At 37.5% G+C, this 144,179-nt stretch overlaps 1 protein-coding gene across 1 annotated transcript; it reads left to right on the plus strand.

The window, feature by feature from the left end:
- The first annotated feature begins 59,000 nt into the window (after positions 1-59,000).
- Positions 59,001-114,695, plus strand: LOC139736351 (exocyst complex component 3-like). Its single transcript, XM_071647106.1, has 25 exons — positions 59,001-59,170; positions 62,116-62,172; positions 68,725-68,837; positions 71,238-71,328; positions 73,134-73,240; positions 75,843-75,924; positions 76,282-76,320; positions 76,842-76,951; positions 79,827-79,940; positions 80,943-81,048; positions 81,639-81,722; positions 83,610-83,683; positions 85,176-85,271; positions 85,767-85,833; positions 86,990-87,082; positions 89,357-89,450; positions 90,079-90,149; positions 90,533-90,586; positions 91,239-91,330; positions 92,401-92,472; positions 92,736-92,894; positions 94,134-94,251; positions 98,341-98,424; positions 98,854-98,946; positions 114,615-114,695. The coding sequence occupies exons 1-25, from the start codon at positions 59,093-59,095 to the stop codon at positions 114,693-114,695; spliced, it is 2,229 nt and encodes a 742-aa protein (XP_071503207.1). The 5' UTR covers positions 59,001-59,092.
- The last annotated feature ends 29,484 nt before the right edge of the window (positions 114,696-144,179 follow it).

Raw genomic sequence — 144,179 nt, forward strand, 5'->3', positions numbered from 1 at the left:
ATCAAATTCATACCGTTGTACTCGTAATATTTTACTCTTTCTTATCAGACTAACTTATGTTTGGACTGGATTTCCCCCTTTAATATCAAGGCCACCTTTAAACGAAGGTCGGATACCAGAGATAGTTTTCTGACTATTACCTGCAGTGGTATCTAGGTTTGCAGCAGATAAACTGAATGTAGTTCCAAGGATGCTTGAAACGCACTGATTTCCGTCAGTCCTGGAGATACGACAACCAAGCCACAACTGTTTCTGGTCATCCCATTCAGATGGCACGTTGCTAAGAAGGCTTTCAATGTAAGTCGTGTTGTGCGGTAAAGGCAGACTTAAACCTTTAGTCCTACAAAACCATTTCGCGTTGACATAGTTTTTCTCATCCGTGCTGTAGAACGTTGTACCATTACCATGATTACCTGCACATCGAACAGTGAATTAAGCAGAATGAACAATTTAATGACGAATTAAAATCATATTTTACTTTGCAACTAGGTTAAGTATTCCTTTAATTTTTGTGTAGTGTGCTTTAAGAGTTTCAACGCTTGGTGAACCATGGATCGTTCGAAGCACATAAACTGCGCGTAACGTTACCATCGTAGGACCAGCGTCTATAAAAAAGTGGTGGTGGGGTGTAACTAGTAACTTAATTAAATCGGAAGTATTACTGTCTGTAGAACATTCATGTTTATTGATGTCTCATTTCCATAAATGAAAAATCAAGCATAGAAAACACACACACACACACACACACACACACACACACACACACACACACACACACAAGAAACAACAATACTCGTCGAGTCAAACGAACACCCCACTGGCAAACTCTATGCAATTTTCAATTTGAATAAAGGGAGCAATGTAGAAATTCCACCAATGTAACATCAACCAAATTAGTTAGGTTCATGTGTTCTCACATCACGTAGATGAGTGAGTGTGATGGAATTTACAATTCTTATCATATTCAACCACTGAACGGCAGCTATTTCAACTTAAAACTGATAGCTACGGTAAACCATTACATCTCTTATATTCATTCGTTCATTCATTCATTCATTCATTCATTCATTCATTCATTCATTCATCTTTTAAAACCATTTATCTGAAAAGCTGTTATGAAAAGGGCCGTGTCAAATGCCCAGTGTTCATAGTAAGATTTTTTTAATGAACAATAATACATAGGAACAGCATGAGATATAACATTCTGCTTCATAAAACTCCTATGATATCCTACGAATGCGAATCAATCCTCCTTCATTTTGTCACCGCTGTGATCAGCTGCTTCATATATCCCCCTCTTGTGAAAACATTTGATGAACAAACGAATTAACATTACCTGATAATGTTGTTATGATTATGTGTAATCAATAACCCCTCTCAAGTGACATACGTGTGTTTCTAGAAATGGAGTTTGAAATTGTTCTTTTTATATCATTTGCTAAACTGTTCCAAGCAATCTAACCCTTATCTTCTGTTCTCGTAGTTTGCTTGCAAATACAAACGTACGCTGTAATGGGATTTGCGAGTTAGTTAATTTGCGGGTTAGTTAAGTTAGATGATAATAGTGAAGGCTCTGGTTAGTTAACTTTCCAATGATACTTTGCGGAATAACGGCGCATAATTTACCATGTGCATACATGACAGCATTCTCATATTCAAACCTTCTGTTTCCCAAACTATTCTGAGTTGACGAAACAGTTCTTTTTTTTTTTTAAATAGCCCTCTGGGAAGATTACACATTGTTTATAGCTCATTCTTCTTCTTTTTTTTCAAGAGAGAAACATAAATTTTATACATTGCTTGAAGCTTTATATCTGGTTAAAGCAGATCTTGCAAATACGATCAGATTGACTGGTGTTTTTTTTTTTCAGACTGTAAGAGAGGGGTGCGCTTTCTGTTGCTTGCCTTGTTTAAAGCGATCAACGCAAATTGATAACAACTAAGTTACACTTAAACCAGATCATACTATGTAATCTTTTTTTGTCTCAATAATGATGATGTCATTTGTGAAATTTACCCATAATTACGTCTTGATTCGCTGTTTGAGCAGGATCATCGACAGGCACGCATACCACGTGGTTCTCTTCAGTGCAGGGACGTCTCTGGTATAAGGAACTTTGGCCATAACGTACTTTGACAGTTACACAATCATCGCTGGCATTTCCTGTTCATATAACACAAGATATGAGCAAACATCTTACAGGAATGGAATTCTTGACGAAATGACGACAGGAGCTTGTTCACTTGTGATAAGTGAACTTAATAATAATTGACTGTCAGACATATTGTGAGGCAAATTTCAGCGAATAAGCCAGTTCGGAGATAGCTCATGTGCACATGGGTACAAATGACTTTTCATTCTTCTCAGTTGGTTAGGAACTTCACTCAATTGAAAGCGACATACAACTGTAATGCAGCAGCTTGCCCAACATAGCAATTTATGGAACTCGTATTCTTAGTCCATGGGCCAAGACCCGAAAAATGGGTTATTGGTACCACCTGAGGTGGCAAATCCTTTTTGGTGTCATTTTGTTTGTCGGACATAGATATGCTTATCAAGCTATGATAGCATTTCCAAATGAGTAGCTTAGTCATAATAAATGAAGTTTTAACCAATTTGGTCTCGTTTTTATATCCCTATACTTCTGAATCGAAACTAACCGCTATACAAAGAAGAGCACTGTCTTGTGTATGTCCACAGGTGTTCTGTTGTAAACGCGATGCGCTTAGTCTTTATTCAAGGCAGCGAAGGGAATGTCCAAAGGGTTATGATGTCCACAGCTGTCACGCGGTGCGCTTAGTCTTTATCTAGAACAATGTACCGTTATCATATCTAAAGTTCCTAATAAAAGGGATTATCTATACTGTTTTTATACTACCCTCTCAACAAACACATCAGTTTTAAACAAAAATCACTCTGTTCACTTACAATATTATTTATTATAATGTATTGTAGTGTAGTGGTACATTGTTTTGCATTATCTTTCATTGTTGGATGGAAATAAAGCGACATTGGCGTGGTATTAGCGTTTTCACCGTAGCGTTTTCACCGGAAAATGATAAATAATTGAAAAATACGGTAAAATTCACGAGGAACAGTTGTTGTTGTTGTTGTTGTTGTTGTTGTTGTTGTTTTTAGATAAAGGGATATACACTGTATTATAAGCTTTGGATATTCCCTTCGTCGTCTTGAATGAAGACTAAGCGCCGTGGACATCATAACCTTTGGATATTCCCTTCGCTGCCTTGAATAAAGACTGAGTGCACCGCGTTTACTACAGAACACCTGTGAACATACCAGGGAGGTGCCACCTCCCTGAACATACAGAAGACAGTGCTCTTCTTTGTATAGCGGTTAGTCTAGATTCAGAAGTATAGGGATATAACAACGAGATCAAATTGATCAAAATTTAATTTATTATGACTAAGCTACTCATTTGGAAATGCTATCATAGCTTGATAAGCATATCTATGCCCGACAAACAAAATGACACCAAAAAGGTTTTGCCACCTCAGGTGGTACCAATATCTGGCCTGGCCCGTGGACTATATCCCTATACTTCTGAATCGAAACTAACCGCTATACAAAGAAGAGCACTGTTTTCTGTATGTTCAATAGAGCTGTAAAATGCAGCTCTATGGTATGTTCACAGGTGTTCTGTTGTAAACGCGGTGCGCTTAGTCATTATTCAAGGCAGCGAAGGGAATATCCAAAGGTTATGATGTCCACAGCGCTTAGTCTTTATTCTAGACGGCGAAGGGAATGTCCAAAGCTTATGATACAGTGTATATCCTTTTATCTAAAAACAACAACACCAACAAAAGCAATTCCTCGTGAATTTTACCGTATTTTTTCAATTATTTATCATTTTCCGGCAAAAACGCCACGGTGAAAACGCTAACACCACGCCAATGTCGCTTTACTTTCATACAACAATAAAAGATAATGCAAAAACAATGTACCGGTACACTACAATGCACTATAATAAATAATATTGTAAATGAACAGAGTGATTTTTGTTTAAAACTGATGTATTTGTTGAGAGGGTAGTATAAAAACAGTATAGATAATCCCTTTTATGAGGAACTTTAGATATGATAACGGTACATTGGTCTAGATAAAGACTAAGCGCACCGCGTGACAGCTGTGGACATCATAACCCTTTGGATATTCCCTTCGCTGCCTTGAATAAAGACTAAGCGCATCGCGTTTACAACAGAACACCTGTGGACATACACAAGACAGTGCTCTTCTTTGTATAGCGGTTAGTTTCGATTCAGAAGTATAGGGATATAAAAACGAGACCAAATTGGTTAAAACTTCATTTATTATGACTAAGCTACTCATTTGGAAATGCTATCATAGCTTGATAAGCATATCTGTGCCCGACAAACAAACTGACACCAAAAAGGTTTTGCCACCTCAGGTGGTACCAACAACCCATTTTTCCGGTCTTGGCCCATGGACTAATACTGGCAGTTACATTTATAAGGATCACATGAATAATCATAACATTACAAATACTTATCTCAGTGAAATTAAAAACCAACCTATCTCTCGGTTCAAATGACCATTTTCTGCTCATGCTGAAACTGGAACCCCGAACTGGCTTATACACGACAGACTTGTTTCTGCAATCCATCCACATGACTCCGTTTCTCAAACTAGGCGTTTTCACATCAGGCCGATGGAATCCAAGCTCGAGATTTTTTTCTTTCTTTCGCGACCGCAATTTCCTATTCACTTCATCCCGAAGAGAATTAGCCCGAATTCTTCTTTCAGGCTACTAGTAATTCGATAGCTGAGTATGCGCAGACAGTGTCGGTAGAGCGCGCGCCTTCAAAAACATTACCCGCTATTTGTGTAGTAGTACATATGTACTGATTTGTGTGCACGTTGCCTTGATCGATCGGGTCCACTTACATGATGGGATAATAATAATAAAGTCTTATTACCCAGGGTAGTCTCTTCAGTGTTGCCACGGCTCTATCAGAGCGATCTGCCATTATTATTACCCTGGCGTTGCCAGATACCCATTGTACATCTAGGTCGAGAGGGACATGGTGGGTAAAAACATCTTGTCCAAGGACGTAAGCACTGGGCGGGAATCGAAATTGCATCGCGCTATTTTCTTGAGGCGAATTCACATTACTAAATAGCGCGCTAGTTCGCAAATCAAAGTGCTATAGAGGGAAAACTTCCCCGAGTTTGGGTCGAGAAATTTTCAAGAGCTTAGCTTTCAAATTAGCGCGATAATTTGAATTCACATTATCTATTAGCGCACTATTTCGTCATCAGGTTAAATGAAAATCCAAGCTCAAGAGTCTGAAAATAGCGCACTAACTCGAAACATCGGGCTGAATGTGAAAACGCCTATTATGGGATTTACATTTGTTCCCTCTTGGACTGTGGCGTGTGTTTAGATATGGACTTTTGAAAAGGCTGTTATTGATCAATTTGATAGTCAATCATGGCTGTTGAAGGTACTTGAGGATGAGAGGTGCTTTTTGATTTGAGTGGCAAGAAAAAGGAGGGCGCGATAGTATAATGGTAATAACAATAAAAGTCGTGAATAATGAGTGGGGCCCAGTAAAATGGCTGAATTATTTAAATCTCACTTGACTGAAATTGTTGAAAATTAAGCTCGAACTATCCCCACCTTTAATAGACATTTTGAGTTTCTTCAGGCTTCAAATCCCAGTTTTAACCAACCATTACCAGTGAGGTAACCACCATTGTTAATTATTTTGAACTTCATTAAAGTTTAGTTTTTTATGGAATAGAAGATTATCTTTTAAAGAATGTCATTGACCATAATTAGTGGGTCTCTGGCTCATGTCTAAATTTGTTCATAACTGCTGGCAAAGTTCCATAGAAATGCTATGTAACTGAATAAAGTTATCCGAATATTTCAAAAAGATTACAATCAATTAGTGAGCAATTACAGGCCGATATTGTTGCTTACTTCTTTGTCTAAATTGTAGTTGAAAATTGTATACAACAGGACAGTTGGTTTTCTGAATAAACACAGTCAAACACAGTATTCTAATCAATAAACCGTTTGGCGTGTGTGATCTAGTCCCATGCTTTACTTGCACCTCTTCCTCTTAACTTTTCTGAATCGGAAGGCCCATTCGACATTTTCACCTCAGAAATATTCACCTGTCAATTTAATGGTGCTTGGGACGCATTGAAGATCGGTGAGACGACAACCAAGCCAAAAGCGACGCGGGCCGTTTGATCCAGATAACGCTTCTCTAACACACTGCCTAAGAAGTCCTTTCATGTAAGTCTGGTTAACTGGCAAAGGCAGAGTAAAATTGCCTGTAGACTGACAAAACCGCCCCGCATCTTCAAAGTTCATTTCTCCCGATGTGTAGAACACTGTGTCTATACCTGTAACAAATTGAATTATTCAGAACGATCAATTAATTGCCTAATAAACAAGTTAAGTGACCGTTTACTTTGCAACTTGATTTCTTAACTTTTGTTGCATTTTAATCGGCGTAATTGTGTGTTTAAAGAGTTCCAACGCTTCTAGAACGTTTTTCCAATCCAAGTTAAAGCGTAATAATAAGACAGCGAATCATTATAGCAATCTAAAGCCCGTCCATCGTCTAAAAAAATGGTGGTGGCGTGTAACAAGTAAACCTTAATCAAGAGAATTAACAATGACATGAATTCCATCAATTACATCACCATCACAGTTCCTGAATCTGTCAAAACTACCATTTCGCTTTTTATTTAGCACAGAGTTGGTAAGTTTCAGGTTAATGTAACGCTATAATGCACTCAAAAAACAACAACTTTATTTCACGATATTTTCTCTTAGCGATCCGAAGTAACATAGCCAGTTTGTTATTTATACGATTTATTTGCAGATTCATTTACGAAAGATGATTTTCGAAAGTACTGTTGACAAAGTTTATTATCTTTTATTTCACAGATTGCAAAATATCAGCTGTCATCCATCAAAAGCTACAATCTCCCCCTAAAAGCGTTAGACTTTCAACGGGGAAGCGTTTGTCTTTTACAGGGTAGACATGACTGAATGGAATTCGTTATAATAAGAAACAGTCTTCAAAACTCAAGACTGTACATATTGAGGTCTTCCTTAAAAGTTTAAGGGGCTATTTGAAAGGCTTTAAATGCAGGAAAGATGCTATATAGGGGACAATATAGATGCAGTTGTGATCATCATTATTCCAGTGGCCTGGCTACTTATCGAGTGAAGACAACTCACAAGTGTCGCAGCGGACTCCCGTGAACCCCGGCAAGCAATGACAGTAGTAGCCCGAAGCGGTCTGTTCGCAGTATCTATATATGTTGTCTTTACGTTTCAAGCAGAGAGGGAGATTTTTTTTTAATCATCATTATTATTAAAGGTACAGAATTAAATCAATTCAACAGGACTTATACTGTTTTAATTCCAGGAACAGTTTCACATCCGATCATGGACGCTTCATCAGCCCTTAGATCGCATCTTAGACAAGGAGCCTCAGTGGTTTGAGAGGGGAGTCCGGGAAGCCATCTACGTCAACTCAGAAAACCCCTCCCTTAATAAGGACGGGGAAAAAAGGCACAACCTCTCCCAAGCGTACAGCTCTGTCATCCGGAGAATTCCTCGACGACTGACTACAAACAATAACGTCGGTAGTGCGTTTGCGTCTATTGGCAACTACATTTTCCCGCCACTAAATCAGACGAGCTGATGAAGCGCCCAGGATCGGACGTGAAACCGTTCTCGGAATTAAAACAGAAAGTCCAGCTGAATTGATATAATGCTGTACCTTTATTGCATATTATCATTATTATTATTATTATTATTATTATTATTATTATTATTGATATCATCATTGTTATTATTATCATTATTTTTATGGTTTTTTTTTTTTTTTAGCCAGCTCAAGATCGAACTAACCCAAGGCCACATAGCTCTTATATTTTCTAAATATTGTTAATTGTACAATATAAGCGTAGAGTTGCGGAGTCATGACAACATCGCTTTGTGTAATCGGCATAAAATTAATATGAGTTGCGGGGTAATGTTAGTTATTCCGAAGGCTCTTTAACCCAAAAGACACAAATTCCCCATACCTAAACGTACATCAATCAAAAAGAACAAATGAAGTAAGGCTCGTTCTTCTGATTGTGGAGTTATTCCGAAGCTTTGTTATTTCTTAAAGTTTCTTAATATGAAATAAAAGAATATTAGTTTTCCGAAGGTTCATTAATCAGAAAATAAAATAAGGTTTGTCTTTCCAAAAGTTCGATTGTCCAAAATGAGTAAGTTTCGTTAATCCGAAAGTAAAAGATGGTGAAACTATCGAATGTACTCGCAAATTCCTTTTTCTGCTTAACGAATCTTCGGAATATAAACCTATATTTTTATTATTTTTGGAGAACGGTAACAAACCTTGGGAAAAGCGAACCTTTGTTTCATTTTCGGATTAACAAGCCTTGTGAATAACGAACCTCATTTCATATTCGTAATTATGAACCGTGATTGTCATTGAAATTGTTCTATCTCGCGGAATCATGTAGAACACTGATTTTCCATTGCCTTCCTATTTCTGTCTCCATTTGATTAAAGCTGTACTCTCCGTCTTTTATTTGTCTTTTAGTGTATTAACCAATTTGACATGAACAAAGAACTGCTTTGAATTATAACGATTCACCTGCAGAAGACGTTGGAGTTGGTTCTGAAAATGGTCCACCAGTGCTGGTTGGCGTTAGCGTGATTTCGTCACTGGAGGACTCATAACCGCCAGAAACAGGAACAACTGAACCCTTTGAAGATACTGAAGGTACTGTGATCGAGGTGGTATCGTCATGGTCGGATCCGATGTGAGTCGTGTAAGTGTGATCGGTATCGGTTCTAGTGATTCGACTAGTCTCGGTTCCAGGCAAAGTGTTTTCGTCATCTCCGATTTGAGTTGTCAGCGCGGCGGAAACAGTTTCAGCAGCAGTAGGTGTTGCGGTTAAGGTCCCTGGCAGTGTTGATGCTGTCAGTCCGTTCTCGGTGGAGTGGATATCTGAGGTGACGGTTTCCTGCGAATCTGTTACTTGATGTGTAGAGGGAACTTCAGAAGCTAGAATTTCAATGAAAGTTATTCAGATTGCTTAACTTCAGTTGGTGGTCAAATTGTTGACAACGTAAAATTTTACAATGGTAACTCATTTTCATAATAACGATAGGTATGTCTGTGTTTGTGTCCGCCATTACGTGCAAAGGTAATTATCAAGCTAAGAACGGTAAAATGAAATGGTTCAAATCTCACCTTACCTTTAAATCCAGTGGGGTTTTTTTTCGGCAAGTGTATTTTAGAGAACCATATAGGTGTGTTTGAAGGTCTATGGAGAAAATGGTAGGATATCAATACAAATTGATTTTCATGCTACAAAAAGAAAGTTTAGTTAAAGTTACCACCTGCCTCTTAATCTGCTTTGACCAAAGTCATTTCTTCAATTGTAGAGCAGTAATAGAAAGTATGTAATTATGAACCGTGGTCGCCATCGAAATTGTTCTATCTCGTGGAATCATGTCAAATACTAATTTTCCATCGCTTTCTTATTTTTGTCTCCGTTTGATGAAAGCTGTACGATTCGTCATTTATTTGTCTTTCAGTGTATTAAACAATTCGACATGAGCAAAGAGCTGGTTTGAATCATAAGGATTCACCTGCAGAAGACGTTGGGATGGGTTCTGAAAATGGTCCACCAGTGCTGGTTGGCGTTAGCCTGATTTCGTCACTGGAGGACTCATAACCGCCAGAAACAGTAACAGCCGAACCCTTTGAAGATATTGAAGGTACTGTGATCGAGGTGGTATCGTCATGGTCGGATCCGATGTGAGTCGCGTGAGTGTGATGGAGATCGGTTCTAGTGATTCGACTAGTCTCGGTTCCGGGCAAAGTGTTTTCGTCATCTCCGACTTGAGTTGTCGGCGCGGCGGAAACAGTTTCAGCAGCGGTAGGTGTTGCGGTTAAGGTCCCTGGCAGTGTTGATGCTGTCAGTCCGTTCTCGGTGGAGTGGATATCTGAGGTGATTGTTTCCTGCGAATCTGTCACTTGATGTGTGGAGGGAACTTCAGAGGCTACAATTTCAATGAAAGTTATTCAGATTGCGCGTTAAACTTCAGTTGGTGGTCAAATTGGTGACAACGTAAATTTTACTATGGTAACTCATTTTCATAACGATAGGTATGTATGTGTTTGTGTCCGCCATTGCGTGCAAAGGTAATTATCAAGCTAAGAACAAACGTGAAATGAAATGGTTCAAATCTCACCTTACCTTTAAATCCAGTGTGTGTGGGTTGTTGTTGTTTTTTTCGGCACGCGTATTTCAGAGAACCATATCGGCGTGTTTGAACGTTTATGGAGAAAACAGTAGCATGTCAATACAAATTGATTTCCACGCTACAAAAAGAAAGTTTGGTTAAAGTTACAACCAGCCTCTTAATCTGTTTTGACCAATGTCATTTCTTTCATTTTAGAGCAGTAATTTACAATTTATGTAATTATGAACCGTGGTCGCCATCGAAATTGTTCTATGTCGTGGAGTCATGTAAAACACTAATTTTCCATCGCTTTCTTATTTTTGTCTCCGTTTGATGAAAGCTGTACGATTCGTCATTTACTTTCTCTTTTAGTGTATTAAATGATTCGACATGAGCAAAAACCTGGTTTGAATTATAACGATTCACCTGCAGAAGACGTTGGGATGGGTTCTGAAATGGGTCCACCAGTGCTGGTTGGCGTTAGCGTGATTTCGTCACTGGAGGACTCATAACCGCCAGAAACAGTAACAACTGAACCCTTTGAAGATACTGAAGGTACAGTGATCGAGGTGGTATCGTCATGGTCGGATCCGATGTGAGTCATGTGAGTGTGATCGGTATCGGTTCTGGTGATGCGACTAGTCTCGCGACTAGTCTCGGTTCCAGGCAGAGTGTTTTCGTCATCTCCGATTTGAGTTGTCAGCGCGGCGGAAACAGTTTCAGCCGGGGTAGGTGTTGCGGTTAAGGTCCCTGGCAGTGTTGATGCTGTCAGTCCGTTCTCGGTGGAGTGGATATCTGATGTGACGGTTTCCTGTGAATCTGTCACTTGATGTGTCGAGGGAACTTCAGAGGCTAGAATTTCAATGAAAGTTATTCAGATTGCTTAACTTCAGTTGGTGGTCAAATTTGTTGACAACGTAAATTTTACTATGGTAACTCATTTTCATAATAACGATAGGTATGTATGTGTTTCTGTCCACCATTACGTGCAAAGGTAATTATCAAGCTAAGAACAAACGTGAAATGGAATGGTTTAAATCTCACCTTACCTTTAAATCTATTTTGTTTCTTTCGGCAAGCGTATTTTAGACAACCATATCGGTGTGTTTGAAGGTTCATGGAGAAAACGGTAGCATATCAATACAAATTGATTTCCATGCTACAAAAAAAAGTTTAGTTAAAGTTACCTCCTGTCTCTTAATCTGCTTTGACCAAAATAATTTCTTTAATCTGATTGCAGAAATCTGCAATTTATGTATTCTGGTAGCGAATTCTCAATATGACACTTTGGAAAAGTGTTTTTTGCATGTCACAGTTATAAAAAGTCGAAATCTTCATGATGACATTGAGAACGAAATCATTGTTTTACGAAACTACAGTTGAGCATTGATAAATGAATAGATAGTGCTCTTTCATGTCATGAACGAATATTGATATTTGCTCCGGTCTTCTGAAAATGTAACATTGAACAGTTTCGTGAAAGTCACAATACATTTTTGCTCTCTGCCGCACGAGTCACATTCTAGCAATGCATCACATAGCATCAAAATTATGCAAATTTATCGTGGCTTTTAATTGTGATGGGCTACATAATGTTACATAATAATATGATGAGAAGAGAAGAGTTTTGAAGTGTATCAGTTAGCTGTGTTGTACGTGATCAATTTGCGTCTGAGTTATAACACAGAACCCGAAGACCAAAGACAATATCACTCTTGAAAAACAGAGAATGTCGGATACAATGAAAAGTCGCTATGCAAAAAAAAAAAAAAAAAAAAAAATGATTTTTTTTTTAATGAACCATCTCTGGGTATTTCAATTACTGGCGGCCATGTCTAACATTCAAACAAATCTCTTACATTTTCTCAATATTAATTATCGTATATTGTAAGCGCAGAGTTGCGGATTCATGGCAACATCGCTTCGTTTAATCGGCATAAAATTAATGTAAGTTGCCGGGTGATGTTTTTCCGAAGGATCGTTGATCCACAAGACAAACATTCTCCATATCTAGAATGTTCATCAATCAAAAAGAGCAAATGACATTAGATTCGTTCTTCCGATTGTGGAGTTATTCCAAAGGTTTGTTATTTCTTAAAGTCTCTTTATCTGAAATTGGGATCTGAAATAAACGAAGATTCGTTTTCCGGACGTTAGTTAATCAGAAAATAAAATAAGGTTTGTCAGTTCGAAAGTTCGACAGTCCAAACATGAAGTAAGGTTCGTTAAATGAAAGTTAAAACAAAATGTTAAATCTACCAAATGTACTAACAAATTCTTTTTCCTGCTTCACGAATCTTCGTTATATAAACCTTATTTCTTTAACATTTATGGAGTATCGTAGCGACTGTAGGAATAGCGAACCTTTGTTTCATTTTGATCATTCACTTCATCAACGGGTCTTCGCAATAACAAATCCTTTTTTTCGGATAAACAAAGCTTCGGAATAACGAACCTCATCTTTTTCGTAGTTATGAACCGTTGTCGCCATCGAAATTGTTCTACCTCGAAGTCCATTTTCTATTGCATTCTCATATCTCTCTCCGTTTCATGAAAGCTGTTCTCTCCGTCTTTTACTAATTTGACTTTTAGTGTATTAAACAATTCGACATGAACAAAAAAGCTGGTTTGAATTATAACGATTCACCTGCAGAAGACGTTGGAGTTGGTTCTGAAAATGGTCCACCAGTGCTGGTTGGCGTCAGCCTGATTTCGTCACTGGAGGACTCATTACCGCCAGAAACAGGAACAACTGAACCCTCTGAAGATACTGAAGGTACAGTGATCGAGGTGGTATCGTCACGGTCGGATCCGATGTGAGTCGTGTAAGTGTGATCGGTATCGGTTCTGGTGATGCGACTAGTCTCGCGACTAGTCTCGGTTCTAGGCAGAGTGTTTCCGTCATCTCCGATTTGAGTTGTCGGCGCGGCGGAAACAGTTTCAGCAGCGGTAGGTGTTGCGGTTAAGGTCCCTGGCAGTGTTGATGCTGTCAGTCCATTCTCGGTGGAGTCGATATCTGATGTGACGGCTTCCTGCGAATCTATCACTTGGTGTTTCGAGGGAACTTCAGAGGCTAGAATTTCAATGAAATTCATTCAGATTGCGTAACTTCAGTTGGTGGTCAAATTTGGTGAATATGTAAATTTTACTAAGATAACTCATTTTCATAATAACGACAGGTATGTATATGTTTGTGTCCGTCATTACGTGCAAAGGTAATTATCAAAGCTAAGAACAAACGTGAGATGAAATGGTTCGAATCTCACCTTACCTATAAATGTAGTGTATGGGGGTTTTTTTCGGCAAGCGTATTTTAGAGAACCATATCGGTGTATTTAAATGTTTATGGAGAAAACGGTAGATATCAATACAAATTGATTTACATGCTACAAAAAGAATGTTTAGTTAAAGTTACCACATGCCTCTTAATGTGCTTTGACCAAAGTCATTTCTTTAATTTAGAGCAGTAATCTACAATTTATGTTTATGAACCGTGGTCGCCATCGAAATTGTTCTACCTCGTGGAATCATGTTAAACACTAATTTTCCATTGCCTTCTTATTTCTGTCTCCGTTTGATTAAAGTTGTACTATCCGTCTTTTATTCTTTAAGTGTATTAAACACTGTGACGTGAACAAAAAGCTGCTTTGAATTCTAACGATTCACCTGCAGAAGACGTTGGAGTGGGTTCTGAAATGGGTCCACCAGTGCTGGTTGGCGTTAGCGTGATTTCGTCACTGGAGGACTCATAACCGCCAGAAACAGGAACAACTGAACCCTTTGAAGATACTGAAGGTACAGTGATCGAGGTGGTTTCGTCACGGTCGGATCCGATTTGAGTCGTGTAACTGTGATCGGTATCGGTTCTGGTGATGCGACTAGTCTCGCGACTAGTCTCGGTTCCAGGCAGAGTGTTTTCGTCATCTCCGATTTGAGTTGTCAGCGCGGCGGAAACAGTTTCAGCAGCGGTAGGTGTTGCGGTTAATGTCCCTGGCAGTGTTGATGGTGTCAGTCCGTTCTCGGTGGAGTGGATACCTGAGGTGATGGTTTCCTGCGAATCTGTCACTTGATGTGACGAGGGAACTTGAGAGTGTGTGGAGGCAACTTCAGAGGCTAGAATTTCAATGAAAGTTATTCAGATTGCTTAACTTCAGTTAGTGGTCAAATTTGTTGACAACGTAAGTTTTACTATGGTAACTCATTATTTCATAATAACGATAGGTATGTAAGTGTTTCTGTCCACCATTACGTGCAAAGGTAATTATAAAGCTAAGAACAAACGTGAAATGGAATCGTTTAAATCTCACCTTACCTTTAAATGTATTTTGTTTCTTTCGGCAAGCGTATTTTAGAGAACCATATCGGTGTGTTTGAAGGTTCATGGAGAAAACGGTAGCAGATCAATACAAATTGATTTCCATGCTACAAAAAAAAAAGTTTAGTTAAAGTTACCTCCTGTCTCTTAAAGGGGCTGTACAGTACTGTTTGAGGTGGGGATTCATGTTTTTTACATTCCGAAGTAAGATAATGGGAAACTTCTTATAGAATATGAAAGAGCAGGTGATTTTAAGAAGATTTCAATGTTTATTTGATGATAATTGGTTTTCTATTTTTATAAGGATCTCTTTGTTTCACCTTGTTTTTGGATATCTCGGCCACTTCAAAACCGATTTCCATCAAAATATGTAATATACTTTTGATACCCTTTAGAATTGCATGCTCTTTGACATCTCATAGAGTGGTTTCTGAATATCTCGCAAAATGTTAAAAGCTAAATCCTCATCTCGACCAGAACTGTACACACCCTTTAATCTGCTTTGACCAAAATAATTTCTTTAATTTGATTCCAGAAATCTACAATTTATGTATTCTGGTAACGAATTCTCGATATGACACTTTGGAAAAGTGTTTTTTGCATGCCACACTAGTTATAAAAAGTCGAAGTCTTCATGATGACATTGAGAACGAAATCATTGTTTTACAAAACTGATGTTGAGCATTGGTAAATGAATAGATAGTTCTCTTTCATGTCATGAACGAATATTGATATTTGCTCTGGTCTTCTGAAAATGTAACATTGAACAGTTTTGTGAAAGTCACAATACATTTTTGCTCTCTGCCGCACGAGTCACATTCTAGCAGTGCATCACATAGCATCAAAATCATGCAAATTTATTGTGGCTTTTAATTGTGATGGGCTACATAATGTTACATGATAATATGATGAGAAGAGAAGAGTTTTGAAGTGTATCAGTTAGCTGTGTTGTACGTGATCAATTTGCGTCTGAGATATAACACACAACCCGAAGACCAAAGACAATATCACTCTTGAAAAACAGAGAATGTCGGATACGATGAAAAGTCGCTATGCAAAAAAAAAATGGATTTTTTTTTAATCAACCATCTCTGGGTATTTCAATTATTGGCGGCCATGTCTTACATTCAAACAAATCTCTTACATTTTCTCAATATTGTTTATCGTATGATATAAGCGCAGAGTTGCGGATTTTTGGCAACATCGCTTTGTTTAATCGGCATAAAATTAATGTAAGTTGCCGGGTGATGTTAGTTTTTCCAAAGGTTCATTAATCCTCAAGACAAACATTCTCCATATCTAGAATGTTCATCAATCAAAAAGAGCAAATGAAATTAGATTCGTTCATCTGATTGTGGAATTATTCCAAAGGTTTGTTATTTCTTAAAGTCTCTTTATCTGAAATTGGGATCTGAAATAAACGAAGATTCGTTTTCCCGACGTTAGTTAATCAGAAAATAAAATAAGGTTTCTCAGTTCAAAAGTTCGACAGTCCAAACATGAAGTAAGGTTCGTTAAATGAAAGTTTAAAAAAATGTTAAATCTACCAAATGTACTAACGAATTCCTTTTTCTGCTTCACGATTTTTCGTTATATATTAAACCTTATTTTTTAACATTTATGGAGTATCGTAGCGACTGTAGGAATAGCGAACCTTTGTTTCATTTTGATCATTCACTTCATTAACGGGTCTTCGGAATAACAAAGCCCTTGTTTCGGATAAACAAAGCTTCGGAATAACGGACCTCATCTTTTTCGTAATTATGAAGCGTTGTCGCCATCGAAATTGTTCTACCTCGAAGTCCACTTTCTATTGCATTCTTATATCTCTCTCCGTTTCATAAAAGCTGTTATCTCCGTCTTTTATTAATTTGTCTTTTAGTGTATTAAACAATTCGACATGAAAAAAGAGCTGGTTTGAATCACAACAACGATTCACCTGCAGAAGACGTTGGAGTGGGTTCTGAAATGGGTCCACCAGTGTTGGTTGGCGTTAACGTGATTTCGTCACTGGAGGACTCATAACCGCCAGAAACAGGAACAACTGAACCCTCTGAAGATACTGAAGGTACTGTGATCGAGGTGGTATCGTCATGGTCGGATCCGATGTGAGTCGTGTAAGTGTGATCGGTATCGGTTCTAGTGATTCGACTAGTCTCGCGACTAGTCTCGGTTCCAGGCAGAGTGTTTTCGTCATCTCCGACTTGAGTTGTCGGCGTGGCGGAAACAGTTTCAGCAGCGGTAGGTGTTGCGGTTAATGTCCCTGGCAGTGTTGATGGTGTCAGTCCGTTCTCGGTGGAGTGGATATCTGAGGTGACGGTTTCCTGTGAATCTGTCACTTGATGTGTGGAGGGAACTGCAGAGGCTAGAATTTCAATGAAATTCATTCAGATTGCGTAACTTCAGTTGGTGGTCAAATCTGGTGACAATGTAAATTTTACTACGATAACTCATTTTCATAATAACGATAGGTATGTGTGTCTTTGTGTCCGTCATTACGTGCAAAGGTAATTATCAAAGCTAAGAACAAACGTGAGATGAAATGGTTCGAATCTCACCTTACCTATAAATCTAGTGTGTGGGTTTTTTTCGGCAAGCGTATTTTAGAGAACCATATCGGTGTATTTAAAGGGTTTATGGAGAAAATGGTTAGATATCAATACAAATTGATTTACATGCTACAAAAAGAATGTTTAGTTAAAGTTACCACATGCCTCTTAATCTGCTTTGACCAAAGTCATTTCTTTAATTTAGAGCAGTAATCTACAATTTATGTTTGTGAACGGTGGTCGCCATCGAAATTGTTCTATCTCGCGGAATCATGTTAAACACTAATTTTCCATTGCCTTCCTATTTCTGTCTCCATTTGATTAAAGTTGTACTATCCGTCTTTTATTCTTTTAGTGTATTTAACAATTTGACGTGAACAAAAAACTGCTTTGAATTCTAACGATTCACCTGCAGAAGACGTTGGAGTGGTTTTTGAAATGGGTCCACCATTGCTGGTTGGCGTTAGCGTGATTTCGTCACTGGAGGACTCATAACCGCCAGAAACAGGAACAACTGAACCCTTTGAAGATACTGAAGGTATTGTGATCGAGGTAGTATCGTCATGGTCGGATCCGATGTGAGTCGTGTAAGTGTGATCGGTATCGGTTCTAGTGATGCGACTATTCTCGGTTCCAGTCAGAGTGTTTCCGTCATCTCCGACTTGAGTTGTCATCGCGGCGGAAACAGTGTCAGCAGCGGTAGGTGTTGCGGTTAAGGTCCCTGGCAGTGTTGGTGCTCTCAGTCCGTTCTCGGTGGAGTCGATATCTGATGTCACGGTTTCCTGGGCATCTGTCACTTGGTGTGTCGAGGGAACTTCAGAGGCTAGAATTTCAATGAAATTCATTCAGATTGCGCAACTTCAGTTGGTGGTCAAATTTGGTGAATATGTAAATTTTACTAAGATAACTCATTTTCATTATAACAATAGGTATGTATATGTTTGTGTCCGTCATTACGTGCAAAGGTAATTATCAAAGCTAAGAACAAACGTGAGATGAAATGGTTCGAATCTCACCTTACCTATAAATGTAGTGTATGGGGTTTTTTTCGGCAAGCGTATTTTAGAGAACCATATCGGTGTATTTAAAGGTTTGTGGAGAAAACGGTTAGATATCAATACAAATTGATTTACATGCTACAAAAATAATGTTTAGTTAAAGTTACCACATGCCTCTTAATCTGCTTTGACCAAAGTCATTTCTTTAATTTAGAGCAGTAATCTACCATTTATGTTTATGAACCGTGGTCGCCATCGAAATTGTTCTACCTCGTGGAATCATGTTAAACACTAATTTTCCATTGCCTTCCTATTTCTGTCTCCATTTGATTAAAGCTGTACTATTCGTCTTTTATTCTTTTAGTGTATTTAACAATTTGACCAGAACAAAAAGCTGCTTTGAATTCTAACGATTCACCTGCAGAAGACGTTGGAGTGGGTTCTGAAATGGGTCCACCAGTGCTGGTTGGCGTGAGCATGATTTCGTCACTGGAGGACTTATAACCACCAGAAACAGGAACAACTGAAGCCTTTGAAGATACTGAAGGTACTGTGATCGAGGTGGTATTGTCATGGTCGGATAAGATGGGAGTCGTGTAAGTGTGATCGGTATCGGTTCTGGTGATGCGACTAGTCTCGCGACTAGTCTCGGTTCCAGGCAGAGTGTTTCCGTCATCTCCGACTTGAGTTGTCAGCGGGGCGGAAACAGTTTCAGCAGCGGTAGGTGTTGCGGTTAAGGTCCCTGGCAGTGTTGATGCTGTCAGTCCATTGTCGGTGGAGTGGATATTTGAGGTGACGGTTTCCTGCGAATCTGTCACTTGATGTGTCGAGGGAACTTCAGAGGCTACAATTTCAATGAAAGTCATTCAGATTGCGTAACTTCAGTTGGTGGTCAAATTTGTTGACAACGTAAATTTTACTACGGTAACTCATTTTCATAATAACGATAGGTATGTATGTGTTTGTGTCCGCCATTACGTGCAAAGGTAATTATCAAGCTAAGAACAAACGGTGAAAAGAAATTGTTCAAATTTCACGTTACCTTTAAATCCAGTGGGTTGTTGTTGTTGTTGTTGTTGTTGTTTTTTGTCAAGAGTATTTTAGAGAACCATATCGATGTATTTGAAGGTTTATGGAGAAAACGCTAGCATATCAATACAAATTGATTTTCATGCTACAAAAAGAAAGTTTAGTTGAAGTTACCACCTGCCTCTTAATCTGCTTTGACCAAAGTCATTTCTTTAATTTTAGAGCAGTAATATACAATTTATGTAATAATGAACCGTGGTCGCCATCGAAATTGTTCTATCTCGTGGAATTATGTTAAACACTAATTTTCCATCGCTTTCTTATTTTTGTCTCCGTTTGATGAAAGCTGCACTATTCGTCTGATTTGTCTTTTAGTGTATTAAACAATTCGACATGAACAAAAGAGCTGGTTTGAATCACAACAACGATTCACCTGCAGAAGACGTTGGAGTGGGTTCTGAAATGGGTCCACCAGTGCTGGTTGGCGTTAGCGTGATTTCGTCACTGGAGGACTTATAACCGCCAGAAACAGGAACAACTGAACCCTCTGAAGATACTGAAGGTACAGTGATAGAGGTGGAATCGTCATGGTCGGGTCCCATGTGTGTAGTGTAAGTGTGATCGGTATCGGTTCTAGTGATGCGACTAGTCTCGGTTCCAAGCAAAGTGTTTCCGTCATCTCCGACTTGAGTTGTCGGCGAGGCGGAAACAGTTTCAGCCGCGGTAGGTGTTGCGGTTAAGGTCCCTGGCAGTGTTGATGCTGTCAGTCCGTTCTCGGTGGAGTGGATATCTGAGGTGATTGTTTCCTGCGAATCTGTCACTTGATGTGTCGAGGGAACTTCAGAGGCTAGAATTTCAATGAAAGTCATTCAGAATACTTAACTTTAGTTGGTGGTCAAATTGGTGACAACGTAAATTTTGCTACGGTAACTCATTTTCATAAAAAACGATAGGTATGTATGTGTTTGTGTCCGCCATTACGTGCAAAGGTAATTACCAAGCTAAGAATAAACGTAAAATGAAATGGTTCAAATGTCACCTTACCTTTAAATCCAGTGGGTTTTTTTTCGGCAAGAGAACCATATTTAGAGAACCATATCGGTGTATTTGAAGGTTTGTGGAGAAAACGGTAGCATATCAATACAAATTGATTTCCATGCTACAAAAAGAGAGTTTAGTTAAAGTTACCACCTGCTTCTCAATCTGCTTTGACCAAAGTAATGTCTTTAATTTTAGAGCAGTAATCTACAATTCATGTATTCTGGTAGCGAATTCCTGATACATTGTATATCACTTTGGAAAAGTGTTCCTTCCATGTCACACAAGTTATAAAAATCGAAATCTTTAAGATGGCATTGATAATGAAATCATTGTTTTGCGAAACTAATGTCGAGCATTGGTATTAGATAGTGCTCTTTCATGTCATAAACGAAAATTCATATTTGCTCTGGTCTTCTGAAAAATGTAACGTTGAACAGTTTTGTGAAAGTCACATTAAATTTTTGCTCTCTGCCGCACGAGTCACATTCTAGCAATGCATCACATAGCACCAACATTATGCAAATCTATCGAAGTTTGGCTTTTAAATGTGATTGGCTACATAATATTACATATAAATCTGATGACAAGAGCAGACTTTTAAAGTGTATCCGTTAGCTGTGTCGTACGTGATCAATTTGCGTCTGAGTTATAACACTGAACCCGAAGACCGAAGACAATGTCACTCTTGATAGATAATAATAATATATAAATATGTTCTGTAAATGTATTGTATATAATTTTCCCTGTTTATTCAATGGAAATGGAAATAAAGTTGAAGTTGAAACAGACAATGTCAGGTACAATGAGAAGTCGCTATGCAATATATATATATATATATATTGTTTTTTCATGAACCACCTCTGGGTATTTCAGTTATTGGCCGCCATCAGCTTCTCAAAATCCTCAAGGAAGTAAAAGTTGACCTATCCACATTCAGATTCAGCATGCACTAGCAAAGTAAGGTGAAACCTTCATTTTTGTTTCTAATTTTTTTTTCACCATTTCTAAGAAACTGATACGAGTTTCAGGTTTTGGCTGCTATATACTTTGGCGGCCATTTCGAATACCTGAAAATCCTCAAGGATGCAAAGGTTGCATCACCTAGATTCGGATTCAGCACTTTCGAAGTGAGATAAAATCATGAAAAAAAAAGATTGCGCGGAAAGTAAAGCAAAGTTTAATCACCTGACAAGGTCCAGGGTTTGAATCCTTTTCCTTTCATGCCTCTAATTCAAACAGAGATACGCGACTGAGCATCGGCGATAGGAACAGTAGGCCCTTATGAGGAAGCGCTACCAATTAGGAATATATTTTAGGAACAGACCACATTCGTATATTGTCATTGTCATTACTATCATAATTTTTTGTTACTATTATTATTGTTGTTATTGTTGTTATTATCATTTTACTACCACTAGGCTTACTATTATCACTTTAACTGCTATAGCAATCATCATTAATATTTTCATTTCTAATTATTTGCATTATTTATCAGTGTTACGTGATCATCACCAATGCACTTGGCAGCCCCAAAAGCAGTGTTATAGTGCGTATGTACTTTGATGCTAGTGACCGAGTTAACAGGACCGTTGAAAAGCGCTTTGAGCACCCACACGTGCTGGAAATATGAAAGGCATATGTTATAATTGTAATAATTATTGATCTAGTTACCTGGCTACTGATAAATTAGAGAAAGACAACTCACGAACTTTGCAGCGGTTTCCGGTAAACCCCGGGAAACAGTGACAGATGGAGCCCCTAATGGTCTCTTCACAGCGTCCATGTATGCAAGGATACAGTAGGCAGCCTATGTGTCAAACAAAAACATACAAGTCTCGACTTTTTTCGTGTCAGGCAGCGCACGACCTTATGAGCCGCATACAAATGACTCGACGTTTCATTTCATTTCATCGTCGTCACCGATTTCATCTTCATCACGACTGTTATCACTACTACCTTCAATATCATATCAATGAAATATCAGATCAATAAAAGCTAGTTCGCAGTTTCACCTCGCGCATGAGCAGAAGAAAGGTCATTCGTACCAATAAGCACGTTGGTTTTTAAATTCACTGGGATAAGCATCTGGGATGTAATGACTATTCATGTAATCCTTATATTTAATGCTGATCGCCAGTACATCCACCTGAGAGCAAAAGTAGTAATTGGTAGTATCAATAGAATGAGACTGTTAATACACTCAATGCAAAATAATGAAATGGATGCTTTCCCAAGTGTAACTTGACAGATCATTCTTGCCATCTGGTCTATGCAAGTTCATTCTTTGTTTGGACAGGTTCAATGAATTCCATAATAATTGCCACGTAAAGCTTTAGCATTATGCCGCTCGATAAACGAGTGAAGTGCCCCTAACCAATTGAGAAAAAAGAAAGGTCGTTTGGACCAATGTATGCCCATGAGCTATCTCCGAACTGGCTTAAAAATAGGATCCCTTGAAAACAAAACAAACAAATATCGATAAAAAAACGTGACTACCCGGTTCTTGCAGATATATATAGTAGCGGGGGCTTCAGCAAGACTGTTGGTGGAAACATCCAAACAGTGAAGAGTAGCTATTAGCAGTACTGGAAACAAATCTTTCATTATTGTTGTTATTCTTGTTATCACAATTGTCCTTAACAAATCATTTTAATCGCTACCATTGACATCTTGTGTTGATCACTGTCTTAAGTATCGTTATGTTCGATTTCATGTATTGCAGTGAAGTTCCACTTTGTAATTATTACCGGGAAGGCGGCAGATGCGGTGGGAGGATCTATGTCGACCTCCTGCACTGATGGTAATCCTGGTGATCACCTTTGGAAGGAGTTGCACCTTCGTGCCATTGTACTCCTCCATTGGGCATCGCTTGATCAACGACGGCAAGGTGTAGCTCAGATTATGACCAACACCACATCGACCTTGGTCTGGGGTTGAGAAGTACAGCATACAAGAGAGATGAAAACACACATCCACAAGTGCATATAACACTATGTAGACCTTCATTTATCTACTACAGTAGTGAATATAATCATACATTATACAACTAATAAATTATGGTAATAAATCAAATAAGATAAATTATGAGTGCAATGGACTGAAAATTTCATTAGATGAAAGATGAAATGATCCATTCAACGAGGCGTAGCCGAGTTGATTGGATCGATAAACTACGTTTCTCACCGAATTTAATATTCTGTCCGTTGCACGAATGAAAAAAATATATATATATTATATAACACCTAAAAATAGATCCTTGTCATTTGATGTTTAATGGATGTAGAAACAAAAGAGAATGTGCGGGATTTGAGATCGAGAGAAAGCTCACTGAGCGCTTTACGCTACCGCGTTGTCGCTTACACACTGCAACGCAAGAGTTAACATGCACAGTGTGCCGGGCTCTCAGCGTGCGTGCAATGGAGCAAATCGTATGGATCCAAAATTGAACAGTAAATGGCCCCAAGATTGCACGAATGGTGACGTAATAGTAAAAGGGACAAAAATTCGAAGATCAAAAGCAAAAAAAAAAAAGACAAATAAATAAATACAAAAAATACAGGGATCTTATTAGGTGTTATATACGTGTATAATCAAACGTATTAATTATTACAACATAAAAGTGTTTCTACCAGAAGAGGCATTGGGTCTGCCTTTAAAGGAAATCCAAACCCAAAGAGCAGTGTGGATTGAGCGAAAGCAGCAACAGAAGACATCTAAAAGACAAATAAATAAATACAAAAAATACAGGGATCTTGTTAGGTGTTATATACGTGTATAATCAAACGTATTAATTATTACAACATAAAAGTGTTTCTACCAGAAGAGGCATTGGGTCTGCCTTTAAAGGAAATCCAAACCCAAAGAGCAGTGTGGATTGAGCGAAAGCAGCAACAGAAGACATCGGTTTGAGGAAAATCGGACAATCGATGCAAAAGTTATGAATTTTTAAAGTTTTGTTGTTGGAACCGCTGGATGAGGAGACTGCTAGAGATCATTACGTCATGTGTTTACAACAATATAAAGAAAATATAAAGAGAATTCCACAAAAAAAATGCATTTTCATGAAAATTACACATTCCATCAACTTGATACTGACATAATCAAATGTTAAGGGTAGCAATAGATATTATTCCCCCTGCTTTCTGAAAGCGGTTAGTGAAGTGCTTTTATAACTCAAGAAAGGTGAAAGCATGTTGAATTTTCTTTATAATTCCTTATATTGTTGTCCACACACGATGCCATAAACTCAAGTATTCTCTTTATCCAATGATTCCAACACCAAAACTTTAAAAATTCATAACTTTTGCATCGATTGTAGAATTTTCCTCAACTTTCACTGCTGTCTTCTGTTGCTGTTTTCACTCAATCCTCACTTCTGTTTGGTTTTGGTTTCCTTCAATAATAATGTACCCATATGGATCTTATTACGGGTCATCTTTGGGCTGGATTTATGGCAGTTGGTTTGGTTTGGTGGTGCAGTCTTGTTTTGTTGAGCTTGAAGAGACCCTCTCAATTCATATGCTATATCCTAATGTAGGCCTATATGTATCATGTATAATAATACAACCACATACATATCTATGTATATATATATATATATATATGAATGATAGTAGAAAAAATGAAGAGCTTGTTTGCAAAAACCGATAAGTCCATTTTTGAAGATTTTGAAGTACGGTCTCTGTCATAAAGTACAAAATAATACCTTTTAAATGATATATTGGTCATTACATATAAAGGCAAATTTTTGAAGTTATGGTCAAAAGAAGCTAATTTTTTTTATTATTCTCTTTATTTTTCTTGACCTTTAATCGCAAATATCTCCATTTGGCAAATATGGACTTATCGGTTTTTGCGAACAAACTGTTCACATAGATAATTTTTCTTTTGGATTACTAAAATGTTAATATCTTTAACTACGCACCCTGTGTCCGAAGTCATCATCTAACTTTTAGACACTATTCATTTTGTTTTTAATGAAGAATGACGCCGTCGGGTTTTAAGTTGGCTATCAATACGCTTAACTGTATGTAATCCTGTAAGTCGAATGCTATATACACCATATATACCAAGTAAAGCGGTACCTTAACTCTCCTGGACAGACCCGCGCAGGTTTTCAGCTCATTTTAAACAAGCAGAATTCAGAGAAAGGAGATCAGGGCCCCATTTCATGAGAAGTTGGTATGATATAGCAACTCTTGTTAGAATGGCAATTGTCATCGTAACGTCAAGAATCCAGCTTCCTGATTGGCTGTCTCTATAGCTATTGGAAGTTGCCATTCCAGCAAGAGTTGCTATCCTAACATCTTTTATGAAAAAAAGCCCAGATCAGATCATGCTCTAAAACCACTTACAGGGGACGGTTTCAGTAGTTTTCAGAATGTTGCTGTTATTTGGTATCCAGAGCTCTGTTGCTCTTGAGAGACATGCTTTTAAAGATAGATTTGATTATATCGTCGAGATTCTAGGGCATTTAAAACTGTCATTGTCAAGAAGAACAATTCTTTGAAATCTTACCAAACATTCTAGGCGAGATAATACTTTTATATCAGATATCAATTTGCATTGTATTATATTGTTTTATAATACATTATGATTATGTAGAATGTTTAGATGTCAAGTTGTCAACAGGAGAGAAGAAAAATACATAAACAGACGGAGAAAGATCTTTCCACGGAGTTGTTTACACTAAACTACAAAAACACAGAAACAGGCATGAATATGTCATAGTGATGCTTAGGTGGATATCAAAGATTTATGGACTCCAAATGTTAAGCTGAAGGAGAAAAAAACAATGAGAGAGGAAATTAATATATAAAATTCAATTTGGTATAACCGCGAACGGCCTCTGATGATGAATGACTGTTGCTGAAGCTGTTCGTTGAACTAATGAATACAGTCATGGTCGACAACGCATGGAATTATTTATATGTAAAAAGAGTTCTTTGAAATTAAGGCCATAGTGACATATTGTATGTATAATATGGGGAGTACGACTTTACATGCATAGCATGTGAATCGTGCTAGACATGATGATATAAAGTGTTACACACACGGAGAGTGTTTGCTTGAAGATAAATCACAATTCCTCTTATAAGATTATGCTACATGGGTATAAGCGATACAAGTACTGTTGTAGGAAACCTGTATAATGCAGACGTTGATCAATTTCATAGTAGATTGATTGGTGTTTTGGAAGAGATAAATATAGGAAAAACAAACATTGTACTCGTTGGCGATTGCAATTTAGATTCATAAACTACATGTATATTCACACACACACACACACACACACACAAATATATATATATGTATATATATATATATATATATATATATATATATATATATATATATATATGATTACCTAAGTATGATAGACAGTATAGAAATGGAGCAGTTTATCTCTTTTCCCACTATAGGGTGACAAATTCTACTTTATCAGTTATTGGCCATATCTATATCAATAATTCACTCATGTGTTATTGAGACAGATGTCTCAGATACCTTTCCAATTTTGTCATTTTTGAAAGCATGAGTGTAAATAACAGCATTTTTTCAGTGCGGAAAGTTGCTCAGTCGTATAAGACATGTAATGCCTACGCAAGACTAATGGGCACAAGAATGCAAGTATACAAAGATGTGAATAAAGCTTATAGAATTTTTCATGACATGTTTTTGAAAATATGTGATAACCATGCACGTAATACACAAATGTATTCCACAAAAAAAAAATGGTCCAAATAATCCCTGGACTTGATCAGCAATCATAAGTTCTATCAGAAACACACACACACACACACACACACACACACACACACACACACACACATACAATGTACAAAAAGTACAAATAATTAAATCTTAAAGAAGAATACGGCGCGAAGTATAAAAACATATAGAAATACTTTGGTAGCAGTCATAAAGAATGGAAAGAGACTATAACAGCAATCAACAAAAATGATATGAGAAAGACCTGGGAAACGATAGATTAGTAAATTAGTGGAAAAGTGAGAATAAAATACCAATATTTAGAAACTAATCGTTACACAAATTATGGAATAGACTCTTGAGGAAAAGATATCCCAGAGGAACTCAATAGTTTCCTTGTCAAAATTCTCCCAGGATCTCCCCGGAACACCGTGCAGATCCTTTAGGATCCGTGTTTATATGTGACTGGGGCCTAAACATATAAACACGGATCCTCAAGGATCTCCACGGTGATCCGGGGTGATCCGGGATAGTTTCGACATCGATGAAGTGTCGACGAGCGTTGATATGACTGTACACACGGTATTAACACGACAGTTACACCGATAAGGCCGGGAGAGCGCGGCGTCTACACGGACAAACATGGCACCTACACGGATCAACACGGCAGCTACACGGCAGCCACACGAACCATCCCGGATATCTCTGCCGGTTTATAGTGACCTCGTCTACAGCCACTATGTCTATTTTCCAATTGGTCTACTGGCATATCGTCTATTACCGATTAGTCTAATACCCATTTGGTCTACAACTCGTTTTGTCCAGTACCCATATTGTCTAATAGTCACTTTGCCCACTACCCGTATTGTCTAATACCCAACTCGTCTAAGGAGCATTTCGTCTACAAAACAATTGATCTAATAGCCAAATTGTCTACACTCACAATGTCTATTTGCCATGTCGTCTAATATTTATTTTGTCTACTACTAGTTAGTCTACTCCCACCTCGTCTACAAGTCATTTAGTCTACATTCACTTTGTCTAGTTATCATATCGTCCAACCCTTAGTTTGTCCATACCCAATATGGTCTATACCCATCTGGTCTACTCCCAACTCGTCTACTCCTAATTGGTCTACTCCCAACTCGTCTACTCCCAATTGGTCTACTCCCAATTGGTCTACTCCCAATTGGTCTACTCCCAACTGGTCTACTCCCCATTGGTCTACTCCCAACTGGTCTACTACCAACTGGTCTACTACCAACTGGTCTACTCCTAATTGGTCTACTCCTAACTCGTCTACTCCCCACTCGTCTACTCCCAATTGGTCTACTCCCAATTGGTCTACTCCCAACTGGTCTACTCCCAATTGGTCTATACTCGTCTATACCCAATTGGTGTACTCCCAACTGATATAGTTTTACTCTCAACAATTTACCCAAACTGATCATTTCCATCTGGTCATGCTAATAATGAATATACCACTTTGTCTAGTGTCCAGTCCGTCTCACTGTCATGAACTATTCATATTAAACCCTGCCCTTGATTAGCACAAAAATCAATATTAGACTATATAGTTGTTACGATGTGGGCGTGTAGTTGGATGGATTGACACGGGATGCTCGCGTATACTAGTACTGTGGTCTGTTTGTGTGAGACAGACTAATCAATGGTGAGACATGACTACTAGTATCCAGTCTACATTCTGTCCGTAAAATAACAAAATAATGATAAACTAGCTCAGTTACAATCCTCCATCACAAACGAATTGTCAGTCATACGAAACAGAATTACATTTCGACCGACCACCCCAGTCCACCCGTACCTCCGTGCGCATGCATGCAGCAATCTTGGCGGGATCCCGAATGAGGAATTATCGAGTAATTTGATTTTCATTGCGTTTGGTACACTAGTGACGGTACTAACGATCCGCGCGATGTGGGCGTGTAGTTGGATGGATTGACACGGGATGCTCGCGTATATACTGTGTTCCGTTTGTGTGTGTGTGTGTGTGTGTGTGTGTGTGTGTGTGTTTACGTTTACATGTATGTAGTGCTGGGATGTGGTTACTGAGAGAGATGCAGTAGGTTGTTGTCCAGTGGCCGGGGTGACCTCTTTGTTTCGGTAACCTTCGAGAGAGTGTGGCCCATAAGACGCAATGTTCAGATCATTCTACTGATTCACAAAATTAGCAATTTACCAATATCCTTTAGCGAAAGACTGTTATCACACGATGGCAAGGTGCGGTATTTGAATGCTGATTTGTGATTGCTTGATTGTAATTACTAGCAGACACACTCGTAGACGTATGGTGGTATGTGCATATAACCGATATTAAATGTACATTTAGAATTTGACATGAATAAATGAATGTCATGGAAATTTCGTATTGTTTTTAGTTGTTCTCGTGAATGTTGACTATAATTTGAAATAACAGGTCTTTTGTGTGTGTGTGTGTGTGTGTGTGTGTGTGTGTGTGTGTGTTTGTGCTGAGTTATACATGAAGTATATGAAGTGTGTATGGTTTGAATGGAGTTTTGGAAATCTGCTTTGTAAGGAAGAGGATTGACACAAAATGGAGAGAAACTGAACTGTTGTGTGATGTAACATTTGATTTATTTTTGAATAAATGACAACTTTAAACGTAAACATGAAAAGTCCCAATTATTGGGTAAATGGATGCAAAGTTATGGGCCATAATAGAAACTTGCTCAAAAAACTTAACGTTGACCTAAAAAAGGATATTGACCCCTGCCGGTGACCTTGAACCTTGTGTTGACCATTGCATACCTCAAAATATTAAGTCTGTATTACCAATCTTCCATCCAAGTTTGATTGAAATTGGAGCACTTAATGGCACCTAGAAATTCAAGATTTGAACGCGTAACAGACAGACGGACAGACGGACAGACGGACGGACGGACAGAGTCTCGGACAGAACGACCCCAAAGTGATCCCTTATACCTCAGTCACACTTGGGTCAAACCCACTATCTCGGCGCAATTGCGTGAAATATGTGTCGCCCGTGTTTTTGCTTTTTGGACATTGAATGATCACGCTAGGATGTTTTATTTATTATACAAGGTTCACTCTTGAAGATAAAATCAATATCAATGACCTTCTGCCAAAAAGTGAGAAATCAGGAAAGCATCCGATGTGGTAATGAAATACCACGTGTCGCCGGTCAAATATTTTCTAAATTTCCGTATCTTGCCAAAATTTAGAGAAGAGCCACTGCCCCAAAACTTAATTAATGTAAACATACATGATCCCTTCATTATATAACAGTCAAAGTTTTTAATATAAATGTTTTGTTTTCAAGAAGGGATGAAATGAAATGTGTCACCAATTGTATACATGTATAGTGAAACTTACGTTACCATATTTTAGATCAAGATTTAATTTCTTTCCATCGTCGCAAATATGTTTGTTTTCCTTCATTTGGCCCATCGAACATTTCGTTAAGACAGCTAGCCATGCACTTCCCATTCATAAGTTAGAAGTATCTTACCAAAACAAAATAAATACATTCCATAGAAACGTAGATTTAAGAGATGTAACTTACGTTACTATTTTAGGGCAATATGGACAGACCTATGTTGCTGCATGATATGTATCTCATCAGTTAGCAGTTGGTGAGAGGTAAGTCAGATGGTCAACAAAATCAAACTATCAAAAAACGATTTTTGTTCAGCAGCTATTTATTACCGCATCGTGTAACTTACGTGTTGAAACATACGTTACCATGAATGTAGGCCTTGTCTTTTTTTTTTAGTTAAAAGAGTAATTTCTTAATAAATAATGAAGTGACCCATCTACGGTAATATCCACAGACAGCTTGGCAATGCATTTGTACAAGTGTCGGAGCGTATTTGGTCCTACTTTCCCATTTCCCAGCATTAGAAGCCGACAAGTAAGTATCTAAGTTTATATGAAAATTGTATGGCTTTTACTAGACTAAAAAATCTAGTGTATTGTAGGTTCAAGAACTAGTCAGAGCTTCTTTAGAAAAGCTAGACAATAAAGCAATAGTTTCGATCACCATTCAATTGATTGCATGTGCCTTGAAAACTACTTCTAATAGCATTATTAAATGCAACGTATGTTTCAAAATAATGTAGTAACGTATGTTTCCAAATATATGTTGTTCCATAGACTGATGATACAAGGCAATTTAACTTTGATGATATCAAATTTATGTTCACAATGAACCAATACTAGAGTTTATTTCATTATTAGCAGTGGAATTTTAAGAATAAAAGTTGTATAAAATGAGTCCAACTACTATCAATTTAAGTAACATTACTGATTCATTCAAGTTTTTGTTCATGAAATATTATCAAATCAAACTAGGTCTTTCTACGGTATATGTTTCATTATAATCATACCAATCTTATGCTAAAACTCACCAACGTTCTAAAGCAATATGATCATTTCTTAATTTGAGAAATTAAAGTTGATAACGTAGTTACAAATGATAGGTTTCAGGATTCAGTTCTGAGTTTGTGGGGTTTTTTTTCTAAATATATGAGGTATATACCTCATATACTGGTTGTTCAGTCCCTTATACGTTCGTTTTATAGTTGACACTTTAAGACTTTGAATGTTAGTTACATTTGTCTGATATTGAAGTAACATATTTTCAGGCGGTTGCCAATGTTCGGACAAAAATCTGCAGAATCATTATACTGCTAAAGTTCCCAAAGTTCGAAAAAAGCAGTGTTGAATATTAAAATTGTGAGTTCTCAATTCGCGCATTCGTTTTATAGTTCATCCACACGACGATTTAAATGTTAGTTGTGATATAGGATAAAAAACTTTTTTCGGATTGAACTAACAATATATACGTTACCCTTTTCTGTAGTAACCTTACATCACACACTATATACAGGCATAACAACTTTACCAAAACGTGTGGATTCGCGGAATATATTAATGAACGGAGGTAGGAAACCACAGCAATGCTGTGATGAACCAGGCATGGTCAAGGACTGTGTAATTATGAGAACACTAACAAAAAGGACAAAGAAAAAGAAGAAGTGCTGAAGAATACGAACAAAGACAGAACATAGACATGGACAAAGAACAAAACACATGAGAGGGGGTAATGAAAAAGTACAAAAAGATAACGCCTATACACACACAAACAAAACGAGGGTCAATAGAAAACTCGTACAAGAAAAAGGTACCAGCCGAGGGTTAATTATGGCTGATGAGATTTATAAGGTGCTATAAGGAATTATTTTAATTTTGCTTTGACGGATGGGAGGCTAAGAGAATCAGTTATGGTTTTATCAAGGGGATTCCAGAAACTTGGGCCAGTATACACAAAAGTATTTTGAGCAAAAAAATGATATTTCTAATACGATACCAGAGTTACCTATACCCTTAAGCTACAATAAGTATTAGTTGAATTGAAGGATCAGATACTCCTAGAGGGATGTTTGGTAAAAATCTCAATCCATGAGTTTTCAGTGGATGGGTGTGGGGGGGGGGGCTGGCAATGGGTATCAGTTTAGAAAGAAACTAGAAATGTCGCTATGGCGACTGGTATGCCTCCGCCATAATGCACGATTCTCCTAATAGGTCTATAGTACATGTGGACAATGTGTGATTACATTTTCACAAAATTGGCAAAATATTAAAATGACATGTTTGTCACAAATGCATCGAATGTTTACCTTCCTTGACCTATGTTTAATTGGATGAATAGGAGAGCATGTACTTTAACTTCGACTTTGACCCTTTCATAAGTTTACGCACTTGAGTAATTTTCAAGGTATGGAGAAAAAGTGCAATTTCTGTATTGAACAGTAAATTGTTATCATTTTCATCTGGCCTTTGATTCATAAGAGACTCACTGTCAGGCAGAAGATACATAAATATGTACTAAGTTTAAAGATTACTTGAGCCGATTCCGAGATATGGAAAAAGTAGTAAGTTCAGCACTTTCACTTGATCTTTGACCTTTTGACCTTTGACCTTCTTGGCAAAAAAAAAAAATCCCAGAGAATCTCTAGTGGGTAATATACATGCATACATTAAGTTTAAAAAAAAAATAATCCTGCTGGCATTGCATAAATATAAGAAAAATAGTAAAATTTCGAAGTATTGCCCTTGACCTCTGACCCCTGACCATTGACCCCATAAACCCCAAATTCCCTAGCTAACTACTGACAGTCAGTACATGCATGTATACTTTGTTCCATAAAGATACTTTGAACAATTTCCAAGATACAGAGAAAAAAGTGAAATTTTAAAATTTTACTTGACCTTTTGACCTTTGACCTTTTGACCTCATGACCCCAATCTTTCACCAAAGAATCTTAATTGGGTAATACATGTATACACTAAGTTTCAAGAAAATATCTTCAGGCATTGCATAGATATGGGGGAAATAGTGCAATTTTAAGCATTTGACCTTGACCTTTTGACCTTTGACCTTGAGCATGTGCACCCAAAAGTTGATAGGCACAACTTCACCCCCTAATACACATACATGCCAAGTTTCATTAGTCTACCTCAAAAGGTTTTGATAGTTACCCTGTCCACAAAATTCATTACGGACGGACGGAAGGACGGACGGACGGACGGAAGGACGGACGGAAGGACGGACGGAAGGACGGACGGAAGGACGGACAACCCGAAAACATAATGCCTCCGGCACCACTTCGTGGCGGAGGCATAAAAAAAATCGTAACAAAACGAATTTGCAAAGGGTCGATTTTAGTCCATGCCCTGGATGCGAACACGCCCCTTTTGATCATCGCCTCATACATATCATTTTGTGACTTGAGGAAAAGTGTGCATTTCAAAGCATCAAACCCATATGAAATCCGCATAAAAATCGACAAAACATGCAACATTTTGGGGTTATTTTACGCGGCACGCTCTGTGTACCTAAACATACCTAGACGGGCGGTCACGAATGTAAAAGACAACAGAATATATTTTGGGCCCAGAGGACCTTATAGATGTGTATATCCCGTTCACTCCAGGCAAGGAAATGATATATCCCGCGCTGCTCAATGGATTTTTGTATATTGAATATAGAGTTTAAGAACTATCACCTGCACGAATTTGTTTTTATAAATATGAAGAACTTGAGTCACAGAACTCCAATCTTTAAAAATCATATTGTTGTAAGTTTATTAAGAATAGATAAAGTATGTAAATACACACATAATAAAAAGGTGGAGAAAATATTTCAGCTTCCTAAATCAGAAGAAAAATGGAAATCCAGATTGGGGAAATATTTCTTTGATCCCATTTCAATCAACACTTAATCAAAGACTTAGACAATTTCAGTGTAGAATTTTGAATAGAATAATAATTGGTGTAAATAAGCTTCTTTTTTATTATCCCGGACCGACGTTTGCAGTCTTTGTTCAGGTGCCAAAGAGACAATTTTACATCTTTTCTGGGATTGCCCAATCACCAATAGATTTATTTCTGAAATTACTACAACTATAGTTTTCTTTGGGACAAAAGATGAGAGCATGAACAATTTCCAATCACGTATTTATTGATGCTGAATATTTTATTTTCCTTCTAAAGAAAAAAGTAACTACTTAAGCCTCCCCTCCTTGCGTGCATGCAGTGCTGCAGCAAATCGGGAATACTGAAGAGCACATTACAGAAAAAGAAAAAAAAATCCATTTCTATTTAAAAAATTGGCTTTTCTGTAGGGTAAATCAAGTTATTTTATACGTTCACAAAATCATCGTGTTTCAGATACCGTAATAATGTAATTTCATTTTTTATTATTGTCACTTTTATACCTGGATTGTATGCCTTTGACTGAATAATTATTTTTTGAAAAAAAAAATTGTTTGTTGAAAATATATTACAGAAGACAGTATTCCGTTCTTCTGGACATGAAAACAATCTTTTCTCTGAACGCTCGCTTGCTTCACTGGCAATTTGAGAAGAAGATAGAGAGTAAATATATTTCTACATAACCATGCAAACTTGTTATGATGCTCATTGGGAGGTTGTCAAAATGCTTAATATTTCATCTAAGAAATATTGCGAATGAAAATCTACATTCTCAGGCGCTTGCTCACTTCCCTCTATGCTGACAGTGAATAGAAAATGTTCACAACAACTTGTTGTCGAAATAGTTGAGTTGTCAATTTCCAAGTGTTATTTCCATACCTTTTCCCAACATGTGTAGACGCCCTCGCATTCTATGCTGAATGGGGAAGGAACCATGAGTGATAGCAATCATTATTGTTATCATGCCTTCGATCCTAAATATGGAAATTTATAGAGAAGAACACATCATCCTTTTATACAAGCCACTTTTCTGACTTGTTTTCAGAATGCACAGCTCAATTTTTACACTTTTTCCTTAGAAGCTATGTACACACATTATGTGGGTTTGTGTTTGCGTGTGTATGCGCGCACGTTCGACTGCATGATTTGTTTTCGTATAATGTCGCGTTTCCATCATCTCTGCCCCCCCCCCCCTCCCTTATAAAATGACCTTCCTCATTTCACGCCGCTGGTGTGGAGTGTTGGAAGGAAATGTACCATGTACAGGGGCTGAAGTTTCCCGTTGTAATGTGTCTATATAGCTCCGTAGTTGTACTCTGCCATAGATAATCAATATCGCATCATTATCCTTATCATGCCCTGCATAGTGGGCTTTCGTGTTCTACGCAAATTGCCTAATTAAACTGATTTATACTTTTGCGTCTGCCCCACTAGTCTGTTTCTTCGTTGCACCCGCATTAAAGCATCTGATTATTTTAATTGTGTGATTGTAATGTGCATGAGTGTTGTTTCTATTTCGCAGCAGAGTAAACGTATAATAATATACCTGTAGAACCTACTTAACATGGTGTTTTCGTCATTCATTTTGGCAAAAAGTTCCTACAGTGGGAGGGGAACACCGGACAGTTGGGAGTAGACTAGTTGGCAGTAGACGAGTTGGCAGTAGACGAGTTGGCAGTAAATGGGTTGACAGTAGACCAGTTGGGTGTAGACCAGTTGGGTGTAGACCAATTGGGAGTAGACGAGTTGGGAGTAGACCAGTTGGGTGTAGACTAGTTGGCAGTAGACAAGTTGGGTGTAGACCAGTTGGGTGTAGACTAGTTGGGAGTAGACCAGTTGGCAGTAGACGAGTTGGGAGTAGACCAATTGGGAGTAGACAAATTGGGAGTAGACCAATTGGGTGTAGACCAGTTGGGATTAGACCAATTGGGTGTAGACCAGTTGGGATTAGACCAATCGGGAGTAGACCAGTTGGCAGTAGACTAGTTGGCAGTAGACTAACTGGTTATTAGACTAATTGATTATTAGACAATGAGTTGTAGACCAATTGGCTATTAGACAAAATGAGCTGTAGACTATTCTACTCATAGACCTTATGATTACTAGACGAAATGGTCAATAGACATAATGGGTGTTAGACGAAATGTGACTTAGACAAATTGGACATTAGATAAAATGGCTAGTAGACGAAATGACAATTAGACTAATTGGCATATAGACAAAATGGTTGGTAGACGAGTTGGTAGTAGACGAAGTGAGTTTAGACGAGATGGCATTAGACTAGGTGGACAGTGGACAGGGTGGGTGTAGACGAGGTGCCAATTTACCTCTCTGCCAACACGGCAATTCCCGGATGACGCCGGATGTTTTTGACCTCCAAAAGTTGCCGTGTTGGCCTCCCGGATGTCCCCGGATTACACGGACATACACGGATGCCCATGGATGTCCAAGGCGCCAACACGGATCTCTTCCCGGACCACCCCGGATCAGATCCGGGGTGGTCCGGGGTGATTCGGGATGTCTATGTGACTGGAGCTTAAAATCTTCTAGATAGCCTCGCGCAGGTTTTCAGCTCAGCATAAACAAGCAGAATTCAGAGAAAGGAGATAAGGCCCCCATTTCATAAGAACTTGATATGATATAGCAACTCTTGCTAGAATGGCAGTTGTCATAGTAACGTCAAGAATCCATCTCCCCGATTAGCTGTTGCTGTTGGAAGTTGCCATTCCAGCAAGAGTTGCTATCCTAAAATCTTTTATGAAATGGGGCCCTGATCAGATCATGCTCTAAAACCACCTACAGGGGGTGGTTTCAGTAGTTTTCAGAATGTTGCTGTTATTTGGTATCCAGAGCTCTGTTGCTCTTGAGAGACATGCTTTTAAATATAGATTTGATTATATCGTCGAGATTCTAGGGCATTTAAAACTATCATAGTCAAGAAAACAATTCTTTGAAATCTTACCAAACATTCTTGGCGAGATATATCAGGTATCATTTTGCAATGTATTATATTGTTTCATAATACATCATGATTACGTAGAGTGTTTGGATGTCAAGTTGGCAACAGGAGATGAGAAAAAATTCATAAACAGACGGAGAATGATCTTTCCACGGAGTTGGTTACACTAAAATACAAAAACACAGAAACAGGCATGAATATGTCATAGTGATGCTTAGGTGGATATCAAAGATTTATGGACTCCAAATGTTAAGCTGAAGGAGGAAAAAACAATGATAGAGGAAATTAATATATAAAATTCAATTTGGCATAACCGCGAACGGCCTCTGATGATGAATGACTGTTGCTGAAGCTGTTCGTTGAACTAATGGATACAGTCATGGTCGACAACGCATTGAATTATTTATATATAAAAAGAGTTCTTTGAAATTAAGGCCATAGTGACACATCATATGTATAATATGGGGAGTACGAGCTTACATGCATAGTATGTGAATCGCGCTAGACATGATGATAGTGTTACACACACACACGGAAAGTGTTTGATTGAAGATAATTCACAAACAAAGGCCTATGCCATTACTCACCAGTTTGGAAGTATTAGATGCTTAAAAACTTCATGAACTTGCAGTATGAGCATTTGTTATCGATTTACACAAAGGGCATTTAATAAAATCTTTAACAATGCATGAATAATAATAAATGTATGAATCGTACCTGAATAACCAAAAGTAAAGAACACTCCATCCTAGGACTCCCCAAATGTAAAGCAACACATGAAACGCATTCTATTTCCTTTGCAGGAGCAAAGTTTACTCTCTAAAAAAAATCGAGTGAAAATATTCACTCTTAAAGGAGTGAATACAAAAAAGAGTGAATTTAGAGTGAAATTGGAGTGAATTTCGAGTGAAAATGTTCATATTCACTCATTTTGGAGTGACCTCAGGGATCACTCGAAGATTTTGGAGTGATCCCTGACGTCATTCTAAAACGAGTGAAAATGAACATTTTCACACAAAATTCACTCCAATTTCACTCTAAATTCACTCTTTTTCGTATTCACTCGTTTAAGAGTGAAAATTTTCACTCGATTGTTTTTAGAGAGTAGGAATCGTTTGTCGCAAAGTATTCGAGAGTTGAAAATAATCTTCTTTTTTTTTGTTAGCAAAGGTTGATGATAAAGCATAAGTTTATAATGAACTAAATTTACAGTTTTTGTACAAGTGTTACGTGTCTTGAAGTTTCTTTGCAATTGGAGAAAAATACTGGAGAGCCATTATGGACTAGCACTTTTGTTATTAAACTTTTGTTTCTTCTGTTAACGTTTTTGTAAGGAATCAAGGTGAAATTGTATTTTTTATGAGTATGTATGCATGTCTCTATGAATCTTTGTTTATTGTATCCATACCGTCATACTCGCATGCTCATGCAATATATATATATATATATATATATTATAAATACATAAATATACATATATATAACACACATGTACCTTATACATCCATGTACATGCCTAAATATGTTTTGTTGTTAAGAACCTCAAACTCATACTTAAAATACATTGTATAATATGCCTGTATCTATATCTACATGCATATATGTATAAATATAAATAGATATATATATAAGATTGGAAGCTTCCCTTAGGGGCCCCATCAACGGCAAATAATATTCAGAGACGGTCTCCAACCACTATTGCAATAGTGTTCTAAAAATTACTAATCGAATTGCGATTATGACACCTTTCTAATGGTATATGTGCACATTATTATGTATCGATTTACAAATTTGATATAAAGTCGCTTGCTGATAATATATTCATTTGCATTTCCCTACTGCTTTTTACACTTCACCTCCATCGTAATTTTTCTCTATATTCTGCATGAATATAATGTGACTAATCTACGACATCCATACTCACATTGACGATGACGCCTACGTGCCTGAACAGAACCTGATGGCATTACAAAAACAAAACGAAACAAAAAGAGCAAAATAAAGAGGAGAAGATTACACTAGAAAGCACAAAGGTTTGTTAGATCTTGTCTACTGGATAATGCAAATTTCGACTTCGCAAATGCATCCGCCAAAAAGGCTGACAATGATGAACGTTTACTAGAATTGCATTTCAGCGTATTCCATTATGTTTTTTTAAATGTGAATTTGGCCAAAGACTTGCGTAGAGCGATAGCCTGCGACTTATTATTTACCTACTTATTGTAGCCCAAAAGGTTTGACTCCTCCAAGTCACTTGGAACACCCTTGTCATTTGAAAAATGCATACCAGCCTGACCCCTTGGGGGGGGGGGGGGTTGACCCCAAGACTAGTGTTAAATGAGAACATGGATCAAAGTTGGTCAAAGCAAAGTATTATGAGAGTACTAGTAAGAACATAAACTCTTACAAAAACATCTGGTAGGGAAAAGAGTTGCCAAATCTCCCCCAAACCCCCTCCCCCCCCCAAAAAAAAAAAAAATCACACACACACACACGCATTAAAACGCTCCAGCAGGGGGTTGATTTAGCCCATGAGGTACAAATCATCAAAAAATATTAGTACCATTGTTGTAACGTTGATTTCCCATGGCCATTGGACTCCATGCAGCCTGAGAACACTCACGATATCAGTCTTCAGTTATTGGTTAAGTCTCATAGCTTATTCTAAATAAATAAATGGTAGATTCAGGGATGGCCCAACCGTTGCAAAGACTACATTCGATGGCAGGTTTTACATTTTTATCAACATGTTGAGAATTCACGTATTGGCTTCACGAAGAAATGAGGGAATAAACTGGTAATGCATTTTTTTTTTTTTGCCAATAAATAATGAGATTATTCGACTCAAATTTTCAGCTGCCTCCGCCTTTTTCAAGACTCCTGAAGAAGGCGGAGGCCGGTGAAAACTCATTTTTCCTTGGCAAAAAAAAAAAATGCATTGCATTACCAGTTTATTGGCTTATCTCTTCTGGCTCTACGGAAAATTTGTAAAGATTCCTGAATCTGCATGGAGGCTTTCTCTCTCCCCCCCCCCTCCCGTATGCCTCCTGGGGCCCTTATGGGGGGGGGGGGGCGTCGCTGAATCCTAATCTGGATGATGCAACTCTTGAATACTTGGGTATTTTGAGATATTTGAGACGACAGCCATAACCTGAAATTCCCATAAATATCCTTGTAGGTGGTGAGATTTGACACAAAATTTAAGTTTAACGTTATTTCGAGGGTGTTGAAGTCGAATATGGATGATGCAGCTCTTTCATACTTAAGGATTTTGAGATATTCAAGATGGCCCAAAAAAATGGAATATCCCATACATTTACTTTAAGATACTGAAAAGTTGAAGGGGTTAAAGGGTTCTAAAATTTTTTTGCAATGGTACGTTCTGAATTAGGAACTTTGATAAGGCAATTTTGAGATATCCAAAAATTGCCCCCAAGATCGAATCTTTAATAAAAAGTATTTCCTTATGAATGGGACAAAAACAAATGAAAATAAATGGATGGTTTTACTCTATTTCAAGGGTGATGAATCAGAATCTGGTTGATGCAACTCATACATCCTTGAGGTTTTTGAGATATTCAAGATGGCGCCAAAGACTTGAATATTTCAAAACACTCAAGGATACAAGAGTTGCATCAACCAGATTGGGATTCAGCATCCTCGTAAAAGGGAACCCCATCCTTTTCTTTTGAATTTGCTAACCATTATTTTGTTTTATAATGAAGTGCTTGAATTGGAATGTCATGGGTTGGGGCATCTTGAATATTTAAAGATCCTTACTGATGCAAAAGTTTCATCAACCAGATTCGGATTAATGACCATCGAAATAAGATAAACCCATCAATTATTCGGAATTTTCACAAAATGAACGGAAATACTATGATATATATTCTTTTTTGGGGGGCGGCCATTTTTGGATATTTCAAAGCCCTCCGGGATTCAAAAGTTGTCTCATTCATGCTCGGATTCAGCATCAAGAAAAGATCAAATCTGTTCAACTTTTTGTTATTCGGAAGGAGATATGTGTGAGTTTCAATTTTTGATGACCGTGCTGAATGTCTAAAAATCCTCAAGACAACAGATGTTACATTATCTATAGATTCAAAACACATTCACCGGCCGCGACTTAATATATGTTTGCAGAAATTCATTATTCCACCACACATGTACGGAAAAAAAAGTTTTTTTATTCTTCTGACGGCTCAGAAACGAAATTTCATCCTCCAAAATTAGATTGTTTTTCTTTGATAGGGCAAAACGAAATATTTTTTTTTGCTCTAGAATGAAATTTGAATATGCAATAGACACGATAAGACTGATATCGTTTAAATTTCATGACCATTCTATATAAATTTCATTAGCAAAAGTTTGAAAATGATATATCCTCTAGACTTGAAATCGTTCTGTGGACGATGATATTAATCAAAATTGGTTGTTCGTCCAATTATGATTTTTTTTTTCATTTTTCGCTCGAAAATACTAATGCCAAGTAACTATAAGCATCCATGACCTTTAGAGCTAATTATCTATCAACACTCTTCATTGTTGACAAGCCATGGAAATGAGCCGTGGAAAAGCTGGAATCTCATTTGCCTGATTGGAGCACTGCTTGTCACCTTCCTTTTCATGAAGTTTGGAAGGTTTGCCGTGGTGTGTACAGTGACCATATGAGCGTCTGAAGGAGATTAAACGTACTTTCAAAATCACCCCTTTAACATATTACAACCGTTATGACTTTTATTTTTGTTCGTTTGTCATTTCGTTATCGCGGGACCATGATGTAAATGACTTAAAACCCCAAATTATAATATGGTGTAATCCTCCGTATCAGGACAATTCAAGACCTCAAGGACAATACCCCCCTGCTAAATACCGGTCAGTGATAAGGTTAGAGTAAAGATTATGGTTAGCATTTGGATTGGGGTTATTATTGGGTTCAGGATTAGGATTAGCGTTAGGGTTGGGGAAGAGTCTGGGGCAATTGTCTAGGGGGTAATTGTCCGAGAACCGTCTTCGTCAAATTCTACAAAATAAGGATTAGGATGACCATTTATAGATATCACGTTTTCATGCTTACCTGTTAGAATGCAGGCAAAGACTATCACAACCAAGGCCATATGGTATCCTTTCCATGGCCCGCCCTGAACAGGTGAGGAAATAATTGGTGCATTGTGAGGTTAACCGCCATGCTCAAAAGGCCACCAATGTATGTTCATGGACATTAAGCTGTGTTAAGAGGCATGGTTACTGTGATTCTCTTCTTTCTCGTCCTCTTTCATTCATTCATTCATTCATTCATTCATTCATTCATTCATTCATATTCACTCTCATTATTCTGCTTTTAACACTTGCATTGAAATGACAGCACTAGACTTGTTAATTAATTGATATAGCAGTGGGACATTCATTTATCTTCAAAAGATACTGACCTCCTGATAATGGTCACATTGAACTGGTCTTCCAAGAGACGCTGCTCATAATTATGGATATAGTGGAAAGATGCTCATTCTGAATATGGTACATAGATGTTTTATCAAAATTGAACACGCCATAAGAAAGATATGGAATTAATTCCAAAATGTGTTTATTGAGGGGTGACACCAGCTGAATAGAATGTGAACCACATGGGGCGATGATTTTGATAGCCTCAAAATTATGATATTGGCTGTGCTCACAAACACACACTAACATGCACGCCCACACAGGTGTCTATATCAATATCCGATCACAGGAGGTTAATAAAGCCTAATCATGGAAATGTTGTGATGAAAAAAAAGGAAAAAGGCTTTTTACTTCTCCAGGTATTATCTGTTGCTTTCAGTAAATATATCCAACATGTTATTACAAGAAAAACAGAGACATCGCGAGATATCTATTTATGTAAATAATGCAGAAAGCAACAATCATGTCAATATACGATGATAATAATAATGATAATAATAACATCAATTTATAAAGCGCAAAAACTACACTGTAAAAACATCGGTGTTAGATTTAACACCATGAGTGTTAAATCTAACACCGATCAAACTTCAATAAAGGACCACACCCACATGTGTTGAAAATGCACTGTGATGGTGTTGAAAAGTCTTCACCTGACACTTCGTGGTGTTAATTTGACACTGTACCTGGTGTTATTTTGACACTGTACTGGTATTAATTCAAAAATGACACCACATGGTGTTGATTTGATATTTGTTGGTGTTGATATCAATGGTTTAACACCCGTCCAGCTTCAATAAGAGACCACACCAGCTGGTGTTACTTTGGTGTAAATTTATTTTCACATTTTTTCAAAAATCTAGTATTTTAATGTAAAATTCTTGATCGTCTTGTTTAAATTAAAAATCAACAAGAAGTGCAGTTACTAAGAAACTCTTCAAAAAACAGTTTAAAGTTTGGAAATGACACCCGGAGGTGTTAATTTAACACCATAAATGAGCACCGAAAATTTAACACCAGCTCGGTGTTCACTATTTAACACCGGACTTTTTGCAGTGTATGTACACAAAAATATAGCAACATAGAAAAGAAATAGAAAGGAGGCAAATCATTTCCATCTCTGAAAGATTAGAACATACACTAATGATACAAGGACCACATGTACAATAGGAAGTTATCAGTCTTAATACATAACATGCTCCAATTTGATTGACTTGTCAGCAGTTTGTGATTGAAATTACAAAATCGAAAATGGATCTACAATCCAATTCGCGTTACATGAAGTAATCTGAGCAACTTTCAAGTATAGTGTCATCGTTTATATGCGACACCATTGAGACATGTGCTCTTAATATAAAAACTACAAGTGCAATTTGTGTGGGGGTTTTTTTCGCGACTCGAACTAAGATATAAAGAAAAATACAATAAAAACGTTTTTGATCTAGACACTCGGACTCTAAAATGAAAATGGGGAAAACAAAACTTAATATGGTTCGAGAGTACATAATTTGTTTTAAATGATTTGGATAAGGGTGGGAGGGAGGTACGTCCTGTAGGCAGCTGTTGTCATGGAAACAATACATATTTAAACAAACGTGACCTCTAGACGCTTCAGCTGTTGAGTTAATTTTCCTAATTATGTCCACATAACGTAACACTGAAAGTTTCCGGCTGTTTATTTAGAAACAAAAATGGCACTTCCCTCGTAAACTGTCAGTGTTTTCATTTCGCCGGTTTACCATAGCGTATGGTATGATTATTAAAGGCTCTATTACAGGGCCTACTGTATGCAGATAATACTAGCATTTTCATGTCACTAACGATCCGTATTCTTCGCCACAAATTTTAACGATGAATCTGGTATAATGATAAAAATGTGATTAAGTCTGAAAGAATTAGGCGTTGATACCAATATAACGAATTCTATGATTACTAAGATGATGAATCATCATGATGATACAAATAATAATTTTACGTTACTGATAAAGTCTAACATTTCCTGGATGTGTAATAGAACCCACTTGTTACATAAATGATAGTAAATTGACATGGAAGAATCTGCATCATTTGCTACAAAATTGCACAAATTGCACAAATATTGGAATCGTTTAATAAAGTAGTCATCTTTTCTTTACTGACAGCTATAGCTATTTTGATTACGATTTACGATGGCTTGACTTACGATGCAATTGTTTTTCCTTTTTTAACGTATGGTGTATTTGTTTGGGCAGTGCTGCCAGAACCCATTTGTAAAGATTTTTCAATTTTCAAAAAAGTGCAATGCGCATCATTAGTCATTCGAATTTTTTTTAGCTCATAGTACTCCAATATTTTATGCTGGAGAATATCTAAATTTTTATGAGTTTCAATAAGGAGTATATATATTTTTATGTTACAATTCTAAGTAATCTTGTACCTACCTCTCTGGAGAAATATTCAAATCTAAATTGCAATCTTTCTTTGTTGTTGTTGTTTTTTATCTCAAACTAGAAGTAATGCAATGTTCATATATTCAAAGTCAGAACATAAGTTTTGTGTAAGTCAATTTTATTCCGGGTTCCTCTGTGATAGAATTCGATTGCGGAAGAAGTGCGATACTCTAAAGATAGCCAGCAGGGTCCAAAACTTGAGGCATGTGTAATGTTGTATAGCAATGACTAATGTTCAGTTTGCGTGTGTGGGGTTCATTCAGCATTTTTTTCTCCTTTTTTAAATACATTGTTATTTGTCTTGTCGTGATTTCTAAATTCTGTTCTGTGTAATTGTAAGTTTATTCAAATTTAGGGGTAGGTCTTTTCATTTTATGATTGTAATTCCTTGTTTGATTGCGTCCCCCTGCCTCATATGGTATTTCAGCAATGTTTCTATGCTGATCTATGTTGCCAATATCTGGTGAATTTCATTTTTTTATGTTACATAGGCATTAGATAATAGATATGATAGAAATAACTGAAAAACATTAGTTTGTTCTATAGATAAGCATTCTATTTTGTGTTATTTTCAATTTTCTCACATAAGTTTTGGCTGTAGTATCATATCATCAATTAAATCACCTTCAATAATTATGGTATATAATACATTAACTTTCAGCCGAACATTCTATGAGAAATATAAACTTTAAAAAGTGTTTAATTTCTTTTCCTTTTTTTTTTTTGCTGATTGTATTTGCAAGTAATCGCTGTAAAACAAAAAGTACAGTGTTTCTTAATTTTTCTTTTCCTATCTACAATCGTATACTATATAGGTGAGAACGAAATAGACTTAGAATGAAATGTTATCCTCATTTCCTAACCCCAAGGTTGGGTTGGTATCCTCTCTTTTATTCTATGCAGAGTGTTGTAATGTTGGTGTGAAGAAGTCAACAAATCTCATGTTTTTTATCATGTATGTTATTTTTCATATTTTCTTCACCAATTAAGCGCTCAAAATTCCGAAACAAAACTTATACAATAAAAATATCGCTCTTGCTTTCATGATGTGATCGAAAGTCAACTGATATACGCATAAAATGCTCAATGTTATGCCCCTTATCTTGACTTATCAACAGACTCGCGGTACCAGTCAATGTATCCTATTGTATAACACCTTTAAATCTAATAAATAATGATAAGCAATGTTACATGGAAATTGTTCCAGGGTTGAGTAAGTGGCATCTTAAGTTGGGACTTTATACGACAATATCCGTATTGCTACTGTAAGCGTATGTGCTCCTTGTTACGTCGAGGTGCACACCATTTGGCATTAATACCTGTAGTTCTGCTCATTTCAGATGACTTTGCTCGAAGTGAAGCCACGAAAACCAATCGTTTAGGAAAAAAGAAAAAAAATCGATGATACAAAATATTTGATACATTTTTGATTAAATAAGTCCTGAAAATCATTGAGAATATCAGAAGCTGCACTCATAGTTATAAACATATACCCGGAGACGTTCAATTTCATGTTCAAGCACGTGTATACAATACCATTTGTCACAGCCTCATAATGCTACATGTTTGTATGAATTCTTAAATAATCTCAATGCAGTTGTTTGCAAAAGCTGCTGCTTGATTCGATTTACAGCAAGTCTAGCATTCCATCATCGGTCCTTAATTCTTGTTTTCTTCTGGGGCAGACATGCTTCCAATTTCTGCGATCACTAATTTCACTGCATACTTCATTATTGTATCCTCACATTAAAATCGAACAGATTCTCTCAAAGTAGTTACTATCTAGACCTCAGATGTAGGCCTACATAGAGCTTTCATAGAAGACAGGATTACTGAAGTAGGAATACTGGACTACGACGGAATGTCTAGTTTAAGCGTTCCTCGTTTCTCGCCTTCCCGTTATAACGAAATCAGTTGGTAAGTTGACTTTGAGACACAAAAAATCCGACATTTCTAAGGTTTTGATCCAATTGCATGTGTTCGATTGATTTTTCATTGCCCGGGCGTTGCATATGTTCTACTTTGACACTTCCAAGCCCTTGTTTTATGGGGATCAATCTGGCCGCCCATTTGCAGCTCAAAACCCACCAAAAGTAGGCCGAAATGAATTTCCAATTTTCTCCATAGATCGAAAGAGTAAGCTCTAAGCTTCTGAATGATACATAACTTGTTAAATTTGAACCATACTAACCTATTCAAAAACGTGATTGAAATATGAAAGAGCTAGGAGGTTCAGTTTCATGGAAAAGCGAGAAAGAAGGAAAAATAATTTACCCCTTAGCAGCCCCTCTCACCCATATATTCAATCTATCCCCACTTAACGGTAAGTTTCCAGACTCTTTCAAAATCGCCAAAGCTATCCCCATTTATAAAAGAGAAGATCCATCAATGGTGAAAAATTATAGACCCATCTCATTGTTACCTGCAATATCGAAAATTTTAGAAAAAGTAGTTTATAAGCGTCTCTCCTCGTTCATGATTGAAATGAAATATTAAATGAGAATCAGTTTGGTTTTAGGAAAGGATTTTCTACCGATTATGCTATAATCAAATCTGTTGATGATATTATTGATGCGCTTATCAAAAAGGACCACATAATTGGAGTTTTTATGGATCTTAGTAAAGCATTCGACACTATTGATCATGACATTTTATTTGAAAAATTCCATAATTATGGCGTGAGAGGGATTACTCTGTCGTGGTTTAGAAGTTATCTAAGTCATCGAAAACAATATGTTGCATTTAAATCCAGTCACTCATCATATTTGAACGTGTCATGTGGTGTCCCTCAGGGATCTATCCTCGTGCTCCTACTTTTTTTGATTTATATTAATGATATTATCAATTCCTCTCCTCGTTTAAACTTCATCTTATTTGCAGACGACACCAACGTTTCTTATTCCCACAAGGATATTGTAACACTGGTTGATACATTAAATATGGAATTAAGTAACATTTCGAAATGGTTTAGAAGTAATAAGCTTTCATTGAATATTGATAAAGCCTGTTTTATACATTTTCATACGCTTCAATCCCAACCCACCCTTCCTCAAAGTATTTCTATTGATGGCTGAGAAATATTCAACCAAGTTCCTAGGAGTGACCCTAGATAGCAATCTAACTTGGAATACTCATGTCCAGAATATATAACAGCAATATATAAAGCAACCGTTTTAAGGAGAATAAAATACTTAATTAATGATCAAACTTTAATGATGTTATACAACACTTTATTTCTACCATATGTAATGTACTGCAATATTGTATGGGGCAACTGTAGCAAAACCAAACTGAACACAATTTTTCTTCTCCAGAAAAAGGCTCTTCGTATATGCACACACTCAAATTTTTTAGCTCACACTGATCCCATATTTTATCGCCTAAAAACTCTAAAGGCCCATGATATACATTTATACCTAACTGCCATATTCATGTATAAACACATTCGAAATTTATTACCATTTTTCCATAATGCCCTAGGAACCAATGACCATATTCACCCATACCCTACCCGTCGTTCCCATGATTTTCATTTAAGTAATCCAAAGCTTTTACTTGCTCAAAAGTCGATTAGACATCACGGTCCGGATACATGGAACACTCTTCCTGAGGAGTTGAAACAGTGTGCCTCTTTGTTTTCATTCAAAGCAAACTTAAAGAAGCATATTTAACTACAGTATACTTCAAATATGAATTAAACACGAATAATTTATATGACTCATGTTGGTCTCCCGATAGCAACATCGCATGTCGTTCCCTCTTCCAGCAAACCAATTTCATTATTCGAAATTCCAACCTATCTGCCCTGTGCACTTTTAAGCACTTGCACGCACATTCACCACCATCACGCATCAGAGTTTATTTTCCCCTGCTATCTTCGCAGCAGAACTTGTATTGTTACGAATTTAATACGTCCCTACCTTTTCCTCGGGCCGGCCATCTTTTCAAGCAATGCTCATATAAATGGCGGCCCTCTGCATTATCGCTTCTCAAATATAATATTGTTATTGTAATCCCTGCTGCATAGACATGCATACTGTAATATCATATTATTAATTTTCTTTTAGATCGTTGTTTATGCAAGTCAAACGAATCTGTTTCAAATATACTTTATTGATTTTCCTTATTATCTGCAAAGTCAACCCAAGCTTTAGCTGGATTATATTATACGCAAGTATTTCTTTAATTGTTTGTTCCCTTGTTATGTTTTTTATTTTTAGGGGAGAGCTAAAAATGTGTTAATGTGTGTGAGTCATGGTGCACGTGTGTGACGAGAGTACATCGCCCAGCCCCCCCCCCCCCCCCCCCACTTCACGGTCCCTGCAGCAGTACAGAAGTAGAACGTCACAAATTTCAGAAAAGGCAGCAATGAAAAATATTAACAGTCCTTTCCAAAATTAATGGGGCATTCCAGACGATTTTCATAATTTCACATCATGTAGTACATGAATCGACAGTTCCATGTATAGATTTGTGGAATTTATTGTGGTCCTTGAGCAGATAAACAATACTCTGAAAAATCTTAAACAATACTGAACAATGTTGATGTCATAGGAGCCTCACATATTTCAGAAATGTAGCAGTGTAATTCCATTACGATACCACTTGCTTAACAAGTCCACCTGCGTAGAACGTATGCATGCCATCTTCTTTTGCTCTGCTTCCTTGAGCCCCAACTCATGCATTCTTATGGTGAGGCTGGCATCTGGGCATGTCATCATCCTTGTTCATTGCAATTTGTTGCAAATTTTTAAAACATTCTCATTCCTTAACCTAATCACTATAAATTCTGAAATTCTGTACTCGGTATAACTAATTTATAAATGTAAAAGTCAGAAATTCATCCGGAGGTCTCCTTTAAGTATTCAGCCAAATATTGAGGCGTACAATAGAAATACAACACAATATTCGTCTTACTAACAGTGACTAATATAGTGCTCTTCCAACGATAGTACATCTGTATATTATAGCGTTTCACAAAATAATATAAAACTTAAATGCAAAGTATACATGATGAACAATTAATAATCATTGAAGAGAAATGTCTTCAAAAGCTTTTGGAAAACTGCCAGAGATGGTGTTTTTTGCATACTCTGTGGTATTTGAATTTGTTTCCTGTACTGGAGCCCTTGGGATAGATAGAATAAGATCTTGGCCAGGTATTTAGAAATATACATTTTCGTTAATTTGGCAATGGCAACTCTTATTTTAGTTTTAATGTCCTGAGGAATTATTGTCTATGAAAACTCACCATTTTCCCGTTTATGTGCAGCTGAACAAATACTTCAGAATTTGACTGTTGTGAATCCAGCCGATGAATCGTCGGATGTCCTTTTTCTGCTAAATTCTTCACTGTAACCCAGGATAAAGGAAACGCATTTTTGCTGTTTTGACGTGTAATTGGTATGTTATGAGTTGCAAAACGCCGGATGTTCCAGATGGGCCTTTCCGACTGCTCAGATGAGCTACACCAAGTGGCAAGTGTTTACACTTTGTCTGAGCTCATCATTTGTACTGAAGCGAGAAAAAGTGCCTTCAGGACACACTGGCTCTATCCACAGAGGTAAAGGAGCTTTGGGCGGTGTTGGGTGTGATCCTAGTGCCTGCACAGTATTTCACGAAAGTTGTCGGCCCCTGACAAGAGTTTAAAGCTATACTGAAATCCTGGCTTCCGATTGGCTGAGATCAGCTACGTCATTATCAATGGTAGCAGTTGTGAAGGAGTCGAAGTTTATTCATTCCAACGAGCAGCTTCAAATTCCTCTCTTTCCCGAGTAACCTTTACAGCTAATGCAACTTTCGCTGGACACGTTGTGTTTGTCGTGACGACTCCAGAATTTGAAAGACCAATCCGTAAAAGGTGCTGAATGCATTCTTTCCAAGCCGGCTCGCGAGAGGGAAACGGTATCAATGTAAGTGAAATTATTAGATTGCCATTACATTGTCATGACAACCGTACACAGCGCCGCTATCGGTCAAAATTAAAGTAAAATTATGGACTTTTTTAAGGATACTTTGCTCGCTTCATTGAAGTCCTAAAAAAATTAATTTCCTCTCCAATCATGTTTGATTCATAATGGTTGTTTTGACAGATACTGCTCTTTGGTAGATTACCCTGTTCGTGCGTGGATGATCTGTCTCTCGGAAACGAACAAAGTCCGTGGCATGTCGATTCATGTATTCCAATATATTGTCCATTAAAAAATGATGATCATCGAGTGCGAGGTACAAATCCTTTTTCATTTTTTTTTTTGGGGGGGGGGGGGAGGGGAAGGCTGCTGACAATGTGACATCAAAAGTGAACCAATTTAATAAGATTGAACACAAATGCCTGCTCAGATATTATTTGCCTATTCATTTGTTATATCGCTTCATGAGCTCAGAGAACACTCTTTTTGACGGTTGCTACCAAGGTAAAAAGTAGTCCGCCACGACTTGCAGTTGATTATTAAGTCTTCCAGAAAAACGGGGAAAACCCCATAACAACATCCCCTGGAAGTCCTTGGGCTCAAATTTGCGTTTGCCTGTTTGAACATTGCCATCCTCTGTTTTAAGATATACCACAAGATGGGTGAGGAAACGTTTTCCAGTTTGTTTTCTTTACCTGCTCTAGTCACTTTAATTTGAGAATCAACATTGAGCACATCCATGGTATTTACTTTGTGCGTGTGTGTGTGTGTGTCGTTGTTGTTTTTGCATTTTTCGTTCACGTTTCGGAGTGGTAATGTGTTCTATCAACAAAAGAATAAGCAAGGAACGGACAATTTAGAATAAGAAGAATAATTTTTCATTATTGAGAGGATCAGATTCTGACTATAAATTTATCTGTTACATAACAGCATTCCATAATGAGAGACTGTATATAGTCTGTAGCCTTATAGGTTCTAACGGATTTTTTTTTCTTATGACGATCTCTTTGCCTGATCTCCATACCTCTATCTATCCTTCCTATCTATCCTCTTCCTTCCATCTATCTATCAGTCGATTTCTCCTTGTTGATGAGTTCAACCGCCGTAATCTCATGGTAGTCCCGTTTTGCTTTATGCATTACATTCGTTGCGCAGTTGTAAAAAAAAAAAAAGGATTAAAAAATGAAGCTGACTTTTAGAGAAAATGAACACATGAATAGATTATAAATTCTGTGTCTGACTTTGCCGACTGCGTGCGAGGTAACCTTGAATTATTCATGTTATACAGTTTGCTATGGTCTCTGGTCAAATGACAAACGAATCGAAGGTAGTTGCAGGACAGAAATGATGGAAGTAGAATTAGTGGTTGAAATAGTATATTAGTATTTCATTTCATTTCATTTCATTTCATTTTATTTCAATCATTTATTGTCCATATCATGGATATCTGTTTTGTTCACATGCTTTTTACAAAACAGAATATACGATACAATTACATAAAAAACATTTACTGGGTAAATGACATATAACACATAAGAGAGACATCTCTTTGCCAACATTATAAAACATAAAAAAGTCTTATCTATATCAGCAACGATATTCAAACATTCAACCTATTGATATATCTTTATATGATTAATATAAACTGTGAATACAACAAAACTGATATGGATGGTTTATTTCCGTGTCTTGGGGTACAATATACAAAATCCTGCAAATTATTCAATTTTAACGACCAGATGAAATAGATAAGCAAGCATTCTTACTTTGATCGGATTCAATCTCCTCCAACTTCTCAACATATTTCATTAATCATAAAATAGATAAACATCATCAACTAAAATAAATCAAAACCTTCCCTAAAACCTCCAGCTCAATCCATACAGCCTTCAAAACCTTCCTAAACCATACAACGCTCTCAATCAATCCAATCAATCAATTCAAAATCCAGTCATTATGATGATAATCACAATATTTGTTTTGCCTAAATACTTTCTAAAAAAAGGAAAAATAAGTATCATCAACCATACAAAAATCCAAACCTTCTTACCAACCTCATCATTACAACATTCCTAAACCATACAGCATTAAGCCCTAGCAATCAAATTAATCAATTCAATAAATCCAATCATTAATATCATCACAATATTTGTTTTACCTATACATAGGCCTACTTTCAAATATATATGTATACATGTCTATAATATGAATATATATATATATGTATTAATATATATATAATATATTATATATGTTAGATATATATGTATACATGTATATATATATACACACACACACATATATATATATATATATATGTGTGTGTGTATATATATATATATATATATATATATATATGTGTGTGTGTGTATACATATATGTATACATATATACATTACATGTGCATAAACAACATTCCGATGACATGTAGACCGTTTGGAAAACATCATATTTGTCAATAGTACAGAACATGGAAAATATCATTCAACACATCGTAGATCATTACCAGTAATCCATCAACAAAATGCGTATTTCTACGTCCTGATAGGGCAAGATGTAAATTGTGAATATAACTTGCAATGACATTAAAACTGAACATACAACACTGAATCAGGAGAGGTGATTTATTTCCATGTTTTTGGGATACCATAACATAATGCATATAAGATATTCTACAAATCATTTAATAACCGGATGGAATAAGGCACAAAAGTAGTAGTAGTATAGTAGAAGTATAGTAGTATAGTAGAAGTAGTAGTAGTAGTTGTGGTAGCATAGTAGTAGTAGTAGTAGTAATACTAGTAGTAATAGTAGTAGTAGTAGTAGTAATAATAATAATATTAGTAGCAATAGTAGTAGTAGTAGCGGTAGTAGTGGCAGTAGTAGTAGTAGTAGTAATAGTTGTATACTTAGTAGTAGTAGTAGTAGTAGTGGTAGTCAGTAGCAGTAGTAGTGGTAGTAGAGTAGTAATAGTAGTAGTAGTAGTATAGTAGTAGCAGTAGTAGTAGAAGTAGTATAGTAGAAGTAGAGTAGTAGTATATAAGTAGTAGTAATAGTAGTAGAAGTAGTATAGTAGTAGTAGTAGTAGTAGTAATAGTAGTACAGTAGTAGTATTAGTAAGTAGTAGTAGTACAGTAGTAGTAATAGTAATAGTAGTAGTAGTAGTAGTAGTATAGTAGTCGAAAAATAGTATTAGTAGTAGTATAGTATAGTAAAAGTTCTAATAGTAGTAGTAGTTTTTGTATAGTAGTATAGTAGTCGAAAAAATAGTAGTAGTAGGAGGAGGAGGAGTACCAAAAGTTGCACATTGTAAAGTGCTCATTGTCACAGTGGCTAGCCCGCCCGAAGATCCCAGAAGTATAATGCGTTTGAGCTATTTACTGCCCATGCACTAGCACAGTTGCCATGTGAATGATTCATCTATCCGTTTCTCTCCTGCTTATCAAACTAGATTTTGTCTCAAATATAACCACGGTATATAGTTCCCATCCATCATGTCCATGCAGTGAATAGCGAGAAACCCATAGCGAGTTATGCGGAATAAACAAATGTCTACCTACCCCTATACACCACCCCTCCCCCCCCCCCCCACCCCCCCCCCCCTCCTCCAGACTAATTTGTCTAAAAGCTTCTTTCACGTTGTATATGGTAGATGCAGAAGTGGCATTGAGAAGTACTAACATTGATTGTAGTGGTATAGTAGTTATAAATGTAGTAGTACACCCTATAGCCTAAAGCAACAGTAATTCCGCTTCATTTGTTATAGAAGTAGCAGGGGCAACAGTATTGGAAAAAATATTACATTCTCGTTTCGCTGTTCATTTTGCACGGGTAAATCACTACAGACAATCATAGCGCCTGAAATCGTTAGCCTTGCGAGTCCTAATTCATCGTCGTGAGGTCGTCTTTAATAGATTAAAGAGGCTGGTGAAATTAAAAGATTCCAGAAGCTGTTAACACAAGATAGTCTATACTTACGCTATCTGAATATTCATACCATCTCTGTTTATATGACATACACTAGCTGGTTCAACTGGAAAGAGATCGATTTGTTCAGGTTGATTAGACTCGGGTTGATTAGACTGATGGATTCTAGTACAAATATCTTTTAGTGTAGAGCGCTGAATTTTCAGTACATTATACGTTAATTTTCTACACATCAGTCGATGTCATGCCTCGTTCCATATGTAGATATTAAAAAGGTACGAGGAATTCTATCTTGCTGACATTATTCCGCGCCATAAATTAAGATGATCACTAGACAAGCTTAAGCGTTATACAAATCAGTGGTACAATCATGGAGTGGACATGCATGATTATTACGTGAGCTTCATTCATCCATCGTTTCAGAGGGTAAAATATAAATCATCATTCCATTCTTTGTTTTATTAGCCTTTTCATGAAGAATCAAATAAAAGAAATACATGAAGTTCTCATCAAAATGGGATAAAATAAGGGAAGGTATACGAGGCCCAACACGCCATCACGTTCACGCGAAACAATGATATCAACCAGAACCACTTTTCATGTTAGCTAAAAAGTAGATGCCATCTCGTCGCAAGCTTCCTTTTGTAAATAGACCTGCACACAAATCCGCTCCAAGACATGAATAAATGAGACACTAAAAGTTTGTATCCGCTCTCATCAGATTTTGTTCTCGCTGAGTCGCAATTCTCTGTTTCTGTTCCGTTATTCTCAAGGTTCGTTATTCCGAAGGTTTGTAATTCCGAAAATGAAAAAGGATTCGTAATTCTAAAGATGCGTTGTAGGCTCCCATTTTTCTTCTGCTCGTTTTCGTATTAACGAGCCTTCGGAATAAGGTATATCACTCACAATCACTGTGGAGCGATGACTTACAACTAAGGAGAAAAAGATCGGTCGCCTGAAACATGATTGTATGGCTTTAGGTCCATTAACCATGTCCACTAGACGAAGAGTTGTTGTACGCTGATGGCGTCATCACATGAAACTAGATTAGGGCCTATAATATAGACCTATCAATTTGGTTGTTTGCAAAATACAATATCACCGTTAGATGACAACTTGTGAAATTTTAACATTTCCTATACGTTATAACTCTCATATTGTCTACCATCTATGCAGCCATTGCTATCTATACCAGAGTTTGGAATTCCTTTTAAACTTAGTTACCATGGTTACTCTGCTGTAAGTTAAACGAGTGCTTTATGAATGACATGATGTCGAAGGCGAGCGACATACTGTTTACTGAATTTCAATATTTGCATGCCTTGGCTACCAACTTTCTTACTATCACCCGATAACAACCCGGTTTCCCGTCCCGTTTTCTATTATATACCTCTTTTTCTCATTCTCGTTCCTTTCCGCACTAATCTATGAGTGTTGTACTTCGTATGGTGGACTGAGGCCCAATTATGGGCCCTTTTAGTTCATCTAGTGGACCCTCTGCAGCAGAAATTTTGTCTGGCAGGGATTATTTTGTAATGTATTGGAAAAACTTGCCAATTTACAGTTAGTTTTATGTGGAACTCCCAATATTTAATCTGACCTAATTCTACGAAAATGGTCTTATATGGGCCACCATTAGGGCCGTCTGGCTGGCCTTTTGCAGCAAAAATTTTATCTGGCATGGGGCAAATTCCGTAGGCTTACTCTGTAAAGCGAACTCAATATTATTTGACACCGGTTTCAATTGGTACCTCCTATATGTTTGATCGAGGCCCATTTGGGGGCCATTTAGGATCGTCTGGCAGGCTATTTTTCTGGCAGTGGCCATTTGGTATACAATGGGGTGACATTTAGAATTTTCCACTTGGCGTGGTACGATTGCCATTATAGTGGCCGGGGCCATTTTACACGGCCTCGCGGGGCCCGCATGCAGCAGAAGGAACACGGTGCTCCTTGCCAGGTGTTGGATCCGTATAGTACCTGCATATTATGGTAGGTCCCCCTCTCTGTACGTAAGTTCCAATACTCGGATATCGGGTACAGGCCTATTACCTTGTTCGTTTAACTGGGCTGCAAGACTAGTAAGTTGATCACGATGGCTGGTTGAATCGGATCGTTGAATGATGACGTCGATAGGGTGATGATAATGTAGGGTCCTAATGATGACGATGGACAGTGATGATGATAATAATAATGATGATGATGATGATGATGATGCTATGAAAATGACGAGCGTAAAGGGGAAATGCGATGTTAACTACAAAGATGAAATTCAAAGATGATGATGGTGATGATGAGAATGATACTCATTATAATCTTACAGGGATGTCATTATTAAAGTTTTAGTAGCCTATATGTACCTTATACATCAGGATTGGGTCTCATTATAGGCCCTACAGGCCCTTACTCGAGTACCGGCCAGTCATCCTGGGTACACGGCTGCAAGGGCCACAGTTGCTGTCTGATATTGTGGGATTTGCGGAGCATTCCAAGTGAATATGGGGGGGGGGGAAACTCGCCTATTCCCGGCTAATCATTTCATACAGCTTAATCGCTCTAATCCCGGCAAAATAGTCTCCCTCCCTAGCTCCCGTTTTGTTTTTGTTTTTTCTGTATAATGTCGTTTGATTGCTGCTTTTTCGGGGGGGGGGGTTCAGTCCGCACACACGATTTTACGAATGTTTCTTATCTTCGTGTACGTTGTTTTCCTTTTTAAATCTCACCCATTCCCAAAAATTACTTTCTCCTCATTCATCAGCTAGGGCTCACACCTGTATATATAATGGAATACCCCTGATCGCATCACCGTACCAAAGATACTAAAATAAATGAAGGAAAAAAATAATCAAAAATCAATGATGCAGTTTGGCAAGGAAGTGAATAGCAGCAGATATTGAGTATGAATTCCTCTAGTTTTTTTAGTTGGAAGATAAAAGCTTTTCTCATGGAATTTTAAAGGGACTATATTTCATTGCCGGGGTGCATGTACCGAAAATATGTGATTTTTTGAGTGACAAGAACTAGTAGTCTGGCTTTGCGGATCCTTGGACAGAGTTTGAGCCGAAGACCAGTTGAGTAAGAGGGATAGAATTTCATTGAGCCGTTTTAGATGTAGGTCAAATCAGTTGCCAGCTAATAATAGAAGATTTGTACAGTCATTTGATGAAAGGGATGTTCAATGCCCTTGTTGTGATAGGCATGAAACGGGTGATGAATTTCACTATGTTTTTGTATGCCCCTTCTTTGAAAAGGAAAGGCAGTTATATTTAAGCAATCATTATTTGGTTAAACGTCCTTGCTCATTACAGATGTCCAGATTATTTTCATGCTCGCATTTAGGACAACTTAAAAGATTAGTGTTATTTGTGAGGCTGATCATGTCATATTTTGCAAATTTGCAGAAGCCTGAACAAGTTGAATATACTGTAGTCAAGAAAGAAAATATTGTAACTCGTAGTGGTAGAAAAATTAAGCATCCAGTGATACTCGATCTCTAGTACATATTTTGTAGTTGTATGTCACGATTGTTTGGTCGTATGGTTCATACGATTAGTTAACCTTGCTTGCCAATTTGTATATATCACTGTATATATGTTTAGTAGGTATAGACTATTTTATATACATCATTGTAATATATCACAAACATGTATTCTTTGATATTGTTATAACCATATCTTGTATTTATGTGTTGTACTCTCATACCCCGGAATGGGGTCGGAAGAGTCGAATAAAATCTAAATCTAAAATCTAATCTTGCAAATTTGATGGATGACAGGGTATGCCTATAGCTCACTTATTCAGGTTTGTGAAGATGAAACACCTCATTTCTCCCAGCTATCTTACAGATTTTTTTGAATTTTGAATTTTAACACACGTCTCTATGGGGAATTATTTACCCGTATGAGCCCTGATGAGATTTTTCTCCTCTCTCATTAAAGCTCTATTAGCTTTGGCTGTATACCACATATATCCTATGACTGTTTCAAATTGGCAACAAACATAAACCATTCGTAAGAATTGTGGTCTACTCTCGATCTTATCGGATATCTCCGACCATGTTCGTCATCATAAAATCAGCCCACAGAAATACATTTCTGTGCATCATCAGCCCATAGTAAAAACCAGGGCAGTGACAGAGGGTAGGGCCAGTACCACCGCAGTGTTTCAAATCGATGCTGTTTTTCCTTCCCTTTGCTCAGTTTTCGGTACTAATAAGGATTTCAAGATGTTGAGCGAAGACTTTGGAAAAGCTGAAATTGACGCCATAGAGTCGGCATCGAAGAGAGTGGAAAATATGCTCAAGGTAAACACAGCAGGAAGTGCATGAATAAGCCCGCGGCAGTCCCACGCACAGACTTCCATGTCAGTGCAGACACTACTGCAGCAGCAGATTAGTAGCAGGTCATGCATCCCGATGACTAACGAGTAACGTTAGACTAGAGCATTCTCGTATATAATAATTTAGGTTTAGATCTATCGTTAGACACTAGAATTCTAGTGAAGTAAATGACAAACATACAAATTACAACCCTTCTTATGCGAGCTGACCTGGGAGCTACTGGAGGGTCGCGACAAATGATTTCGGGAGTCTGGTTGATGGTGACATTATTAGATTTTACTTGGCCCACTGCACTGGCACTGTTGTGCACTTAAACACTTCGGAACACGAAACACTTGATTTACGCCATTTTTTATTCACGAATTGCAGGGAATTTGTTTTCGTAAGAGCAGTCTATTCATGGAAACAGTCGAATCAAGGGTAACTGCGACCAGCCCCAACACGCAGTGTTGGGGCTGCGCATTGTAGCAGACATGATCATGACAGGCGAAGTGTAGCGCCTAAAAATCAATATGAAATCGCAAAAATTCTGCAATATGAAGACTTACAGGTGAAGATGTAATGTTGAAGACTGACTGCGTTCAACTTTTGGTTCTGGCAATAGTCCCTTTCTGCTCGGTTTGATGAGTTAAATGCGACTCGGTCGAGAGGAACTCGGGAGAACTACATCTTATACGGTCAATGGATTTGAGATTTGTGCGCATGCGCTGGCCGTCAAGTCGTGTAGCTTTGTGGCAAGGCTTTATCATACTGTTGGCAAACCCTCTCGCTGTATATTGCGTTGCTTTCTGGGTGGGTGCGCGCGCGCAGGCCTTGTCAGAAGGCTAAACGCATTGCGACTCCGCCAGCACATGAATATTTACGTGCGCAGTGTACTGCATACTGATTTCGAAAATGGTGAATGGGATGGGGAGCTAGGACTACGGACCCGTATATGGCCGTGAAAAAAAACGTTTTTTCAAGATCATTGGACCAGTGTGAACAAGAACAAGGTGAACGAAGGGTATTAATTAGATAAGAATCTTATGTATACTATAAAAGTACGTTTTTTCCTCGTGATATTCGAAACTTACGGAGGTGCGAAAATCTGTGACAGACTGTGTATGTTTTTCAAGCTTACCGATATAGCACTCTATTGACTCAGGACGCTCCCACAGTGTGTAACTGTGTATACGGAGCGTCCCGGGGTTAAATCAAGGGTAACATGCTCTAAAGATCAGTTCGGGAAACCCACTCACAAGGGGGGCCCCTCCTTATAAGTAACTCGTCCCCCTTATAAGTAACCCCGTCCCCCTTATAAGTAACCCCCGGGGCACCCCTTATAAGGAGTCTCCACGCTTTTTTGCAATGCAACGCGAAAATGAAAGGACTGCGGCAATTCGCTTGATTATGTCCATAAAGCTTCACAAGTTTCCTAGTTACTCACGAAATTTGAGCAAAATCGGTTTGAGGCATCATATCTAAAATCATGGATTTAAATGCGATGTCAAACGACCCATGCGAATGCTGAAATGCGAGCGATTACTGGCGTGAGTGTCGCCAGGCGCGGCGGCGCGGCAAATGCTTGAGTGCAGACGTGGCGACTGTGTACATGTACTCAGTCGCCCCGTCTGCACTCAAGCATTGCCGCGCCGCCGCGCCTGGCGACACTCGCGCCAGTAATCGCTCGCATTTCAGCATTCGCATGGGTCGTTTGACATCGCATTTAAATCCATGATTTTAGATATGATGCCTCAAACCGATTTTGCTCAAATTTCGTGAGTAACTAGGAAACTTGTGAAGCTTTATGGACATAATCAAGCGAATTGCCGCTGTCCTTTCATTTTCGCGTTGCATTGCAAAAAAGCGTGGAGACTCCTTATAAGGGGTGCCCCGGGGGTTACTTATAAGGGGGACGGGGTTACTTATAAGGGGGACGGGTTACTTATAAGGAGGGGCCCCCCTTGTGAGTGGGTTTCCCGAACTGAGATAGAACTGCCCTGTGCTGTGGTTCTCTGTGTTGTCTGTAGTCATCTAAATGATATGCATGGACCTGGCGATCTGCTTCACGTGGACATTCATAATTTTCGTGTTCATTCATTAAATGCATACCTCTGTCTCTGTCTTTGTCACAAAGACATTTTGAACATTCTTCTCCGCTTTGATCTTATGATCTCCACCGCTTGCAAGATGGAGCAAAACACAACGGCAGCTTTCAAAAATCTATGAACCCATAGAGGGCGGACTGATTTTGCTACAGCACACATTTCTCAGAGACACCTGCCCGAGCATACTCGGGACTCGTCCTCAACGGGTTAAATTAAATTGTAAATGTGCAGAAGATAATAACTGTCTTAAATCAAGGGAAATGCATGTGCGGTTGAGGTCACTGTTTAGACATTTTCATGACCAAAATGCCGAAGTACTTGTAAAGAGAAAGCTGACATTTTAGCTAAGTGACAATGATTTATATCTCATTTATTTACACCTTTTCTGCACATTTGTCAAGAGTAAGAACTCATACTATATAGTAGGGAAGAGGATATGTATGTCTTACTATTAGTCAAGGTCATATGTGTGACCAATAGGGAATGAATCAATAATTTCCAATCCAATGAACGAAATTAGTCTTTGCTGCTTCCCATCTTTGGTGTTTATTCAAAGAAGTTTCCATCTGCAAAGGCACATCAGCCAAATAAGACTGGAATAAGGGATGCAATCATTATTTTCAAGACATCTGTATGTACTCATTATGATGCACATAATCAGGTGGCAGCGGATCTCATACTTCAAAGTGGTTGGATTCTGTAAAAGTTCATTCGTTACTAGGTCCATGGTTCTAAAAGAGAAATCAAGCAAAATTGGTGAATGTTCATGCTCATTTTTGTTGGTAATGTTACGTTGCATTGCTCATCTCATTTTCTTTACAGAGGCCCGATCAGTTGGAAAGAGTGGAGCAGTTCAAGAGGAGAGAAGCCAGGAAAAAGGTGACAAAAAGTCTCTTTGTGTGACTGCATTGTAAAAAGTCACTCAGGATGATTTTTTTTTCCAGTAAGCCAAAAACTATGCATTTTGAGTCAGCTCCTTACACTTGTAAGTGATTTGAGGTTTTAGGTGTTTCCTGGCAGAGTCAAATAAAACTACCATTTCTCTTACCCCATTTAGAGTCCTCCAAAACATGGCACAACTTCTAAGGCCCAAATTCACAAAGGTGGTACAATAGAAACCATGGTTTAAACCATGGACAATTTGTACAGAGCGCCAAGTGTTACATGGCCTAGTGTGTATTTGGTTAGGAAATGACAAAATTTTCGTCAATGAAATGATTATTTCGTCAACGAAATGAACATTTCGTTGACGAAATGATCATTTCGTTAATGAGATGAATATTTCATCAACGAAGTGGTCATTTCGTTGACGAAATGACTGATTTCATAATGAAATACAGTAGTTCCTTGCGACACTTGGCGCTCCATACAAATTGTCCATGGTTTAAACCATGGTTTCAATTGTACCACCTTCGTGAATTCGGGCCAAAAGGTTTCATCTGGTATGTCCTCGGGAGGTCCTCCTGAGGTCCTCCTACAATTGTAGTTACAGGGACTCTAGGCAGGGTTTCTGTCTAATTTGCAGTGATGGAATAAGAAAGAGGCATCTCTCATTTCAGTCGTAAACCCGATGATTTCCCATCTTAGTTTGTGACATACAGGGTATTCATGATACTGGAGTCGATATTTATTTGGAATATCACTCAACTTGTGAAATTTGCGAAAATAAAAGCGCTGCGAAATACAGCACATCTAATCCATCAGTGTTTAATGTTTGACAGGGATGTCACATGATCCTAGAAGCATCACTTTACATTACCAGGTAGTTGTGATCAATGTTCAAGGGATAGTACAGTTTTGGTTGAGATGAGAATTAGGCTTTTAAATTTTTGCAAGATACCAAGAAAACACTTATGATATAGTACAGAGCATACCGTTTTAAGAGGAATTCAAAGTTTATTTGATGAAAATCGGGTTTGGAATAACTGAAACATCCAAAAACAAAGTAAAACAAAGCGATCGTTACAAAGTGTGGGTCCCACACTTTACTAGAATCGTTCTTTTTTGGATATCTCGGCCATTTCAAAACCAATTTTTATCAAATAAACATTGAATTCCTCATAAAATTGCATGCTCTTTCATATTTCATATGAGATTTCTCATTATCTCACCTAAAAATGTTAGAAACCTGAAATTACGTCTCAACCAGACCTGTATGATCCCTTTCATGTTGCAGGATAAACCATGAATAGTGCTTGAGTTTTGTCTATAGTATATGGTCAGTTTCACAGTAAAGGGTGTAACTTTAATGTGGCAAGGGTCAAAAATTAAAGTTGTGTTTCCATTTTTATCTTTGCCTTTATTTTATATAGGAATGTCTATATTTTCAATATTTTGTCATTCCAGAGCTTAATTCTTTGGCTAAATATGAAAAATGAAGTGACTATTATGGAATTTTAGATAAATTTAGGTAAAAACAATAAGAATGTTTTGGTCACCCACAGCAACCAAATGAAGATAAATGGTGGATGTAATGCAACTTTTCATTTGCTGTGAACATGTATTTGAAATATCAAAACACTTTTCCCCCAACAGATATTCGCTCTTGCAATTATTTGGATGTGAACTTCAAATTCCAAGGTAAAAATGGTACCAGACAAACTATTTTTAAGTTAAAAGAATGTTCTAGAAGCAAGAGCCACTCTAAACATAGCCCTAAATTATCTCTTGGTAACAAACATTTATCAACCAAAATCCCAAAGAAATTCGATTATTTTTGACAAAGTTGAAATTTTCAGACTTGTGAGTTTCGGAGGCTTCAGTTAACAAACTAGTGTGTTTCGGAGGCTTCAAAACTGCTAACACAAAGTTCTAGTCTTGTATTCACTTAAAATAATAAAACTACAGTAAGCAACTATCACTATACATGCTAGAATACCGACAGGGCATCAATAAAATGTGAATAACAGTATACAGATGTACATTTTATGGCAGTGCATAATGTTTACCCTTCATGCTTATTATTATAAGGAAATTGGCTTCCACAAAAGTGAATAACAAACTGTGTACACTTTGAGCAATGCTAAGTTCAAATTTATGACATTACATGAGGCAATATGATTCTAAAGGGAAATGCAACAGTAGCAATGAAAGTACACTGATTAGGAACATCTTCTTTTTTTTTTTTTGCGGCTTAAAGTTAGCAGCAATGCATGTTTCGGAGGCTTCATCATAACTGCTAACATGCAAAAATGGTCCATTTTAAGGTGATATGAAGTACATTAATGCAGCTGATTGTTTCCAAATACACAACTAACAATGTTTTAACATGTAAAATAGTATTTATTTGTATGCAGAAAACAGACTTTCCAACATGTATGTTAAGAGACAAAGAAAAATATTTTAAATCTTTATGCTCAGTTGTATACATACACTGTATTTGCATATGCATGACTTTGGCAATGCAGAACATGATTAGGCTACACACGTACAGCTGTATGCATTTGTCAAACTTTTCATCATAATGCAGTAAGAATTACTTTCAATGAGTTAGAACTGTAGCTAGACTTAATGCAAAGATTATGCTTGCTTGCTTTATAAGTGCAGTTTGTGGGATGTATATTGACATAAACCACCCATCATAATTGTTTTTATGTGAAATCAATTTCAACTGTTGATGAGAAAAGGATAGAAAATAGACTATGTGATGGCATGACGGTTAGATTACAACATAGCATTGTAAAATATAGAAAGGGGAAAAAAGGCTTATAAACATTCTTTTGCATATGGACCATGCCTGATATCCCCTACTATAGCTATCAAATGCAGTGATCATGGTCATAGAACAGCAATCTTAAACACCGATCAGCCATTCCATGTAAGGGTCATCATCAAACTGTCATCATCAAAATGGAGTTGGAATAATCAATATATTGGTGATATTATCATGGAGCTCAATAGAAATTGAAATGGTCAAGATCCCATTCATCTTTTTGAATCGCCTGTTGAAAAGATAAATGTACATACCCTACCCATGACTATGTACATACCCTACCCATGACTGTGTATGAATTTGAATATAAAAAAAAATGTTGACCAAATGTATAGTTTCCTATGATATATGATAGTTAGAATTTTACTTTCTTTTTATGTGGTATACAAGTCACCCCTGTTTCATATCATTTAATTTTTAATTTACTAATTCTTCAAAGGCTCCTTTTTTTATAGTTATTTTATAAAATTTCAATTTGTGTGACTCCTGTGACAGCTAGGAGGCCTGTTTTTGAAGGTACACATTGAGAAATTGCTAACAGAACTTTTACTGTTTCTAAAAATGACAACCTTTTTAGCAAAAAATTAAAAAGCAGCAAATGTGTTTAAATATCTAAGTTTGTTAGAAACCCACAAGTTTGTTTTAAATAGTATATAAACCCACAGACTACAGTTTTAACCCTTTGAATTTCAAAATAGTTAGGGGCTTGTAACTTTTTCCAGAAAAGCCAGGACTAAACAGATTATAAAGATTTCAATCATTTCAATATTGTTCTTCATGAACATTCTGTAACTTCTCCAGTCACCCACCCATGTAAACTACATGTACATGTACCCCATGACAACAGGCCATTTATAAGTAGAGGTCTATATGTCATTTATAAACAATCCTATCCCAACCATTACTGTCCATTTACTGCACTGAGAACTACATCCGCAAACATGTCATAGAGTCTCACACGTGTACGCAAAGAGATGTTTCGTATTAAACACAAGTTACATTTTGTTTAATCAAAAATAGTCAAGTGGTCCATGCCAGCATGATAAAGTATGGAAAATAGGGTATAGTATCAAGATTGTGTTGCACCTAGCATGCATTAGATCTGACATACAGACTGACATGAAAACCTGTCTGAATGAAGTAATCAAATGTCAAAATTCCAAAACAGTACGCTGTGATCCAAGTCACACCACAGAAATGATAATCTGCAAGACGTTAGCTATTTTCAAATCCACTCACAAATTTATTGATTAATTACTTTCCTCCAAATAAGTATTGGAAATGAAAGCCAAAGAACTTGTTAAGAAATGGAAAGCTAAAAAAGTCAAGATTTTAGTACGGCAAAAACAAGTGCCATGTGAGTAACAATGGAATGGATTTGTCAATGGGTTATAAATGGACATGTAAAAGATTGTGTTTCGAAACTATTACACTCAGATGATAGTGAGTCAAAAGTGTAAAAATCCAAAAAATATTTTCCACCATTTGCTCTTTGTCATGCATAAAAGATAGAACCTTAAATTCAAAAGTAATATATTTCTTAGTTAAGTGTATGCTTCCCTCTTGAATAACCATCTATTAAAGTCCTTGAATCTTCAGGACAGTAATAGTGTTCAGTTCGTGTAGTTAACACTAAATAATCAAGTAATTGTTTGGTCTTCATCATCAAAGTGTAACCAGTCAAAAGAGTGATACAAATATGGTCACAACACTTCAACTTCTCTCAAGAGTAAAAATGAGTTATCCAACTTCAGAACATTGATGTATCCACAACTACTTGCTTTGTTGCACTACTGTTGCATGATGTGGGCATGCACGCAAGCTGGAAGTCACTTTCATTACGCACAATATCTAGCCTGTTCCATTGTTTCAAAAGGAAACCTACAAAATAAATGTTTTTCATACATTTAAACAACTATCTACACCTTGCTTGAGGAATCATTACGTCTCATTCAGTCCAAACAGTTATTTGATAGACTTAGAATTACACAATTGTAATCAAAACATTCCATTTACATGCTGTTAACATAAAATGAAGCCTCCGAAACATCTGGAAAATTAATTTGGTATGCCTTATGTTTTTATGAAAATCATGTATGCTATGTAGAAAGTGATGGATAAATTGTGTCTTTTTTGGTTGATATACACTGTTTAAACATATTTGTAGGGCAACATCCTCATCTGCTCATATTTTATTGCTGAATGAAAAGGTGAGTTATGTGTGACACGTCTGCACTGTTTAAGAAAAATAGGTAAATCGTATAGTAAATCTATATTGGTGAGTAAACAAAGAAGCCAGAAAACTGAATGTGATTAAATATCTTTAGATATGTCATAAGCAATCATTGGGTGGGTGAACAATAAATCTAATTTGATTTTGTCCAGAGAAAATCACAAAAATGCAGTGTTAACATCCGTATGAAGCCTCCGAAACCACTTTTTCTCTATAAAGTGTATTGGCTCAAAAAAATTATTGCCATATCATTATGTTTTTATCATTTTTGTTGTCTGTCCATGTCTGTTGATGATTTCATGGCATAATTTGGGGCAGACACTCAAAAGAATTTATCAGAAATGTCAAATTAGATGTTTTTGCTGTTTCGGAGGCTTCAATGCGTCTCGGAGGCTTCACGTGTTAACGGAAAATTTGTATTGTCTCCTATTTTCAGAGAGTTTGGCGGATCTTAACTATTTTTGGTCTATTAGGTTAGGGCCCCATGTCCTACATTTTGACATATAAATTAGGTCGCTTCTCTTATCTATATTCATATTATTTGACTAAACACTTTGTTTCGGAGGCTTCAAAACTGCTAACGGAAATTTCACTTGATAGAATCAAATTATCACAAAATTTCAAATAGCCCTAGAATCAAGTAAACTTTGATGTAAGTCTAAAGTTTAGATGTACCTTACTATTTTCAGCATAAAAGAAAGTAACCAAAACACACCCACTGATCATTACTGTCCATCAAAGTTTGTAAACAATTGTTAACGGAAAATGAAGCCTCCGAAACCTCAAATTTGAAGTCATAGCATTCTAAAATAAAGGGCCAGATGCAAACCAAACTAATTTGGTCATTTCAATTGACCATACAACTATGCGTTTAACATAAAAAATTAGATCTCTGCAGTTGCTGTAGAAAATTATTAACATTTCAAAAATGGTATATAAATTTCAATGCAACAAAATAGTCATTTTTAGGGTACATATGTGACTGTCAAAACAAAACGCATCAATACCTGGACCTGATTATGCTACCCAAGGTGGCTACTCATAAGGTGACTCACATGGGAAAAAATCTTTGAGATCTGTAAATCTATGTGTTCAGGGTGGGCAAAAAGGCTAAAAATTGAAAGTTACACCCTTTACCGTGAAACTGACCATATGTGTATGGGAATGCATTACATTAGGGCTCAGCATGCCTGAGGGCAACAGTAAAATAATTACTTTTATGAGCCCTAGCCCATGTATTGCTTCCCTGTTCATACTTTGTGGTATACGTCAACTCTGCTATTTCCATGTAAATGTATGTTATGTTAATGCTAGGGCCATTTTCATTTAGCTGAATAAATAAATAAATAAATATTGATGACAATAATGACAATAATAATAACAATAATAATAATAAACACACACAAAAATGAATGTCAGCAGGATCCCTATATATGAAAAAAAAAACAGTTATTACCAAGATGTATTGCATTCCAACCCCCTGCAGGCTTCAGTTGAAGCCCGCCTGAAGACGGCCATGCAGTCACAGCTGGATGGAGTCAGAACAGGACTTACGCAGCTGCATAGCGCCCTCACTGGTATTCGGGAGATCAGAACATGGTGAGAAAATGAAATGAGTTAAAAAGGTAGAAAACAAACAAAAACAATTTGACCTTTCTGGATATGAATCATTATCAAATCATGGTATTATTTGATATACACAATACTGAACAAGCTGAGATTTAACTGTTCATGGATATTACAAAGTTTTCAAACTGCATGTGATTCTGGTGTTGGTACAATTCCATTCTCTTCATTCACATATCAGCACAAATCAAACTTACCATTAGCTTGGATTTATCAATAGCTAACATAAATATCAATCTTCTGCTACTTGCCCAAATGACTTCATTTAAACTTCAGAACAGGAGAGGACAATGTATACAAATTTGGTCAAAGTGATGTCATGCATACACTAGATATATTAGTATAATTCTTCTGTTGAAGTTGCTGCAGTCTTGAAGATTGTGCGCTGTCCATGCATTTGTGGAACTGAAACTATGATTTTAACACAAGAGTCAATGGAAACGGGTGATGTCAGCCATAGGATATCCATTTTTGCTCAAACAAAATTGTATGGATGAGAGCAATAGTGTACAATTATACTTTTAATTACATGTCACATTATAGGCAAATTGCCAGTCGGATATCTACATTCTGTCTACCAGGTGTTGTATACAGGTAATATACAAATAATGAATGTTGTTTGAGTGTGCAATAATGGACAGAATTTTTTATGAGGTAACAGATGAAATGATCCATTCAACGAGGCTGAGATAAATGGATCGATGATTTCATCATTCAACAAGTGAAATATTCTGTCCCTTGCACGAATGACAAACATTTATTATTTTTTTGCAACTGATTGACAAATTGCCCTACATCGACGTAAATAAGCACTGAATTGATCAGTGTCTTAGTTGTAGCCATGATAAAAAATCATGGGCGTACATACTCGAGCAGGATTTGAACCTACGACCTCCTGATCACCGGACATTTATCGTGGCTACTACTAAGACACTGATCCATTCAGTGCTTATTTACGTCGATGTAGGGCAATTTGTCAATCAGTTGCAATGAAAACATCTCGACGGAAGAAAATCATGAATTTGAACATTTATTATTTGTTCTACGTATATAACACCTAAAAATAGATCTTTGTCATTTAATTTTTTTTAATGAATTTGGCAACAAATGAGAATGAGCGAGATCTGAGATTGAAAGAGCTACATTGTAGTGCTCTCTGAGTGCTATACACTAGCACACTGTCCAGTAATATGCTTGATCACATGCACAATGCAAATTCAAGCATCTTCCATTCATAGTGTGCTGGGCTATCAGCATGCATTGAAATAGAGCAAATTGTAGGGATCCAAGATTGCAAGGTAAATGGAGCCAAGTTTGCATAAATGATGATATAATAGTAAAATGGGACAAATGATTGATATCAAACAACCAATCAAATGACAAGGATCTATTTAGGTGATATGTAAAATGTGACCCTGCATCACAAAACCAACAAAAAGTTGTCAGACATGGATTTTTAAGTAAGGGTAGATTCTGAAAGAGTAGACTCTAAGCTTTAAAATGATGTAAGACTCAATTCAAAGGACTCCCTTAACCTACTGTGGTATCTAAATACTGGAAAGAAAGCACACACTCTGGAAAAGTGTGAACTGAGAAAAGAGCCTCTGAAGTACAAGGTCTATTCAAGTGCTAAATCTTTACCAAGCCATGCTAGCTGTAATTTGAATTGGTCAAAAAACAGGATACACACCACTGGAGCAACAACAATGAAGGGATTACTAGATTAAGCTGTAATAGCGCATGTTCTATAAACACATTCTGTTGAGGATTGATGCCAACTTTCAAAGCAGTAGTGTTATCATTTCAAAAGTTATTGGACTTGAAAGTGAAGAGTGTGCAAAGAATTTCAAGAAATGAAAAGGGGTCTCTAATAAAGACATACCTGAGCATTCTGCTCTCCCCCAAAAAAAGGGGTTGTAGAAAAATTGCTGAAAGCACACTTTCCCATTTATGTTATGATCCCAAACTAAAGAATAGTGTAGAAGAAGGATAGCTCTTTTAGAAAATATGAAAAACTCAAGATTGACTTGGTTAACCCATTTCACCTTTTTTGAGCCCTCACGTAAAATCAATGGGTGCAACTTTCTGTTGGTTTTGTGATGCACGGTCACATATAAGACATTCTGTCTACTATCTTTTTCCCCTATATCTTCCTGGTCGCCATAAGAGATAAAATATATACAAATTACCAGGCAGTGACAGTACAAGTCCAGTGCATATAGAATAGACAAAATCATGACTGAAATGGTCAGATAATTTCATTTCTCCCGGATAATCGATGTTAAGTATTGTCAAATACACAAAATGTGAACAATAGTTATAATAAAAATGTTTCCAGACTAAACCGTCTACACCCCATTTCCCTCACTGCAGGGTCAAGGAGGTGGACGTTAGGTATCGAGAATGCGCTGAGCTGACCTCCACCCTCGGAGATGTCAAGGAAGTAGCGAGTCAACACAGTCAGGTATGCTGTACGCTCCTTTCTTCCTCCCGTATAAATGCCTACCGTTGTCATCCATTGTTCTGATGTCATCAGCTGAGTACCATGAGAGCGCTATTGCATTCTAAGATTTGAGCCTAATTAAAAATCTAACAATCAGTTTTCATGAAATAAAAGTTGTCTTAATCAAAAGTGGGTATATTAATAAGCATTGTTCCAAATATTGGTAAACTATTGCCCTTGTGGTTTGATTTTTTTTTTTACTGGAAATTGAAATAGTTTAAAATTGAAACCATAATGTAGAGTAGATCAGGCTCTACAGAGTGATACCAATAACTCAATACCCCCCCCCCACCCTACCACAAAAAAAGAAAAAAAATGTGATAAAGCCTTTGTCTTTCTCAGCCAACAATATTGCAGCTGTTTTCTTTGTAATGAGCATGATGATATTTAGTGTTGTTATGTTCTTCATTATATTACAGTATTGTTACTGTTATTGTTATAATTATTGATATTATTGTGATGATGGTGATAGTGATGATGATGATTATGATTATAATGATTGTAATTATTGTTATGATGATTATTATTTTCATTATCATCATCATCAGTGCCCTCAAGTTGGTCTGTATACCACAACTTCATACTTTGACTATCTGCACTGGGTATTCTATCTCCACCCCATTGCAGTAAATAAAGAGGTTTATGCACAATGCAAAAGCAAGCATTTCAGACATACAGATGCGTTAAATTCCTTGTTTGCATGTCCTATTATTAAAATTAACCATATTTGACACCAAAAAGCCCCAGCCACTCCTAAGAGAGAAAATATTGCCAATGTTACTGTGAACCAACAACGTGTGGGAAGAGTTCAAACCGTTAATCATGCTCCCCCATAGACTGTCTTTAAAGGGATGGTATAGTTTTGGTTGAGATAGGGGATTGAGATTTTAACCTTTTGTGAGATAATTCCGAACCACTCATGAAATATTACAGAGTATACAATTCTAAGAAGAATTGCAAGTTTTGAAATAAGTCTTGAAATGACCGAGATATCCCAAAACAAAGTAAAACAAGTGGTCCTCATAAAAGGTCGGTTCCATCTTTTATTAGAACCTCTTTGTTGTTGGACATTTTTGGATAATTTTTCCCTATCTGTGCCAACCCCACCCCCATCCAACCTACTTGTAGCTTTAAAAATTGCACAGATGTGTCATTAGCTGCATTTACACATAGGAGTTAGTGCTTTTTGCATCACAATGCAAATATCCATGTTATTTGCCCCCCCCCCCCCAAAAAAAAAAGCCACCAAATAAATAAATGAATAAGTAAATAAATAAATAAATAAGATAAATAAATAAATAAATGAATAAATAAATAAATAAATAAATAAAAATGTTTGGCTCAGAGTGTTAAAAAGCGTTTTCAAATCCCGGACAGTGAGACTGTGCTTGCATAGCAATGACCACAGCATGACTTAGGGTGCCCTGGTGTAGTACAGGTTGCATTATGGGATTGAAAAGAACTTGACAAGATTTCTTTGAGTGGCATTGACACAGACACCAAGCCAAGCAAATTATCAAGAAGGATTTATAGAAAATTAGTCCACATGGACAGATTTTTTGCACCACAATGCATGTGAGAATGAGAGAATTATTTTTTCCCCCACCGCAAATATTAATGTTTTTCGCACTGTGTTGCAAAAATTTGTTTAAGACTGTAATTTTGTGCTTGTACTTGTTTGAAAGTGACTATTCTGCATCTGTCTCATGATTGAGTCCTGATTTTGTACTTTTATTTAAATTTTTGTTTTCTTTCATCTCATCCAGCTAGCAGCAGCTGTGGAAAACTTGAAGCACATCTTCACTGTCCCAGAGAATGTGAAGAAGACGGAGATGTATATTCAGGATGAGAAACTGCTGCATGCACACAAAGGGTATTAAAACTTCCCTCCTGTTTAAAGTTTGCAGTTTTTTTATGGATTCACTTATTTGTTCATTCATTTTAATCACCATTTATTTATATATCTGTATATAAATGTATGTGTATCTATCTATCTATCTATCTGTCCATCTAACTATCTACCTATCTATAATATGTATTCAGCAGTTATTTGCACATTTTTTATTCATTTATGTGTGAAGAACCACGTTTGTTGCCTTTCAGGGCAGGCAAGATAAGTACGTTGGTCTTCGGAATACTTAAATGTGTATTGTGCACATCTGTTTACTGTTATTTTTTCTATTTTCTTATATTCTTTTTTTTTTTCTAAATGTAATGCTGTGCAGGGTGCTACATAACTTTATTTCACCACTTGCCCGGTCGGGCAAGCAGATTTTCAAATTTGGTGTGAAACACTTGCCCGAATGATAATTTTACTTGCCCGAAAAGAAAGTCCAAAATATAAGGAAATGATATAGAAAATCATGTGTAAGTAAAGGGCTTAATAAAACACTATCACTTGAATCCAGCACAACAAACTTGGTCTGATCAAGTGAAGTGTTTCCGTTGAAATGCATTAGGGCTTCTTCACTTAAGTGTTGGAAGGTTGCTGAAATGATGTGTTGCATCACTAAACAGCTATTATCGTGGGGCTTCTGTATGGTTGACTTTGTAGGTTTGTTGGGGGGAATAAGTGAAAAAATGGTGTTTTCACAACTTTCTTGCTTGCCCAATTCGGGCAAGCATTTGTTCTCATTGTTCAATAAACACTTGCCCAAATTTGATTTGTTTTTTGTTTTGTTTTTTCACTTGCCCTGGGCAATCAGGCAAGTGTTTATGTAGCACCCTGCTGTGGTATTGTTCATATGTGGTAGGTGAGTACTGACAACTAATTCTGAAGTGATTAAATGTGATTTGAAAGACTTGTATTCATTGCACATAAAGTGGAATACAGTATTACGCTATGCCCAAAGAAGTTATCACCCGCTTGAGTGGTCCAGTGGACAGGAATACAGACTCTTAATGTAGAGGACCCAGGTTCAAGTCCACTGGCAGCAAATGGTAGTGCACTCGGGCAAAAATACTTCAATCCTGAGGTTTGCTTCAGAGCCGTTTGTGTGGTTGCTGGTTGCATTTTCAAGCATTTATATGCTTCCTTTGTGGCAAAGGAGCACATAATGGAGACTTTAATTGTCTCTGCCTTATATTTTTGTGCATTGATTAAAGACTACTATTGAAGCAATTATAGAGTTTAGCATGCATATATGCTAATAGGCTGCACATATATGTGACCCTGCACCTCAAAACAAACAAAAAGTCGCCAGACATTAATTTTTAGTTAAGACCATATTCTGAAAGAGCAGACTTTAAGCTTTAAAATGATGTATAACTCAAATCAAATGGACTCTCCTAACCTATCTAAATATTGGAAAGAAAGCACAAACTCAGGAAAAGTGTGAACTGAGAAAAGAGGCTCTGAGGGACAGTGTGTATTCAAGCGCTTAATCTTTACCAAACTGTGCTGGCTGTGCAATGAAAGGGACAAGAAACAGGAAGTAAACCACCAGAGTAACAACAATGAAGGGATTATTGGATTAAACTGAAATTAAACATGCCTCATTAACACATTCTGTCCATAATTAATGCCAACTTTCAAAGCAGTAGCACTATCCTTTCAAAAGTTATTAGAGTTGAAAGTGAAGAGTGTGGACAAGGTTTTTCAGAAATGAAAAAGGGATTCTAAAGACACACCTAATCACACTATTCTACCAAAAATGTTCGAGATAAACTGCTAAAAAAACACACTTTCCTGCCCGTTTTATGATACCAAATTTTAGCATAATGTAAAAGAAGACCCTCTCTTACAGAAAACATGAAAAAGTCAAGTTCGGCTAGGTTGACCCACTTCATTTATTTTCAGTCCTCACACAAAATCAGTGTGTGCGACTTTATGTTTGTTTTGAGGTGCACGGTCACATATATAAGACCAGGATGCTGGCATACATGTTGAACGATATATACAGGGATCATACCTCACTTGTACAGTTGTATCTGGCATTCCTGTCAGAAGGGCTGTGTTGACAATTATCATTTTATAGTTATGTTCAGATGGCGATCCTTTATTTTGAGAATAAGCTCATAGTTAAGTATGGGGTGCCAAGTGTTGCATGGTCTCTTTCGTCTCAAAATCGGTTATCGGTCATGAAATGACAATTTCGTGTTGAAATTGGTTTTTCGTTGTCAAGTAACGTCAAGTTTGTCAACGAAAAAACAATTTTGTCACAAATTGTCATTTCATGATGAAAGAGACCATGCAACGCTTGGCGGCCCATACTTCACTATGAGCTTATCCCCAATGTTAGCTCATCCTTGAAGTTAAGGAGCACCTTCTGGATGTCACTAATAGCAGCTTATTAGTGGAAAACTGAGCAAAGAAAATGGGATTTCATCAGGATTCGAACCCGCGACCTCCGGAGTGCTAGCCCGGTGCTCTACTGACTGAGCTATAGAAAGCCCTAGTACAGTGTTTGTCCCAGAAACCCGTAATTCTCAAAGAGTAGCTTAGTGACTCTTTCTTTGTATTCAACCCCATTCAGCCTAATGGAACTGGAGAGTTCCCGAGATGACCTCCTGTACGAACTCCACAAACAGCCGTCAGATAACCCCATGGACAACCACGTAAGTTCTGGTTTGTTGTGTTTTATTGTGATTTCTCTTGTTCTTATGCTTGTTCATTATATGTTTTCTGTCCTTTTTGTTTTTTATTGCTTGTTTGTTTGGATTTGTTTGCTTGAAGATAAATGAAATTCTCTGTATACTTGCTTGTGGAATTACATTTTTACCTTTGTCATCTCGGTGGCAAAGATGAGGCCGGAGTGTCTTAAACAAAAACAGCCTTCTTGTATCAGTTTCTCTTCAGTTGATGAATGAATGGTACTTAGCAGGAGTATAAATGCAACTATTAGCATTCTGTTTTATGTATAGGGAGGTTCATAACCTACGTTTTTTCAAATATTTTTCTCTTTGTTCCCACAGCTTCTGCAAAAATACTTTGCTGATGTAGAAAAACTATCGGTAAGTGACATTGGATTGCATTTATTTTGCCAGTTCCATCACTGATAAATATATATTATGGCTGTAACATTATCTTTCTCCTATCTAATGCAAAAGTAAGTTTGTGCTGTGTGATAATGCAGTGAAATATAGAATAGGTGGAAAAGGAACATGAACGGAGATGACACAGGTGATGACAGCAGCTCATTGATTGTAAAATTACTGTTTTTGATGATAAAAATAGACGGAATAGTACATAACATCTGAAAACAGTGATTGTACATAGCTGTACCTAGAGCCACACTGAATCACTTCCTCGTATTGGAACTTAGATTGGGATTTAGCTCCTAACAGCTGAGGATAAGCCTAGAGATATCCACAGGTTAGCCTTGTGCTTCCAGTTGCTTGTTACAGGAACTGAAAAAGCTCAATCTTTAGATGTGGCAGGATAGACCTTCCTCCCGTGTAGAGAGCGAAGTTTTTCCCCCCGAATCATGGATCTCGCACATTGTGTTGCCTTGTACATGTTGCTCGTGTTGCAGGACATGTTGTTCAAGCAGATCAGACTGGTGTTGCAGCGGGTGTTGCTGATCGCCCACAGGCAGCCGCAACTTGTCGTAAATTGTCTCCGCATCATTGAGAGAGAGGAGAGGTGAGGATTCCAACTGACGCAAAACTCAACAGAAATTTAAATCCATGATACTGCATATATGCTTTATGTTTCATGGGATTTTAATACATGTACATAATGGACTTACAGAATTTTGTGAGTCTGGTGCTATTTACAGCTGTAACAACATGCAAAACTATTGACTCTGATGCCAACATGAATGTGACATGCTCGCTTACATTTCTCTGTCCATTACTGTACTCCAGGAGCGTGAATTTATCCACTCACGGAATTGTCAGGAAGTCCCAAATTGCAAAAAAATAAATAAATAAATGAAATAAAAAATATTAGACTCGCTATTAATATATGGCATCTATGGTGTATACTGGTAACCACCTACGTAACATTTCATCTCATAGCATGAAATGGAAATCATAGATTGTTCTGCAGTTCCGAGACTTATCCCTCATGACTGCATGTGCAACATTGTTGTCATTGATGTTGTACAACCCGACTTGTGGTTGCCTAACAGATAGTTGAAACACAGGCACAAAAAGAAGACAGCATTTGATGAGAAAATCCAAATCTACCATGCTCTCACTTTTTTGGTACAAACCCCTCTTCGAATGAAATTTACATGATACATGATGCCATACTTAATGTGAACATGTCATCTGTTACTACAGATAATATGAAGTGCTACAACAGTGACATTGGTTGTATATAATTGTTTAATCTATCTTGCTCATGTGTTTTTGATAGATTATTCTCCTGTGCCCGCCATAACTTTGTAAATGTTTGAGTCTACATTGCTAAAATTCACAGAAAAACAGCCTGAGGTGTTGATAATAGTAATAATGAGGAATATTTTGTATAGTGCTCATAACGAAAATGTTTCTAAGCGCTTTACAATTAACAATAGAGAACAAACATATAAATCAGCTATGAGTTCAAATAGTCCACACTTACATAATCATTGCTTCTTTTGAAATAAATGGGTTTTGAGTTTGTTTGTTTGTTTGTTTGTTTGTTTGTTTGTTTTGGTGGCGTTTCTTTTTTTTAATGCCTCCGCCACGAAATGGTGCCGGAGGCATTATGTTTTTGGGTTGTCCGTCCGTCCGTCCGTCCGTCTGTCTTTCCGTCCTTCTGTCCGTAATCAATTTTGTGGACAGCATAACTATTTGAAAAACCGTTTGAGGTATCCTAATGAAACTTGGCATGTGTATGTATGAGTGGGCGAAGTTGTGCCTATCAACTTTTATGTGCACATAATCATGGTCAAAGGTCACGTTCAAATGCTCAAAATTTCACTATTTCCCCCATATCCATGCAATTCCTGAAGGTATTTTCTTTAAACTTAGTGTATATATGTACTACCAAATAAAGATTCTCCAGAAAGAGTTTCGGTTCATGAGGGTAAAGGTCAAAGGTCAAGTCAAAATGTTCAAATTGTACATTTTTCTCCATATCTCGCAAATGAATCAAGGTATCTTCGTGGAACTTAGTACATATACATGTACTGACTGGCGGTGATTATCTAGGGAATTTAGGGTCACGGGTCAAAGGTCAAGGGGTCAAAAAGTCAAGGTCAGCTCCTCAAAATGTCAATACTTTCTTCACATTTATGCAATGCCTGCAGGATTTTTCTTGAAACTTGAAATATACATGTATTACCCAATAGATATTCTGTGAGAAGTTTCTTGCCGAAAGCTCAAGGGTCAAGTGCAAGTGCTAAATTCACTTCTTCCTCCATATCTCGAAAATAACTCAAGGTATTATCATAAAACTTATTACATACTTATGCATGTTCTACCTAACAGTGATTCTCTTTAGAACTTTAAGGTCAGAGGTGAAGGGTCAAAGGCCAGGTTTAAAAACTAATATTTTACCATTTAATACTGAAATTAAACTTTTTCTCCATACACGTACCTTGTAAATTACTCAATGCATAAACTTATAAAAGGGTCAGAATTCAAGTAAAGATCCTCAAATTCCCAAATACCTGCACTCTGACAACTTAGTCATTCATCCAATTAAACCTAGTTCAAGGAAAGTGAACATTCAGCACATTTGTGACAAACCTGCCATTTCAATATTTTGCCAATTATGTGAAACTGTCATCACACATTGTCAAGACATTGTACTATAGACCTATTAGGAGAACCATGCATTATGGCGGAGGCATACCAGTCGCCGTAGCGACATTTCTAGTTTGAAAATGTCAATGGAGGTAGAGGACTGACTATGACTAGGGAGGTTGTTCCAGAGAAGGGGGAGTTGTAGGAGGTGCAAGGGCTGAGTTGTGATATCAACAGATCTGGATCCATACATATCATTCAGCTAAGGTCAAATAAGAGAGGAAGCGGATAACAAAAGAGTATCGAAGTATGACAATTAGTATCCAACCATCCAGTGATTTGTGAGTCTTATGTAATAAAAAAAAACCACACAAACACTCAGTCCCTGAGTTCTCAAGAACACAAAGTTGTTTAGTAGATTTTTGCAGAGTTCTTTGTTTAAGTATTTTGTTTTGAACATTCCTAAGTGAGATAATGAGAAACCTCTTACAAAATATGAAAGAGCATGTAATTTTAAGAAGAATTCAGCATTTGTTTGATGAAAATGGGTTTTCAAATGGCTGAGATATCAAAAAAAGTGATAATAATTGAAGACTACAGGCCACACCTTTTATAAGGATCTCTTTGTTTCGCCTTGTTTTTTGATATCTCAGCCAGTTCAAAACCGATTTTCATCAAATAAACTTTTGATACCCCTTAGAATTGCATGCTCTTTGACGTCTCATAGAGTGGTTTCTGAATATCTCACAAAACATTAAAAGCTAAATTCTCACCTCGACCAGAACTGTACACACCCTTTAATATGTGTCACATGCCTTTTGTTTAACTTGGTGATGCAGGATCGACAAGAAAATGTCCGACAGGGAGAAGATGGCAGGCTTCAAAGCCCCGGCGAGGCCCAAGAACTGGCGCCAGAGGTGTCAAGATGAACTCTGCAAGGTCATCCAGGTCAAGTGAGTAAAGCAGAGGACTATCAGAGCAACTTTAGTCAGATTAGTTTCATGATTCCATTGATGCCAATCCTTTGTCATCTTCACACAGTAATGCTGTCATTGATGGTGGGAAGAGCAGCTCTGTACTGCGGGCTATGTTCACACGCAACAAGGCCTTCTCGCGTTACAGAATTATAGCGCAAAACATTGAGGGGGTGGGTTCTGGCCCTTATAGGATTAAATGTACTCAGATGGACCTGCTAAACTAAACAATGCTTCACAGGGGGTGCTTTTATCATGACAAAACATGTCAGTCAGTGAAAGGTTCTGTGTTTGTACTTACTACGGCCTTGAGATGGCAAAACAACGCATGTAGAAAATTCATGAAAATTGATTTAGTTACATATTTCAGCTTATTTTAGTATAATATAACTCTTGCCCAAATCTTGAAATCAGAACCCATTCCGTTACTGAGATATGATGCTCCCTCCCAGTGGGAATTGTTCAAATTTTGTTGGCAAAACAACATAAGAAGCGATATGCTTGCCCCTGCTCAACCCACATCGGGCATGGACTTGGCAAAACAACGTATCTACGTGTACATGCGATACTATTGTATGTTGTTTTACCATCTACATGTTTAGGCAGTAATACACATGTAGGCTGCACGCGCATACTGACATTGTAATACATTATATGCGCGCCAGTGATCGAGACTTAAAGTTATTTTGCTATGGCAAAACAACGTATGTTTTTATTAAATGCAAATTATTCTAGAAATAAGGGTCTAGTAAAATCAATTTGCCTGCACTGTATTACTGATACTGTTGGTCCTTGTAGGGTAAGATATGAAGTGTTGAACGAAAAACAGAAAGAGAGCTGTAGGTTTGCAAAATTTCAAGCTCGATTTATACTGGAAATGAGGTTGGATGTAGATTCGTTGTTTTACCATCTCAAGGCCGACTTGTACATAGAGAGGAATCCCCTTATGATGTCATTTTCCAAAAAAAATTCTTACTGCAGAGTTGAAGGGAGCCAGATGGAGGACCGTATGATGGAGCGAATGTGGCTAGTGCGCCACCTAGAGTTGATTCGGCAATACATGGTGGAAGACTTGCGTGTTGTGAAGGTATGTTCCCTCAGTCGATACACTTAACCCGCTGCCTTTGGGAATTTGAGCAAGCTCGGAAGCAACAGGTTAACAAAGTCATAGTTCTGACATTTTTGTAGCATCATTTTCGGTCATACCAAACTAGGAGTAGTTGGAAGAGAAACTACAGGTATGATGCCTCTCACATTTAAGATAAATGCATTTTTTTTCTTCGAATTACAGCGTTTTCTGATGCTTTATCCAAAGAAGCACTTTAAGGCCGAGATGTTGAGATGTGCCTTCTCATTTTCCCATTTTTTAATGATACATGTATAAGATGTCTTCACTTGGCTATTTCCCTCCCTCCCCCCCCCCCCAAAAAAAAAGAAAAAAAGCAAAGAATGGAGATGAAATCTAGGAAAAGATATTTTAAATATATGTGGAGTGCTGTAAATGCCTTGGGTCTAAAGCTGAAGGAACTCTCACATTAACTTTGACCTCTGCTGTTCAGAAACTGGAAGTATCATTTTTGGGCCCGCTTTGGATGTAGACGCGCAGTAAGTTTTCATAATTCATCTTGTATTTGTATGCTTGACGTGACTTTCCACTTTTCTTTTCTTTCTTTCCAGTTCCTCTGTATACCCCTCTTCCCGCCGTGCTACGACATCTACGCATTCTTCATCAAGAAGTACATCAACTGCGTTTCTGCGCATGTGAGTTGCCAAGCGTTTTGACCGTGAATCACATCAGCACCAAAAAGTCACTAGTATACAAATAATAAATGTTTATGAGTGCAATGAACGATTATTTCACAAGGTGAAAGATGAAATGATCCACTCAACGAGGCGCAGCCAAGTTGAGTGGATCAATAATTTCATCTTTCAACGAATTAAATATTCTGTCCATTGCACAAATGAAAAACATTTATTATTTGTTTCATATAACACCTAAAATGGATCCTTGTCGTTTGATGTTTTATGAATTTTAAGAAACAAGAGAGAATGTGCGAGATCTGAGTGTTCACTGAGCACTTTATACGCTAGTGCGCTGTCACATACCTACTGCAAACACATGCGTTTTACATACAAAGAGTGCCTGGCTGGTGGCGTGTATGCAATGGGTCAAATTGTATGGATCCAAGATTGCACGGTAAATGGAGCCATAATTTAAATTACACAAATGATGACGTAAAATGTGACGTATGATCAATAGCAAATAACCAATGAAATGTCAAGGATCTATCCAGGTGTTGTATAAATATGAAAATAAATATTTTTAGTTAAGGGCAGATTCTAAAATAGCAGACTCTAAGCTTGAAAATGATGTATAATTCAATAGAAAATAGACTTTCCTAACCTCTATAGGTAATAGAAAGAATGTACACACTGAAAAACTGTGTACTGAGAAAAGAGGCTTTGATGTTTAGGGTCTACTTGAGTACTAATCTCACCAAGCTATGCTCTGTGCAGCGAATGGGACCCCCCCCCCCCCCAAAAAAAAAAAACAACAACAACAACAACAACAACAACAACAGCAACAACAACAACAACAACAACAACAAACAACAAAACAAAACAGGATGTAAAAATCCATACAACCACAATGGAGGGATTATCACATTAAGTTGATATTGTGCATACTCTACTAGTATATGGACATTCTACTCATGACTGATATTAATTTTCAATGCAAGAGCATCAATGTTTCAAAAGTTATTAATGTTGAAAATTGAGAATGTGGAAAGGGCTTTTAAGAAATGAAAAGGGGCTTCTGAGACATATACAATCACACTATGGTACAAGAAAAAAAGAGCGTTCTAGAAAAACTGCTAATTAAATCACGTTTTCCCATTCATTTTATGATCTGAAACTAGAATAATGTAGACGAAGAATTGCTCTTCATAAAATATAAAAAATAAAGATTGACAAGATTGATCCATTTCACCTATTTTGAGTCCTCAGGTAAAATCGGGGTGTGCGACTTTCTTCACATTTGTTTCATTTGTGCCATTAGCCTGAAGGGTTCGAGAGACATAATTTTACAGTGTCAGTCTGTCCCTATGTCCCTAATCCCACTATTACAATTCAAAACGAACTTTTTCTTTTACCATCGCTGAAAGCAGAGAACTGGGGAAGCAGTGAATTTGGAAATAATCAGCAACTATCATGAAAGTTGGGAATTTTGAAGAGTCTTCAAACATGACAATCTGTTGTCACTTGAAGATAGTATATTGCAGCTGCCTCAGTCACATTACTTTGAGGTGTAATTGCTGTTTTAATGTGGGTCTTTTTTACTGTAATTTTCACGGTGTTGAAATTTTTGCGCATTTCGCGCAGCCAGAAACTAGCGCAAAAATAAAAGCACGCGAATATTTTTGCTGCCCGTATTTTCAAGTAGTCGATGTCTTGATTCCGTGGAATTAAAAGCATGCGAAACTCTTCTTGCCCAGCCAAGTGCGAAAAATTAGTCGCGCAAAATTATCCACTTTTACAGTACTTCTTTTTTTTTTTTGGACAGTCAAGGTGAAAGTAAGACATAGGACATATTTTATTTTTGATAAACTCTATGAACACTGTGTCACTGATTCTCCCCTAAACCAGCTCGAAGACCTGATCGGCGGTGGCCTGGAACACAACGAGATAATTCAGATGCTGACATGGATCACGGAATTCAAGTAGGTCCCCCTTCCCTGTCAATCAAAGTTGTGTTATCATCAGTCCCTCTGTTGGGACTTTTGAAAGCTAGATCCTTAGCACTTCCCCTCTTTGGATAGCCTTAAAGGCATAATTAACCATTTGCACGTGAAACAAAAACCCAGCATTAGTGCTTTGAAATAGTTCTAAACTATGAGTTAGGGATAGAAACAACCACTGTAAAAATTTGAATCAGTAAAATCGATGTTAAGTATTGTCTGATATACGAAATGTGAACAGTAGTTATGATTAACTCTTTATGTGCCACGTTCGCACGCCCGGCTCGGTCGACGGCGTGCCAACTTCGCATATTCTGCTCAAACGCACAGACCCGCCCAAACCGATCGATAAATCGCCAAATGCCACAGTACGATAAAAGCGTTTCTCACGACTCTGTTCCTTTCGTACATAGCTTGCATTTTATGTGGTGATTGACTAGCAAGCGGTGTTCACTACTCGATTTGCGTCTAAAATTACAAGATTTATTACTGTTTTGTGTGCCAAAGTCCTGCCTTTATACAGTAATGTGGCTAATGGTCATTTAATACACACACAAAGAAATGGTAGGTTTGTCATACAATATAATTTTCTGTACAAGTTTGCTCACTGTATCATTACATGTCCAACTTAACAGAAATCTATTAAAGTTACATAAAAAAGTTTTTTAAAAAAGTTTTCTCAAAGCATGACTACGTTGCTGTCTCATATGGCACACAGGGGGTTTCCACAATGGCATATAAAGAGTTTAAAAAGTTTCCAGACTAAATTGTCTACAGTTACGGTTTATTAAGAAAAATACTTATACTCCTTATATTTTAGGCATTATTGCAAAAATTTTATATGATAGGATGTTTTGTGGTACAACAGATATACTCATATGCATCAAATGTGATATCTTGAACATTTTTAAAGTCACTGCTCCCGAAGGTAAATAGGACCTTTAAATAGACCTCACCAGTCCAAATAGTGACTGCAGTTGGCTTGCATAAGAGTAACTGCGTAGAAGCATGTGTACTTTATAGGAAGGAGGGAAGTTGGCTTTGTTGGCATAGTCTGTAGTATCTTTAGTATGGGCAATGCATTGATATCCACACCAGGGACTGCAGAATGTTTGGTAGCACACGTGTGTGGGTAGTGCATTTGGGAGTTGGATCAAGGGTGCAGTGTTTCTCCTCTATTGTATAGGCCATATATTTAATAGTGAGTCTAATTTCTTGTGAACAGGGACTTCCCAACAATTTTGTGTATGGTTAAATCCACAATCATGAAGTACAGTAATGAACGGAAAAATGTATGCATGCACGTTGCATTCATTCTGGGATCAGAGTAAATTTTTTTTGCATGTTTTTAAATTCACAAATAGCACCCGACTCGCAAAATCTGTGAAAATATGAACCTTGTGAAATATATGGCATATGCAGTACACATGTGAACCCATTAATTTTTCTTCCTGATCTTGATGGCTCCCACCAGGGGAAGTATGTTACTCGGCCATCCCGACCTCGACATCAACGTCAAGGAGCACCCCGATGTCCTGTCTGACCAGATGGTGGACGACCTCCAACAAGAGTGAGTAGATAGGCCCTCACAGCTTTTCATCATTACATCAGGGTGGTGATGTGGCTAGAATTTCATATGACAGGAGAGTTTTTAAAAAATGAACCAAAAAAAAAAACCCCTTTGTATGTGACCCCTTTGTTATTCTTGTGTTATTGTTTGTTGCAGAAGTTCTGAATGCATCATTAGTGCTAAATTTATAACAGATTCTTGATTTGCCACACACTCTAGAAATTGAAGCTCCTGGTTTTCTTTCAAAACGGCAAGTTTTGGTGAAGCTCTTTGTGTATTTTGTGCAGATGTTACGAATTTACCCAGCTCCATATAATCTGTTTTCCATGATAAAAATGCAGTGAAATTCAGTGTTGCCAATTTGATGAGGGTGAGATGATCATTTCTGCAGCAAAATTATTCCAGGACTTGATGGGTTGTAAAGATGGTACACAGGAGAAGCTTGATTTATGTAAATCTCTTTCCCCTCTTGTGCCATTTTGTTTTCTCTTTCAGATACATGAAGACCCTCCACTACAACATCCAAAAGTGGATGGCTAACGCTCTGGAGTCTGACATCAAGGTGAGGCATAGAGCTCTTTCAGACGATAGAAAATACAACGTATTATCACCTTTATGAAAAATGATCAAATGACTGTTTTACATTTCAGTTGGTACTCATAACATTCCCATAACTGAAAGTGTAGAAATATTAGGATGTTGTTTGTTTTCTTTTGTTTTTCTCAAAATTCCATGTAGTTGTCTGGGTTGTTTCTTCTATTTAGGCATTCATTCATAAATGGTGCATGAATGCTGTTTGTGACCATTTCGAGTCATCTGTTTCCTTTGCCTCTCTACACGTATCTCCGCCTGCCATTTCCCCCACATTTTAGAATGCGCATGCTTAGGCATGAATATATGTGATGACCACCCAGCTCAAAATCCACAAAAGGTTGCAGATGAGGATTCTTTGAACTGGACCAAAAGATGTCATCTGAGTTGACCGACTTACTCAAATGTTAAAAGTTTGTCGTACTTTTGGGAGAGTAATCTTTTCTCTACCTACAATTGTACTGTCAAATTTGATGGCTTGATACAAAACCAAAAATTAAGATATTAGCAGTTTTCCTGAAACATATTTTTTTTTTTTCAGACAGGTGCTGTTTTCACTGTGAAATTAAGCATGTTTTCATTGATACTCTTGCACAGCACGTCTGAGTGACCCTAATCTTTAAATCCTCTTTTCTCCCTTTTCTATGAAACTGCACTTCCTAGCTCTCTTTGTATTGCAATCACTTTTTAATAGAATGGGTTAAGGTGTCCAATTTCAACAAGTTATATCGTCGCTGGGGTGACAAGACCTTGTATCTCAAATTTTGGTGAAAATGACTTCTTAGATTAATGGTCAGATAATAGGTTAAGTGATGTCCTGTCCATATCCTAACTGTCTTACCCCAAAAATAAGCCACCACGGCATGTCAAAGGAAAAGCTATCCCATTCGGTATAGTGTTTTGGCTGTCATGTTTTTGGCTCTCCTGAACATTTGACATTTTGTAGATACAAGTTCTTGTCTCCCCAGCGATGATATATCAGTTTGAAATGTAATGCTTACTCAAAACTATGTAGAAAAGTGGAAATTTATTTTGAGCTTGGTGGTCGCATCTGTTCATCTCTCATCATTGGTGAAAACCAATCTCTTTTCTCATCTTTTCCAAACGATTTCGCTCACCCCTCTCAGGACTGGCAGGGCGATACAGAGCCGGATGCTGACGGGGAGGGATATTTCAGGACCCAGATCGCTGTCATCATCTTCCAGATGATAGAACAGAATGTAAGAGATATAGAGAGAGATGGATACAGAGGAGAGACAGAGAGAGAGATACAGACACATACACATGAATATATTGTGAGAGAAAGACATAGAGACACATATACAAATATATATTGAGAGAGAGAAAGACATAGAGACACATATACAAATATATATTGAGAGAGAAAGACATAGAGCCACATATACAAATATATATTGAGAGAGAAAGACATAGAGACACATATACAATATATATTGAGGGAGAAAGACATAGAGACACATATACAAATATATATTGAGAGAGAGAAAGACATGGAGACACATATACAAATATATATTGAGAGAGAAAGACATAGAGACACATATACAATATATATTGAGGGAGAAAGACATAGAGACACATATACAAATATATATTGAGAGAGAAAGACATAGAGACACATATACAAATATATATTGAGAGAGAGAAAGACATAGAGACACATATACAAATATATATTGAGAGAGAAAGACATAGAGACACATATACAAATATATACTGAGAGAGAAAGACATAGAGACACATATACAAATATATACTGAGAGAGAAAGACATAGAGACACATATACAATTATTGAGGGAGAAAGACATAGAGACACATATACAAATATATATTGAGAGAGAAAGACATAGATACACATATACAAATATATATTGAGAGAGAGAAAGACATAGAGACACATATACAATTATTGAGGGAGAAAGACATAGAGACACATATACAAATATATATTGAGAGAGAAAGACATAGAGACACATATACAAATATATATTGAGAGAGAGAAAGACATAGAGACACATATACAATTATTGAGGGAGAAAGACATAGAGACACATATACAAATATATATTGAGAGAGAAAGACATAGAGACACATATACAAATATATATTGAGAGAGAGAAAGACGTAGAGACACATATACAAATATATATTGAGAGAGAAAGACATAGAGACACATATACAAATATATATTGAGAGAGAGAAAGACATAGAGACACATATACAATATATATTGAGAGAGAAAGACATAGAGACACATATACAAATATATATTGAGAGAGAGAAAGACATAGAGACATGCACAGAGAGAGAGAAAACAGAAAGAGATAGAGAATACACCAATGCACTGAGAAATGTGCTACGCATGTATACGCCCGTAAATACTGCCATGATTCTTTCAAGGAAACCAAACCCAAGAGCAATGTGGATTGAGTGAAAGCAGCAACATGTGTAGTAGAACACTTCATTGAAAGTTTGAGGAAAATCGGACAATCAATGCAAAATTTATGAATTTTTAAAGTTTTGGTGTTGGAACTGCTGGATGAGGAGACTACTAGAGGTTGTGTCATCATGTGTGGACAACGATATAAAGAAAATATAAAGGGATTTCCACAAAAATTCACTTATGTAACATAATGAAAGAGCACTTGACTATTACCGCTTTCAGAAAGCAGGAGGAATAATTGCTACCCTTAACATATGTCAGTATCAAGTTGATGGAATGTGTAATTTTCATGAAAAATGAATTTTTGTGGAATTCCTTTTATATTTTCTTTGTATTCTTGTCCACACATAAGTCATAATTTCTAGTAGTCTCCTCATCCAGCGGTTCCAACTCCAAAACTTTAAAAATTCATAACTTTTGCATCGATTGTCCGATTTTCCTCAAACTTTCACTGATGTGTTCTACTAATGTTGCTGCTTTCACTCAGTCTACATTTCTCTTCGGGTTTTGGTTTCCTTTAACTGTTTTATGATCAGAAAAATAGGATGCTGCCTTTTCCTACATGGCCAAAGTAGATATCCTCTTGGCAAACTTGTTAAAATGCTTTCACTTCTTTGGCTCATAGTATCCCTTTTGAGGAAAATATCAGTTCATAAAAAAAGAATGCTATGTAATATATGATTATGTAATATGATTGTTTGATAGGAAATCAATGTGTAATTGTTTTATTTGTTGTTTCATCCTTTACCATCTGTAATATCATGTCAACTGCCTCTTTAGTGAGTGGTCAATGAGTGATTCCTAAATGTGACAGACATATACATGTAAGTAAATAAGTAAATTAAGGAAGTATATTTGAATTTCGTGGAGAGGTTATGTTCCAACAATGTACCTCATTATGTAGAGCATCACTGCATAACCCATCTAAATATTACCGTATTAAATGTAATCATGTACAATCAGGCATGTTGTGCAACTTCATTGAAGTGATCTCATTACCATAATGCTTCTGATTGGTCGATTCTTCAGCTTCAAGTGTCCAATCAGATCAGCAAGGACCTGACCACCAAGGTGGTGCTGCTGTGTGTGGAGGAGATTCAGGGATTCATCGACACTTACAGGGGTGAGTGGGACCACTTTTTCCATTTAACCCATCGCTTACCTCCATCTGATATGTCATGTATTAACCCTTTGGGGAATGGTCAGCTCTGAGAGGGAAAGGATTAACTGAATGAAGACAATATAAAGTGATATCATGTGGATGTCCTTTCGGCTTCAATTCGAGGGGTTTTCTTGGAAATCAGTGCCAACCATATTCAAGGACAGAAAAAAAATTTACCCCGCACTTCATCCGATCATGTGGGAGGTGAAAGAACACACTGACTTGCACGGAGAAGTGGTTTTGTAATTGTCTGATACACAATGTATACATTCTTTGTAGATTATCCACATTGAGAGCAATAACAACTGACAACAACAACAACAACAACATCATCATCATCATCATCATATTACTCCTTCAGACAGCCTTATTGAAATGAATTCTGAAAATATCGCATGACCTGAGCTAACATTGCTTGTTTTGAACATGAGTGCAATATGCGCCCCTTAATAGGGCAGGTAGTGTACAGTGTCCCATGAAATGCTCTGGTACAGATGCAGACAAGCCATGTTGTACCTTTTTTATTGTATAGTTGAAATGAGAGATATACTTGTAGGTTATATGACATTTATCGCTGCTTTTCTTCCAGATGCCATCAAGGAGTACAAGACCAAGCACATGGCTGACAGGAGTATGCCAAGGTTCTTCTTCCAATACATGGTGAGGAACATTTCAACACCACTCAGTCATGGCATACTTTGCCATCGGCATACATGTTTCTGCACCATTACCGGCAAGTAGTTGCAATATTAGGAGAGTTACCCTCACCTACAGGGGGGAATTTTCCAAAAGGTATTATGTTGATTCAGCGAATGCAGAAAGATTAGCTAAACACCCTGTGAATGCATGAGGAAAATTGAACAAATAGTGAGTTATGAAGTTGCCCTTAATTCAGTGTACTGCCCCCTTAGACAGAAACTGTACAATTCCTAACGTCACAGTAGGAGAATGATATCTTGTCTGTATGATGAAAGTATTGTCACAGTGTGAAACAGACTTCCACCTCTTACTTTAATTTGTTCTCTGTTTGTTCTCTTTGCCAGGTTGCCATTGTCAACAACTTTCACTCCTTCATTGAATTCACCAAACAACTGGAGGTACGTATAAGGACTATAGAATAGGAAGTTTTTCCCGTAAATTCACAGTAATGAAAATTAATGAATACCATCACTTACGGTACTGGCATTTTTTGGCAATTTGTTTCAAATTTCATGCAATTTCATCAGTGATTCTAAAAAATGGTATTTTCATAACTTTCATTGCATGGGTCAAACTTAAACTTAAGCTCAGGATGTAGCGATATTTCTGCTCTGAGAGATAATCATTGCCAATGTCTCATCCATTCACAATGATTTGCAAACAAACCAATACCATCAGAGGAAGAATGGAAAGATGTTTTTAATGTCTATGCAAATTTTTATCTGTTTCAGCTCTGATGTGAAAAAAGAACTTTATTCATGGTACTCTGCAGAGTGAGTTTATGTACCAAGAGTGTAATGTACAATGTACATGTAACCCCCCCCCCCCTCCCCATGTTACAGTGCACTCCCGTTATAATGAACATGGTTATAACAAAATTCCTGTTACAACGAAGTAAAAATTCAGGCCGCAACATTATCCACTCTATGTATTTTTAATTATTTATTTGTTCGGTTATAACGAAATTTCGATATAACAAAAGAGAACTGCTGGTTCCGAGGTCTTCGTTATAATGGGAGTCCACTGTATTCGTTTTTTGCGTGTGTTCAGAGGAGACATCTCAAACTTCCAGCGGGAGAGACCGGGTCGACGTCAGTCTTCCAGAGTCTGATCGATGGATTCAACAAACTTGCAGGAGAGAGGTGAGTGTTGGCAAACTGAGAAGAACAAGAAAGAAAAAACGGATACAGCGTTTACCCGCTTTAGTGGGTTCACTGATGAAGTGCAGTGAATGTCACCGAAACAGATTTTTTACGTGTTCTGCAAACACCACTTAATCGAAAGTGCAATACTTTTCTTGGGATATATTTTTGGCTGAAACGCATCAAGTGTCCCTCTTTAATCTCTAAAAATGATTAGTAAATCCCTATCAAAACAGGAAATACCAGTAGTCTTGTCTCTTGACCGCTCCCAATTAAATGGGGGCCACTGTATAGCATTATTCCTTATGGTTGGACATGTGAGTATTTACAGGCAAGGCAGCTGGAGTGAAAACAAACCCACGATCTGTGCACGATTGGCATATTTTTTGTGACAAAATTATTTACATTGTACTTTGACATTCAATCTACTCTGAAGGCTTTGATATTCTATGAAACTGTCAGATATGGTCCATCGTAGCAGTTCTGATAGCCTCAAGAAATGTCAGTGATAAATTACGTAAAAGCATGATACATCCAGGGATATGAATGCCAACAGCGTGTCGTCTGTATCAGCACATAAAACTGTATACGCTGTTATTTTCGTGTACAGATATTTTCGCGTATGACGAGGTTGTAGACATTTTTGTGAGATGTTTTTTTCGCGATTCAATGCCGACTTTTACATTAATGCTCTATTAACAAAGCACATAGAGATATTTTCACGTGTTGTTAAATTCACGATCCAATCGTGATTCGCGAAATTCACGAAAATTAAACCCTCGCAAAAAAAAATCAGCTTATACAGTGTGGTACACTGTATGCTTCTGCATGCAAAGCATGCATTCACACCGGTACGGACTCACACTCCAGCTCCGCACATGTACTGTATGCAAAGGCTAGCTGTTCGTTTTCACTCCAGCTTCACTGGAATTGACATATACCCGACCACGAGAATGGGGATTTTACAAAAGTCCATTCATATCATCATTTCAATACTTGTCTTTTTATTGTCTCCATCTAATTGTCTACCTCATATTCTCCTTCTCTGATTTTTTTTTCTCGTCTTCAAGCCTTGGTGACCTGCTGTGGGAGATGTTCCTTGATCTCGAGCCTCACCTTAACCAAATTCTCACCAGACCTTGGTAAGCACTCCTCCACCTAGCCCAGTCTTAGTTCCATCAAAAACCTTTATCTGAACAAGTAACCTTCTTGTCGTACTGCACAATGTGCGTGGTTGATACTGAGGCTAACCGCAGTAAAAAAGACAATACTGTTATTATCAGTGCTTATTATTTGCACAAATACTGGGTTTTGTTGCTTTGGTAGAGATCAGATTTCAAAGCATAGCTGATGTAAATGAAGGGATTGAAATCTGAATGCGAATTGGCCCCCCTCTTGAATGCAGGTTCCATCACAGTGCATCCCCAGCCCTGGATACGGTGTGTATCACCATAGAGGATTACTTCAGCGACTTCAGCCACCTGAGACCAAACTACTTCAAGTCTCTTATTGAGGAGCTGGAGAAGAGGACGGTGGTGGCCTACGTCCGAGGGATGCTGGAGAAGTGAGTGGTCCATCCCTCCATCTTCCGTCTCTCCTCCTCTTGCTCTTCTTTTCTCTTTCTTTCTCAATTTCTTCTGTTCTGTCCTCCTACAAGTACTCCCTCATTTATTGCCTCTTTGCTCCTATCTTCCTTGATACAAATGTATCTCACTTATCTCTCGTTTTTGTTTTCCTGTGTTCTTGCTCTCTTTTTATCGTGTCCTTCTTCTGATTTATCCATACCACTTCACCCTCCATCTTTCCTCTTTACCTTCTTTCTTCTTTACCTTCTTTCTCTTCTTTCTGTCTTTCTCGATTTTCTTCATGTCCTTTCACTGCCTCCTTTATCTATCACCTCTCCGCTCATCTTGCTCATCTGTCCTTCTTGCTCTCTGTTGCTCTTGCTTCATCAGGTCCCTAGTTCCTGGTCCTAGTTCAGGTCCTGTAACTCGGGACGCTTCCGGGACGCTGGTTGTCACAGCGTCCTTAAACGTAACATGGTCATTCCCATGTGTGCTGGAAGAAAGGGGGCAGGGGATTCTGTAAATAGAAAAGTCTTCTCGCAAGAGTCAGAGTGAAAATCTTCATCACAGTCGTTTATTGAACTTGCGAATGGTATGCTGATACATGAGATATTTCTGTGTATGACCAGTGCTGTAACATAAGCCACCAATTGTAGATTATCATGAGCCAAAATCCGCCAAAATAATGTTGATGTACATGTAATTCTCTCCTCTTTTATGCCTCTGGAAGTGTTAGTGATGTAAGCTTTGTGTGCTGCAACCGAAATACTGTACCACAATACTGCCCTACTTTGGCAAAAGGAAGCAAGTGACATACCATCCAAATTTGAGTTATTGATGTTTTCATAATTCGCATAATGAGCTCTTCTTCCTGGCCAAATTTCATGCAGAAACACTCATCTTATTAAGAGATATGTCAGATAAGACATCATGATAGTCCATTGACGTCAGTGTAAATGACAGACAAATTTTGCTCTTTTATGAGAAATGTCACTTTTGTCACTTGCTTCCTTTTGCCAAAGTAGGGCAGAATAGTATGTGAAGAATAACTACATAGAGATAGCCAACAAGTGTTGATTACTTAGAAAAATTGGTAGGGTTGTGACCAAAAGCAAAACTTAAAGAATATCATTGTTTGCAATTGCCAATTGATGCATGCAATGAATATGTGAATGATTTCGTATGACATCGCAGGGCCTAACAAACACATGTATGATATTTTTGTCCTCTCCTGCCAGACGCATGACATTCAGGACATACGAGGAGCGCAAGGACGCCGCCGAGAAGATCACACGGGAAAGCGACACCCTGGATAGACTCTTCTCAAGGCTGAATCACTCCGAGGAAAGGGGCATGGTAAGTTCGACACGCCTTGAAACGTTTGTACAGCTTGGGATAGCAGGAGCTTGGATCAGCTGAAGTTTGTCCCCAAAATTAAAAGTATCTTGATTAGAAAAAAAAGAAAGAAAAATCAAATGTTGCAGGGGAAGAATATGTATTTTGGAATGCATGAAGCATGCAAAATAAACTTTTAAGATATTTTGATTTATACATGTATATATATTATTATCATTATTATTTTGCATGAAACAAGAAATCATTTTGAGGGTTAAGTGTAGTTTTAGTCATCCATCTTTCTTTTCTTTGAAGTTTTGAGAGCAGTGGATATTTTGGAGAAAGATAGCATGGCTGCATGGAGAAGATACCCCCCACCACCAACTCCTCCGATAAGAAAGACAGAGAGAAAGAAATAAGAGGAAAATAAAGGTCTTATGCCAGGAGTGTCACTTTGTGACAGACACTGCACTGTGAAAGACTCTATTATTGTTATCATTATCATTATCATTAGTAGTAGTAGTAGTAGTAGTAGTAGTAGTAGTAGTGTCATCATCATCATTATTACTGTTATTATTATTAACATCATCATCATCACCATTATTATTAGGTGATCCGAGTATCCTCTCGGATCACCTTCTGTATCTGTACGGATTCTTTCTTCTTCTTTCTTAATTTCTCCCCAAAAGTTGTGCAGAGGTTAGCTCAGAAAGTGCAATGCCTATCAAGTTCAAACTTACACCATGTATGTATCATGTCGCAAAGATAACAGATCTAGTAAAATCATAGTGATCAGTTGACCGTGACGTCACTATGACGTCATTATATGAAAACACATTCTCAATCATATCTCATTAATGGAATAGAATTTTTCAATGAAATTTACATCACATATATTTTAAGTCAAGTGCATTCTACTCATATTCTCAAAATTCATTTATATTTTAAAACGTGCGCGTACGCGCGCGTTGAAATATTTGTATGCTCCAATCGAGCTCAAAATTTTTTTTGCACACGTTTCAGACCATTTAGAGCATTTTTTGAAAAATTGAAAAAATCGGACGGACGCGTACGTGCGCGCATATATACGCACGCACAGCTCATATGCAATAGAAATTTCCCGGTTTTTCACTTTGATCGGATGTCTGAAATGTCAAGGAATATTTCTACCAAGTTTCAAGTCAATCCGACTCAATATGACGTCATACGGGCCCGTCAAAGTTGAAATTCCGCGCGCGCGTCAATGGCGATAGACAGTGCAACTATGCCAAAAAACCGCCAATTTTAAATCCAATTTTACTCGTCAGGATGGACGGTGACCCCCCATTTTCTTTACATATTCTGAAACCTGATGACTTGTACATGTCATTTTATGGGTTGTCAATCCTGAAAAAATGATGATAAGATATCAAATTTCTTGATAAAGTAAAAAAAGTAAATTTTCAAAATGACGTCATCAAATTTCAAGTTCATTCGAGCGTATCTAACTAATCCTTTGCCAATTTTCACCGAGATTTTAGTATGTTGTACCTTATTTAATGTTCTTTCAATAATGTGATTACAAAATTTTGACTGGATGACGTTATCACCTCGTAAAAATGGATTAAAAGTCATCTTGTCAAATTTGACCAGTTTACCTGTTATCTCTATGGGAGTGCAGTTTTTCTGGAAATGAAAATTGACATGACTATCTTTATGAATGCTCTACTTATGCTTCGGTGAATTTCTCCCAGATTTTAATATGTTGTAGCTAAGACTTTGGGCTATCTGTAATGTTCCCTTCGTTTTTTCATACGATGTCGGCAACACGTCAAAAAACTTGGCTGAAATTAAAGCTTATCTTCGATGTATTGAAATATTTCTTTCTTTCTGCAACTTTCTTTGCAATAACTCAAGAAAAACGGCCTCTATCACTTCCATATTTTGCACATGTTTAGTTCATGTCACGTAAATTATTTCACAAAATAACAACTACTTGATCAGACACCATCTTGGGTATGTAAATTAGGGTCAAAGGTCATAACTGTTTCATCCTGTATCTTGGTGAATACATGTCTTATCTTTCCCATATTTTGCAAACGCAAAGACCATGTTACAAGAATCATTTCACAAAATACCTACTTTTTGCTTAGATGCCATCTTGTCTGTGCAAAGTGGGGTCAAAGGTCATATGTACTTCTTTCTTTATTTTCGTTATGACGTGTTATCTCTGTGGGAGGGAATTTTTCTAGATGTGAAAATTGACATGACTGTCTTTTTCGAGCACTAGCTCACTTACCCTTGGGTGAATTTCTCCCAGATTTTAATATGTTGTAGCTGAGACTTTGCACCATCGTCAAATATCCTTCGTTTTTTCATACAACGTCATAATCACATCGAAAAACTTGGTTGAAATTAAAGCTTATCTTCGATGTATTGACATATTTCTTTCTTTCTGCAACTTTCTTTGCAATAAATCAAGAAAAACATCCCCTATCACCCCCATACTTAGCACATGTTTATCATGTCACGTACATTATTTCATAAAATAACAACTACTTGATCAGACATCTTGGGTATGTAAATTAGGGTCAAAGGTCATAAATGTTTCATCTTGTATCTTGTGCGAATACCTGTCCTATCTTTCCCACATTTTGCACACGTATAGACGATGTCGCAAGAATCATTTCACAAAATAAACACTTTTTCCTCAGATGCCATCTTGGGAGTGTAAAGGTGGGTCAAAGGTCATATGTATTTGTTGATGTATCTTTGTTATCTAGTGTATACAGAATTTGGTACCAAAGATGGCAGATATGACTCCCTTTTCTATTCAATGAGAATCCAAACATCACACAGCCAATGTCTCTAAACACAGATGAAACCTGTATGGTCATGCCTATTGCGATCAGGACTCGAATTATTGATAAAAAAAAATCGGATCACCTTAATTTGTCAGTAATGACAAATTACAATCTCTAGTTATTATTATTATTATCATCATTATCATCATTATTATCATTATCATCATTATCATCATCATGCGCGATGAAATTGCAATCACTCTCTGCTTTATTTTTTTTATTATTTTATTTATTTACATATAGGTAATGCTTATATCCATTTTGATGATTTTTGCCCACTCTCTCCCCATCCGCCATATTCTGCCATACAGATTGGGTCAGCATCTCCATGGGTAAATTCATACATTATTATTATTTATTACAATAATAATAATAATTGTTATTATCATTATGATTATTATTATTATTGTTATTATATTATCATTATTATCATCATCATCATTGTCATCATGCCCAATGAAATTGTAATCTCTCTCCGTCTGCGTAGGTAAATTCATATTGTAATTATTATTATTATAATAATAATTATTATCATCATTATTATTATTATTATTATTATTATTATTGTTTTTTATTTTATTCTCTTTAGTAGTAGTAATAGTAGTAGTAGTATCATCACCATCATGATGATGCCCGGTAAAATTACAATATCTCTGCTTTAACCTATTCATGTTATTATTTTACATTAAGTAATGTATATATTCGTTTTGATGATCAAATTTTCGCTCACTCTCTCCTCACCCATCATATTCTGCCGTACAGATCGGGTCAGCGTCGCCATGGGTAAATTCATATATTCTGGTGGTTTCCCTCGGCTTTACCATAGCTCTTTCTGTCTTGTAACCGCAGCTTCTATTGTGTCATTTCAGTGGATATACTTGAATGTATGACAATGTGACTGTAAGTTCAGATTGTGGATTGAGAATTAGATTTTACTACTCTTTGAGAAAGAATATGCTGAATTGATCTTTTCCATTGAATTGATTGAATGGTTTGCATTCTCTATTGCTCACCCTGTGCTTCAAAAAAGAAAAGGAAGAAGAAGAAGAACATGTCTTTCTTCATTGAATATGCATAAGTATAATAACAGATTTATATGTGCATGAATATTAATAAGATGTTACTGTATGCCTATGACTGTATTAGCTATACAATGTCTTGTATGGACGCCACAGCCTATGTGTAAAGCTGTGTGTGATAAATCGACCCTGACTGTGTGTTGATTGTGGTATCTCTCCATTTCTGTCACCCCTCCCCCCCCCCCCAGGAGCCGTCGCTGTGTGAGGTCATTCCACTAATGACCGAGGTCATCCGCATGGAGGACACGTCCATGCTGACCCTTGAGATTTCCGTGAGTGTCCAGAATCCATGTCTCATGTGTGCTGTGGTAGCGGGCTGATGTAGTGTTAATAGAATGAACCTGTTCAATCAATGGTCTATTCACATGCTGATTTTTCATACATATGCCAGCTTAGTATAAAAAGTGTCATTTGTGCCAACTGGGCATGTTGGTTTTTGAATTCACTGAGATAAGCAGCAAAATTTTCTTAGTTCACCATTAGAGTTTGATTTTAACATAGTGAGTATTTGCCTACTGCAGGCATTGTCGTACTGGCCTTGACTCATCATAGATGTGGTATTACCAATCAGTTGAACCTCTTCCAACAAGTGGAGAGGCATGTTTACACATGTATGGTTTACACACAATCAAAGTATTAGGAAGTAAACTAAGAAAGTTTCGCTTATCAGTTGTTTTGTCCCCCTTTTTTTTTTTGTTTAGACACTGGTCCATCGCTACCCAGACATAAGGACAGATCATTTGGTCAACCTCCTTGTGACCAGAGGTGACCTTACAGTGCAGCTGGCCAAACAGGTTAGTTTAAAGGGACTGTACAGTACTAGTTGAGGTGAGGATTCAGGTTTATAACATTTTTTGGTGAGATAATGAGAAACCTCTTTATATGAAATATGAAAGAGCATGTAATTTCAAGAAGGATTCAACGTTTATTTGATGAAAATTGGCTTTGAAATGGCTGAGTTATCCGAAAAAGCGATCCTATCAAAATTGACAGGCCACAACATTTAATAGGATCTCTTTGTTTTTTGTTGTTTTTAGATATCTCAGTCATTTCAAAACGGATTTTCATCAAATAAACTTTCGATTTTCCCTTAGAATTGTATGCTCTTTAACATCTTATAGAGTGGTTTCTAAATATCTCGCAAAATGTTACAAGCTGAATCCTCACCTCAACCAGTACTGAACAGTCTCTTTAACTTTCTTTGAATTGTCTCCACTCAGATTCATCCATTTATCATCTATCTATCCTATCTGTTCATTCATTTTTGTTGAGCCCACCGGAGGTGTGGGGAGACTAAGGGATCGCCTGCGCGTCTGTCCGTAACGCTACAAAAGCTTCAATAACTCTGTACTCTGGGCTTCAATTGCAAGTAAACTTCGAGGGAAGAGGGGTCATACAAAGTTTCACATTTTACCATATATGAAGGTCACCTCAAGGTCAAAGCTCACAGGCAGGGGTCAACGAACTTTAGGGCCCAATGTTAAGTTTTTATGGCGCGTTTCTATTATGGGTCATAACTTTTGATCCATAACTCCATTTGTGACCAAACTTGGATGGTAGATGTCCCGTGGGGAGTGGATGGTCACCACAAGGTCAATGGACACAAGCAGTGGTCAACGAACTTTTAGAGCCCAATGTTAAGTTTTTAAGGCGCATTTCTATTATGGGTTATAATTTTGATCCATAGGTCCACTTGTGACTAAACTTGGATGGTAGATGTCCCTTGGGGAGTGGATGATCACCTCAAGGTCAAAGGTCACAAGCAGGGGTCAACAAACTTTTAGAGCCCAATGTTCAGTTTTTATGGCGCGTTTCTATTATGGGTCATAACTTTTGATCCATAACTTAATTTGTGACCAAACTTGGATGGTAGATGTCCCTTGGGGAGTGGATGGTCACCACAAGGTCAATGGTCACAAGCATGGATCAACAAACTTTTTAGAGCCTAATGTTAAGTTTTTATGGCGCATTTCTATTATGGGTCATAACTTTGATCCATAGGTCCGTTTGTCATCAAACTTGGATGGTAGATGTCCCTTGGGGAGTGGATGGTCACCATCAGGTCAAAGGTCACAGGCAGGGGTCAACGAACTTTAAGGGCCCAATGTTAAGTTTTTATGGCACGTTTCTTTTTTGCCATAAATTTTTACCCTTTTATATCTCTTTTTATCTGTTGTATCTCTTTTTTTTCTGTTATATCCCATTTGTGTACAATTTCTTGTACGCGAATGGGCGAGATACATTATGGCACTTGCCTTGTTCTAGCCATCTGTCCTCTCTGTCCTTTTATTGATTCATTCATCTCTATAACCATTCATCCATCTGTCCACCTAGCCATTATCTCATCCATCTTTCAAGCCATCCCTCTATCTATCATTTATCTATCTATCTATCTCTCTATCTATCGTGTATCTATCTACTATCTATCATCTATCTATCTTATCTATTGATTCATTTTTCCAGACATCAGTCCCTTCTATCCTTTTATTAATTCATCCACCTCTATAGCCATCCATCCATCTGTCTATCTTGTCATTAATTCATCCTTCTTTCAAGCCATCCCTCAATCCTCCTATCCTTATAATCTGTCGTGTGCCATGGAGAACGACGCGAACACACACAATTCAGGATAGGTGTGCGTAGGAGAATGACACAAGCGCAAGCAAGGTGTGTGATATACAGTACTTACGGGCCTCGCCAACATTCACATCGTTTTTCACGGGCACATGACAGATTCATTCTTATATCTCGGCCATCCATCCCTCCTTCTATCCTTTGTTTAATTCATCATTCTCTCTCACCATCAATCCCTCCTGTCCTTCTTCGAATTCATCCATCCTTCTAGTCACCCGTCCATCCTTCCAGCCATTACATCAATCTGTCTGACCAACCATCTCTCTTATTCTTCTTTAATGCATTCATCGATCCTTTACTTCTGTCCATTCATCCATCTTTATAGCCATACATCCTACCTATCTTGTAAGTTTATCCATCTTTCTAGCCATACATCCAACCTATCATATCCATTCATCCATCTTTCTAGCCATACATCCAACCTATCATATCCATTCATCCATCTCTCTAACCATACATCCAACCTATCCTATCCATTCATCCATCTTTCTAGCCATACATCCAACCTATCCTATCAATTTATCTGTCTTTCTAGCCATACATCCAACCTATCCTATCAATTTATCTGTCTTTCTAGCCATACATCCAACTTATTCTATCAATTTATCCATCTTTCTAGCCATACATCCAACCTATTCTATCAATTTATCCATCTTTCTAGCCATACATCCAACTTATTCTATCAATTTATCCATCTTTCTAGCCATACATCCAACTTATTCTATCAATTTATCCATCTATCTAGCCATACATCCAACCTATCCTATCAATTCATCCATCTTTCTAGCCATACATCCAACCTATCCTATCAATTTATCTGTCTTTCTAGCCATACATCCAACCTATCCTATCAATTTATCTGTCTTTCTAGCCATACATCCAACTTATTCTATCAATTTATCAATCTTTCTAGCCATACAGCCAACCTATCCTATCAATTTATCCATCTTTCTATCCATACATCCAACCTATCCTATCAATTTATCCATCTTTCTAGCCATACATCCAACTTATTCTATCAATTGTCAACATCTAAACATTGCTGAAGAGGGGTGTTGAACAGCTCAAACACCTCCCTTTTGCCCAAAGGAGGTGTTTGAACACCTCAAACACCTCCATTTTGGCAAAGGGGGGTGTTTGAACACCCAAAACATCCCCCCCCCCCCCCTCGGTACGCCCTTGCATCCAACCTATCCTATCAATTTATCCATCTTTATAGCCATACATCCAACCTATCCTATCAATTTATCCATCTTTATAGCCATACATCCAACCTATCCTATCAATTTGTCCATCTTTCTAGCCATATCGTTGTTGACACCACAAAGTGGCACTTTGGCGCGGGGTTCACGAAAACCGCATTTCGAGAAAAACGCAATTAAAGTTTTACAATTTTTGAAATCGTCAAATCGAGTGGATTTCTGTAACTAAACATGATAAATTGTACATGAACGGAAAGAGGAGAACTTCTTCTTTACAGTCACATACCAATTTTAAATAATGAAGGTGAAATATTGCGACGGCGAGGCAGGAAACAATTGTGCCGGTTCGTGGAATAAATCATACGCGTAAACCGCGGTTCGATTGTTTCCACGAAGTGGCACATTGGGTCGCGCCCCATTGTGTCCTGTGTATTCTCGAGTACAATACGAGGTTTTCTGAGATGCGATCTTGAAATTGCTCTTACGATCGGTTTTAGGGGATATATGTATGGTTTATTGACCAGAAAAGCAAGAAGGGTATTTTTCTCACCGGCTACTATGATTTTTTCAAATCGAGGAGAAAATATATTAACACCATAAAGTTGCAAACATATGTGCCGCTTCGTGAACGAAATCACACGCCCAAATCAAGGTTTCATTAATTCCACGAAGTGGCACATTGCACGCGCGCACGACGTACCGTACGTGCGCCTTGTTCACAACATTGAGGTATTCGCGCGTGTTGCAATTTCCGAAATTACTTGCAATCATTCGTGCAGCCTTTACAGTAAAAATGTAGACAGTTTCGCCATTTCATTATTAACCCCAAATGTCTTCTTGGCTATATATCACAAGAACAATTCCATGTAATAAAAAACAGGCAGTGTTGCTGTTATGTTCAGGGCTTTCTGTATTTATATAATGACAAGGGGTTGATTCCTAATCAGCATTATTCACTTCTGTACATTTACTGTAATGTGTCCTGATCTTTTTTCTTGCTTAATTCTATGTTTCACGATGCTCACAGTTATGATTAACTTCTCATAACTTCACATGCAGACTTTATCTTACAGTTAAGTCTACTTTCTCTCTCTCACATTTCTCTCTCTCTCTCTCTCTCTCTCTCTCTCTCTCCTGGAAGCAATCTCATGCCCTCCTCATACCCCATCAACTGCCCGTATTCAGTCTCTTTTTATCATACTTATTATTCTGATAGAATACTCGCTACTTTCATTCGTCTATACAAGAAAAAAAAACTGGCAAAACAAAACCAAATCCACATGATAAAGGTTGAATAAAGAATGTACGAAAGAAATGATAAAATCGATCCCCACAATTTTTTTTTTGTTAAGTGCTGAAACACTTCATATTTTATTTCGTTCTTCACTGACAAAGAAAAATGGTCAGTTGATAAAGCAATGAAAATGATCTTTTACACCACTTCAGACTTGAATAAGCGCTTACATTTCAAACATGTAATCGAAATTTAGTATTACAAAATTGACAGTTCATTTGAAAACTACATTGTCCGCTTATTGTTATAACATAATCATATTCTGAAGGTATTTGACAGAATAGATAATTATATTTCTATACATACGTTGTAGGAAAGGCTAGCTGCGGAATGGGTTAAAATAACAATACAGTGTAGTTTCTTTTTTTTTCTCTGCCAGATTAAGATTCAGATAAGCGGAAGAAAATTAATAATTCTGTGGAACACATACCTGCGTCCCCTTAATTAACACCAACGTCAATTACCCTGCATATCAGCACTTTAAAACGCACCAACGATCACTAATTCTACGTTTGATTAGATCTCTGACTTTGAGCGGTGTATAACGGCTCAGGAGGTGAAATAATTAAATGAATAAATCAACCTCTTTTTTTGAATGTCAAATATAAACGACAACCTCAAAACCAGAACAATTCCAAGAAACTGACCATGCCCCTTATTACCTAGCAAATATTCTATTTTTTTTCAGTATATCAGTTGGACCCTCTTCGTGCACTTGGATATGTAATTATTCATTATACCTGTTTCAGAATGTTTGTCAAAATATGAATCGATAAGCACTAAATCAATAAGAATGGTACGGAACGGTATATCGAATGGCATAAGTAAATTCGAACTTTACGAATTTTCATTTCTTTTTTTTAAACAAATGAATTATTTTTCAATGTGGAAATAAAGGCAAAAAGATGAAATGATTCAAAGAATGTTTTTTAACTTACTGAAATACACAAGGGATAATACACAATGTATATCATATATAATAAATATTATGGATACTATCATTAAGCTAACTGATTTAAAGAATGGAGTTAACTGTAATGTGTTGCGCATTCTATATTACATTGTGACCCTGCATCACAAAACCGACAAAAAGTCGCCAGACATTGATTTTCAGTTGAGGGCAGATTCTTTTAGAGCAGACTCTGAGCTTTAAAATGATGTATAACTCAATTCAAATGGTTTCCCCTAACCTATCTAAATACTAGAAAGAAAGCACACACTCTGAAAAAAGATTGAACTGAGAAAAGAGGCTTTGAAGAACAGGGTTTATTCAAGCAATTAATCTTTACCAATTTGTGCTAGCTATGCAATGAAAGGGACCAAACGCAGGATGTAAACCACCGGGACAACAATGAAGGAATTATCAGATTGAACTGAAATTGCGCATGTTCTATTAACACATTCTGCCCTCAATTAATGCCGATTTTCAAAGCAGTACAATTATCCTTTCAAAAGTTATTAAACTTGAAAGTGAATAGTGAGTAAAGGATTTCAGGAAATGAAAAGAGGACCCTAAGACATACCTGATCATTCTGTTACACCCCCCCCCCCCAAAAAAAAATGGTTGTAGAAAAACTGCTGAAAACACACTCTCCCATTCATTTAATGATCCAAAACTGAAGAATAATGTACAAGGATTGCTCTTTCAGAAAATATGAAAAACTCAAGACTGACTCGGTTGACCCATTTTACTTTTTTTGAGTCCTCGCGTAAAATCAAGGGGTGCGACTTTTAGTTCGCTTTGTGATGCACGGTCACATTTACAGTGGTGAAACATAGTACCAAATTTTGTTTGATTCATAGTTCTTCGAATATTTTTAATTAAATAAGAAAACCACATTGCTCCAGGCATGTGCTTTTGTTTGCTAAACATGTCACTCATCATCAATCTTACGACAAGAGGATAACTAAAACCTAAAGACCATTTGAAATAATTACATGGACACATGAGTTCAAGTAAGGCCTGACATCACTGTCAAACATTGGTGGTAAAGATGTTAGGGAGGGGTGTTTATGCATGAGAGTCTTGAGAAAAAAAAAAGAAAAACATTGCAACGATTGGCATGTATAATTTCTTCACTTGTTGCTGAAGCACACTTTTGTTACACAGTACTGGCGGTGAAACATTGTCCTCTGAATCCGAACTGCTTTCTGTAGAGGTGTGATTCTGGAGATGAAGTGCCCTGCACTGTTGGTATCTGGATTAATTAAATTGCAGAAACACAGACATGTAAATTATTACATGAATAATGTGACTTGGTGACCTTGGAAATCTTAACACATCCAGGGCCTTTTCTATCCAAAAAAAAAAAAATAATAATAAACACAATTTCAAAATTACTCTGAATTGCTCTGTTAAGTTTCAAATTGGTAAATGCATTGCCAGAATTGCACAAAATGTATTCAACGATGAAGTAGCACAAGACTGTGAAGATGTTTCCCTGAAAACCTGAATGCATAATTCTCTGAACACTAGGAATCCATCTTTCTCCGGGAAACAGCCCTGTGATTTTTTTTTTTTGCTTCATTTTAAATGGGTGTCTAGAGTTTTTATTCATCGTGCTATAGGGTCTATCTACATCTTGATACTAGGTCAAATGAGGGTGTAGGCCTAGATAATCATATTATGTTTTGCTCCCTGGCATATTAGTTTCATGTCTATGTAAATTACAAGATTGTGATCCGTTTCATGAAAGCCTATTAAGGAGAGACTTTTCACTCATAAGACACATCTATGAGAGATTCAAATATGTAATGACTCCATAAAACGGACCCCTCTGAGCCCTTCTTAATAACAGCGTAGGACTACAGCCCGTACTACAGGTATTAATACTTCATCTCGGCCTACAAGCTAGACGTTTCTACAGGAACGAACATCATTCACATTTACTTCTACGCAACTGACAAGCAAATAAAAAGGGGAAAGTCTAAATGGGCACACGTTTGTCCAGGGAAAAAAAATGGTAATGCTGGCAAAGCGTGAATTTAATACATGTTTTCTTGATAACTCATAGCATACAGGGATCACAGTACGTGGGCCCAGGTTAACTTGAAAGTTGCGCTGTACAGTAAGAACATTAAAGACACTTGTCTTGAACGTATCTAATCTTACGTTATATAGCGTTGCAATGTCAAGTCAAATATTTCAAGTATGACAAAATAAACACCCTTATCATAGATGACTAAAATCTACCCAGAGTTCTTACCTTCTTATGACATGGTACTTGGTATTTCATTGGATATTGACGTATTATTATCGTAGCTTGGCTGGAAGTGGTCCGCGTACGATGCGCGTAGCACGTCTTAACACAGGGCGTCTATGTAATGTGCCGCTTCGTGAACTAACCAACACACAGAGCAATTAATTCCACGAAGCGGCACATTCGATAGTGCCACCTTTGTGAAATTACTGATCTGCGTTTTGTGCCTTGTGCCACTTGTAGAAATACCAGTTTTTGCATAAATAAGCATAATTCTGGCCTGAGATTCTGTGAAATGATAGAGAATAACTCATACATAACAAAAATGAAGAAAACAGAAAATTGATTTTCTATGCGATTTTGGACAAAGTGCCACTTAGTGGTGTCAACGACGATATATCCAACCTATCCTATCAATTTATCCATCTTTCTAGCCATACATCCAACCTATCCTATCAATTTATCCATCTTTCTAGCCATACATCCAACTTATTCTATCAATTTATCCATCTTTCTAGCCATACATCCAACCTATCCTATCAATTTATCCATCTTTCTACCCATACATCCAACTTATTCTATCAATTTATCCATCTTTCTAGCCATACATCCAACCTATCCTATCAATTTATCCATCTTTATAGCCATACATCCAACCTATCCTATCAATTTGTCCATCTTTCTAGCCATATATCCAACCTATCCTATCAATTTATCCATCTTTCTAGCCATACATCCAACCTATCCTATCAATTTATCTGTCTTTCTAGCCATACATCCAACCTATGTATTCATCCATCTTTCTATCCATACAACCAACCTATCCTATCAATTTATCCATCTTTCTAGCCATACATCCAACTTATTCTATCAATTTATCCATCTTTCTATCCATACATCCAACCTATCCTATCAATTTATCCATCTTTCTAGCCATACAACCAACTTATTCTATCAATTTATCAATCTTTCTAGCCATACATCCAACCTATCCTATCAATTTATCCATCTTTCTAGCCATACATCCAACCTATTCTATCAATTTATCCATCTTTCTAGCCATACATCCAACCTATCCTATCAATTTATCCATCTTTCTAGCCATACATCCAACCTATCCTATCAATTTATCCATCTTTCTAGCCATACAACCAACCTATCCTATCAATTTGTCCATCATTGTAGCCATACATCCAACCTATCCTATCAATTTATCCATCTTTCTAGCCATACATCCAACCTATTCTATCAATTTTTCCATCTTTCTAGCCATACATCCAACCTATCCTATCAATTTATCCATCTTTCTAGCCATACATCCAACCTATCCTATAAATTTATCCATCTTTCTAGCCATACATCCAACCTATCCTATCAATTTATCCATCTTTCTAGCCATACAACCAACCTATCCTATCAATTTGTCCATCATTGTAGCCATACATCCAACCTATCCTATCAATTTATCCATCTTTCTAGCCATACATCCAACCTATCCTATAAATTTATCCATCTTTCTAGCCATACATCCAACCTATCCTATCAATTTATCCATCTTTCTAGCCATACATCCAACCTATTCTATCAATTTTTCCATCTTTCTAGCCATACATCCAACCTATCCTATCAATTTATCCATCTTTCTAGCCATATATCCAACCTATCCTATCAATTTATCCATCTTTCTAGCCATACATCCAACCTATCCTATCAATTTATCCATCTTTCTAGCCATACATCCAACTTATTCTATCAATTTATCCATCTTTCTATCCATACATCCAACCTATCCTATCAATTTATCCATCTTTCTAGCCATACAACCAACTTATTCTATCAATTTATCAATCTTTCTAGCCATACATCCAACCTGTCCTATCAATTTATCCATCTTTCTAGCCATACATCCAACCTATTCTATCAATTTATCCATCTTTCTAGCCATACATCCAACCTATCCTATCAATTTATCCATCTTTCTAGCCATACATCCAACCTATCCTATCAATTTATCCATCTTTCTAGCCATACAACCAACCTATCCTATCAATTTGTCCATCATTGTAGCCATACATCCAACCTATCCTATCAATTTATCCATCTTTCTAGCCATACATCCAACCTATTCTATCAATTTATCCATCTTTCTAGCCATACATCCAACCTATCCTATCAATTTATCTGTCTTTCTAGCCATACATTCAACCTATTCTATCAATTTATCCATCTTTCTAGCCATACAACCAACCTATCCTATCAATTTGTCCATCATTGTAGCCATACATCCAACCTATCCTATCAATTCATCCATCTTTCTAGCCATACATCCAACCTATTCTATCAATTTATCCATATTTCTAGCCATACATTCAACCTATCCTATCAATTTATCCATCTTTCTAGCCATACAACCAACCTATCCTATCAATTTATCCATCTTTCTAGCCATACATCCAACCTATCCTGTCAATTTATCCATCTTTCTAGCCATACATCCAACCTATGTATTCATCCATCTTTCTAGCCATACATCCAACCTATCCTATCAATTTATCCATCTTTCTAGCCGTACAACCAACCTATCCTATCAATTTATCCATCTTTCTAGCCATACAACCAACCTATCCTATCAATTTATCCGTCTTTCTAGCCATACATCCAACTTATCCTATCAATTCATCCATCTTTCTAGCCATACGTCCAACCTATCCTATCAATTTATCCATCTTTCTAGCCATACACCCAACTTATCCTATCAATTTATCCATCTTTCTAGCCATACAACCAACCTATCCTATCAATTTATCCATCTTTCTAGCCATACATCCAACTTATCCTATCAATTTATCCATCTTTCTAGCCATACAACCAACCTATCCTATCAATTTATCCATCTTTCTAGCCATACAACCAACCTATCCTATCAATTTGTCCATCATTGTAGCCATACATCCAACATATTCTATCAATTTATCCATCTTTATAGCCATACATCCAACCTATCCTATCAATTTATCCATCTTTCTAGCCATACAGCCAACCTATCCTTTCAATTTATCCATCTTTCTAGCCATACATCCAACCTATTCTATCAATTTATCCATTTTTATAGCCATACATCCAACCTATCCTATCAATTTATCCATCTTTCTAGCCATACATCCAACCTATTCTATCAGTTTATCCATCTTTCTAGCCATACAACCAACCTATTCTATCAATTTATCCATCTTTCTAGCCATACATCCAACCTATTCTATCAATTTTTCCATCTTTCTAGCCATACATCCAACCTATCCTATCAATTTATCCATCTTTCTAGCCATATATCCAACCTATCCTATCAATTTATCCATCTTTCTAGCCATACATCCAACCTATCCTATCAATTTATCCATCTTTCTAGCCATACATCCAACTTATTCTATCAATTTATCCATCTTTCTATCCATACATCCAACCTATCCTATCAATTTATCCATCTTTCTAGCCATACAACCAACTTATTCTATCAATTTATCAATCTTTCTAGCCATACATCCAACCTGTCCTATCAATTTATCCATCTTTCTAGCCATACATCCAACCTATTCTATCAATTTATCCATCTTTCTAGCCATACATCCAACCTATCCTATCAATTTATCCATCTTTCTAGCCATACATCCAACCTATCCTATCAATTTATCCATCTTTCTAGCCATACAACCAACCTATCCTATCAATTTGTCCATCATTGTAGCCATACATCCAACCTATCCTATCAATTTATCCATCTTTCTAGCCATACATCCAACCTATTCTATCAATTTATCCATCTTTCTAGCCATACATCCAACCTATCCTATCAATTTATCTGTCTTTCTAGCCATACATTCAACCTATTCTATCAATTTATCCATCTTTCTAGCCATACAACCAACCTATCCTATCAATTTGTCCATCATTGTAGCCATACATCCAACCTATCCTATCAATTCATCCATCTTTCTAGCCATACATCCAACCTATTCTATCAATTTATCCATATTTCTAGCCATACATTCAACCTATCCTATCAATTTATCCATCTTTCTAGCCATACAACCAACCTATCCTATCAATTTATCCATCTTTCTAGCCATACATCCAACCTATCCTGTCAATTTATCCATCTTTCTAGCCATACATCCAACCTATGTATTCATCCATCTTTCTAGCCATACATCCAACCTATCCTATCAATTTATCCATCTTTCTAGCCGTACAACCAACCTATCCTATCAATTTATCCATCTTTCTAGCCATACAACCAACCTATCCTATCAATTTATCCGTCTTTCTAGCCATACATCCAACTTATCCTATCAATTCATCCATCTTTCTAGCCATACGTCCAACCTATCCTATCAATTTATCCATCTTTCTAGCCATACACCCAACTTATCCTATCAATTTATCCATCTTTCTAGCCATACAACCAACCTATCCTATCAATTTATCCATCTTTCTAGCCATACATCCAACTTATCCTATCAATTTATCCATCTTTCTAGCCATACAACCAACCTATCCTATCAATTTATCCATCTTTCTAGCCATACAACCAACCTATCCTATCAATTTGTCCATCATTGTAGCCATACATCCAACATATTCTATCAATTTATCCATCTTTATAGCCATACATCCAACCTATCCTATCAATTTATCCATCTTTCTAGCCATACAGCCAACCTATCCTTTCAATTTATCCATCTTTCTAGCCATACATCCAACCTATTCTATCAATTTATCCATTTTTATAGCCATACATCCAACCTATCCTATCAATTTATCCATCTTTCTAGCCATACATCCAACCTATTCTATCAGTTTATCCATCTTTCTAGCCATACAACCAACCTATCCTATCAATTTATCCATCTTTCTAGCCATACATCCAACCTATTCTATCAATGTATCCATCTTTATAGCCATACATCCAACCTATCCTATCAATTTATCCATCTTTCTAGCCATACATCCAGCCTATTCTATCAATTTATCCATCTTTCTAGCCAAACATCCAACCTATCCTATCAATTTATCCATCTTTCTAGCCATACATCCAACCTATCCTATCAATTTATCCATCTTTCTAGCCATACATCCAACCTATCCTATCAATTTTTCCATCTTTCTAGCCATACATCCAACCTATTCTATCAATTTATCCATCTTTCTAGCCATACATCCAACCTATGTATTCATCCATCTTTCTAGCCATACATCCAACCTATCCTATCAATTTATCTGTCTTTCTAGCCATACATCCAACCTATGTATTCATCCATCTTTCTAGCCATACATCCAACCTATGTATTCATCCATCTTTCTAGCCATACATCCAACCTATTCTATCAATTTATCCATCTTTATAGCCATACATCCAACCTATCCTATCAATTTATCCATCTTTCTAGCCATACATCCAACCTATCCTATCAATTTATCCATCTTTCTAGCCATACATCCAACCTATCCTATCAATTTATCCATCTTTCTAGCCATACATCCAACCTATGTATTCATCCATCTTTCTAGCCATACATCCAACCTATCCTATCAATTTATCCATCTTTCTAGCCATACATCCAACCTATGTATTCATCCATCTTTCTAGCCATACATCCAACCTATGTATTAATCCATCTTTCTAGCCATACATCCAACCTATTCTATCAATTTATCCATCTTTATAGCCATACATCCAACCTATCCTATCAATTTATCCATCTTTCTAGCAATACATCCAACCTATGTATTCATCCATCTTTCTAGCCATACATCCAACCTATTCTATCAATTTATCCATCTTTCTAGCCATACATCCAACTTATTCTATGAATTTATCCATCTTTCTAGCCATACATCCAACCTATTCTATGAATTTATCCATCTTTCTAGCCATACAACCTATCCTATCAATTTGTCCATCATTGTAGCCATTCTTCAATCTTATCCACCCATCTATCTATCATTCTGCTCAAGAGATATCCTTTCAACCATGATTATGTCCTTCCATCCAATTTTCCATGGTACACTTATCCATTCATTTTGACTCCCATCCATCATTATGTCTGTCCTCTAATTTTCCTTTTTTTTTTTTGTTCAAACATTCATACATTCAGGTATTCTCAGTCACCCATCCTTTTAGTCACTCATTAAAGGACAAGTTCACCTTCATAGACATGTGGGTTTAGTGAATGCAGCAATATTAGTAGAACACATCATTGACAGTTTGAGGAAAATCGGTCAATCCGTTCAAAAGCTGTAAATTTTTGAAGTTTCTGCTTAGTCACGGCTGGAAGAGAAGACTACTATAGCTTGTGACTTCACATGTGTACAACGATATAAAGAAAGAATAAAGAAAATTCAACATATTTTCACTTTTCTCGCATAACAAAAGAACACTCAACTTCTCTCTTTCAGAGGGCAGGGTGAATAATATTACCCTTAACATACGTCAGTAGCAAGTCGAAGAAATGTGCACTTTATTGTCCCCGCCGAACGAGTTCGAGCAGGGGACTATGAAACGGGCTCCGTACGTGTGTGTGTCCGTGTGTGTGTCCGTCCGTGTGTCCGTCCGTGTGTCCGTGTGTGATCAAAATCTTCAATTTGCTACTTCTCTGTCATTTATAAGCCAATTTTGATTCTGTTTGCTTTACATGATAGCACTATGTGGGAGCTTTGAAACTTCTACACAGAATTTCAGTTGTGACCTTTGACCTTGACCTTTGACCTATATTGTACATTTTGCTACAAAAGGCTACTCCTTCACCATTTCTAACCCGATTTCGATTCCGTTTGCTTTATGTGATGGCACTACGTGAGGGCTTCAAAACTTGTACACAGAATTTTGACCTTTGACTTCTTTGACCTTTGACCTTGATTTTTGACCTATATTGTACATTGGCTACAAAATGCTACTCCTTCGCCATTTCTAACCCGATTTCGATTCCGTTTGCTTTATGTGATGGCACTAGGTGAGGGCTTCAAAACTTCTACACAGAATTTTGACCTTTGACTTCTTTGACCTTTGACCTTGATTTTTGACCTATATTGTACATTGGCTACAAAATGCTACTCCTTCACCATTTCTAACCCGATTTTGATTCTGTTTGCTTTATGTGATGGCAATAGGTAAGGGCTTCAAAACTTCTTCACAGAATTTTGACCTTTGACTTCTTTGACCTTTGACCTTGATTTTTGACCTGTATTGTACATTTTGCTACAAAATGCTACTCCTTCGCCATTTCTAACCCGATTTCGATTCCGTTTGCTTTACAGTAAGTGATGGCACTAGGTGAGGGCTTCAAAACTGCTACACAGAATTTTGACCTTTGACTTCTTTGACCTTTGACCTTGATTTTTGACCTATATTGTACAATGGCTACAAAATGCTACTCCTTCGCCATTTCTAACCCGATTTCGATTCCGTTTGCTTTATGTGATGGCAGCTGGTGAGGGCTTCAAAACTTCTACACAGTATTTTGACCTTTGATTTCTTTGACCTTTGACCTTGATTTGTGACCTGTATTGTACATTTTGCTACAAAATGCTACTTCCGGCGGGGACATATATTACGCACCGCGTAAATTCTACTTTTCCTTGTTCAAAAAGTAAAGTTTTGTGAAATTCTCTTTTTATTTTCCTTGTGTCGTACGCATGTGGCATCATACACTGTAGTAGTCTTCTCATCCAGCAGTGACTGCGCAGATACTTTAAAAATTCATAACTTTTGAAAGGATTGTCCAATTTCCCTCAAACTTTCACTGATGTGTTCTACTAATATTGTTGCCTTCACTCAATCCATATGTATATGATGATGGACTTGTCCTTTAATAGTCAGAAGTTAGTCAGTTTGCTCTGTCACGAAGATATCTACCTGTTACTATTTTGTTGGTTAATCGGTAAATTATTTATACCATATGTAAAATTCATTTGGAGTCAGTGAGGCTGTGTAGTTATTACATGCGGATAGATAATATGTTAGTGTGTATCTGTTGGTGTATGTGTGTACATATTTGTATGTTTGACTGTGTGAATGTGAGCATGTATGGAAGTCTGTTATCATTTCTTTTTCTTCTCTTTTTTCTTTTACTGTCTAGCTGGTGCTCGACACTCTTGGTGAGGAGGCAGAGAGACAGATACACACGAGGACCATCTTCTCTGACGTGCCCACAAAGTAGACTTTATATGGGAGTAGACAAGTAGAGAGAGAGAGAGATACTGAGACTAGACTTAAAGAGTGAGAGATATGTATTACCAGGTAGAAATAGATAAATGGATAAACTACTGGTATACAGAAAAAAAAAAAATAGAAAGAGATGGATAGAGTTTGAGGGAGATAGAGATAATGAGAAGAGACAGAGAGTGAGAGAGATATATGTTAGCAGATAGAAATAGACTTATGGGAGTAGAAAAGTATACACAGACAGAGAGTGATTTATGTCAGAAGAGATATTGAAACGTACTTAACATTAGCTTATCTAATTGAAAGGACTATGACCTCTGTAAACATATGGGCATTTGTCAAGTTACGTGTCACTGTGAAAGTGACTGCAGTTTATGGCACAATAAGAGGCTGGCTGTTGAGATGTTATGCAAAAAGAGTTTTCCTTATCTCTAAACTCTACTTCAAAATGCTTTGAACATAATCTTGTCAATTGATAATTATTATTTTTTTAGGGAAAAACAGTTATATTAACTTTTTAATACTAGTACGCATTTTGTTAATGCAACATCTAAAATGATCTTTTGGCAACTTTCCAGCATAATTTGTGACCCTCTTTACAGGGTCTGTATCCTTGACTGAAAACAAAACTAAAAATGTGTGGGTTTAAAATTGGAATTGAAAAAGAAAAAGAATACGTGATTACACCAAGGATATGACACACAAAGACAAAGTTGCCCTTTACTGTGTGCTGTTCCTCGGCCCAAGCTCAGGTGGTCATCTGTACTGCATGCGCGTTCTGGATTTTTTTGGGGAAAAGAGGTGTATTTTAGTGGCTTGATGCGAGGTTAAAATCCCATGAATTGTTTGAATAGGGGATTTTATGGTATTTCTACCCGAAATTTGTTTGATTATGCGGTGGTTTTCAAATCATTCCTGAACAGTGGAATAATTGTGGACACTCTTCACCATGGCAATCTTCCATTATTTATGGTATAATTTTGCTGGCTTTCCTTCCAAAAACCTGTGATCGTGGGTCAAAATCCCAACCCCTTTCCATCCTTTAAAGGGGGCATCTAAGAATCTGGAACAAGCATAATGCTTATGGTTGACTGTTGGGGGGGGGGGGGGGGGGCAGGGTGTTGTTCCTGGAGACCATTTCCACACCCTGTGTAAAAAGAAGGGGCATTGCATATTGTGTTATGATATGATGTGTTTTAAATATTGTGTCACATTGATCGGTATTCTGCCCTTGAGTGGCAATAAAAGGGAACCGATTATGCGTGGCTTGCAGTTGGTTTCATGGGAGGGCAATACATAATCTGAACAGGGCCCTGTTTTATCAAGATTAAGTTAGCGTTGATTGTGAAATCAACGCTATAACTTTATCCAACTTGAAGTCCGCTATAACTTCAAATCAACTGCAAGTTTCCGTTTTACGAAGAGACTTAATACAGTAGTCGATTATAGTTATAGCTCATCACCATGACTTAATTATTGATTTAGTCAAAACAAAAAACACGGGACGAGGCTGGTTTCCGGTACTGTCTGCTTAAAAACAATACAATACATTAAGCAAAACAAACAACAAAAACATGATTGTTTGCCATGGCCACGGAAGCGTAGTCTGCTAGTGCGACGCAGTATTATTAGCGCTACAGCCGCTGAATTAGAAGTATGCAACGAACCCGCAAAATACAATGTACGCCGTTTTGCGTTGTATTGAAGAAAGTAGGTCGATAGATCTAGCACATCTCAAGCTCAACGAAAATCTGCGTACGCGCGTACCGTAAAGATTCCGCACACTACGTAGGATCTCAGTAAATCTAATGTTATAACACTCAAGTAGGCCTATTCATTGACATGGATCTAAACCTACAGTAGCCTGACTAGTAATCGCTCACTTTGATACTTTATTGTGAATAGTTTTACCAAATTATCTCCTTCCCGATTCAATCATGTGAAACGTGGTTGGCAATATTGCTCTTTCCGAATGTATGATACCAACATCTGTTCACGAAGTCCAATAACGGAATAAACGCGCGATACTTCGTCGTTACATCCTTTACTAGTAGCCGCTCACCCCTGACTAGTAGCCGCTCACTATAATAAATGGCGCGCGCGCCGCACATTTGTAAGGCTCTGAAGGATGCAAGTCCCTTTCTGAATGATGCTAACTAGCTGCAAAGGGCATGTCTGCCAACACGTGTGCCGAGGCTGAGATAAACAAAAATTTTCGGCAGTATACGGTGTGGTGGATATTCTAATTGTATTCAATTTCCATGTCTGAATTCGAACAATCTAATATCACATTAATGTTCGGTTTGTTGTTTTTTATTTTCTTTATTGTGTAAGTATGCTGCATTGGACACATGTGTCGTATTTATTGTGTGGAAGACGGGTCTGCTTATTTATAGTTGCGAAAATAGAATTTTATAGATACATGGGAATCCCGTTATAACGAGATCGTCGGTTCCGGGTAATTTTGCTCGTTATATCCGGATTTTCGTTGTATCCGAACGCTTGTGGAATGTACACTTTATATATAGATGCTCTATTAAAATTGGGTTACCTGCATTTTATTATGACGACGTCATATTGATGAACAGAACAACAAGAAATGCGACAGGAAAATGAGAGAGCATTCTCGCGATAATTACAATTATTTTCGTTCCAGACACATGTTATCAAATATTTCAGATTTGACACACAAAAAAAATATAATCATATCGTATATGGGGCCTTCCTTTTGTTAGCCCCATGCTGATCAATCTGCACATCTGAGAAGAAAGAGAGATGAAGCAAAATTTATGCAACTAAAGGTAAAGTAATCACGCTATCAACGCTGCGTTTAGCGCAACTCGCGTGGATGAAAGCTGTGAGTAAAATCCGAATTTATCTTTCATTTTATGACAAATCATTGATATAAACCACGTGTACTATGGTGAAATTTTACACCACAATTTACACTCTCAGTTTTTTATTTCTTCCAGGGAAACGGCTTCCCGGTTGTGATGCATCAGGTTGAATGCGTACTTTGCGCGAATGTTTTACCCGACGAGATTGACGGGTCAATGCCGTTTTATATTAAGAAAACGAAAACCACGTACCGGCAGTAATTGTGGATTGCAAAATCGAGTGAAATAGTACTTGTATTTCGATAGGCTAGAGTTGACTTAATTAAAATTTTAGCATACAACCCCATCGTATTTAAATTTTGACATTTAATTCAATTTATCTTATCAAAGTTACGTAAATGGGTATCTAACTGAGCGGCTAATGTTTGCGAAAGCAGCGAATAATGGCAGATTCTAACTTTCGTGACTCAGGGCTCGGTAACGGTTGCAATCAAACTCAAGAATAGTTTTAATTTTAACAAGTAGTTCTTTCTTATCGCAAAGGATTTTTGAACATATTCAAAATTTCTCCCAAAACGTACAATTCGCTGTGTTCGCCGCTCACAGATACTCTCGTTACGTATCTTTGGAAACATTTCGGATACGTAAACACATGTACACCATTTATTTCTTGTTTAAGCCATTAGATAACGTTAATTCGAATTGTAGCGTTTGTAATTACATTTCGGCATAAATAGCGAAGGCTATAGCTTCTAAATATTCCGATGCTGTTCCATCACGGCCCTCGGAAAGAGACTTTATGAACTTGTGGCGCCGTTATCACCTTGATTGCTTCTGTTTGGCACTGGCATAATTATGTTAAGTCTGTTTGCACGAAACGATAGTTCAGATAATTTACGGAGAATTAACCTTTAGTTTTGAAATAAAGCGTGATTTTGCCTTAAAAGAAAAAATAAGTTGTCGTTATATCCGCACAAATTCATCTTTGTTTTTCTTTGTTTTTAGGCCCGAAAATTATCTCGCAATAGCCGGAACTCCAAATCTCCATTTAGGCTAACATGCAAATTTATTTGGGACCGGACGATTTATCTCGTTATAAGCGGATTCTCGTTGTATCCGATCTCGTTAGAACAGGATTCCCCTGTACACAAGTTATGAAATAGCCATTATTCATAATATACTGAACTGAATGATTCTTGAGGTCTTTGATGTAGCGATCAATAAAAAAATTTAAAATGCAGAATAGATCCAATGCAAATAAATTCATGTGCATATGCCCTCCGCTGTTTTATTCTAATATTCCTTTTCCTTTTTTCCTTTCTGTTTCTTCCATTTTTTCTCTTAGACCATTTCAAGTTGTACAAACGTGGCAAACAAACTTTACAAAGAAATCCATTCACTTATGTATAATAATAATAATGATAATAATAATAGTGGCCCTCTTATAAAGCGCTGAAAGTTTATCAATAATGATGCTCTTACATATGAAATAGCAAATGAAATACAAACAAAAACAAGATGCTTACTATACATAACGAAATCAATCTCAGACATAAGAAAAACCCTTCATGTACAAATTATACAGTAACTTATACAGAGTACAAAACGACTCAAATTATATAACAATCACGTTCATTCACCATTGGGAATTAAACAGATGTGTTTTAAGGAGTTGCTTAAAGGAATTGGTTGAGGAAGCCTGACGAAGAGAAAGGGGAAGATTGTTCCAGAGAGAAGGACCGGCGTGGGAAAAGCTGTGGTCTCCCCAAGAGTGAGAGGATCGAGAAACCTGGAGAAGTGAAGTACCAGCTGAACGGAGTCAACGAGGGGGTTGATATAAATGTATGGAGTTCTGGAGGTAGAGTGGCGAGGATCCATGGACTGTGTGGTAGACCACTAAGAGAACTTTGAAGATGATACGCTTTTCAACTTGTAACCAGTGAAGTGACTGAAGAACGGGAGTTATGTGACAGGATTTCTTAGTGAGGGTGACAAGTCGAGCTGCAGAGTTTTGGAGGCGTTGACGTTCGGAGAGCTGTCGTTGGGAATGGCCGAGGAGGAGAGAGTTACAAAAGTCAAGGCGAGAAGAGATGAGGGCGTGGACAAACTGTTCTGTTGCACTTCTGGACAGATAACTACGAATGAAGCTAAGGTTGCGGAGTTGGTAATGTCAATGTCTCACAACTTTTCCAACAAAGCTTTCGTTATAAACACATATCACCCATCCATTAAAAGCGTAAACGGCATGCTCTGTAGGCCTAGAGTAGATTTCAGAACTGGCATAAAATGTTCTTAGGCTCAAAACTTTCCGTAAAACAAAAGGCTTATCGGTACATCATTGTACAAAATACAGAATCATAGCTTGAAAACAATAAATGTAACCTTTTACCAAAGTGTGGACTTTGATGCCACCCGTTTCAAGGTCACATAAGTTATACACTGGCAAAATCAGGGTGTTAAAATTCTTACACCAACATGGTGTAAACATAATTATCTTAACACCGTTGATAACGCCAGAATTCACTCAAATCGGCCACCAAAGATGAAACGTGATGTTTAAATTTAAAGGGACTGTACAGTACTGGTTGAGGTAGGGATTCATGTTTTGAACACTCCTAAGTGAGATAATGAAAAGCCTCTTATGAAATATGAAAGAGCATATCATTTTAAGAAGGATTCAACGTTTATTTGATGAAAATTGGTTTTCAAATGGCTGAGATATCCAAAAAAGTACTAATAATAAAAGGCGACATGCCCCAACTTTATTAGTATCTCTTTGTTTCACCTTGTTTTTGGATATCTCAGCCATTTCAACACCGATTTTCATCGAATAAACTTTTGATACCCCTTAGAACTGCATGCTCTTTGACATCTCATAGAGTGGTTTCTGAATATCTCACAAAACGTTAAAAGCTAAATCTTCACCTCGACCAGAACTGTACACACCCTTTAACCTCTTACCAAAGTGTGATTGCCTGAAGGTCATGGAGGCAAACCACGCCCGTAACTATGCAGGCCTTTTTTTTCCTATGGAGGCGGGGGGGGGGGGGTGCGTAATTAAGAAAAGAAAACTGACTTTTCATGCATGCAAAAATTATTGTTTCGTAAGCGCCGACAATTTCGCTCAGCGGGAGGAGGAGGAGGAGGTGGGGGGGGGGGGGGGGTTGCCGCGTACCTGTATGATCACACATTGATATAATCTCTTATTGATCATTGCATCCCAATTTCCATGGAATTGATTATAAGTATATGAAAAAGGACTAGAAGTATACCATTCATACAGTTCACCACACAAACTTTTAATTCTAAATATTGAATGGAAAGTCCCCCAGACATTCTGGTGAATTTAGGGAATGCTGAAAAAGAATAAAAACATACCAGGTATGAGCACTTCGAAAAATGTTATTATAAAAAAAAAAAAGTGTATCTGCAAACATTTCATAAACAGGCAAATCTACAGCAAGGCTGGCGATCTTTTCAAACATGTATACCTTCAAACATGTAATATGATGATAAATCTTACGAATGCAATAGTATACGTGTGCTTAAAATTTCGGTCATATTAGTAATTTTCATTAAATATGTCTTAAATAAAGATGCATAAAAACAAACTTCAGTGGTATAACTATATATATATATGTTTTTTGGTATATATACAGCAAAATATAGTATATGGGATATAGTCATAACAGCAATATCACTTTTGAGTCCTGTAAATATACCTGTATTTCTCAGCCGCTCGCTCATACGTACTATTTTGTCTTATAATGTCGACGGACATATTATTACTTGTATGTGCAGTTTTCTTAATTGTAAAATAGCTGGAAAAGATGCATTTAACATGTAACAGAAATATTACTTCGGAGAAAAGAAAAAGTCTATATAATCTACACACAATAACTCAACACTACATGTATTTTGAATATACAGTTATTCAAAATATTATTTTGAAATTTCATTTAAATGCACGTATTAACATGATAATTTTTTTTTTCCACTGGTGCGTAAGGTTATCCAAAAGGAAGAAGGGAAAAAAAAACATATATTTTAGTTCACTGCATTCCAAGTGCGTCACAAAAATCACAAGAAACCCATTGATCTTCACGGCTTCTTCTTTCCTGCATGCTGGACATACATATCCAACATCATCTGATTCAATTCCTTCCTTTTTGTTCCTCTTCTTTTTTTTTTCTTCTACGCTATTCTCATTCGTAGAGTCATCTTCTTTGTTTTTTTCTCTCTTCTTTTACATTTCTTCCAAACTCACTTCTCTTTTTTTTTTGCACTCAGTTTCTTCCAACTTTATTTCTTCCTTCTGTTTTATTTCTTCTTTATGGTTCATTTTTTCTATCCTCATCACAATCCCATCTCTGTGATCTTTCTTTCTATTTCCTGTACCCAACTTCATCTCTTCTATCTTCTTCTTTAGATCGTCCCTCTTCTTTCTTCTTTCTCAGTGTCTTTGTGCCTTCTTCTTTCTTTCCTTTGTTTCTCTCTCTTTCTCTTCCTTTCTTTTCTTCAACTCTCCTTTCTGTTTGGATTTCATGTGAGTTATGAAATCATCTCCTGATATTGCTTCAGTAGCTGCAATTTCCTTTTTTGAATTCCTGGAACGTGTACTTCGGGAAACTCGATATAATGTTCGAGAGGCGGGGACATTTTTATTTGAAACCTTATTTCATTTTTGGATTAACGAACCTTATGAAAAACGAGTTGTGTAACCGTATATAAATGCATGTATTATATATATATATATACATATATATATATATATATATATATAATTATATATTTATTTATAGCAATGTCACAATAGAGGAATGCATTAAATGTCAATTGCTTTGATTATAATTCAAAATCTGAATTTTCGGGGGCCTCCCATTTCGTCGGGGATCCAAGAGGATACTAGCTACTGAGTAGTAGTTAGCGGGGAGGAGGGGGAGGTAATATATCACTGTGGTCTGAAAGCGCACGCGCCACATACACACGTAATTAGTGGGGGGAGGGGGGTGAGCGGTTACTAGTCAAGTGCTATCTTTGTACGAGTTTCGAACTTTTTTTGTTCGCGTACGCAATTCCACGTAAATACGTACACTACTATCGTTCAGTTATTTGCCGACAGTCGTCAGGTCGACGACTAGCGCCTATTCGTACGACTTATCTCAACTTTGAGGGATTTTAACTAAAAAATCAAGGCCTACTCACTAACTTCAGTAGACGAGACCTTTCCGGCCATCAGGAATCTCAGATGTAGCTAATTGCATTTAAATATTGTAAAATAGTAAGCAAACAATCAACGTTGGTGATGGTGATAGCACAAACTATCACTTCCGAGGCGATCTGGATGTAGCTATCTTTCCGAAGCGCAGCTGAGGAAAGATAGCGTACACATTCAGATCGCCGAGGAAGTGATAGTTTGTCTCATTGCCTGAAACTAAAAGTTGATTATTTGCTTTATATTCCACATCTAGGGTCCTAGAAATTCCTATTTTATTCCACATCTGAAACCGTTTCAGCTGTCTTTAGGTATCCTTAGGGCCTAGGCTACGTGTGCGCGTAGATGACAAAACAATGAAGTTGCTGCGCGCACCGCGCGGCACCGAAGTGAAAGTTCGTTGCACTGTGTACTATCAAGTGACCTAGGTCACATGATAGTCCACAGTGCAATGCACTTTTATTTCGCGCGTACTCATCTTGCGTTAGGACTATGTGGACTGTGTGGAGATCAGCGAAACAAAAGGGACTATCAACATAGAGTGTAACGAACTTTTCTTCTCTGGTGATATGATGGGCAAAACTACGCTTCATCACGTGATCAGCTCTGGACCAATCCTATTGCAACATTCTTAGTATGTGGAATATAATCGTAAATATTTTGTTTGAGCATCGAGTTCTTAGCATTGCGCACACGCGTACTGCAGTGCGTATTATAGAATGTAGGGCAGATATAGCCCAGCTTCTGTTTCTTTACATACTTCAGTAGCCAGTCACTCGGTACATTGAGTACCTTTCTGATGTCTTCATTTGTTCGTCGTTCCACCCACGGGACTCTCAAAATTCTGCGATAACATTTATTTTCAAATGCACAGATTCTTTCCTCATCTGCCTTCCGTAGAACCCAAGCTTCGGATGCGTAGGTTGCAATTGGGAAAATGCAGGCTCTGAGAACTCTGAGTTTTGTCTCCTTGTCTTGTCCTTGCCACAGCTTCTTCATGGCATTCAATGCTTTCAAACCCATAGCTAGTCGGCTTTTGATTTCCCTGGGGCCTGTCTTATAAAGACTTGTGATAGAAATCAATCACAAGTTTTGTGTGTGCTGCAATGCAAGTTGCGATTGATTTGGGGACTTGTGATCGATTTGAAGGCTTTATAAGACGGGGCCCTGCTGTTATCACCATTTTGCTGCATTCTCACCCCAAGGTAATTGAAGTTGTCAACCTCCTCCAGTATTGAACCATCAATGCTAACTCTTTCATCATTTCCCCTCTTCTCTTTAGCCACTGACATAACTTTTGTCTTTGATGCGTTCATTTTCAGACCATATGAGTTGCTTCTCTCATTTAGGGTTGTGACAAAACTTCTCAGGCCAGTTTTTGATTAAGAGATTATAGCTGCATCATCTGCATACATCAAAGATCTCCTAGCTCTTTCCCTCCAACATGTAGGAGATCAAAATTTTCTGCTTGTTTTCTGTCCAGGGCCCTGTTGCATAAAACCCTTACCGCTGGATTTACCGCTCCTTTCTAGCGGTAAGTCTTCAAATTAGCAGTAAATTTTGTAATCCTTGATGCTGATTGGCTGTGACGCCTAATTTTGACGGTAGTTGCCATTGAAATTCAATCGTAAGTTTTATGCAACGGGCCCCAGTACTTCCCTCATTATGTTCTCTGTGTAGATGTTGAAAAGTGCTGTGGCCCGTTGCATAAAACTTACCATTGAATTTCAATGGTAACTACCGTCAAAATTAGGCATCACAGCCAATCAGCATCAAGGATTATAAAATTTACCGCTAATTTGAAGACTTACCGCTAGAAAGGAGAGGTAAGTGCAGCGGTAAGGGTTTTATGCAACAGGGCCCTGGAGAGAGTGTACATCCCTGTCGTACTCCTTTCTTGATGCCAAACGAGTCTGTAGTGCCACATTCCAATCTAACAGCTGACTGTTGCTCTGCATACAAAGATTTAATCAACTTAATTACATGATGGGGGAAGCCCATTTCCAGCATCACTTTCCAAAAACGGTTATATTTAATACAATCAAAAGCTTTGGAATAATCTACAAAACAAATGAATACCTCCTGGTTCATTTCATGACATTTTTGAATGAGCAGTTGTAGGTTGAGTTGATATGAGAGGTTAATCATAGATTATCTTGACTTAACGTTAAATTTATCTTTTGATAAAACAGGGCCCTGGACCAAGAACGAATCGAGCATGATTACTTATGGGAGTCATGTACCAGGTATCCCAGAAATATTGACAGAGAAGGGTACATCGTGCTTATAGTTATGGAAAGCTGTTTGTACTTGTATTTTGTATGTTGCATTCAAAATGGGTTTAGTGGAATCTCTTTAATTCACATTCCCTAAAGTCTTAAGCTTTATGTGATCAGGTCATTATGGCACCTAAGTTTGCAAATTGATACAATATGAGTGAAAAAAAAATCAATTTTAGTCTCTTGATCAGACAGTTTCTGTGTTTTCAAAGGACAGAGCGATATCAGGCATTGTATCTCCTATTGTCTCACATGTACTGTATGTGTGAGAATCACTGTATTCCATAGAATAATCATATATGCATTTCTTGTACATACTGACTGTAAGACTTATTATATTTACACGTGCAGTATAAGAACATTATGTGACTCTTATATGTATTTTGTTACAAAGATAAATGATTGAGGTAGGATTGTGTTTACAGGTGATGGTGTGGTAATTATTATTATGAAAGTAAATGTGTATCAGTAATGTAGTACCAAATGCCTGGTATGATGGTATCATGGCATTTTGGCTTTCTGAGAATTCCTTTCAAGGTTATTAAATCCACGCCCGGTTATTCCATCAAAATTTGTTGTTTTCTACTGGTATGGTGTAAAAGAAAAGAAAAGAAATACTTTGAATATTGATTTCATTGACACTTTTAAATAGATTTCTCTAATCAGATAGCAAAATGATAAGACCTGTGATTATCTATATTTTACCTATATTGCGGGGCCTAGAAAAAAAGAAAGACATAGAAGATGAAATTTATGGAAATCAACCTTGATAACCTATTCTTACTAGACATTACCGAGCAGAACACATTTTCTATGCTGTTGTTATTTACTCTTGCCTGTTTTTATGTTCTCTCGAATCGTTGTGTCGCGATCTTGAAAAGCTTTGCAATAAATGTGCAAAATATATGACAACAAATCGCTTTGGCCATTTCTGCTTTAATCTGCAGCTTACCCTGAACGGAGTAAAAAAAAAAATGCACATTACTTCACATGCACACGCACACGCGCGCGCACACACACACACACACACACACACTCACAAACAAATCTATGCTCACATACCTAGACTCAAAACTATATAGTATTTAGCAATTGGGTAAGGTTGTTTTGTTTTGGTTTGTTTTTCTTTGAAAGATATCACCAAAGATATGAAAAGTCGTGGGAGTCATGTTTGTAACATCTGTGCAAATGCTGTATCTATACATGGTAAACTAACTTAATGTGGGGGTTTTTTTGCCTTTTCTTTCCTTGTTTTCCCACTTTCTACTACCAAAAGAAGAGTTGAGATAAGGAAAAGTGTGTGTGTGTGTGTGTGTGTGTGCGTGTGTGTGTGTGTGTGTGTGTGTGGTTGTCGCTGTTATTTGTTGCCCAGCTTACAGAGACAAAACGACAGAACTTCAGTAATGAACAATGAATTCAAATGGTGTTTGACTGAACCGTGAGATATGATGAACATGTGAAAATTATCCTCATACAAGAGTCTATCAGTGTCATCAAGTATACAATGTATTGATATTCAAACAATGCAATGATATGAATGATATTGGTGTTTAATCACGTTAGAAATAAAATAATTCACCAATTTTTAAAAAAAGACAAAAGTTGCTTCCGTAGAAAAATATTGACCAGGTTTAGTAGGGGAGATTTTGTTTTGTTTTGTTTTGTTTTGGGTGTATACTTGGTTTCTTTGGGGACTTCTTTTGGGTTCAGAATTCGTTTTGACCTTTTATTTAAATCTCTTTTTTGATCGATTTTTTGCATGTTGAGCCAGTGATTAATAACCTCGTTGGTGCCTCTGACATTGAACAATGTACCTCCACTCGGAGCATGGTGACTTGCCAGAACTTCTTGTAATTACGTGACAAAGTCCATGAAATTTAAAAACAAATGCGAAGGTGGCAGAAATGGCAGACTAACTGTGAGAAATCAGGAAGATCTTGTGAGCTTTATATAAAAACAGCAGTCGTTGTTATCAAGCTTCAGACATTTCCTCCAACCTATCCATCCATAGGTGCCCCTTTACCTCTTTTGGTGTGTGATGCCGGTGGGGTCTACACGTGTATGGCGTTGGAAGGGGTTTCCCCCAGCTTCCCCCACCCTCCCTCCTACGTACCTTATGAAGCTTTTGCATTTTTAGGTTGTAAATCGTGCGATCTTTTGCTTTATACTGAATATGATATTCTGGCTTACTCTGATAAAAAAAAAGAATAATGTCACACAGTCTTTATAAACATTGGCCATCTTATTGATTTGATTTATTCACAAAACGCATATGCATACATACATAGGCCTACAAACATAAAAATTGCTTGTTCGTGGAATAATCATATGCCGTATACATTTGAGTAGATCATCATAAGCTATTCCAGTAGCCAGCTAGTCCAGTAGAATTAACTTTATATACATGAATATACAATTAGGCCTATATCAAACACAAACATACAAAAGATTATATTATGCACGTTTAGTAAGTATTCATTACAGCTATTAAAGAGAAATAGAGACAGACAGACAGACAGACACACAGGCAGACAGATCTGACCGGAAGAAGGTAATCTTTCTTTTTAATTCATTTCAGAAAATTGTTTTTCTCAGTGTGTCTGATTTCAGTGTGTCCGATTCGTAATCGATGCCATCAGTATTATATACGTCATGGAGTCGTGTCACTCGACCCTGATCGCTATCAGTCCTTTGCAAATCGCCCCTCCCCCTTCAACATGCAGGACTACATCCTGTCCGTCTCGTGTTGATTACAGGGAATTAACTCGATGCTCCATGATATGCTCTGGGTTAAAGCGACCATTGCTTCGGAGCAATATCATGGCGCTTTGGGGATCGTAGATCAAGCTGGCCATGATTAACCCGTCAAACCAAGAATTCAAATCACGACGGTTTGATGTTGTATCTGTTTTATAATAATTTTCACTATTCTTGTTCGCATTTATAAAGGTAGAACCAAGAGTTCGCTTTCATTTGAGCCTTATTTTATGTCGTAAGTTCTGTTTTTCATTTGCGGGTTTATCAAAAGCTTCTAAATTGCCGAAGTACTTGTGACTATTAGCAGAACAGCTTTGGAGATGGCAGCTTGGTATTTTAGTTCATTTTGGACCTGAGTATGTAGTACAATACCTGGTATTGAATCAGCTTCCAAAACTGCTGTTCTTTTGAAGTCGTTATTTTACATACTTTTTACAAGAATTTATTCTCAAAAATGTATGACTTTATCAGATATTGTTATCATATGTCATTATTTTGCATTCTCAACAACTTCTCATGAATTATTTTGTGTCACTTATCATTAATTTCATTTGAATAAAAAGGAGGCAAACGGGTGAGAACAAAATAACTTAAACTCGACAAAACCCAACTCATTTTAAGTCAACATAAACATAAATCCCACTTTAATATTTTAGAGGTTAGACGTTATGCATTGCAGTTGCGTGTGTCACGCTCAGCACTATCAATATTGATACACGTAATAATCATTACGCGTTCGCAGGAGGTTTACACGGCCTTCGTGCATCCCACACCTGACACGTGCTGCAGTATCTCAAAGGTATAACGTACGTGTGATTGTGCGTGTAGGAGGGGGAGTAGAGGGAACTCAAACGCAGTGATTAAAGCGCTAATCCATAGCATGTTCAAGCTGGCGTTTAAAGCCACATGGTACGCAGAGGATTCATCAGAATTAAACACACCGGTAAAACAAAGAAATTCTGCAAGTGCTGCAAGTGCATACTTTTCGAGAAATGGTGATAGTAAAAGGACACCTCCAGAAATGACATATTCAAATTCGTTGAGGAGAGGATGTCACAAGATCCCCCTTGGACCCAGACTTCCGATGGAATATACTTAATATGTTTGAAAAAAAAAATGCCTTGATAAAATAAAAGCCCTGTAGAAGTTTCTTACCAAGCAAGAAAAACTTGCTTGCCAATTATGCTTCGGGAAAATACATTATATTTGTGTCTTTGATACGAAACATAAACGTGATAGCCAACCCCTCACCGCCCCCCCCCCCCCATCCCCGTGAAAATAACATGAAACCAGCCATTATACTCGTTCCTTTAAAGGGATGATATCGTTTTGGTCGAGATGGGGCTTCAGGTTTCCAACTTTTTGTACGATTATAAGAAACCTCTTATGTAATATGAAAGAACATACACTTCTGAGAGAAATTCAGAGTTTATTTTATAAAAATTGTTTTTGAAATGGCCGAGATATCCAACAGAAACTGATCCCAATAAAAGATGGGACCCACCTTTCGCTAGGATTGTTTTGTTTTGCTTTGTTTTTGGATATCACAGCCATTTCAAAAATTGATTTTTATCCACTAAACTTTGAATCCGTCTTTAAAATGTATGCTCTTCAATATTTCATGAGTGGCTTCTAATTATCTCCCAAAACGTTAAAAGTTTAATCCCCATCTCAACCAAAACTATACCATCCATTTAAACGCATCCCATGTCAGATGAATGCAGAGAGCGTGTGATATTTCCAAGAAGCTATAGGGAGAAAGTGAATTTGATTCCACACACTTTGCATTCGAGGAGCGTTAAATTTCGCGATGTTCATGCTTAGTGTGTGTGTGTGTGTGTGTGTGTGTGTGTGTGTACATAATTTTTTTCCCTCATTATCATGATTTGTTTGTCGTCTGTCAATATTTTCTCATGTAGTCATTAGCTCATTTGGATCAGACTGAATTTATTATGAAAACTTTCCAGGTATTTCCTTCGTACCAGACGAATACAAATCATGTGAATTCCTGGTAGACATTTAAAATCATTTCCTATTACACTGTTTTGTTTCTAAACACATTAACAAACAAGTGATAAAATATCTTATATATCACCTCAAGAATCAGAAATGATATCATGTTGCACTTTGATAGTATAAGCGAGTCATATTTTCCCATTGGCGTTGACAATAAACGAAATTCACTATGACGATCACTCTGATTACAGGGGGTAGAAATGATGGTTTAATAGCATCTGCTAAAGGAAGGAGTTCACCAGGGCCGATTTCATTTTTAAAAAGTTGCTATGACAACAGTTCTCACTGCAATGGTAGGGCCAAGTCTCATGGCAATGACAAGAACCCTGCTTCCTGATTCGCTGTTGCTACGAGAAGTTACCATCCAGGGGCGGATCTAGCTTTTTATAAAGGGGGGGGGGAGGGTGTGGGAGGGGGGTGTCCCCCCTCCCCTAGTAGGGAGAATTTTTGAAAATCTGTGTGTGAAAATGGCGTTTTCTTGCATCTAAAACACCACTATTTTGGGTATAGAGGTCATTGCCAAATTAACCCCCATAATAAAATTACAAGTTTAAAAAAAAAGATAAGACAAAAAAAAATGGTCCCCGGATTTTTTTTTTTTTTTTGGGGGGGGGGGGTTGCAACCCCCCAACCCCCCTCTAGATCCGCTTCTGCCATCCTAGTAGAATTTTACATCATATAAATCTTTTATGAAATGAGACCAAGGACAGTGTGGGAATGATGACCAACAATTAGAGATGAAATAAAATGGTCTACAGAACAGCTCCTCTGGTACAGGTGACTTTTTTATATGAATTAATCATATATGATTCTGTAGAAAGTTACTTCTGCCTTAATGGTTACATGCAATGATCTGATGATTAAAACTTAGGGAAATAAATCACACCACTAACGGAGATTTGTGACATGGTATCAAAGCACGAGGCATCATATTACGTCTCAGCATCGCGAGAGGAATAGTTTAAATTACTAGCAGATAAATTAGTGACTCAGCGCTCAATATTCTGGCCGCGGTAATAGTGTAATTAATGTCTAAACTGAAAGATCCTAAAATATCAATTTGCGTGTCCTCATCTTTTGATTAACATCTATTTCTACTTCGCGAGATAACCCCGTTGCACGAATAGAAACGGAAAGAAGAATACTGTAAACCGAGAGGGAAACGGACATTGCTTTGCACAGGGCACCGATAGTAGACACAAATACAGGGAAGGATCTTTTTCATTTTTAGAATTGAAATTCGACTATCTGATGCAAACTTTTGGTGAAATATTTTGAAGACTTTCAATTAAAAAAGGGCCATACTTTGGTTATAAGTTGCAAGAAAAAGCGTCAAACAAACTAAATGCTGTAATTGTTTCGTGACTTTGTCATTGATTGATCAATACTACTGATTTGAAAATTTAATATCTAAGCGCAGCAACCAGGCAGAAGGATGGTGTGGGAGGGAGGGGGATAACCCTTCCCATAAAATGAGAGGGTTATTTCCCATTTTAAGAATTGAAATCCAACTATCTGGTGCACACGTTTGGTGGCATATTTGGGAGTCTTGGAATCGTTTAAACCCCTTAACACCCGGCCCTCCTAATTCCGGCCTGTGAGAGATGCAGTAACGCACGATAAATTTTAGCATTTCCTATAGCTTTCTTACATCAAGTCTGATTTTGAATAAATATCTACAAAGCTATACTCGGCTCATTAACTTGAGCCTTTTTGTCAAGGTTAAGTAGGTCATGGTGAGCAATAATTGCTTTCACCTCAGACTAAATGTAGTAAAACAGGAGCTAAATGGCCAAAATCTTATCTTCTTATGAGAAGGAACCGTCATGGTGTGATCTGTTTGCAGAGCCTATATACATATGATATCGGTAGCGAGGATTCAGACTTCACAAAAAAAAAAGTGTGCTTATCATGTACAGGCATCATGCGTGGTATGCATTAACTCAGTGGGAAACAGGTATACAAAAGTTTTTAAAATTCAACGCTTGTTTTTCAATTCTCACGGCGAAACAGCTTCGCAGTAGCGTGCAACGAAACTTGGAAACTTTGCGTTTAACAACGTTTAATATCCTAACCCTAATTGCGAATGCGATCTTCATGTGATATTTTGTTGAAAACGATAGGCCACATGAAAATGTCTCACTGCCCTTTGAATGTAAATGATGAGTGATTGATGGAACTGATTGTATAGTATCACAGCCATTAGGTCTGTAGTGTGGAATACTAATCCCCTCTTAAAGGAGTCCTCCGGATGATTTTCAGACTTTTACATAATATGAACAACTATAAATTGGTTATTATGGGTGCAGAGTTTCCGAATTTGCAGTGATTGGGATGAGGAATAGGAGTGTTTTCAAAATTTATAACAAATCACAATGAACAAGGATGATGACATGACAACCTCACAACAAGAATACATGAGTAGGGGGCTCAAGGAAGCAGAACATAAGAAGAAGGCATGCATAAATTCTACACAGGTGAACTTGTTATGCACATGGAATTGTAATGAAATTACATTGCCACATTTCTAAAATATGTGAGGCTCCTATGTCATCATCTTTGTACAGTGTCATTTGTTTTGGGTTTTCAGAGTATTAATTTCTCTGCTCAAGGACCACAATAAATTCCACAAATCTATACAACATGGAGCTGTTAATTTATTCACTACAGGATGTGAAATTATGAAAATCGTCTGGAATGTCCCTTTAAAAGGAGGAGCTGTGATTTCATGACAATTTTCAAGTGATGAGAAACGCGCGCGCGATCCTCCATCTGTGTTCATTGGCAGGTCCATTAACACGTTCTATATTGCATGTCAGAAATGTGACTATACAGGGTGGCCCAAAAAGAATGGAACACCTAAGATCTTTAATTTCAGCAATATTGTTGCAAATATGTCATTATTTTGCACAATATTGGGAAGGCCGTTCCTTTTCCAATAGAATGACACCAACTTCTTTAATTTTGGTTGATGCGTTATGATTTCAGGACCATACTTGTCAACCCTTGCAATTTTCAAAATGTGATCATTTTGCACTCTCAGAGATACCGAAACCAGCGAGACATCGGCTTGCCATAGAACCAGTAGCGTTCACAATGTGTGGAATGTGGGGCGAAAGGTGATTACTATTGTCCGTTGTCATTGTGAATAATGTGAATGTCATTGTGAATATCATTGTGAATGCTACTGGCTCTACGGTAAGCCGAATTCTCGCTGGTTTCGGCATCTCTGAGAGTGCAAAATGATCATATTTTGAAAATTGCAAGGGTTGACAAAAAATAGTCCTAAAATCATAACGCATCAATCAAAATTAAAGAATTTGGTGTCATTCTACTGGAAAAGGAATGGCCTTTCCAATAGTATGCAAAGTAATGACTTATTTGCAACGACATTACTGAAATTAAAGATCTTAAGTGTTCCGTTCTTTCTGGGCCACCCTGTATTTTCCTATCTCATAGAACCTCTTGCCCTCTCTTCTCTTTGTTTGTGACTTTGTGTGTGTGGGAGTTTTTCTCTTCTGTGTTTTAAAGCCAGCGCGTAATAATGAGATTGTTTAATTGCAGTTTAATTTTGTTCAAAACACGCAGTACTATACAGTCTGGACTCCCGTTATAACGATCGAAGTCCTCGGGACCAGCAGTTTTCTTTCGTTGTATCAAAATTTCGTTATAACCGAGCAAATTAACAATAAAAACCATAGAGCCGATACTGTTGTGGCCTGAATATTTACTTTGTTGTAAGTGGAATGTCGTTATAACCATGTTCGTTATAACGTGAGTGCACCGTATCATTATGAAACACTTGATTCAACTTGACAAAGAAATTTGTTCTAATTTATACATATTGCTTTAGCTTACTTTTATTACCATGGTAATGTTGAGGAAGAACATACGCAAGTAGTCCTAAGTACAGGTTTATACTGTAATTCAATACGGAGATATCAAATTATTAAGGCATTTTATAAGAGGCCAACTCGATTCTTTTTAGCACTGACATAATGGATGATTAAGAACAAGTTTGCACATCATATTCAATATCCCGATTTTAGAAAAACGAGGAATACGAAAACGTACAATGTTTCTGTAATTCAATACGGAGATATCAAACTATCAAGGCCTTTTATAAGAGGCCAACTCGATTCTTTTTTAGCACTGACATAATGGATGATTAGGAACAAGTTTGCACATCATATTCAATATCCCGATTTTAGAAAAACAACGAGGAATACGAAAACGTACAATGTTACCAATTTAGTATGTGGGCCTATTTTTTTTTTAACTGTATATTGGATAATCTTCCCGAGGAAGAAATTACACACGGTGAAAAGAAGAATGAAACAGATCATATTTATTTTAATAAAATAAAATACGAAAAAAAAAACAGATGCCGCTTCATTCATTCATCGCAAAGAGGAGGGTGCATATCCCGGTGAAGTGGTCCCGCCTCACATCCAACTGGACCCCATGGAAGACCAGCTCGTGCAGCTGAATATGGACTGTGAAATTAACAGACAAACAACATATATGTTACAAAACATTGCAAATGATCTGGAGTAGGCCAGCACAACTTACTGTTGACTGTACGATAAATATTAACGAATAAAAAAAGCATGCATGCATAGTTTTAAACCAAAGTTGTTCTCCTTGCTTCGAGGGAATAGAAGTAAGGGGTCTACTAAAAATCTGAGCTTGTATAAATTATGAACAACTCACACAATCGACTCAAATACTTACAAACGGAAAATATAGAGTAATTAAAAACATGACAGGCATTACAGGATAAGCAGTATAGAAAAGCAAACAAACAATCACGAAAAACACAAATATAAAAGCCCATGAACATGGCATGAACTGTACATAACACCAATTAAGAAAACCCAAGATTGGCATGACAATTCCATTTGACTTCTGCTGTCGGTCACCGTGTCGTCCGATTAATGGACATCTCGAAAGCATCAAATAGTACATTTTGTTTCAGCTACCAGGACTTTAAAGAGTGAACCAAGAAAATATACGCGTAATAAATCATCGACCATAAGAAATGAATAAACGAAAACAAGAAGTCACGAATGCGTCTGTGCCCATAATCAATATGGAGTATATAGAATTATTATCGTTGCTATTAACACACATGTTCATCACATAGCAGTTTAAGCACTACACAGAGTGGTGATTCAAGTTTGAAGTTGTCGAAAATTTGACGACTGTGCTGTATTATATTGTTCAGAACAAAAGCATGGAGTAATAATGTAAATCTGATGAAACACTCAAGCGCATGCAAACATTTTGAATGTCGTGCCGTCACCTTTGATATATCTATAAATATCTTATGCAAGTTCCAACGCTGCTGTGCTGGGAAAGTATATAAACATACATGTGTATGAATACATTTTACTACTGTTTCTTGGCCCGAATTCACGAAGGTGGTACAAATGAAACCATGGTTTAAACCATGGACAAAAACCATGGAGCGCCAAGTGTCGCACAGAATATTTCGTTACGAAATCAGTAATTTCGTCGATGAAATGGTTATTTTGTAACGAAATGACAACATTTTGTAACTAAATAAACATTTCGTTAACGAAACGGTCATTTTGTCGACGAAATGACCAATTTTGTAACGAAATATTCCGTGCGACACTTGGCGCTTCATGGTTTTTGTCCATGGTTTAAACCATGGTTTCATTTGTACCACCTTTGTGAACATTAGATTTCTTTTCTTGTTCTCATGGCTTAAGTCTAACCCAGTTCCATATACGGAGTTCACGTAAGACCTCGCGGCGGATCAGTTTCATCCGCGAGTATTTCATACTAAGAAATTATATCAAGAAGTCTTATACAGCAAAGAGAGAGAGGGAGAGGGGGGACGGGGAAGACAAGGCAATCCTGTAGGGAACAAACACACTGTCACACAGTGTGGCTTTAATATGTGAAAATGTCCTAATTCTGCGTAGTGATATACAGTTGTATGATATTTGGGCATTTCACAGGATCCCCACAGTGTGACACATAAGTCAATATAACACACTCAAAAAATGAAACAAAAGGAAGCAATGGAAATGAATTAGGATCTAATAGACAAAAGATACACACACAAACACACACACACGCACACACACATACACACACACACACACACCATACACATACATACATAGGTCCACACTGCAAAAGGTCCGGTGTTTGATATGAAACACCGAGCTGGTGTTAAATTTCCGGTGCTCATTTATCGTGTTAGATTAACACCTCCTGGTGTCATTCCAAAATATAACATTGTTTTTTGAATAGTTTCTTAGTTACTGTTCTTCTTGTCGATTTTGAACTTCAACAAGACGATCAATAATTTTCCGATGAAGTACTTGATTTTTTTGGGAAAAAAACAGGTGTGAACACATTTACACCACAGTAACACCGTTTTGTGTGGTCTCCTATTGAAGCTGGAAGAGTGTTATACCATAGACATTAACACCAGCAATATCAAATCTACACCATGCGATGTCATTGTTGAATTAACACCAGCGCAGTGTCAAAACTATCACCAGCTATAACAGTGTCAAATTAACACCACGAAGTGCCAGGTGAACACTTTTTAACACCATCAAAACATACTTTCTGTGCACCTGAGGGTGTGGTCCTTTATTGACGCTTGATCGGTGCTAGATTTAACACCCATGGTGTTAAATTCAACACCGATATTTTTTCAGCGTACAAAGACATCCTATAGGCAATTGAAGAACGAGCTGCAATGACAGAACCATGGGTCTCATTTCATAAAAGATGTTATGATAGCAATTCTTGCTTGGATGGCAACCGCTTGAATTGTGTATAGCAACAACCAAGCAGGAAGTGGAATTCTCGTTGTTATCATGACACTTACCATTGCAGCAAGATTAGCTATCATAGGCATTTTGTTTCCCATGAAATAGCGCATAGCTGATAGGCAACTAAGAGCATGTAGAAAAAAAATGTATAATCATGACCTTGCACAAACGAACGTGAAAGATAACGCAATCGGAACGGCAAGTATGTTCGCAAACCAGCAGGCAAAAGGACAGACGCTGCAAAGCAACGTCCAAAAATTCGAGGACAAATATGGATCAAAGAAACAAAGTAGGATGCATAGACTACATCCTAGGAGCAGGGAGGTGGGAAGAGGCTGCAAACCTTCAACGTGTTCAAGCCTTTAAAAAAAAGAAGAAGAAGACTTTATAGAGTTCCTACATGATCAAGTAGTACTCGAAACAGAATCCAGTGATCCAAGTAAGAATACGATTCACCTGTACGGGCCTAAATATGCAGGAAAGTAACATTATAGCAAGCATGGCTAGAAAACAGGTACCATAAGTGGGAAGAATCGACGCGGAGACAAACCAAACATTGATCACAGGTTCGTTATATTCTGAAGGTTGATCATTCCGAATTTTCGTTCATCCAAAAATGAAATAAGGTTCATTTTATCCAAAGCTTTGTTAATCCGAAATTGAAAATAAGGTCCGTTATTCCGAAGGTTTGTTATTCTAAAGACGAACAGAAAGTGCATACTAACGAATCTTCGAAAAGATTAACCTTAATTCATTTTTCGGAAAAACGAATCTTCTTTCATTTCGGTTTAACGAACCTTATGAAAATTAATCTCGGAAGAACGAACTGATGTAACCCCTCGAAGCAGCAATGCACAACTACACCGGAACTATCGACAAAAATAGAAGATGCAAAGTGTAGCAGATGCCATGTTCTTTGCGTTTCGTGCTTCTTCAAGCTCAAACCGTCTAGTTTCACTTTTGCAAATGGATAAGGGATGGGGAGGGAGTCCTACCACATTCTCAATAGGTTCTGAAAGGGACGCTCTGGTTTGCAACTGAAAATGAATTGCACGTGCGTCTGGGCCTGCCCCCGGAAAAAAAAAGAGAAGAAGAGAAGAAGAAGCCTATGACAGCCGGTCCTAAATGGCTTGATGAACATTAACTCTGAAGTTTATATCAGGCTAATGCATTCGGGGAAAAATTGATTGTCTTTTGCTGCTCGAAAATGACGAAAAATGAACACTGATTAAATGTTTCAAAGAGCATAATACGAAGATAAAGTACAGTGGAATGGAGTTGCATCCGGGCACTTTCTACTGCTCGTGCTACTTTGAGAAACTGCTTTGAGACATTGGGGACTGCCCTCAATGGCTATGAGCGTGCACAGCTCTGCGTCAGCCAGTATGGCGCTCTACAGGACACGATGACAATTATTATGCATGCATCTCTATGACTGATACCGACAGTCATCTGAGCCTGCTGTCTACGGAAGATAAGACAGTCGTCTAAGAGGGCGCGCTCCACATAACGCTGATTTATGAACTTTGTTTCGAACGAAAGGAAACTTAGTCCAGGCTAGGCTCCATAGAAAGTGCACCTAACCTTGTTTTTTTATATATACAATGTTTTTTGATGGTTTCTTGTCAATTCGAGGGTGCTGATTCCAAATCCGATTGATGCCACTCGCGTAACCTTGAGCATTTTCGGCAAAATGCAAAAATTCAAAATGGCCGCCAGATATGCTAATTTGGCCATGATAATCCCAGTTTTGTCAATTTTATGACAAATTATTCCATCAAAGTTTTTTAAATTTTTGTTCCTTGAGTAATTCTACTTGCACATGCAAGACATTTTTCATTTGAAGAGGTACATTTAGTATTTTAAGCTTATTTTCAATTCAAAATGGCCGACACTCCTATACTCATGTACTATATGAATGGCAAAAAATATGCATAGAAATAGAAGACGAATTTTCAGTCACATACCTACGCTTTTATCAAGTTTTGCATGTGCAACGCAAATCTGATGAGTGCCACTAGCAAAACAAGCAAACAAACAAGCAAACAAACAGAAAGTTTATTGTTTTAGGCTTGTTATATTCTTCTTAATACAAAACTTCAAAATGGATGCCACTCATTATACCCCTGCACAATATGAACGGCAGAGCGTGTGAAATAAACAAATTTTCTTTTTTTTCTGTCACTCAGGTACACTGTTTACCAATTTGTGTGCTGATTTTAAATCAGAAGGTTGTTACTAACAAAGGCTGTTTTATTTTTTGATGCAAACATCCAAATTTGCTACCTCAATCTGAATTTTTCCCTAGGTATTTGGAAAAATCCACCAAAACTTGAATTGACGCCAACATCAAGATCGTTTATCAGGAATTATTAGATATGCACATTTGATACTTACTTGCCTTGAGATGTTCAACATCAAAATATTCATTCTGATTTACTGAATTAAAAGGCTGTCTCTTAGATGATGACACAAATGAAATTTCCAATTAACTGTCATGTTCTACACTATCTAAAAGATCTAAAATCTACAAACTTTTCAGTCCCCTCATCCGAGAAAGAACATGAGGCAGGGGAAAGTGGAAAAAAAGGGACCACCTCACTTCCTGTTGTCAAATCTCTGAAATGAAAACAATGCCCCAAAGTTTTTTAAGTTAACCCAGATGAATTATATATGGTAGATGAATTTTACCGTTTTTTTTCGGAGTGAATGTGTTTGAGTATAGGCCTATGATGTCGAGGGAGACTCTGAGATCTGTACAGTCCATGCTGCCTCATTCTGAAAGCAGTGTTACAACAACTTCACTCTGCTTGTCTTTAATCTTCAGCATTTGCAGATTCAGGATTGCTCTCGGTAACCAGACCAGCTGTGTAAGGACTCTGAAATGATGGCCTCCTAATGTGGCTGTAAACTACCACTAGAGGTCTTTTTAACATATATGTGGTGACATTACTTCCACTTCACGTAGGAAGTTTGCAGATGATCTTGGCTTTACGTCTCATAGAAAGTCCTTGGAATACATGAGCCGAGTACTGACCCATCTCAAGACAATAGTGGAGTACTTCATCTTCTGGAGACTTTGTCCCAACCTTTATTAGATTGTCATCAGACCCATGCCTTCCATCTTAGTAACCATCTTGCCAACACTATGTTCAAGGTAGCCCTCTGTGGCAAGCCTTCCAAGTATAGGCTAAGGAAGTCCACCCTCCTTCACTGGCACTCGATCACTCTCCCTCACACTGGAAGAAAAGGATGGCAAGTGTCACCAGTGCCATCAACACATACCCTGACCTTCCAAACACGATAGCATGGGGGGGGGGGCATTTCATGAAGCGTTTTGTCTGACCAATTTGCTCTCAGCCAATCAGATGCAAGGAATTTAATAGCTTATAACAGTTTGTCAAACAGAAAAGATCTGACAAAACACTTCATGAAATGCCCCCTTGAACAACCTGCCATCAATGCGCCTGAAATTCCACAAGCCTAGATTTCCCTACTGTAACTTGAAAGCTTTGACCCCAAAACAGGTTGGTGAAGATGCTGGTCTGATGTCATCTCTGATACCACCCAAGTTACCTACAACACTGTCTCTGGCCTGGCAACAAAGCCATAAGGCTTCAACGGGTGGTGCTCAAGCAAGTATTCATGTCTTCATCCTGTTTCTATGGCAAATAATCGCCCTCTGACCACTGAGGAAGTGCTGAACATCACCAGATGTGGTTGCAATTAAAACAATTGCAGGACTAATATGCATCTTTAGCCTGAGAATTCTGCAAATTTGGGGCTGATGTCGCCTGCTGCTAAACATACAATTAAAGGGTTCTTTAAAGACAATAAAAATGAAAGTTTTAGTTTTAAGACAAGACTGAATGAGATCATGATGTCAAAGTGTATATTATCAACACCTGGGAACTGTGAGAGAACTGAAAGAGGTATCTCACATTGCTCCTTGGTTGATGTTTAATGAACAGTTTGTACGGTATTGCATTAGGACAGTTTCGTTTATGCCTTCAACAGTTTTTGTTGTTGTTTTAATTCAAGAAAATCAGGTTTGCTCTATAACATCAAGGCGGTACTTCTAAATTATATCATATCAAAGTGATGGAGGTTATGATCCATTTCAAACTCGTCGACCCCCCCAACTCCTTGCTGGAAAAAAATCTACAATGTAAAGGGTTTTTAGTTGTGTCATTAATGTCCGGTATGTTTTTGTCTGCAACTATGTATCTCTGCACTTCCTGTATAGGATTTTTCTGCACTTTGTTAATATGGTTTTAGGGGAATGCATATTACAAGCTTTGCTTTCTAGCTTCCCCTCCATTTTCAACATTATATGATAAATACCATGTATCTAGGCTCCTTAATATATTGTGTTAGTATTATATTTTTATATTCAACCTGCATGTAGAATATAATGGTATATTGATTCCTTGCGAGACGTTTAGCGAACTTATATTGTTGAGACTTTTGTTGAGACAAAATGAAATATATAAGAAATTGTGTTCAACATCGTAAGGTTTATGAATATTAAATGCTCATATATGTAGGTCCCCTATATACTGTAAGTGACACCCAACATATTGCACATGCAACACTTAATGATAGCGTAGGCACGGGACTGGAAATACAGTAAATTTCTTCTATATTTCCATGCATATGTTTTGCCATTCATATAGTACGTAAGCATAGGAATGGCGGCCATTTTGAATAAAAAAATGAGCTTTAAATGATAAGTGAACCTATATGAAATGAAAATTTGCTTGCAAATGCAGATGGAGTAACTCTGGGAACAGAAATGTACAAATTTTGGTGGAATAATTGGTCATATAATGCACATTATTGTGTTTATCACGGCCGAATTAGCATATCTGGCGGCCATTTTGGATTTTTGCAATTTGCCGAAAATGCTCAAGGTTACGCGAGTGGCATCAATCGGATTTGGAATCAGCACCCTCGAATTGACAAGAAACCATCAAAAAACATTGTATATATCAAAAAACAAGGTTGGGTGCCTTCTAGCCTGGACTAACTAATAACATTACGTCAAGGGTGAAAATAAATATTAAAGCCAAATGTCAGAATCGACACTAACCCCACCCCGTCCACCTCGGAAACACTCTTGCCCTAAAGCATACACATTTAGTTATTGTCTTCCTTCAGCCATCGTGCAGTCTTGGGCCTATATAGTGATTACGTGGTTCACTTCACCAGTTCACACACTTCTTCCTTCCTTTTCTATTCTGTTCAGGCCAATGTCCTCATACTTCATTTGGGGAAAAGGTTGGTATTTCCGCAATTTAAAGGTTACCGACCATGAATCATGACTGCACGGAACTACCTCTTAATGATTATGTACAGACTCGTGATGCATAACAATAGGTGCCTATCATATCATAAATCTCGTCCTGAACTTGGTGATAATAAAGAATTACAAGTGCGTATGATATACCAACATAATCATACTCGTATGTCGTCTGCGGGTAATATAATATAGGCTACTGTGACGAGATTCGAATCTTCATTTTGACGTTCTGTTGGAATTAAAGGCACTATCGAGTTGAATAGAAATTGAATTGTTCGCGCGTGCGCTTTCACAACCCGAGTCAGCCTCTCAACTCCCCTCCCACCACGATAGACAGATACATTAACCCTTTTCCCTCCCAGCCTAAAATGCTATTGACATTCTGTATGCAACCGGACTGAAATGATATTATACGATCCCCTATCTGTCCACTGCTCTCGATATACTAGTAGTTAAGTTTACATCATGATTCTCCCTCACTCCCCCTCCCGCAAAGTCCCTCTCCCCTCCCCATCCCCTCTCTCCATCCCCCCCCCCCCCCCGCTTTCTCTTTCACCCTCTTCATATTGACTCTATGTCCATCTCCCGCACTCTTCCTCTCTAACTCCGTCCCCCCCCCCCCCCCTCCCAATTATTGCTCCGTTGTATGTCTTCCCGACTGACCGCATCCCCTGGTGATTTATGCCAAATTAATGAACACGTCTCGATGAGTCCTCGATCCCACGGCGTGAGTTTTTGACTAATCTGTGCCGCGCGCCTTGCGGACTTGCCCCCATGACAGACTGTGAGCTAGGCCGCCCCCGCCCGGCGAGAATCCGCCCAGATCCGTGACTCAAGAACACGCAAGGAACAAAGGCGAGAGCATGACCGAACCCATTTACCTACCCCAGCGCCTGGTCGGGCCGAGCGCGGATATCGCATGCCTGCGCCCTCACTTCGCTCGCTTTCGTTTACGCGGTCAAACATGGAAAGCGAAAGGGGGGGGGGGGGGATGTACAGAAGGGAGAGATGAGATATGCGGGCTACAGTTCAAACTCACTAACCATATCGAGAACGAATCCCATTAGCAGCGGAGAGCGTCTTAAATAAATGCCCGCTCGCTCCGTATGCAATATGTGTTACCCGGTCGGGCCGAGCGCGATTTTAAATAGACTCGAGCATTGCTGATTAGTCCCCATTGGGCACCCGGTGTGGTAGGCGAGCCTGGAGCGCGTGTGGCAGCCGAGACCGTGGGACCGAACAGCGCACGGAGAATGACGCGGCAAGAAATGCATCGCGAAGATTAAATTACTGTAATTGTCTTCGACGCTTGTGCAAATTCGACGGGCTCTTCTGCATTACAAGACGGAAGCGGGAACGAATGGATGCTAAATATACATAGTACATCGGCTTTTTTCCCCTCTTCTCTTCTATGGGGCTGGCACCCTCAGCGTGCGGCAATGTCAGTGCGACTTTTAACATCCCAAAGCCATTTAATTCATGGAAAAAGAAAGGTTTTTAATTTGCACATTTTATTTTGCTGTGATAACAGAAATCATCACGAGAGAAAAAGATTATTAATGCAAGGGGGTAAATATGTGCCATAATTACGTGTCGCTACCTGGAATGCAGACGATGACGATCATAATCATGTTCGATTTTTTATTGATTCCTTTTTCTTACATGTGTGTTAGTATAATCATTGTAGATCAGCAGTTGCGATCTTATTCACTATCATAAGTTATACAGAATTGATGAACGGCGATAGCTTGCAGCGCATTCGGAGCATTGATTTCTTTATGACACAAACTTAGCTACATATTGGTAACCAGGGAAAGACACTGATAATAATACAGACAGCACAATAGTCTTAACATCTGTGAATAAGATATTTCTTTACCAATCTCTTTATGTGCTGTCGGGAAAGATAGACTAACATGCCTATATTAAAGGAAGCCCCTTTTGATATGAGCCATTAAGTTCTGGCTGATGAAGGTTGATTCCTTTACTAAATCAACCTTACTTGGAGGCTGGATACACTCTGAGAAAAATAGGTTCAGCTTTGCACCTTTACGTGTGACACAACTACATGATACATGTATTGTAGCACCTATACACGGGTGCAATTTTGCACCTTGAAAGGTGCTCACTCGTCTGAAAGGTGCAAAGGTGCACCCGTATCCCGAAGGTGCAAAGTTATATCCATTTTTCCTCACAGTGTTTACCCTTAACTTTTAGTTTAACGGGATTCCTTTATTGGGGAGACGAGAATG

This window comes from Diadema antillarum, unplaced genomic scaffold (assembly GCF_040938485.1).
Source record: "Diadema antillarum isolate AM-2024a unplaced genomic scaffold, OU_Dant_1.0 seq00000637_RagTag, whole genome shotgun sequence".
Classification (NCBI taxonomy): Eukaryota; Metazoa; Echinodermata; class Echinoidea; order Diadematoida; family Diadematidae; genus Diadema; species Diadema antillarum.

What these genes read in the sequence shown, in the direction of transcription:
- LOC139736351 (XM_071647106.1), top strand. Translation starts at nt 59,093, where the DNA reads ATGTTGAGCGAAGACTTTGGAAAAGCTGAAATTGACGCCATAGAGTCG. An exon ending in AACAAACTTGCAGGAGAGAG is followed by an intron (nt 91,331 to 92,400) that starts GTGAGTGTTGGC and finishes CTCGTCTTCAAG; the next exon opens with CCTTGGTGACCTGCTGTGGG. An exon ending in ACTCCGAGGAAAGGGGCATG is followed by an intron (nt 94,252 to 98,340) that starts GTAAGTTCGACA and finishes CCCCCCCCCCAG; the next exon opens with GAGCCGTCGCTGTGTGAGGT.